The sequence below is a fragment of the Alligator sinensis genome, unplaced genomic scaffold (genome assembly GCF_000455745.1).
Source record: "Alligator sinensis unplaced genomic scaffold, ASM45574v1 scaffold1425_1, whole genome shotgun sequence".
Classification (NCBI taxonomy): Eukaryota; Metazoa; Chordata; order Crocodylia; family Alligatoridae; genus Alligator; species Alligator sinensis.
In genome coordinates, this window is record NW_005843492.1 from 1 (window position 1) to 116,960 (window position 116,960).

At 39.7% G+C, this 116,960-nt stretch overlaps 1 protein-coding gene across 1 annotated transcript; it reads left to right on the forward strand.

The window, feature by feature from the left end:
* Nucleotides 1-8,058: 8,058 nt before the first annotated feature.
* LOC102368100 (type I inositol 1,4,5-trisphosphate 5-phosphatase-like) lies at nt 8,059-103,393 on the forward strand. The gene is made up of 5 exons (XM_006038830.2): nt 8,059-8,144; nt 21,307-21,426; nt 49,101-49,185; nt 102,298-102,393; nt 103,307-103,393. The coding sequence occupies exons 1-5, from the start codon at nt 8,059-8,061 to the stop codon at nt 103,391-103,393; spliced, it is 474 nt and encodes a 157-aa protein (XP_006038892.2).
* The last annotated feature ends 13,567 nt before the right edge of the window (nt 103,394-116,960 follow it).

A 116,960-nucleotide genomic window follows, 5' to 3' on the forward strand; every position in this document is an offset into this window, starting at 1 on the left:
CTCACCAGTGCTGAGCAGAGGGGAATAATCATTTTCCTCAGTCTGATGGCAACACTCCTACCAATGCATCCCAGTGTGGTGTTAGCCTTCTTTGCAACAAGGGTACACGGTTGGCTCATATTGAGCTTATTGTCCACAGTAGCCCCCAGGTCCTTTTCTGCTGCTTAGCCAGTCATTGCCCAGTCTGTACAGATGCATGGGATTGCTTCATCCTCAGTGCAGGACTTTGCGCTTGTCCTTATTGAACCTCATGAGATTTATTTTGGTCCACTCCTCTAATCTATCAATGTCCCTCTGAATCCTAGCCCTACCCTGTAGCATATCTACTGCTTCACCCTGCTTGATGTCATCTGTAAACTTGCTGAGGGTGCACTCCATCCTCTCTCTCAGGTCATTGATGAAGATATTGAACAAAATCAGCCCCAGAACCGACTCCTGGGACACTTCACTTGATACCAGCTGCCAATTAGACATCAAGCCATTGAACCCAAGCTCACATTTGAGCCCAACAATCCTGCCAATTTTTCTATCCATTCATCCAACCCATACTTCCTTAGCTTGTTTGTGAGAACATTGTATCTCATCCTCTGCTTTCCCCACATCCACAAAACCAATTGTTTCATCACAGAAGGTAATCAGGTTGGTCGGGCATGACTTGATCTTGGTGACTGACTGTTCCTAATAACCTTCTTTTCCAAGTGATTAGAAATGCACTTGGACCTGCTCCATGTGAGAAGGACTTATTCCATGATTTTTCCAGGGACTGAAGTGAGGCTGACTGGGCTGTAGTTCCCCAGATGCTCCTCCTTCCCATTTTTAATGATGGGAACTGTATTTGCCCTATTCCAGTCATCTGGGACCTCTCCCTAACACACAAAGTTTTCAAATATAATGGCCAGTGGCTCAGCAATCACATCAGCCAACACCTTCAGCACGCTTGGGTTCATTGCATCCCATGGGTTTATACACATTCAACATTTCTAAAAAGTCCCTAACCTGTTCTTTCACCACTATCAGCTGCTCACCTCCTCCCCAAATTGTTCTGCCAGATGCAGTAGTCTAGTAGCTGACCTTGTCTGTGAAAACAGATGTAAAAAAAAGTATTGAGTACTTCAGCCTTTTCCACATCATCTGTCACTAGGTTGCCTCCCCTAGTCAGTAAGGGACCCACACTTTCCCCAATCTTCTTCTTGTTTTTGACATACTTGTAGAAACCTTTCTTGTTACCCTTCATGTTCCTTGGTAGCTGGAACTCCAGTTGCACTGTGACCTTCCCAATTTCATCCCCACACACCCGAGCAATACTCTTACGCACTTCCCTAGTTGTTTGTCCAAATTTCCACTTCTTGTAAGCTTCCTTCTTGTGTTTTAGCTCATTGAAGTGTTCCTGGCTAAGCCAAGCTGGTCTTCTGCCATACTTGCTAATCTTCTGTGCATCAGGATAGTTCATTCCTGCGCCCTTAGTAAGGTTTCTTTAAAATACAACCAGCGATCCTGGACTCCTTTCTCCATCAGACTGGTCTCCCCAGGAGATCCTGCCCATGAATTCCCTGAGTGAGTCAGACTTGGATGGATCTTTGAAGCTGGTAACAAACAGTATAGCTCTCAAATTGGGATTGGCAGCCACATACAGATTCGTTGGGCATCTGACTAGACCTGTTACTACACGTACACCATGATCCAGAGGATTGACAGTTGCCTGCCAACCTACCTTTAAAGCTCCAATAATACCAAATTCAGCCTACTTTGCATTCTATGTCAATGCAATTTGTGTAGATTTAAACTTCATACAAAAGTAAAAAAGCAATTGCTGTCCTTGTTGACTCAATAAATGCCTTGAAAGAAAAGTCTCCTTAATGACCTTAACATGAGGCCTTGAACATATTAATTATTATCATCATCTTCCTTGCAGTAACATTTTAAAAATTAGATTCTTTATTGGTATCATTTCAGTATTACATTTCATCATGCAGAATATCTAAAGATGAAATCCAGGTCCTAAAATTCCCTATATTTGCCATATTAAATTTCTTTATCTGCCATAGCCACCAGGTACTACTATTATCCTTCAGGATATTCAGCCATGCTCGACTGGAAACCTTGTTCAGTGCCTTGCCCCCAACAACAGTGTTCCATAATTACCTATATGATGAATGGAATGTGTCATCTCTCTGTTTTAAAGACAGTTGGACAGTCTCAATCATTCATTTAAAAGTATTAATACTACAGCTGATACTACAGCCTCTACCACTGCCAGCTCATTCTCTGCTTGCACCTGTGAGGTGTCTGGCCAGGCAGGACCACTCACCATCAAGGTTTCCACCAGGTCCTGGTTGGAAGTTGTGGGGACTTGCGACTTGCACACTCCTTTGAGTGACAGCTGGGTGTGGAGTGCCTGCAATGTGAGCAGTGTCTCCTGGTGTTGAACCTCAGGGAGCAGGTCTGAGAGCTAAGAAAGGAGGTAGTGAGGCTCCAAAGCATCCTCAGCCATGAGTTCATTGATTCGATATTGGATATGACCTCTAGGACAGCCAAGGAAGGACTGCCAGAGGCGGCACTGGAAAAAGAATAGAACATGGACTCCCAAGAAGGTGGAAGCTGGAACCTTCTGACCTCCAGCAGCAAACAGAAGTCTTTATCCACACCTGCATAAGTTTGCCTGGAGAAGAGATGTTGGGCCCTGACAACAGAGGAGAAGGAGTACATTCCACCAAATATTGCTATCCTTGAATGCATGAAGAAGCAGAAATGAAAAGTAGATGTTAAAAAACACAGGGGCTAAGACATTGGTGTAAAGAATATTTACCAAATTATCCATAATACTCTTGGACCTTTTAAGTATATTAACCTATATACTGAGGCTTGAATCATCTTGTAAAAACAATTCTTACAAATTCCAACTCAGCAAAATAATGTATATGACATGGATATTTCATTTAGTAATATTTCCCACTTAAACTTGGCTTCATGGCTTCATACTAGAATATCAACAACATGCAACTATTTGAGATGCTCCTTCAACATAATTCAGGCTACAAATATTGGGATAATGAGAAAATCATTATATACTGACACGGAACAGTGACACAAACATAATGCAATTTTACAGAATGGGATTTTTTTTCACTTTGTAGCTGTTCTGATCAGAACTAATGTATATATATCCAAATAATTAAATCTGGAGGAATAAAGTAAGGGTATAATTTATCATCAGTCTTATTTGCAATAGACTCCCTAGCCATTCTTCTTTAAAAAGAAAATCAAAGATGATCACAAGCATAAAATACGCTACCAAATCTTGTTGTAGGCTAATGGTCTGGTGAATCATCTTAGTCTCAAAAGAGAGATTTTATAAATACAACAAATGTTTGATCATTTCAGAATTCCATCAGGTTTGTATAGTATTATATTATATAGGCAGCTACCATTAAATAGAATTTCTTTTCTATATTTCTATCATAAACATTCTCTTAATAATTCCCATATAAAATAAGGTATCTTGAATTCAGAACCTTGTCTGCTAGCTTTATTAACTGCTTACAGAGGCTAACAAAAGACTAGAAAAATAGGCTGAATTACCACTATAGTCTCATTAAGTGGATTACTAGTATTAAAATTATGTCTCCCAAAAGTCAAGTGCATCTCTTCAGATCTGCTTTTTGGATTCCCTGAACTCTTCTTTAAACAGAATGATACTAGTCTTTCTCTAGCCGGGATAAAATCACAGATTGTAAAACTTTCTATTGAAAAGGCCTCATAATTGCCAATTCACAATTCCATGTACAGTCAACACTCATTTGAAGCACCATCAAGTATGAGTAGCAATCTCTTACCAGCAACATTTACCCTGAGAATACTTTCCATACCATGTATTCAGATGATACTCCCTATATCTGCAACAGACACCTAGAAACGATATAGCAGCCACTGTAGCAATCCCTTAATTTGAGGATGATCTCTCCCATGGTTTGTTGATCTGAGGTGCCAGAAGAATCCAATCTTTCAGTCACAGACCCATCTACAGAAGTTGCAGGTCTTTCTGCAAGGAAGAGGAGGCCATAGGCCAGGATTTCTCTCCTTTTCCTTCCTCCGCTCTCTCTTCTCTGCTTCAAGAGCAAGACGCTTTACCTCAAAATGGTTTGCCACTTAGTTGAGGTTGTGGTGCTGTGGGTTAACAGCCAGCTCCTCCTAGCTCTTGATGTCAGCATTTGTTGTCTTGAGGTATGGTTTCAGCATGTCCTTGTAGCATTTCCTCTGGCCACTATAGGTTTCAGGCCACTACTAACATAGCAACATAGAACAAGACACTAACATTGCTACTAACAGCCATTTACTTTACCCCATAAAGCCCTGGTGCCAGAAGGGCACAGAGCCTTATCAAGTAAAATGAAACTCAGAAAGTCCCCTCCTGAAAATACCTGATGCATGTGTAGCAGTCAGATGTAAATTACAGAGGCATTGTTCAAATCACAAATAGAAAATGAAAGAAATAATTCAGTGTGCAATTACTTGCAGTATTAAATGTATATTTTGATAAAGTGGATGAGTACTCTTGAAATTTTTACTATTCTGAGTGGAATACTTCCTTGTTTTTCCAGTTGCTGAAATGATGCAGAGCAGTAAAACTATAAGGAAGTGTATGAGAGTGCACTTTTTATTAGTATGCTTTTGCCAAAACTGTACTTCAGTTAAGTTGGTTATATGAGAGATACTTCGCAGAGCTGCTGATAAAATTCATATTCTATGTACGTATAGAATTGAGATTGTAGAGGTATTTAAAGGCATTTCAATCTATAGATGAGGAAGTGGACACATTTTTATTTTCTCTTCAGTTTGTAAACACTAAGTAATTTTATATAGTAGTCATTTCTCTTAACTTGAAAATAGATCAATGGAAGTAACTCAGTTTATGAATTCTGTTTATGGATTTGAATAGGGAAAAAAATCTATGTAAAGAAGCAGCTTTTATTTTTAAGCTTCTAAGTTCAAGTTGTTCAGTTCAGTGTGATAAATATTTTTAAATCGTTCTAAACTTATTTTTGAGTGTAGAAAGAACAGTTAGGCAATGGGGGCCCACAGTAAAGAGTCCATATTAGGTTTGGTTGCTATTGATTTGTAGCTGTAAGAACAAGGGGAGGTTGCTTTCTGTCTTCCTAAATGATCCGGCTGCAATGAAACTAGACATATCCTATAAAAAAAGAAGTAAAAAATAGGACAATAGTAATCTGAAGGATAAAAACAGTTTGCTTGGGCTTGATTAGGTACTCATTTACTTATGAAGGGCTCTGGGGTGTGGCTAGAGAATTTCATCTACAGCGTTGTATTTTTAGTAAGGAGGATAGACTGCACCTTGGAGGGGGACATCTTTCTAAAGCTGTATTCATCGCCTCATGAGAGGCCAGAAGAATGATGACTTCAATTCTGAAGGATGTTGTGTAATGGCTAATAGCTATTTGTTATAAATAGTTGCAGTATTTTGCCATAAAATCATTGGCTTCATCATTTAAGCTTGTCTGGGGCAATATTCACGATCAGGAAACAGTAGCCAGCATCACAGTTGCTGTAGCAGTGAATAAATGGGATTCAAAATCATGACTTTTGGGAGGAGGTAGTAATTTATGACAACAACGTTTTAGGAGCAAAGCTGATAGAATCTTTTTGCTGTGCTGGAAGTCCCATACTTTGGCAGTAGATTTTGTAGCTTATGAGGGACATTGTGGTTATGACACTTGTAACATTTCAGCATTATTTAAATTTTCTTTAACTTTCATAGAAATATTAGGTAGGTGGCTTTTACAGACAAAAAATAGTTTTCCAGGCCATCTCATTCATTGTAACTCTGTATAGATGTTGATGGCACTTCACAATTTTAGATAAATTTACAAACATTCCACCATACTTATTCATGATATTTAAGTTTTTTTCTTTTACTTTGAGGACAAGCTATTGCCAGTTTAATTTTCTTTTAAATACAAATTAACTTATTATTAACTGTTCGTGCTCATGGAAAAAATTACATTTTTTTTCAAGTAGCATTTATTTTAAAATATGGTACTGGAGGGGATAAAAATAGCTCAGTTTCAATCTGGATACTGAGCAACACTGGGCACACCTACAGGAAACGTTTACTGCATAGTTGACTAATTAACTGTGGAGTAAACATCTCAACGTCTACACATGCACCCCTATTAGGGTACACAAAACTAATAAACTTTACAAGTACAACCCAGCTACAGAGTTTTTCGTGCAAATAGTGCATGTATAAACAATGAAGCATCCTTGTTCCCCAGCCAACCAGTCAGTGTGGGGGCTGCCTGCTGCCTATCCCCACACTGAAGTACCCTTGTGCCACAGCCAGCCCAGTTCTGCAGCACATTGAGCCCAGTTCAAGCAGCCCCAGGCTTTCAAGCTGACCCCCTGGTGCAACCTGGATCAATGTGGTGTGGTCCAGACACACATGCAGATGCGCACCTGGAGTAATAAACTGCAGAGCCCCCTAATGCCCAGTGTTTTCTTTCAGACCTGTTTGTATAGTTCATAGTAGTTACTGTATTTACTTGAATAGAAGAGGACCCTGATTATAAGATGACCTCCCCCCCAATAATTAGATTTTATATTTGGAAAAGTTATTATAATTTTCCAGGTGTAACATTGTAATTATTGAAAGTTGCCTTGAATTTGCTCACTTCCCACTACTACAGCAGGGAAAATAAATCTGGTGGACCAGGTAGCCCCTTTGCTCTCTGCTTCCCCCCAACTTTTTCCCCTGGCAGTCCCTTTCCCTTTTCCTTACTGTCAGATCCTGTTCTCTCTCAGCACATGGAAGTGAGGAGCAGATTTGGAAGAAATAACCTTAAAATTAAACTTAGCTATAGTGATTTGCCTATAGCAGTTATGTACTTAGTTCCTTCAGAATTGATGCATGCTACCTGTTTTTGAAACTGCTGCAAGTTTTAGCAGAGGTACTCCATAACCACACTTTTGAGCAGCACTTACATCTTTTTATATACATATGTAATATAATTTTTTGTTTAAACTATGCATGATATTAATCCAAAGCCAAAGGCTCATAAATTATTACAAAGTTCATTGGGCTGAGTGCCACCATAGGCAATAGCATTTAATGTCATGGTGACCCCACATCTCAGCACTGCTCAGTATTTGTGTGTACTCCAGATAGCCCCCACAAAAGAAGCATGTGCTAATTAGCCCATGCTCATGACTGAAACCAGGTGTTCTTGTCACAAAACCTGAAATGCTCCAAAAATTTATATGCAGATGAGGCACAGGGCAACGTATGTGCCAGGCTGAGAAAGGGAACAACAGAGGGATTCTGGGTGAACTGTTTTGGACTGCATTTCATAATGTTTGCCAGGCATTTAATACTGGTGAAGAAACAGCAATCATTGGAAATGAGAAAGAAAGGCACAGCTCAGCTATGGGAGTAAAAAAGGAGCTCAAAATGTGTTTAGGTGTGACTCACCATGACTTGAAAAAAAGTTGGCAGTGAAAGAGACTGCATTTAATGAACACTACTATATGGCTTATTCAGCTGGGCTGCAATAACCTATCTTTGCGGGTAGGTTCTCAGCATATCAAATGTAGCAATTTTGACACCACAGGGAGGGTGTCAGGGCTGGCTCTGATCTGCCTGGTGCTAGTGCCACTTTCCTGCAGAGGGAACACCCACCCATTTTTTTAAGAGCCACATACAAAAAAGTGTTCTCAATATGTTTTCCCAATGTGGGCCACTTGTTTTATAGTCATGCTCAGCATTGGCTGCATTTAATCAGCTTCATAGTCGGTCTCCATTGCTGAGCATGTGTTGTTTTGGCAACAGTTTAATGATAGATAATGTATTTAGTGAGATTTCCTTGTATACAATTATAAGATGAGGGGCTTTTTCCCTATGCCAGTTGGGGGTAGACCTTGTCTTGTATTTGAATAAATATAGTATGTTGGTATAAAGCTTGCTTTACTTTCTTAATACAGTAATTTAAATACGCTTTTTGTATAAGTTGGTTTGATTGTACAAAGTAGTTAAATGCTTTTCTTAAGATGAGTGATTTAAATTGCTTATTTATTTTTCAGTGTAAGTGGTCCAGAAAAGGCTTCATTCGAACAAGATGGTGCATTACTGATTGGTATGTTGTATCTTACTATTTTGTTTGTTATGTTATGTACATGTGCTGTTAGAAAATTTGTAGCAAATCAATTAGTTCACTCCCAATAAAGAATAGAATGTTTATAAAACAGGTCATGCTTAGTTTTATTATGTGCACATAATGCTCAGTAAGTTGTAAATAACAAGTAGTAAAGCTCATTTTAATAAAACCTATTTAATAAATGTGATTTTAATATTTTCATATGTCTGCCGTTAGAGTGATCAAGAAAATTAGATCTGTGAAACACAAGCATCCAAACAGTTGTATATTTATGAAAAATATACCATTCTTCACATGCTCATTTAAATAGCCATTATGAGTTTGATTAAATGTCCACTGAAATCAGTGGAGAGATTTTTAGTGGACAGATTTTCACTGAGTATCAAGCCCAGACAGATTTCTATCAGTTTCTATTACATATTCATACAGATAAGTGTGCATATGCGTTTCCACAGGGACAAATAGCAGCAACACATAGTTGTGCCACTGCTGCTTGTCCCCAAGGAACACCCATACATGCGTGCTCTGGCACCTGGCAAGTTGCCCCAGATAGGGTAAAGGAGGCTGGGGCCAACACCTTGCCTGGGGTCCTGTGGGCCTCCTGGGGCTCCAGTTGCAGCAATCCAGTGTACAGAACCTGGCCAGCAGCTTCGGCCATCAAGGCTTTGGTTTCAGGCAGCATGCGCTGCCACCAGGTGCACCACCCTCCTTTTTTCTACCATTGTTTTTTTTGACACTGGGATCTCCCGGTGTCATAAACCCCACTGTAATGCAAATTAGCAGCACAGTGAATCCCTGCATGTGCATCACATGTGGTTTGCAGTGCCTCAGGTGGGTCCGCAGTACTGCATGTGTATGCTTGTATGGATGTGCCCTGCGATACTTACATTAAACTGAGCCAGTCACCTTTGTATGTAGTATTTAGATTTATTTCCCTACTTTGGGCCCATATCATTGCCTATCCAGTGCTGATAAAATATTTAAAAGCATAGATTCAAAGCTGTGCAGTTTGCTGTTATCTGTAGAATTAATTATCATTTATATACATGTTAGAAAAGATTATTTCCGCTTAAAAAAATTAAAAAGAATGGAGAGGTTTAGCCTTCAGAGATGTCTCTCGTTTTAAATAAATTAATATTAGTGCTAGAAATATAAATGCATTCAATTAGAATGGTGAATATTTAAAATGTTTTGTGATGTTTCCTTTTCAGACTGTTTAGGAAAGAGTCAAAGGGCTCATCCACAAAGAGAGAGGCCTGTGAAATAAGATAGGGTGTGAATTTACAGTGGATTAGCTTTTCTGCAGTTATCTCTGATTTAGGCATCCTTAACCCACAGTAAATGTGATGTAGTTTACTCAGCTGTCAAAGTGAAAATATGCATTCCACTCAAGGGTTTCCTCCAGAGTACTTTAAATTCACACCCCAGTTTAATTTGCAGTAACTTCCCCACATAGATAAACCCAAAGAGAGTTTATGGCTGTATAATCCCAATAGGAATTAGTAACTTATTCTAGAGTATTGCTGTTTAGAAAATAATGCAAACAATTAGAAACTTGTCAATATCTGTCTTTATGATAGTTCAAAATGGGCAAATGAAGTTAATCTAGTGTCAATTATGTGATCTGCTTGAAAAGTTTTAGGAAGCTGCCTCTGTTTGGCAATCAATAATATTAATTAAATACATCACAGCAGTAGTATGATATCATGTGATAGGTGTTATATAACAGGCCTGTGATAGATAAAGTGACATGGATAAAATATTTTTCCATTATAATTGCTAATAGTTTTAAAAGCCCAAAATTAGTGCCTAGGTTAGCCATTTGTTGCAAAAGGGTCACACATCTAAAACAAACTTCAGGGCAGGTTGAGTTTGACTCATCAAAAAGTCAATTTTAACATTTTTTTTCACCATTTTCTCGGGTTTTTTGGTGTCTTAGCTTGCTTGTCTCTAATACAGGGATTAAATAAAGAGCAAATAATCATATTTCTATATCAACAGCTTTTTATCTATAATCACCAAAGCTTTTATCTATAATCGCTTTTTATTATGTACATTTAGAAATTATTATTAGTATGAGAATTAATAATATTACATTGCATTTTTGTTTATAATGCTTATGATGTTTGAGTATTATCGACCACATGCTGTCTTTTCTACATCTGTGCAGTGCCCTACACTCAGACTATAATCCTTATAGTGATGAAGGTAATGATGAATATGTATTGGGATTTGAATCGGCTTGTGCAGGATACTGTGCAATCACAGAAAAGTAGACCATGTCCAGGAAGCTTCAGTATTAGTTTTGTCCTATGACAGACAAAGATTTGATAAGTAAAAAGAAAACCTTAGTATTTTTCCATATTTCTTTCATGGATCCTCAGTCTAGAGTCAGCAGCACTGCTTTGTATACTCAGAACTGTGTAAAGCAATCATCTCAAAAAAGAGCAGCAGCATGCTATGATGTATGCAAGAAAATATGGTATATATAACACATCCCCAAATATTGTATGCACCTTATTTTTGAATGGCAGAATGAAGAAAAAAGATTTCTCCTTAGTTGTAGTTTCATGAAGCAAGGACAGAGCCTAATCTTCAATTGATTTGCCCTCCCTTTCCTGTATAACTAAACCTGAATCCCTAGCTGCTGCTAACCTTTGGTTTCTATGGGTGGATATACGATTTTCAAAAGAGCTAGAGTCTGAGCTAAAGAGGCTGTGAAATAGGGAAACCAGGAGTAGCAAGCAGATGACAACATTCCCTAAGGAAAGGTAGCTTGAATAGTGGAACATCAAGACCATTAACACTGTACAGTGAAGAACAATAAGCCATTAAGTCAATTGATTCCTTCAGCTGACCTAGAAATACCATAGCTGCTGCACTGTAGAGAAGGAATCATAGGCAGAAAATCAGCTTCCCTGCTTAATAAATGCACCTCAATTTTGGGGGTCTGATATTTGGGAGACAGTCATTTTGTATGTGAGAAAAATGCATTGTATACCAAATTCATATGTGCAAAAGAGAAACCTTGGTTTTTGCCAACAAATTTAATCTCTCCCACTTGCCACTGACTTAGAAGTCCTGGAATCTTATCATGTTATACTGTATATGCTATGTGACCGAATAACTCTTCAAGTTAACGTTACAGTTATAAAAGTAGAAAACAAATTATTTTTTCTATTCTATGGAGCTCTAGAATCTAATAATTTCAGATTCTAAAACAAGGAGAGTTTGATTTTAAATTGTGTGACAACATTTAAGTTAGTGTCTATCTACCCTACCTTTAAACCTTCATAGGATGTGATCTTTAAGTGATGAATATCATTCTTGCTTTTTCTGTTCAGCCAAATTAAAATGTTTAACATAAACACTTCCTGAAAAATGGAGAAGATAACTTTTCTCTTTACATAAACACTGGCCTGGCAAAAGTAAAGCAGGCAACTGTTAAATAAGTCTGTTGCTTTTCAGTCTTTTAACTATACCTGACATAACATGTGATGTAGAGATCATCCAGATGTAAGGATATATGGCAGAAAATATTTAGCACCAGTTGTTGATAACTAATGCAGTATTACTTTAAAGGCCTTTCTCTGAGTATTTTGGAGTCATGCTCAGAATAAGCATCATCCAAGGATGGATTTGAATTCAAAGACAGGCACTGAAAATAAATAATCATGGGAGAGAATAGACTATGTTGCTGATTTTGATTTGATTAGATATACAATGTGTTAAATTTTGTAATGTTATATTTTACTTGCCTTTATGGCCACTTCCAGAGGAACAAGAACAAATTTGTGCTGCTACTTTGTGCTGCTGCAGCACACGCCCCTGCACATGCCCCTTGTTGCAGGCAGTGCCCAGCTATTCCTGGTTCCTGGCCAGGCTCCATGTGCTGCAGGAGAGGGCTGGCAGGGGCACAGGATGCCTCAGCATGGGGACAGCTGATGGGCAGCTCCTGTGCTGAGACACCCTGCACCCCAGGCAGCCGGGGAGCGGCATGCAGAAACGCAGTCTCCCCCATCTCCATTCACTTCAGAGCCCCCGCACTGAGGCACGTTTTGCCTCAAGACAGTCAAACAGGCAGCCCTAGGCTGGTGCTCCTGTTTCCATATGCCTCAGCTGCGGCACATGGAGATTGGGGAGGTCCTGCACCGAGGTACTCTGTGCCCACACTGAGCTGAGGCACATGGAGAAGGGGGAGACTCCAAGCTGAGGTACACTGCACCACAGCCAGCTGGGAAATCCCCCACGCTGCAAGTTAGCAGCACCATGCACAGTTTAACATGCAATGTGTGCAGCATGGGTGACTGGTGCCTCCTGAGTCATGGGGGCCACATGACCATCCCAGCCAGTCAGCACCCCGGGGGGGGGGGTCCCCCACAGCCGATCTTGCTGACCCCAGGGGTGGCGGGGCATGTTCCCTGCTGCCAATCACGCCGACCAGGAAGCACAAGCAGCCCTCCCAGAAGGGCCAGCAGTGCTTCTCCTGGCGCCCCACCCCCTGCCCGTCACCTACGTGGGGACCTCTGGCTGTCATGGGATGAACCAGCGCTCTCAGGGGGTGCACATGCAGCTCCATGCACCCCTTACGCGTCACCACTGATGTGCGGTTTGTGGCAGCACAAACAATACACACCTGCACAACTGGACGCACTCTGTATGGCTGTTCAGTAATGGGGATGAGAGTGAGGAGGTCCCACTGCCCTTTGCATATTCTGCGTAAGGACAAAACAGAATTGCAATTACTAAGCTCAGACTAGTACCTGGCTATTCTTGAGATGCTTTAGCAAGGTTTCTAAAAGAGGCAGGGTGTAGGGGAAAAATGCCTGTAATTAAATAGTTCTGAAGTCACAGTTATCTATTTAAAAATCTGCTCATTGTTTGCTAGGTTCTTAAATCTAGGGAATGTGATTTACTTAAAACTGTCTAATTTAGTGATGGTTTCTACAGTTCATTTTATCCAAGAGCATTTACAAGCTTTTTCCATTGTACATTCTGAAAAAAAAATTCTAGCTTTTTACACACAAAAACTCTGTGCTGGAGACTGACAGGTACTATACATACAAATATAGTTGTATATGCATGCAGTTGGTCTAGTAAGAGATCACTGGCAAGAATCCTTGCCTCTAGCATTTTTTCTAGACCATCACAGCAACAATATCACTTCAACAGTAGGTTTGTCAGTTAGCCAAAGCTCATCTGGTTTCCAGTTCATGGGAACTAAAAACTTACTGAGGCCCAGCAGCATCCACAAGGGTTTTAGTCAGAATGTGTTGTTTTGCCACAATCGCATTAAGGCAAGTAATCACTAGCAGAATTTGAAAGGGGAATTAAGGGACCGGCTGAGAACTATATAGATCACAATGTGTCTTTTCTGAACTAACCTATTTTCTCATCCTCTGGTGTGCCTCCAATGAATCAAACCAAGTTTGGCTTCCTTGCCTGCAAAAAGAAAAGAAAATATCCACTCTGCTTCAGGTATTAGGGAAAGATACCCTGGAGAATACAAACTGTCTCACTCAATTTGTTTGAGCATCAAATGTACTTTGCTTTCCTCTCTTCAGCAGATTAGGTAGGAAGAACAGGGTCAGGATACTTCTGATAAGGCTCCTCTACACATGCAGGTAAAGGCGTGATGGGATCTAATGCGCAATCCACACAATTGCGCTTCCTGCCATGCCATACATGCAAGCTCCTTTAGTTGGGAGCCCCCCCTCACCTGAAAGGGCTCCCAGCTGCAGGGGACACCCTGCAACACATGCGAATTAAAGCTGGATAGCAACCAGCTATAAAGTTAGTACACATTTTTTATGTTTAACTTTATAGCTAGTTGGACTTTTTAACGTTGTAACGTATGCATATATAGCTGGTCTCAGTTAACTGCACAATACGTGTAATGTGTAGAGGGAGCCATAAGGAGCTGATAGTCTCCTCTGCTAGATATATTTCTCAACTGTCTGAAGGATAAGTTTATAGAAGGCCTTATAATCTAGCAAAGTAACCACATTGAAATTAAAACTGAAAAATTTGAGCTTAAAAGGAGAAACCTCCAGCTGTTTGCTTAATCAGGTAAACCATGTCCAAAGTCTGTTATCATATCTGGGAAATGTTGGGGAATTCAATACAAATTAAACTTTAAAATCAGTCCTTTCCAAAGGTTGTCTCAGATTTTTGTTTGGTTTAATTGAGTGTCTTGGATTCCACATCATACAAATCCAAACCTCAGCAGCTCAAAGCTATCTTTTGATAAAAATAGTTTAGCATCTCTTCCACACATCTCTAGATTTTTGAAGGCTGTGACTAATCAATGTGCTGTTTAAAGCAGATTTTTGCCAGCTGGGGTCTGCTGATCCAGCATATAATAAGCAGCCTTTTTTTTTAATTGATGTCTACCTCATCTCTGTTTCCTTTCAGTTTAGGCCATTTATTTTTTTATTTACAATCACTTTCACTGGAAGGGTCAGTAAGTTAAATATATTTGTTTTTAAAAGCCTTTCCTTCAACTTTTTCCAGACAAAATTGTATTCAGAACAGCTGCTGATCTCTATTATTTCAACCCAGGTGTCAGTCTTATAAACTAACTCATTTTCAAGACCCCTGAAGGCTTGACCTGGATAGTTACTGGATGCAGTTACAGAGTGCTTGTCCATATGCTCATCCTCACTGTTGGTGCTCATGTGCCCTAGCATTCAAGCTTTTTTTTGCCTTAGCAGTACCTGCAAAGTACTTGCAATACCTGCAGACCCTGTCAGGTCTGAGAAAGAAAGGAGCTTGAGACTCCGCTGAGCAACTCTTTATCTTCAGAGCAAGTCCATGGGGGATCATGATACAGTTTGATGTCATACATCCTCTGGCACCAGATCTGTCAGGAAAACCATTCCTGGTGTGTGCTCAACTAGTTCCTTTGACAAGCCACAGTTTTTAAGTAGTTCTTACAAGAGATCTCTATTCTGGGTCTCCAGATGATTGCTGGTCACCATGCAACAGAGAATTCTAGTACCAAAAGTTTTATTAATGGCAGTGAAGGTTCCCAGAACTCTGCATCTAGTCCCAAACCATGTCAACCAGGATGGAGGGAAAATATACCCCCTTGTTTCACAGCTTCAATCTTGGATGGCTCCTAGGAATAGAGGATGACCTGCCTCCATTAGAGACATCCTAATTCACAGACAAAAGGACTAAACTAAATGTGTTCATCTGACTCTGCTATGCCCATTCTTAAGATGGTGCATGCCACTCTGCTGGTGATTCATGTAGTCCCACTCTTGAAATATTTGATTGATCTTAAATATGCAGGTTTCTCATCAGCTGCTATCACAGCCCACTATCATCTAATTACAGGTAAATATAATTTTTCAAATAGCAGCCCTGAAATTCCTCTACGACTTTCCAAAGTCTATCTTCCAGTAAAGGAGGCTGTCCCACAGTGGGACCTCAGTGTGTTTCTCATGCCTTTAAATCCATGGCAGTGTGCTCCTTCTTTGCCTTTCCATGAAAATGTCTTTTCTGAGCCTATTACTTCAGTGTGGATGGGAGGTAAAATCCAGGCCCTTTTGTCAAATCATCTGTATCCTTCTGATCAGGTAAATTTGTCCTTTAAGACCACCCCAAGTTTCTACCCAGAGTGGTCATAGATTTCCACCTCAGTCAGCTTGTCAGTCTTCTTTCTTAACCCTCATACCTCTGGATGTGAAGAAGTATTGCAAGTGTTCTGTATAAAAGGAGTTTTGTGATTCTCCCTTCACAGACAAAGCCTTTCAAAAGTTTCCACAGCTCTTTAGCCAAGAAATCCAAGTTGTAGTGATATCGGCATAAACAGGTGAATATCACATTGTGTCAAGTTGTGTTACATGACTGCCAAAACAAAACTGCCTTCTGTAGTCAGAGCTCATTCCACTAGAATCCATTTGCAGCCTACCTACACAGTTTATAAGCAGCTAGAGAGTAAGGTGATAACAAATGCTACAGATTTGTCAAGACTGGATCATGTCAAACCAATCTAATTTTCTACGCTGTCAGGATAACTGGCCCACTGTACTTTCAGGAGTCAGTAGATAAGATGTATTTTGACTTTAGAAAGCCTTTTGACATGGCCCCATATATGACATTCTCAGAAGCAAACTATGGAAAGCAGTCAATGGAATCACTATCAAGTGGGTACATGACTAGTTAAAAATACATCCAAAGAGTAGCCCTTTCTGATTTACCACAGGAGTCTGTCCTGTTCAATATTTTCATTAATGACTTGGATGATGGAACAGAGAATACACTTACAAAATTGTGGGTGACACCCTTCCCATCAAGTTGCAAGCGCACCAGATGACGGGATCAGAGTTCAAAATAGTCTTGATAAATCAGAGAAATGGCCTGAAATCAGATGAAATTCAGGTAAAAACAAATACAAAGCATTATACTGAGGAAGGAGAAGTCAAATGCAGATACAAAATGAGGAAAACTGACTACAGAAAGGGTTCTGGGAGGTTAACCAGTTTTCAGAATATCTGTGAGACACCACCACAGTGCTATTTCATGACAGACAAATTTCATCCTGGGACACACTAACAGAAATGTCATATGTAAGATATATTAGCTGATAATTTCACTCATCTCTACGCTGGTGAGAGTTTAGTTGGAGTACTGAGGCAATAAAGTTTACTTAATGTAGAAAAGAAAAAAAAACCTGAAGGATGCAATCATGAAAACCAGTATTCCAACATGTGGAAAGAAAAAAAAAGTATAAAAAAGAAAATGGTGTTCAGTATGTTCACTGGTAGAAAAATAAAAAAGAAGATAACTCATTTTGATTTGCAGTAGTCAGTTAAATATTATGAAAGAGCTTCCTAACTCTTTGTGCAGTTAAGCATTGGAACAGGCTGTCTAAGGAAGTTGTGAAGGCTTTTACAAACATGGTAGGCAGACATCCATTAGAGTATAATTGACCTGTGTGAGAGCAGGAGAGTGGGTTACATGATTTCTTGAAGTCCCTACCAGCCCTATATTTTTATGATTTTAGGATAAATCCTTCAGGAAGTCAATTTGTTCATTTCCTTTGTTGGCATGATTAAAGGCAGTTATCTTCAGATGGATTATATCTCCCAATCATTTAGAAGTTTATGTAAAAAATAATGAAAAAAATACCACTTTCAATTCTTAGATCACATTCAGCAAAATATACCTCTTTCTGAACAGAGAAAAATAAAGTGCCTTTTGACAAGGTCTGTAGGGTGGCCTCTCGGTAGCCTGTATATTTTTGTCTCTATGTACAGTTTATGAATTCTGTTGGATGTTGAGGACAGCACTGCACATCTGTGTCAGACTGGAAACTCCATTTTGAATGTATAGCTTGCTTGCCTGCTCTGCTGTCTTTTGTTTCCATATTAAGCTAAAACTCACAGAAGCAGCATACAGAAGTACATGGCAAAGGAATTACAGTAGGGAGTCATTAAACTTTGATGCTAGTCCATTCAAATGGAATGTACTTTGGCAAAGAGATAGCTGCCATCCAGAGCAAACCAATTTTCATGTCGGAACTCCATGGGATTAGTTAGTGAGTAATGCATTATCTGGTGGGGGACTTAAATCGTCTGGTGGGGCTGATCTGATGTTCACTTGACAAATGGGACTGCAGGTTATTACAGGGTCTCTTACCAACCATAAAAGGGGAGAAAGAAAAGAAATCCGAGACATGCTGTGGTTAGAAGAGAAGAGAGAGCTAGTTAGTTCTGTTAGTCTGAAAACAGGCAGAAGGCAGGGTAGACTTGTACCTCTTAAATCAACTAAATCAGGTAAGTACAGCATAAGCTTTCATAAGCAGTGGGCTCACTTCATCTGAAGCCATGTGCAAGAGTGGGGGATCCTAAAATCCTTAGAAGACTCTGATATAATCCCAAAGAGTATTCAGGAATGATGATGAAGCAGAAAAATGAGAGTAGGCCTTTTATTGCTTTGTCTAGATCTTTATATCAAGTGCTAGCTAAATTAAAGAGCGGGTGGCCTTGCATCCCTTTGCAAAGCATGTGCCTTGGTCTGCTTCTGCTGTCACAGATCCCTGAAAGCATAATACTCACAAAGTGGATCTCCTGGAAAGGTGTGCTTAATCAGCTGGAATCTCTGTAGAGTCAGCACTTATCCCAGAGATCTAGGGCAATTAGGCTAAAGGATCCCTTCTCTCTGAAGATCTGGCAGGGTATTAGAAAAGTGCTAGAGAGCCCAAGGAAAGGGTCAGTGCTGCAGCCTGTTCAGAATCAAGGATTTTAAACCATGTGAATAGACCATAGCCTGGTGATACCCAGCAATTTTTCAGTGCTGTTACAGTTTCATTCTCTTACTCTTCATCACACGTTCCTTTCTTTGAGTGACAACCTACTTTTTTGGTCACTCTTTAAATGAGGCTTTCTTCTGGATGTGAAAACAGACCATTTGAACTTACCTCACATATACTTTCCCATAACAAAGGAATCCTCTAATCTAGTAATTTATCTTCTCTATTACATAGTTTGCACTGGTTATGGTGTTCCAGATTTTAAAGCTGTGAAAGTACCTTCACTGGGAAATAAGATGCTGTTACTTGGCTCCTGCATATGGACGAGTTTGCACACCAAATGAGTTTTGGCTACTTCCCTTTCTGAACATAGCTAGTCAGAAATTTGCCTGTTGATTACAGGATTCTTCCATTTCATCAGGATATTTAAATTGTCAGTTAATTACACCCATGTAATTCTTTGGCATCAGCAAGACTGCATACTTATGTTCATTAATATTACCAGTAATAAGAATATTTGTTTTGATAGCTACTAAGACTTAACAAAGAATGGGGATCACTGTGCTGCACACTACGAATGGAGTAGATAGTCACTGGTCCCAGCAGTATACAATCTAAGTAGGTCAGAGACAGCTTCGAGGAAAGTACATAATAAACAAGAAGAGTGAATGGTATGATGGCAGCAAATGACACCTCTTTCAGGGGAGGGTGCAAAGAGGGGAAGGGAAGGGAAGGGAAGGGATGCAGGGAGGTTGCAGATATGGAATGAAACTGAGTTAGGTTTGATTAAAACAGCCATGGCAGAGAAAGTGCAATCAAGACCATGGAAATCTCTCTGAATATCCAGAGCTCCTAGTTTGAGCTTCTTTTGCAGCTGGAATCTCTGGCTTGCTCCTTTATGTAGATGGTCCCCAAGGACACAGAGCAGGTAAGAGAAAGCGAGTCATGTAGACTAAACAGGTTGGTCTCCTTCAGGTACAAGGAGGCACTGAGACTAAGGTTCTGCCCACAAAGGCAAATGCACATGCAAATGCACATAGTAACAGAGCAAGTGAAAAACTGAATATGTGGTACAGTTGAAATTACAAGGAAAGTCATGTAGGCAAAATGTACTAGCACAAGAGAAATATTGTCAGAATATCTTTGCTACTATTTATGCTACCGTGTTCTTCAAAGTACTGAAGGTCCTGTACAGGCATGTAGCCAAATGCAGTTAAAACTTCCAGCAGCTTAAGGGTAGATTGGACTTAATTTATAACGGTAACAATCCATAAGGGTGGATGGGCAGGGAGGGGTTAACAAAAGCAAGATTATTCAGTCACTGTTTAGAGAGCTAGGCAGAAAAAGATCATTCTATTTCACAGTATTTCAGTGCTTTGAAGTTTGACTTTGTTCGAATTTGGAACAAAATCTAAACATTCTGAAATTCTCAGTGAAAGAGAATGGACCCCTGGTTGTTGCATGGTAGCCTGCCTGAAAACCTGCCCTGAGCTGCATGCTCTGCCAACCTTGGGGCCCCAGCCCACTGAGGAGACTTCCAGCATTCTGGGCAGGCAGGGTGGCAGGAAGCAGCTTGGGCTCCCACATAACTTCTGTGAAATTTGACCACTTTCTGTGTTACCTTCTGATTTTACCAAATCAGCTAATTCTGATGAAACAGTGTTTCACTGGAATTTTTCTGACCAGTTCTGTACACTTGCTGTGTTACAAAACTCTTCCACTCCTTCACCCTTCTCCCACAAACCTTTCACACCAAACACAACTCAAAATTTCTTTTCAGGATCATGTTCCCCTTTCCAACATCCTCCCCCAAACATCAGATGGTGATGGTGGTTACTATCTAAACATCATCACCATCTGACCTTCTTCACCCGCCCTTCTTAGCAATCTAACCACATCTCGTCCTGTATGGCAATGCCACAAGCAAGCTGGGCTGTAGACATTTCATACCTGCCCTGAACAATCACCTAGATCCCTGAGCACAAGTCCTAATTTCCCCTATGTTACCTCCTAATAATATTAGTCTTCCAAGGCAGCAGAGATTGCTGCTTTTCCATGCCTTTTTCTTCCACAACCTTTTATTAAAGCAATCTGTATAAACAGGTGATATATCATTCATATCTACAGCTAGTTTAAAGTTTCCTATCTCATGCACTGTTGGGAATTCTTCTGTCTGACTGATCCTTAGAGTAAGTTGTTAAAGCTTGAAGGTATCCAGGACCAAAACAGCAAAAGATGCTAATACCCCAGTTGGTGGGGGGGGGGGGAATACCCTCATATTGTAATGACTGCAAGCAGCATGGATTTGTTTATCTAAGTTTTCAATCCATGACCATAATCAAGAGTAAATGGTTCTCGTCTGTGAGATACAGAGGTTGGAGAATCCTATCCCCTGCCAAGCTTGAAAGAAGGACGTGGGTTAGCAGCCATAGTTTTATATATCCTTCATGCAAGGACTGATGGAAAGTCACTGTGGTTTGGTTTCAATATTTTAGTCTTCGGGTCTGTAAAATTCTGCTTTACTTGTTGGTTATTTACTTTTTAACTGTAAGGTGAATTATTTGCTATATATTACTACTGCTTGTAAAATTATTATTGTTTATCTACATGTGCAAGTGTCCACTTAATGTATTTGTTTGCTAGAGGGTAATGTTTTTATTTCTGTGAGCTATAATTGACCAAAATTGTTTCATTTTTGTATAATATAGAAGCCTACCTGCAATGCAAGGATACTTTGCACAGCTATCTGAGTAAACGTAAAATGACACACTAGAGAATATATTAAATGTTGTGCTAGAATGTTGAATGTTCCACTGCTTGCTACTAATGTTTTTTTCTTTTATCCTGAGTCATTTTATTTTTTTTCCTTTTTTGTCATAGTGCCTTTGACTTGGTAAACATTCATCTTTTCCATGATGCTTCCAATTTAATTGCTTGGGAAACAAGCCCATCGGTTTACTCAGGAATACGACATAAGGCTCTTGGTTATGTACTTGATAGGTATGTATTAGATTCTACTAGCCTCTCTCATTCTCCTCTTCTCCTTAGTAATTTATAAAAGCTATCCCAAAGCTATTCCTCTGGGAATACTGAGATTTTGGTTCCATTGTTAGATACCATTCATGTATAGCATACTGATTATAGAGTTTTCTTCCACTTCATATACAGCAGTAATACAAATTAAAATAATATACTTTGCAAAAAAGTCTAAAAAATGTTTGTGGTTCACATTAAAGATCAGTTTGTGATACATATTCTTTAAAAAATATAAAGGACTGGGGAATGTTTTTGGAATCACTGAAGACTTGTAAAGAGTAGGAAAAAAGTGGATTTTTAAGATAGCCACTCCATTTTAAAAGTAATCCTTTTTGTTGGTCTAAACAAACTTAAATAAAAGTAATAGTGCTGACCTTCAGATGTATTTTTACCCCTGATGTTTGAATCTCAAAATAGGCACGCCATACTGAACTACTAAGAGATAATACAGTATTTATGCAACAGTTGCCATAACTATCGGTAATGCTACGGTCTGTAACAGATTAACAATGTAGACTCATTTTGATGATCAATTCATTTTTCAGCATATACTCAACAATGTTAAAATATTTACAAGCAACTTACTTAGCAGTTATAAATCTGTAGCAGAGGCAGCTATTTTCAATCCCAAGAAAAGACAATTTATGCATACATATTTTGTCAAATATATACACAAAAGGGAAGCACTGGAATACAGTAGCAGTTTGAACTCTCAATATAATGATTCTTCTTCCAAGACAAATAGAGCCTAGAAGTTTCTCTTTTTAAATAACACTTTTTTATGATGTTATCTTTGAAATAAAGGTTGTACTGCAAATAGCTTTTTAGGAATCTCTCTGGCATCCTTTCATCTGCAAGAGATGGTGGATATTGCAGCCTATGGTATAGATGGCTTGCAGTGTCTCATGTGACTGAATAGTCTAATCCAAGATTTACATGATCTGTGGCAGTAGTTGCAAGTGTATGTGTCATGATTCGGTGGTTCGGAAGTTCCTTGCTTCCTGCAGACTCTTTTCTCTTCAAGCTGTTGGAGCCAGTTCCTGTCATGGACCATAATACTGTTGTGCAGACGGTGATGCCACTGGTTCTAATCTCTTGCCAAGGTTTCCTGTTGGTCAGGATCAATTCCAAATGCATTCATATCTCATTTGCATGCGTCTTTGTAGCGAAGTTTGAGATGTCCTGTTGTTCTTATTCGCTCCGATAGTTCCCCATATAACGTGTCCTTGGGTATATGTCCATCTTCCAATCTGCTCAGATGGCTTAGCCAGTGCAGTCATCTCTGTTTGAGTAGGGCTGTCACACTTGGTAAATTTGCCCTTTGAAGAACCTCTCCGTTGGCAACTTTATCTTGCTATTTGTTATTGAGTATGTGGCATAAACAGCACAGGTGGAAGCTCTTTAATCTTCTCTTGATGCGCATAAGTTGTCCATGTTTCCCCACCATACATGAATGCTGAGTATGCAAGCTTTTTGATCTTGATGGTAAGCTATGAGCTGTTCCATCCATGCTCTTTTAGTTAGTCTGCTGAAGGTAGTGGCAGCCTTTCTGATGTGAACATTAAGTTCTTCATCCAGTGAGAGGTTGGTGATCACTGTGGAGCCTAGGTAGCTGAACTTCTGGACTACTTTTAGCTGGTTCTCATCAAGAGTAATTGATGGATCTTGTGGAACTCCTTGTCCTAGCACAAGAGTTTTCTTTATGCTCATGGTGAGAGTAAATGCATGGCAAGCTCTTGAAAAGCAATCCATGAGTTCTTGTAGGAAGTGTTGGTCATGAGCTATAAGGGCAGCAGCATCAGTGAATAGAAGCTCCCTGATAAGCACCTTTCTAACTTTAGTCTTTGCCTTAAGTTGTGACAGGTTGAAGAGTTTCCCATCTGATCTTGTGTGCAGGTACACTCCACCTTCCATTGCCTTAAACACACAGTTCAGGAGTACTGAGAAGAAGATTCTAAAAAGTGTAGGGGTAAGAACACATCCTTGCTTCACTCCACTTTTTGTCTCAAAGCTGTCTGAAGTAGACCCATCGAACTGGACAGTTGGTTTTATGTTGTGGAAGGAACATATAAGATTTAACAGGATTGGTGGGCATCCTGTCTTTTCTAGGACTGCAAATAGACATGTTTTGTTGATGGTGTCAGATGCTTTAGTTAGATCTATGAAAGCAATGTACAGTGGTTGGTTTTGCTCTCTGCACTTTTCTTGAAGTTGCCATAGGGAAAATATTGTGTCTATGGTTGATCTTCTAGCCTTGAATCTGCACTGAAATTCAAGGTAAACATGACTCGCCCACTGTTGTAGGCACACCATGATGACCCTTGTGAAAGCTTTTCCTGCTGTACTTAGTAGCGAGATACCTCTATAGTTGTTGCAGTCGCCCGTATCTCCTTTATTTTTATACAGAGTGATGATGTTTGCATCACACATGTCTTGTGGTATCTCACCCTCTTTCCAGCATTTGAGTAGCAGGTGATGAAGATGTGGTAATAGGCTTTCTTTCCTGCACTTTGGAATTTCTGCTGGGATGCCATCTTTTCCAGGAGCCTTGCCACTTGATTATGAAGCAGTAGCCTTGCTTCACTCTTGTACAGTGTGCTCCACGTCTAACTCTGGCATGACCTGTAGAGTTGATATTTGGTCCAGTGATTCATTGGTGACGTTTCTTTCTTGTGAGTATAGCTCTGGGTATCTGCTTGCTTCTATCTGTAATGGCTTCACCACTGCATGACTTGAGAGGGGCAACCTTGTTGACAGTAGGGCCTAGAGTGTTCTTAAGACCATCATACATAACTTTAAGGTTTCCTGTGTCTGAGACTGTCTATATCTTGTCACAGAGCGCAATCCAATACTGATATGCACAGCATCTGGTTGCTCTCTGTACCTCATTTTTTTTGCCTGTCAGTCTTGCTTTGGTGCTCTCAGTTGGTTTCTTGTTGTGTTCCAGATAGGCTGTGTTCTTGATGTTAATGAGAGGTGATAGTTCTTCTGCATTCTACTCAGACCGTCCAATAGGGACTGGTTTCTTTTCCCCAAATGTAGCTTTAGCTGTTTCATGGGTTGCAGTTCTTAAACCTTCCAAAATTTCCTCTGCCTTCTTTGATAGTGATTTCCCAAACATGCTGAGTTCGAAAGCCTTCACAAACTTTTGGCACTTCCTTTGGTTCTTGGTGTTAGTGGTGTTGATTTTGGACTTGCTCCTAGGTTTTGCTCTATGTAGTCTCTTTGCTTTAATTTTCCCTTTGTTAATGATCAGGGGATGGCTAGTGTCACAATCAGCACCATGGAACATGAGGGTCGTCTTCACTGAAACTAGCTCTTTCCTCCTAACAATAACAAGGTCTAGTTGGTGCTAGTGGCCTTGATCGTGGATGTTGCCATGACACCTTGTGGTGATCATTTCCAGCAAAATATGAATTGGTAATGCACAGTTGATTTTGGGTGCAAAAGTCAAGAATTTGTTGACAATTTTCATTCATGTTGCCAATGCCAGAATGTCTTAAGCAATCTGGCCATGAATCATTGTCTGCTCCGACTCTTGCATTGAAGTCTCCAAGGAGAAATAGTCACTCAGTTGATGGTATTTCTTTGACAACTTGGTGCAGAGTGTCATAACATTTATCCTTCTCCTCAGGGCTGGAGTTAAGTGTTGGTGCATATGCACTGATCATGTTTGCAAAGCTGATGGTCATCTAAATCCTAACTGAGATGATGTGCTGTGACTTCCCAGTGGGTGTTTCTATAAGCATTACTATTTTATTGTTCAAACTGATGCCATGCAGACAATTTTCTTCAGCAGTTTTACCTTGACAAAAGAAGGCATAATTGGCCTCGTGGATAGAACCAGCATCTTCAAGTCTTGGTTCCTGGAGTGCTGCAATGTCAACGCTGATTTTGTACAACTTGCGGTCAGTCAAGACTGACTTCCATATGCTGTTCACATACTGTAGGTCACCATAGTCTGTCAGGCCAGGACTCATGGTCCTGACATTCTAGCTTCCAAACTGGAAAGTTCCTGGTTTCTCGTTTTCACTAAGGGTGAGGTTTCCATCTGCTTTTTGGCTCTTGGATTAGCCCCATGCACTCAGTTAGGCAGACAAACTATGGCAGGTCAGCACCTAACTGTCCAGGGGCTTCCCTGCATTATGGCAAGTAGTAGCTGACCAGTGGAATGCTATGATTCCTCCTGCTGTCAAAGGTGACCCATGGCACCCTCCTCTATGCCAGTCAAGTGAGAGCTCATAACCCATAACTACCACCTTCTGTGTTGTGTCCATGCTACCACCAAGGATGAGGTGTCCTCTCCATGTGGTGGGACTGCAACAGCCTGGGCAGTTGATATTGTGATGTTGCTTTGCTCATGTATCGGCATACCCCTCTTGGCTACACTGGTTTGGCCCAAAGAAAGGGAGGGAGTCAATATGTTTGAAACCAGCTACACTGCAGGAGTTGCCAGTGCAGAGAAGGTCTTCCATCTGTCTGCCTTTCAGGGCTCCACTCCTAGATTGGTTGCCAACCATGGCTGAAGAGTCCAGTCTGCCCTGCGTGGATGCCATTGGCAAAATCACTGACCAATTATGCTCGTACACCTTTTGAGGGCATTTCCTCCATTAAGGGTTCCACTGGTCTCCTCAGGCGCTCAGCTGCCTGAAGCCGTTGGTGCTTCCTGAGGTTGCCAGGTTAATTAACCACCACCCAGCACTCGGCATTGTCCAGTACAGGTTGTACTGCTTATGGTCATAGCAGTAGCAGGTTAGAGAGATCCTGACCATGGAGCTCTCTAAACAGTGATTAAGTCAAGAATAATTTGATGTTTTGAGTGATTAGTTTCATGAATAACTTGGTACTTCTCCCCATTATCTAATTTTTTTTCTTTATTTTTTAAAAACGTATACATACTGTGTGATACCCCTAATAGTTATGTCTTCCTTCTTCTTATGAGAAGAAAGTTTGTTTGATAATATCTTTTATTAGAGCAACTATGTATCCCCAAGACCATCACCACTACAAGACAAAGTGCCGGCTTCAGAGTGCCATCACCTGACATCCATTCTTTTCTTACTCCGCAACAGAACCCCCTCCACCCTCTTAGATTTTCTCTCTCTCACTCAGATGTCTCCTGGTACCATAAATCCATCTTTTCCCTGTCTGCACTAGAAAAACAGGTGCATTGAAACACAGATTAACTAACGTGTTAAAAGCCCAATATAGATAAGGGAAGTTTGTATTTTTAACATGTACTAGTCAAATGGAAGTAAATTATGGATTTCACAAACAATGGGCAAATAAAATTACAATTTGTCTTCTACACTAGAAGCTAGATTTTATTTTACTTTTTGGGCTCATAAGTAGACTTAAGATGCATAAATATGTTCAAATGATCTACAATAATTCTCCCAGGCTTATTCTCAAAGACAGATGAACAGACATTTGAATGCTGAGCCCCTAAAGAGCAGAGAGTTTGCAGTGCAGACACTGTGCAGCCGGGGGGGACCTATTCACACATATTGTCATGCTCTGCAGGCTCCCTCAGTCTATCTGGATACAGAATGGCAGCAATGCATAGGGCCCTCAAGAGCTGACCCAGACTACTAAGAAATAGATTCTGTCTCCCAGAAGCATAATGTGCGACTATGAAGGGGATGTGTTTTGCTCCTTGCTCAGCTGGAGCAGTAGAGTCCAGCAACATGCTGTCTCTGTGTGTAAGGGATGATGGAGGGAGAAAAGCAAAGCACTCTGGGATGCTGAAGGACTGTGATGTTGCTTCTCTAAGAAAAGAATGTGTCAGGCATTTGATCTCCCAGAAGAAACTCTCCCATGAATGATTTAACCCTTGTTCTTCCTGAGTTATTTTCTGTTGGAGCATCCATTTTTCCTGTGGGAGAAAAATTCTAAACATCTTGTGGTTTCTCCTGGGAGAGCAGTAGTGACTCTCCCAGGAGAAACTGAATGTCTGTGTGTAGCCTTAATGTGCCTATGTGTATTCCTATTCCACCCTGATTGAGCTCCTGAAAAACTGCTAATACAAAAAATGTGTGGGCCTCTGTCTTCTCATGGCTTCTTTGTGACTCAGTCTTAAGGACCAGATGATGGCATATTAGAAATATAGATACATTAATGAACTTTCAGGGACTTTTACATGAGTTAGCGAACATGTAAAAAAAAACCCAAAAAACTTGTTTTCCTGTGAAAACAAGTCCTCTGTGAACATTTTAAGTTCATAGGTTCCCCAGCTTTCTTTGCAGATATCAGGATCTCACATCCTCTGTCAGCTTCCTCCCCTAGAGCCTCTAGCAGATTTGTCTCTGGAAAGTCTTCTGCCGTATTTGATATTCTGGTAGACCTAGTAGACATGAATCCCTCTTTCAGGAGTACTGAGTATGCAGTGTATGTCAGAAAGAATGATTCAACAACAGGAGAGAAACTACTGCAGCTTCAGATTTTTAAGAAAAGTTAAGTGAGAGTCACTTTGCTTATCTCTCCATTGGAAAGCAACCTAATAGTGATCACATATGGAGATTCCAAGTATAGGCTGGCAGCTACTGAAGAATGCATCACGTGTACCAACCACAGGCCATTACTTAGAACAGTATTGCTAGACACTGTAAAACTTCTTAGTCTTGTGAATGGCAGGTTTGGTGAGGAAAGAAAAGGGGGTAAGTAGGTAAGAATATGCAGAGTCTTAAAGGATCTTCATTCTTCTACCTGAACAAAAATTAGGTTGTGTTCAGGAATTGGGCCAATATTAAGTATATTTTCAGTGTATGTTCCTCTATTGCTGACAGTTCTCCCCTCTATTGAGAATGCTTTGAATTGGTAAGTGCAATATCATTTTCCATAAAGAATTTCCAATAGAAAAGTAATAGTTTACTTTAAGGATTGCCACTTATCCTGAAGGTTAATATAACTCTGGAACCAAATATAGATATGGAGTATTAAAATATCCATGTTTGTACATAGACAATGTTGTCCTTTTCCCTCTTCTTAGGTTGTCAATGAAAGACTTTTAGGGTGTATCTGCACGTTGTCCTACGGCAATGTAACTGTATGGCATGCTATGGCAAAGTAGTAATCACATGGGTCTGCATGTGACCACAAGCTACATCGCCGTAGCAATGCAGTTTCCCAGTATAGCACACTGCTATGGTGATGTAGCGGCAAAATCTAAATGTGCGCCGTGCACATGGTGCATTAACCACCTGTACTATGCCGTGCTTTAGCACTTCCAAAAGGAAGCATGGCACTGTAGCAGTGTCACCATATGGCGGTGTATAGACATGCCTTTAGTGTAGAATGGGGTATAACTATTTTGTCATTCAAATCTGTAGCATCCAAAGTTTGACTTCTCTACATATAACTCCAGAAAAGTTTTTGTTTAGCTTAGACCTAGCGTGTATTTTTTACTTAAATGTATAGCTTTTTCAACCATACATGCACAATGGATTAATTTTAAAGAAAGGTGTTCTAAGCAAAGCCCATTTGAGCATCCTTCACTGTGGCTATGTACTAGCAAAGGAGTAGGAACTACTTTAACTTTTAATATTTCACTTGCACTTTGGGTGGGGCTTTTTTCTCTTACAACACTTCTAATAGAAGCATTTAAAACATCAAAAAATCATGAACTCTCTTGATGTAATGTAGAAAGTGTGGATATGTTGGCACAAGCGATACTTTGAATTGATGAATTGAGAGGCAGTGAGATCTGGGGGGTGGGGCTCAATAAAATATTATGTATGTTACAGTATATCAATGGGGGAAGGTTTATTTGACCTTTGCTTTCCCTCCTCCTCCTTCCTTCCCCCCCATCCCATTTTTTTTTTTTTTTGTTCTGCATTAAGCAACCTATGTAGACCTACATAATTTTTTATATTATTTATTGCTTGCTTGCTTTCAGCATGTTTTGTGCTTTATTTAGCTAATTTTAGCTTTGGACCTCCCACAATGCCCCAGCAAGGGTAAGGAAACCAGACTGTAATATTAGTGTTAGCTGTGGGTCAAAGATGTCATGATGATATATCATTAAAATGTGGCATTGCCAAAAATTGCCCCAACTCCCCTGTTCTTAGCAAATAAAACCTTCAATTTTAGGTTGCACTACTACTGCATTTTGCATTCACATGAATTGGTCATTTTGAGAGAGCAGCCAGCCGCAGATCCGGACCTCCATAGTGAAATGATGGGCTGACTAGCACAAAAGGGGAGTTCTGTAAGAGCAGTGAATAATGGGAAACCCCTTTCATCAGCATTGCTAACCTTTTGGCAGCCACCAGCAAACTCTATTCTGATCTACTGATTGGGGAGGACAATACACTGAAACTCACTTTGAATGAATGCTACCACCAACAGTGTCCCCATTCAGAGGGTTTTGGGAACCATCTTTGACCATTGTCTGCCATCACTCCCTCAGACAGTAGGAAAAGGGAAAGTGAGAACATCTATAGGGGAAAAAGTACTTCTTTTCTTGGCTTTAATCTCTCTTTAAAGCTTCATAGATCTACATTTCCAGCTGAGCTACAGGAGCTATGCAGTGTCAGATAAACACAGAAGAGAGAGGCTTCAAGCCAGGCATTTAAATCCCCTTATCTGCATGAACTAATAATGCAGATTTAGTGCTCTTAAAAACAGAGACTGATAAGTCTTTTCCTCTAAAGCCTTTAAACTGCTAAAGACCATTTAACAGCAATGCAGTTCAAACCCAATGAACAATGCTGAGAAGGAAAACAGTTTAATGAGCTAAACCTTCACTGAATGAAACAGAAACACCTTCTCACAGTTGATTTAAATCACTCTGGGAGTAAGTGAAACCACAATTCTGTCTTATGTATGTATCTGTATTTCTGTAACTACCTGCATAAACATTAATTATAACCTTTTTAATGTCAGGTTCAAATGAATCCAAGATTCTTTAATGCAAGCATAAAACAGTTGTTAAAAAGTAACAAGTAACAGATAGCCAAATTAATTTAACAGTATTACAGAAGTTCTTGTTTACCAACATTATTATTTCATGTAAAGTTGTAATACATAGGCAGGAAGCTTCTGAAATACCTGTAAATTAAAAACTTTTAAAAAAACAAGTGAAATTTTATTCTAAAAGTATCTAGGAAGGTTTTGGAGTGAATTATAAAATATTTTTAATAAGCTTTCTAGAGTGCAGGTTTTTAATCTTCTAATGGTTTTAGTGAATTAGATGGCTCAGTCTATATGGTGAACAATGGGCCAATAAAAGCTGGTATGTGTATAATATCAGATTATTATTTTTTTACATTTGTTGTTTAGTGACTGCATGGGTAACAATATTTTATTACAGGCTCTTTGCTGTGGAACCGTAATAATTGCTACGGGGATAAATCTTTTCTCAACACCAGTGCGTAGATCCAGACTAACGTATTGTAGGCCAGTAGTGTTAGTCTAGATTTATGCTGATATATGAGTGTAAATTTATTTCATAAACTCCAAATAAACATCTGGCTGCACAGTTTCATACTTCTGTACAACCTAAAAATGCTTGCAGTCCCATATAGGATCATTTGCTTGCCTGATTTGCCCTTACCTACATAGCAGTGTTATCTTTGTGCCTTTTAAACTTTAAGTATTAAGCTCATATATGAAATATGGAGAAGACCCATGCAGTTTCTTTTAGTTAAAGATTTTTGTGCATATTCTGTAATTAATACCAACATAAGTATTTTATTTACTAGGCTTTATGTCTGTATAGTGTTAGGTTACATTGCGCTAAATCCTACAGGTCTTGTTTGGGCAAAATTCCTCTTGACTTCAATAGAATTGCTGCTGAGTAAGGACTCAGTAAGAACTGCAAGATGGAGTCTTTTATATGCATTATATGAGAGCTTAATAAGAATAAGGATGTGAGATATTAGCTTGATACTGTCGTTGCTTATGTGCCAGCCATTGAAACTTCCTGAAATTATCCAGAGCATTCAGGTCCGTGAAATGAGATTTTTTTTTAGAAAGTGACAGTGCTCTTCTGTTTTCCTTTTGAAATGTTGCCTGGCCTAGTTCAACAGAAACATTTTTACATTACAACTGTGAAATCTTGGCATAAAGCACCCCTTTGTGCCCTTCATTATTTTCTCACAAATATAGTCCATTGTCACATCGCTGAAGTTAATTTGATCAACATTGGGACATTTAACTTTTATGTCTGGTCAAAGGAGCTGTTTCATGCTCATTTTGGGTATTCAAAAGAAATGATTGCCAGAAAAATAATGTTACTATTAACAATTCAGAGCAATTAGTTTCCCAGGGAGAGGCGATGTGATGCACAGGCTCCACACAGCTATTCTTTGTCATTTTATGGATGCTCATCAGTCAACTGTCACATCTTCTCAAAGACCCCTCCAATCTAAATGTTTCTCTTTGGGCTTTTCCCAGAACTAGCAGCTGAATGAGCAAAAGAAAAGCCACTTAGTTTCTAGGCAAAGGAAAACTTCATTCTAAAGATCTGGGTCATTTGAGAACATTCTACGAGTAGCCTACATATTTTCTTTTCTATTTTATTCCTTCCATCTCATTTTTTGTGATAATTTAACTCCAAGTGCATTCTCTGACAGAAACCATAGTTTTTTCAACTTTGTAATGAAATATATTATGTTAAAGAGAACGAAATACCAGGCCAAATGAGCCCTTCCACCCAAGCATCTTCTAACCAGGATTTAAAATCCTGTATCACTTCAGAAAAGATAACTTTTTATGTTAGGCTGATCTCATAAATACTGTGTTTTGTCCCCTCCCCCTCTTCAAACTAGGGTTAAGGGCTCTCAAAATTATCATGTTTGCATAATATGTTCTTCAAAGCATAAAATGAGTAAAATTATCTTGTTACTCTCAACCTGTCAGATAGTAACAGATCTTTTTTTTCCCTCCTTGTTTTCCCACTGGCTCAGTCTTTTACATGTCTGACACCAGTGGTCAAAAAATTAAGGAGTATTCCATATGCACAAAAACACATTTGGGTTTTGGAATATAAAATAGACTGTATTTTTAACCTCAGAGCAAGTTTTAAAATATATATTTTTAATAAAAAATACATGTTTATATTTCTACAGATCAGTAGAATGGGTTTATTTTAAATGAAGAACAAGATTTTAGAACTGCAGGAGGCATCCTTTTATTCCTAGATTACACAGCTTCACTTCTTTTTATTTTTAATTATCAATGTTTTCTAGCTCTTTTATCTCCAACAGCTGCAGAACAATGTTTCCAGGTTCAAGTCATTAAAAAGGCTATAGAGTTAAACTTCTGTCGCTACTCTGGATTTATATATGAAAAGACTTTTCAATATTTCCATTTCTGCTCTAATTTAATAGTGTTATTGTTATAGTTATTACGCACATTTCAAAAAGAAACAGAATTTCTCAGGTAATATGGGATCTTATTGCAGAATTGTCGGTAAATAATCAGAAGTTTTAACAGCTTTCAGTTCTTTTGAAAGGAGAATGTCTCTTTAAAATATAATCCTGAAGATACTGAGTTTGCTTTTGGTAGATATAAATAGGTGTCAGAATAGCATTCCTGTATTCTTGGTGCTTTTAAAGGTTAAATTTATGGAACTGGGTTCCATCCTTCAACAAATAACTGGAAGAGGAAGGCTATGGATTAAAAAAAAAAAAAAAAAAAAAAGGAAAAAGAAAAAACGATCTGGGAGATTCCTTGGTGGTGTTGAATTGCTTTCATATGGAATTGGATCTTTGAGATCATCCAGAAGTTTGGGGCAAGTCTGTGTGCTGTAGCACTAGCTGTATGTTCTGACTCACCTGGAAAACGTACTCTTTTGAAACTAGATTGCCAGAGCTTCGTCCAAGGCAGCTGCTCCTAGAACACACAGAATTGACTACAACAGGGGTCAGCAACCCATGGCCAACAGAGCCTTTTGATTCAGCCTGCAGAGGCATGGTTTTGGTGTTGAGGCTCTACCTGCTGTGCACCACAAGCAGACACCAGGAGCTCTGGTGGAGTGGAACACTCCCTACATTGTGCTTCCTGGGGCCCCACCTCCCCTACATTGCTTCCATGTACCAACCAGCGGTGATTGGCCAGGTAGTAATCGGCCTGGGTACTTCAATCACCAGGCCTATTGGCGTGGTCCCAACCTGTGCTTCTAATATTATAGACTGAACTTAGCACAGCTCTTTTGGTGCAAGGGTCATGTGCTTCGACCCCTTCCAAGGTGGGCCTGGGACGAGTCCAATCGGCCCATCACAGTCTAGGGGCTGGTTATCTATGGACCACCATATGGCTTGTTTGGCTTCCTTAAGTCTGGTCCAGGAGTCTCTGAGGGCCCCTCTCTCCTCAGTCCCAGGGATAACCCAGGTGTTCGCCTTCCACCCTAGGGACAACTTAAAGTATAAGAAAGAAGAAACAAAATAAAGGTTGGGGAGGTACAATAGCCTCCCCATTCATGTATTCTGCATGTGCTGAGGAGACCTGTCCCTCAGCATCCTTCATTGGTCCAGGCTTGGGCCGCCATCCAAGTCTTGGGGCAAACCCCTCTTCAGGACCCTGTCCTGGGTCCCAACGTTGGAACGCACTGGGGGAAGCAGCCAGCAGCCATTCAGCTGTGCGTCCCCCAACATTCTCCCTGCCGCCGGTTTTTATCGGAGACAGCCAGCATCTTTCTGTGACATCATCCCTATGTGCCAGTCCCAGCCATATAGAAAAGTGGCTGATGAACTGCACGGGCAGTTTGCTCAGCTGCGGAGTGTTCCCATCTGCTGCACCTGCTAAAGGAAAGTTTTTTGTCCCGTTACAGGACTGTTTCTCTGGTGCCATGGCAGGATTTCCCCGCCACAATCCCAGCCATGGGGAGAGGGGTTCCACTCCTTTCATCTGGTCCCACTGGGACATGCTTCCCCTCCTCCCCTCCCCCCGCAGTCAGTGGCACTGCTGCAGGCAGTGGCAAAGGCCAGTGAGCAAAGTTCTGGGTACAGTCTGGTGGGGAGGTGGAGCTGCCTGGTGCACCATACTGTTCCACCTCCCTCCCAGACTGCCATGTGCCCCTGCAATTCCAGGACATTCGTTTTAATTTTCACCAACCAGCTGGGACCAGCCTTAGAAATCTGGACCGTCCCAGGCAAACCAGGATGCGTAGTCACCCTAATTATGAATATAAATTATGTAGGTTTTCTTTTTTTCATTTTAATTTGTTCCTTAGAAGGATTTTTTTTTCTCGTTCAGATGAAGAATGTTCTATGCATGTCAGGCTAACAGTGACACTAACTTGCATCAGCATTTATTGTGGTTTGTGTCCTTTGATATGTTTTACTGCATGGCAGTACTATTTTCCAGGACAGCTATGATTGGATTAAAAGTAATCTATATGGGCTGCTGTGCCAATCTTTATTCATTTATACAGAAATGGAAATAAATTGCTGTTGTGATTCTATTTACAATCCACTAAATGCATCTCTGTTAAAATGATAAAATGAGCTGGAAGTTATAAAATGGGAAGATGGCTGTAAGAGCTCAATTCTGCTTCCATTTAAGTCCGTGGCTGCAGAATTGAACCTTTAAGTGAATGACTATCTTTCAACATTTTCAGCATTACAGAAAGATCAGTATTGCCATCTGAGTAAGGACATGATCTGTTAGTCTCATATTCCATGTCTAACAGTATCCAATTATAGCTGCTTCAAAGGAAGATACAGATCCCACCTAATGGGTAATTATGCATGGCATTGGTGTGAGAGAAATATTCTTCTAATTCTAAGCAGTGATCTCACTCATATGTCCTGAAGAATAAAAGTTTTGATATACACTATTAATTATTGTACTTGCCGGCATTATCATTTTCAGGTACTTATTTGATTGATACATTTGTGTGTAAACCACTAATTCTCTGGAATGAACATCTATTAACCTTAGTAGATCTTTGAATCGGGCCAAATTTTTAGCCATTGTAGGGCTAGAGCAGTGTAAAGTAACTTTAAATCTGCCCAAATTAAACATTTTAGGATTCCTCATGATTACAAAGACCCTGGCCTCCTGGAAAAAATGGCTGAAGTGTGTGTTCTAACTGGCAGTCAGCAAAGTGATCCTGAGGGGCCCTTTTAGTCCAAGTAAGTTAGAGTTGTTCAATATGTTCATTTCCTTAGGTCCTTACATAGCCCTAATGATATCTGAGTGCCTTTTGGAAGTTCTTTAAACACATAATTAACATCTGTAGCTTAAACTGTTCCAACTTCTTTTGAGGGCTCATTTTGGATCTCTTACAGATACAGGAACCTGGCAGATATACATGTCTTACAGCCTGCTTCATCTCCCATCTATGCTTACATATTTTTCTTTTTCCCTAGTCCGGCAAAGTTTTTGCCACTGTGTTTTCTTCTGGCAGTCAATTCCAGTATTTACTTATGTGGAGAGCAAAACCTGGTTTTGCTCCTGCAATTTGAAATTTGGTATGTTTCATTTTTCATAAGCAGTTCCTTCTGGGAGAGTAAATAGGGTTATAATAGCACTTTTTATCCTTTTATTTTATCCACTTTATTTGTATCCTCTCTTAATTAAGTAATCCAGTATGACCTGGCTTTCAAAGAAAATGAGTGCACAAACTGCTGATGAAGCATGAACAAATTGTTGATTGTTGTAATATCAGACCCTGAATCATCTTTAGCTCTCCTCAGAGAGAGGTCTTTTCAAGCCTCTGATTATTATATTTTATTTATTTTAAGTTTGCTATGACTTGTTTTAATTTTCAGAATTATAACTAATAAGTAGGATGTTGTCATTTTAATTAATGTTTTTTGATCAAGTGGAAAATGAAAAATGTGTTCATAGTTCAGTCATTTTTAAGACACTTTTGTAAATTATATATATTTTATTCTAAAATGGTCTCTCTCCTGAAATTTTGCATAGAAAGGACCAGTGGTGATGCTAGGGGGTGCACATGCACTCCCTGAGAGCGCTGGTGCCCCCCTTGAGAGCGAGTGCTCTGCATTTAGGCAATGGGCAGGGGGAGCAGGTGGAGCACTGGTGCCCCCCCCACCACGAGAGTGCTGGCTCAGAAGTGGGGGTGCTGAGGGAAGTGCCTTTGGCACTTCCAGGTATGCCACCCTGGCATTTCTGGGCTCGATGATTGGCTGGGGGGGGGGGCCCCCCCCCCCCGTTGGCAATTGGCCAGTCGCCACTGGTGCCTCCCCCCCCACCCAGACCTAGGAGGCACCAATCACCCATGGAAAGGACTATGGTATAACCTCATGAATCTGGCATGCTTGGGATTGAGCGCCTACTGGAAATGTGAAAACTCTGAATTTTTTAAACTGGAGTGGCAGGGGGGGCCAGAGGGGGGGGGGGGGGGGGGGGGGGGGGGGGGGGGCTGGTGCAGCAGCTGCACGTGGAGCAGTGGTGCAGGTTGGTAGATGGCGGCGGCAGCCGCCGTGTGCAAGCTTCCCCCTCCACTGTTCTGGGACTGGCCACCGCTACTTTTTGATGGAGTATAGTTTTAAAAAGGTGCCAGATTGTTGATAATTCTGGATTTTTTATATCCAGAAATATGAGGTTATACTGTATTTTAAAATGTGTGTGGTACATTGATATTGGAGGGTTTTCAGATATAGTAGTGGTGATGCTATTTAATCTTTTTATAGTGTTTGATATACTGATACATATCAATATACCCTGTGATATATTGTCTACTACCTAGACATTTTCTGCATATTAAGACACACCAAGAATCTACTGTCTGTTGATGAATAAGCATACATATCATTAAAGCTAAATGTTACACATGTTTATTTGACAGGCAAGAATTTTTGTGGGTGATATGCTTTACTGGGCGAATTGCATAGTTGCAATATACTCAGACAAGATTTTGAGTATCACAATACCCTCCCTCGGGTCTCTGGGAGAGAAGCACTCACTACACAGCTAAGTAGTAGGTGGAACAAAAACCTGTTTAAAATCCATATGTAAGTAAAAACAAGGTATGACATAGTAGGCAGTTATCAAGTAGTCAACTAATCGCATATTAGTTAGAAGTTATCAGGTAGCTAACGGACCAGAGAAATGCAGTAAAAATCTGATGGTGGAAGAACAAGATCATTCAGGAAGGTCATTATTACCTGCAAAGTGCAGAACTCAGTGAGTATCAGGTAGATTATAATGGGCCAAGAAGTTATTGTCTGTATCAGTGGTCCTTAACATTTTTAGCCTCAAGGCACCCCTCCTTTGAGTCGAGGAATCCCTCCACATCTTTTGTAAATTGAGCAGTACCCCATTTCAAAAACTAATGTATTTATTCCATTGCTTGCCTCCTTTCAGAGGGGCCAGGTGCTTGTTGGGGAGGGGAGGGTGCAATGGCCAGGCATCCAGGAGCCTGAGCTTGCACTTATCTCCTTATACCTGCTTATCTCCTAACACCTTGTGGCTCTCTTCAAAAGATCATGTGGTACCACAAGTGCTCCAGGCCCTGGCTGAGAAGCATTGATCTATGTTAGGTCTCTGATTCTTAGGGTGCCTACAGACATTTAGGGCCTGTGCTGTAACTCATGGTGCTTTACACAAAGCACCTTGAGTTAGAGCCCGCCCCCCCAATCCCACAGATGTTTACCTGTTGGGTCAGGGGGGCTCAAGCCTGCCTGTACCAGCCCTGGCCAGCAGGGGGGTGGGGTGGTCCAGCTGCCTCCAAGGAGGTTGCTGAATGCCCCCGCCCTCCACAACCCTGCCTCCCTGCCACCCCAGCAGGTATTACCAGCTGGGCTTTGCCTGGTCAGAACTGGGAGGGGTGGGAGTGGAACGGAGCCCCCTCGTCTTGCAGGCCTGGCCTGGCTCTCCCAAATACCACAGCCAGAGTAACTAGAGGAGACCACAAGGCAAGGGAGCTCTGTTCCACTCCCCTCTTCTTGCCTTCTCCCAGCTCTGGCCAGGCAAATCCCAGCCAGCAGCTGCCTGCTGCTCCTTCTCCCTCCCTCTCCCCCTCCTTCCCCTGCTGACAGCCCTGTGAAGCACAAAAAATTAACCCTGGAGGGAATAAAAGTTCCCTAAGGCACTCTGCTTTAGAGCATCTTCATCTAATACCTCATTTGACCAGGATTAATTTTTGGTGCAATTGGCCATTTTAAAAGCACCCTGCAGCTGTGCACATGTGTTACATCATGGCTGTAGAGCACTTCCAAAGGCTTGATCGTGCAATAAAATGTTACTTGTGTAAGTGCCCATAGTGTTGAACAGGCTAATGACTTCTTGTTCCCAGGCTCGTTTCTTGACTATCTTTCAACATTTTGTAAATTTCCTTTGAGTACAAGAACTGTGAGGTCAGACTGGGAGTGATTTTCTATGAAAAATGTTCTACCTGTGTTCTAGTGTCTCTGCCCTTTATCTTTTTTGGGCTAATCATTCATTCTTGTGCATAGTTCTTTTCTGTTTTCACTTGCATAGTTTCCATGAGGGCAGTTGGTGCACTAGATGAGGTCGTCTACATTCTGGGATAGACATGTGTATGGTGTGGGGATTCTGATGATTTTCTTGTTGAGAGTGTTAATTATTGTGGCAGTAGACATGAGTTGACAGGTCTTGCATTTATTGTTAAGGAGTTCTGGGTCCCATTAGGTACCTGTTGATCAGTAGAGAATTTACTTCTGATGATGAGTTCGGCAAGGTTAGGAGGCTGTTTAAAGGCCAGGAGCAGGGATGCTGGGAATATTTCTCTTTGATCTGGTCCTTTTTAAGGGTAGGATATATACATGTTTATTTGAAAGCTTTAGTCAAAATAAACTGAAGAAAGACGCACAATTTTCCCAGTTTCTTAAATTCATAAATGTTTTATATCTCATGAAGAGCAAGAGAATTTCCTAACCTCGCTGTAACAGAATTTTGTTCTTCTGTAGTAAAATTGACAAGTACTTACATCATTATACATGGCTGCTATTACATTAGGCGAATGTCAGTGTCAGGTAAGATCATGGTTTTGTCAATATAATGAAAATACCAGGCAAACTAGAAAAAGTCACAATTTTCCAGCTCTAAAATTGATTTTTATTGCTCTTCTTGTAATCCTTTCTTTGGATTAAGTATTTATTATTGATGTGGTCTTTCTTTTAATCTTAATAGCTACTGACATGGTAATTAATTAAAAAATACAGCTTTTTTGCCCAAATGGCACTATATTGAAATTAAAAGTGAACATCACATATTAGTTAAACCATCCTGGCAAATGCCTTGAGTACTAAGATGATTGCCTAAGCTCCTTGACAACTCCTTTCATCTTGCTGTTTCCTGCTTGACCTTTTGAGATGTTTTGATATTATTAATAGGTTTAGCTATTATATCAAAAAGAACAAGCATAGAGATATGATAAAGTTTAGCCTTTTAATGACAGTGTTACAACATTTGGGACATGCCAGTGAAAGCACTTACATTCCAGGTCTTTTTAGGTACACTTAGACTGTCACCAGTTAACTTTTCTTAAAAATTAATCATTATTTCTGGATTCTGTCTCTAATGTATTCTATAGAGAATATGAGATGCATACATAAAGATCCAGGCAGCTGTGAGCATCAAAGAAACTACACAGGAAGGAAGTAGAGATCCCTGTTTTACAAAGATTTTTAAAACGTTTCTTAAGCATTGAAAATCTTTGTAGTCAAAGTGAGATCAATGAAAACCTTGAAGTCACACAGGACTCCTGTCTTTGGTGATGTGTAAGCTGAACCTTAACTCTCCCTCTGATGCTGTGACCTTTAGGCTAAATACAGACAGTCGAAAAGCCCAAGGCTGAATCAATTCAGTATTTGCAGGTTAGTCTAAGATGCAGAGATTAAACTGAGTAACAACTGAACACACGTTTACTTTTGATTCAGGAAATTCAGCCACATGCCTGCAGTGCCTCAGGCCAGACGCCAGGGGGTTCTAGAGCATGGCTCTCTGGTTCACAGCCAGCATAGGCTGTGTGTTCGCTTCCTGCTGCCCCGAAGGTGTCTGGAATTTGCACTCCAGAGTCACAGCAGCAGGACTCTTCTTGCTTCCAGGCACAGGCAGGGGCTGCTTCCAAGTGCCTCTGGGAGTCGCAGTCCATAGACACAGCCAGTAGTAAGTTTGAGTAGGGGAAGTGGAGTTTGTCTGGGGGGGAGGTGGGGCAGTCCCTGCCTCCCCTCTCTCTCCCCTCCCCCAACCCTTCTCTGCTGGAGCAGACAGCCCAGCCCAGAGCTGGAAAGCATGCTGGGATGCTGGAGGACTGTGATGTAACTTGAACCAGGAAGGGGTCTGGGACAGAAATTTCATAAACTGGTTTGACCCAAATCAGTTAAGTCTGATACTACATTCAACCAGGTTTATTTTAAACCAGTTTCAGGCATTTTGAAACTGGTTTGTGTGCACTGAGCTTCTGTTCTGTTACAGGTTTAAACCAGTTTCTGATTATTTAAACCATTTTATGTGAAACTTCTGCCCCTAGCCTCAGTGCCTTGATGTGGCTATGGTTGTATAAGAGAGATTTCACTGTAGTTGTTCCTTTGCTTTCCATCAGAAGTCACTGCAGGAATTGTTATTAACGCTTTTTGGCTTTTAAGGATGCATTCAATTATAAAAATATAACCTTAGTGCTCCGTACATAGTTCATTTGCAAATTTAATTGCATTACCTCTTGTAGCAGTCAACAGTATAGTCAAGTTAATTTTTTTCCCATATTTAGTGTTTTGTTAGCTTTCTATTTCAAGAATGATGTCTTCTCTTGGCAGTAAAACAATCTCAAACACAGAATTATAATGTAAAACATTTTTTAGTTAGTCTGTATCTGATTGTTAAATACCTATTAGTTTTGTCTTCTGTCCAGTAACCTTTCTGTGACCTTCACTCTAAATACTACTGTGTGACTCCCTAGTTTTTGTGAACAGTGGGGCTTCAGTGTCTTGCATTACACATAACAAGTAAGCAAATTTCCCTATTGTTTCAGCCTCTCCAGTGTTTTGTGAACACTTCATTGATCAGATGAAATGTGAAAAGATTTTGCCCAGGCATACAGAAACAGGTTTCAGTTTTATTTTTACCAGATTCCAATCAAAATTGGAAAATATTCAATTCAGAGCTCTGCTTAAATTAACAGTGAAGAAGACAAATGGTTTAACTTCAGAAATGAATACTGCCTTTAGTTAGGTTGTGCTGCTATTTGTCTCTCTCATGCTACTTATTTCTGGTTTGGTGAAGCCTTCCATTTAAGAAAGGATGCTATATAGATATATGGTACGTATCTCTGAACAGGCACGTTAATTTATAGATGCTGAGCTGTGTTTTTGTATCGGATATCTTTTCCTATAATTTAATATGCAAGATAAACTTTTCAAAGCAGTAAAGTAACTATTTCTCCTGTACCACATAGGAATCCAAGTTATTTTTGTAATTTTCTTAATTTTGTGTTTGTCACTGCCACTGACCTATTAGCAGGTCTGTATATGCAGACTAAATGCACTTTATTGCCACAAGTGCTATTCTATGATTATTTTAGAAATATTAATACTTTTTAAAATGTTGCTGCATTCCTTTTTGTGAATATTATAAAAGATATAACAGTTATGGTGGGAGAGATCTCTGCCCCCCAAAGATATGTAGAAGTGTAGATCTCACATAATATTTAACCTATCAACTTTTTATGATAAAAAAATATCACTGTATAAAATATTTGACCTTTGTTTCTTCCCAAGAACCATGACAATGCCCATCCTTCCCCACTGCATCCCCCATTCAGTGCATTTGGCAGAGCTGAGGAGTTTTTTTGTTTTGTTTTGTTATTGCTATTTTTTTTTAAAACAACCCCTCTTTTCAGTAGTGTCAAACTAGGATGAATTGGCCAGGGGAAGCATGTTTATAGACTGTGTAAAGAACTTTGTCTTTGTGTGGGAATGTTGGTGACACTGTTATGGTTTGCCTGAATGAACTGCGATGACGCGGCTAATAAGGTATCCTGCTGAGTGCCACAGCGGGCCTTTCTCAGACCTCCCACTTAATTCCATTCAGCTCCAGCTCAGTGTAGCTAATTTTTCCCATTCCTTCAATTCTTTAGGGCCCCTGACAAACAGAAAAGTCAACTTTCACACCGAAGGCAAGATAAGTGCTTTAGGAAATAATCATGTAAACAGAATGTTACCTTCTGACCTGCTGCTGATACCTTGACTTGGGACAAAACCCACCAGGCTATTGCATTAGACATGGCTATTAAAGGAATAATGCAGCTGATCCTCCTTACAGAGTGTCCCAAGAAATGGTTTAGCCAAATCACTGTGCCTCTTGTCACATTGAATCATGTTCAACTGCTTCCCTCCATCACCAAATTGCTGATATTAAGCTGCTTTTTGTATTCTCCTTTCAGTGACTGTATATGAGGGATAAGTGTAAAAGCAAGTGAAAGTCAATAATGCGTCTGCTTATCCTGTTATTTTCTGAACTAACAAAAATAAATTAATACCATATATATATGGCCTTATGCCTCAGAATGAATTAATACCATATATATATGGCCTTATGCCTTTACAAAGGAAAATGTATGTTAAATAAGTATAGTATATGTTGATTTTTATATTCAGTGGCAAAAATAAATTACTGAACAATTTTAACAACTTTTAATAATTACTGATATAAAAATTATTAACAGAGTGTTCCACTTGACACTCCATATTGTCTCTGATCTATATGTAATTGACACTTTGCCTAAGATTTTTAAAGATATTTGGGTTTTGATTGTCCTATTTGCATTCATTTGAATCTTTTTTATTCTTGATGGGAATAGGTTCTTAAATCTTGTAGATGATTTTAAAATGTAAACCTTCATCGTCCTACTCGTTGATAACACTAGCCCAACATTGGTACTTGATTCTACAAATATGTCTACATTTCAGTATATTTACCTGGGCAAGGACTTACCAACTTGACTTGTGAGGGTTCATCTTTACTGTTAATTTGGGCTTGTGTTTAGATTCTTCCCTTATCTCGCTTCTGTCTTCACAAAAAGCCTAAGTTTTGCCATGCTTTCAGGTGAGATTAATTGGACTCGTTGGCGCCTAAAGGCAGAACCTGAGTGCTTTGTTCATTCACAAGACTTTGCACTGTGCAATAAGTGTGCTGGCTAAATCACTTTGCTGCTGATAGTGCTTCCCCTAGTTCCCCGTCTAATGTCAGAAATCTGTGGAACCTTGTGATGTCATAAAATTACAGCATTTTAAAGAGGTCTCAGGTGAAGGTTTCATGTTGTTTCAGTAAGTCAGTGCTGAGTATGAATGTGCCCCCAGAATTCCTACCTATACACACATGTAGGTTTTGCCCGAATGCTAGACACTAATGTGAGTTTAACTTTGCAGTGTGGTAAGGTAAGCCATCCACTCAGACTCAGGGATCAACCAACTTCAGTTTGCAGTGAACATATGCCCTTTGTATTGTAACGAGCAGTGGGTGACCGAGGTATGAACCCCAGGATCTGAGTTAAAGGGGGCGGTACTCAGAGAGGGGGCAGAGCTCCCAGCCAGGTGGAGGGTTTTGCTATGGGGGAAGTGCCACTGAATTCAGTATTGTGACATTCCCATGGCAACAGGACTCAGTAGCACTGGTTGACAGCAGTGGTGGTAGGGGGACATAAAGGTTCTTGCATTAACCCTCTGCTGGCTGCATCAACACATCACTTCTGCCACGCCAATCCTTCCCTGTTCTCCATTCCCTCCACAGAAACAGCATCTCCCAGAGGAGGGAAAAGGAGATGGGGCACAAGGCCGATGAGAGGACTGGGACTGCTGGGGTTTGCACCCAGGGTGCCAATCTGACCATTTACTTCTCTGCTTAGTAGTTTAACCTTAATTTAAATACTTGCGAATGAGACTGTTTCTAATGCTGTAGCCATGGGTGCAGTTCAGCAAAACACTCAAGCACATTGTGAACTTTTAAGCATGTAAATTAACTGAGCAAACATTTGAGCATATTTTTTAACTTGAATAATGCTTAAAACCCACTGACGACAATGGGACTGAACTACATGCTTAAATGCCTTGTTCAGTTGGCACCCATATTGTGCCATATTTTGCTTAAGAAAAAAATAAAATAAAAATGCCTACTGAGAGAAATACGGTAATCTTATACTAAGATACTGGCCTGTAAAATTAAAGCTTCATCATATGATGCTAAGCCAAGCACTTACCTGTCCCTATCTGAATTTCAGTTTCCCATTTTGATTTATTTTTCTCCAAATGTGACAATGATTGCAAAGAACCAGAGAAGAACAGCATAGGTGGTTTGACATATGATTAACTTTCAATATAACCAGAGATGGGTAGGAAAAAAAGAATAATTTAGTCCAGAAGGAGAGTGAAAATAAAGTATTTAAACTCTGAAAAACTAGTATAAACTCATCGGTCCTTTATTTTACACTACCATTAATATCAGAACCAAGGACTGCTTATAAAATTGATAATTAAATAACATTAGTAACTCATGGACTTCACTTCCTCATATGGTCAATGCTGTGAATGGATTCAGCAGAAGAGTAAATAATTTTATTCCCACTAAAACATTTACAGGTATGAAGAAGTAAAGAACATCAGGATAACCAAACGTCAAGCATAAACCAATTGTCTATCTAATCCAGGAATTAATATTACATCCAACCTTATAGTTGTGTTCACCTTGAGTTTGTATTTATAGCGTTTCCTCTTTAAAATTTTAAATAAGCTTTTACAACTGTTATCCTAGTATCCATGAATGTAGACATGTTTTGCAAATAAGAATTGCCTTCTGGAAATACTTTGTAATTATGGTAGTGAAAGTGTTATTCCCACCTACTTGGTAATCTTTTTGGAGATATTTACATTCAAGTACTGTTTCTTTTTCAACAGTTTATGTTCTAATCCAGTCATTGCCGTCTCTGTATCACAACAGACATACAACTTAAAACTTAATGGATTTTAGTTTGAACTTTTATGTAAAACTGTAAGGAAAAAATAGTTATGTAGCTTTAATTTTTATTCACTTATCTGCTAGTCATACTTACCACAAGCTGTCCAAAAAACCTTTTACAGGAAAGATTAAAACCTGAATATATGTTGTGGCCTTTTTCATAATCTGATACCAACAGCAAATAAAAGCTGCATGAAATAGCACTGGACCCTCCCACTAAGAAACATTAAATTAATGCTGGTGACATGGGTCGGTTGCTTTCTTTTTATATGATTCAGATTTATCACTCCATTGGGTGATTCACTGCAGCCTTTTAAAGGATTATTTGATTCATGGCATGTTCAAAAGGAAATTGTGATAACAGTAAATACTCAAGTAAAATAAAGTAACTTTCAAAGCCCTCCTATCTTGCTTGAAAACAAACTTTTTTACTTTTGCTGAGGAAGTAGAGATATCTTGTAATTTCTTTATTGACATTTGATGAGATATGGAGATTGATGGTTTAAATGACAAGGGCAAGAGAAGTAGAACACTTTTTCAGAGATCTCTCGTTCCAGCTGTAACTCTGTTTCAATCTATGACCTCCCTCAAAACATCATTATATAATGACTTATCATGGACCCTATTTCATACTGGTGCCTGGAATGCAAGTGTTATTTCTTCCACTGACTGGTAGAAGAAGAACTATTTATATATTTTACTTTACTATCTCCTTGTCTGCCAACTTGGGAATGGATTCTGCAACCTTAATCAAGATCTGCTAAAACTAGTCTGATTGTTTTCACTGGGACAAGAGGCAGTTGTAAGGATTCCAGAATTGGGTCATTGAGTCACCAAATTGTTGAAATTGCCCTAAGATTTAGGTATCCCTTGAATAAGAAACAGTTCTAGAAACCAGGGAACCAGATCACCTATATTGTTGACTGATTTAATTTTTGAAAGTAAGTATTCTATTATTAAGCATTATAGGAATTTTTAACAATCACAAGTGAATATATTCTGTTGTCTGGGGAATTTGTAAAAATGTTTAGTTGCATGGAAATCTTATAAAAACCTGGCACACATCTATGTCTTGTGGAGTGACCACAAAATTCAGAGTCATGACTCTCAATTCCTTGTTTCACCTCTCAACTGCTATGTCATTTGGGGGATTAGAAAAGAGTTTACTTCTGTGCCTTTGTCTTCCCATCTGTGAAATAGGATTCTGCCTCTTGCACAACTAACCATGACATTGTGAAAATAAATGTCTCCATAATGCTTCAAATATGGAAGATAAAACTGTTTGTTGTCAGACAGAAATTTGTTGAAATATCAGACTGAGAATGAAAATTAAGAAAAATATCTTTGTAAGGTAGACCTTCAATGCTGATGTCATTTGAGTAACTTGAGGACCTCAATTAAGCTTAATTTAGCCTTTAAAACTGCACAGTAACAAAAAGTATGTGGACATCAAGAAGTTTTTAAAATTAACCATTTTCCAGCTTTAAGATTATTTTGATTTATATTCAAAACGATTCCCAATTAAATCAGGTAACGTGCAAGTGTATGGAACAACTGGATTTTAATTAATTGATTAGAAGCACAACTAATCTGCTGATTTGTTCATCATAACTGATTGATTTTTTTCAAGTTAATCTATATAAGAGGCAGTCTAAATGGCTACTTATGGCACACTGTTTGTTTGAAAAATTTATCTTTGCATAGTAAATCCAAGATATCATCTTCATAATACCAATTTATTTTAAGATGTCTTCTTTAAACCTTGATGTAATTCTAGTGATATCTTTCAGCTTTTGTCAGCAGTAAATGGCACTGAACAAAGTCAGAGCTGTGATATGAATTGGGGAAGTTGGCAATGCAAACAAATCTTTTCTTGTGTACAGATTGTATATCGGATTTTGCAATGGTAGCGTTAGCAAATTGTGGTAATGTAAATGGTTTAACTTTTAAGCTCTCATTTTCCTTGAAGTGCCATGAGGGGACTAATCAAACTAATGTTACAAACAGGTCAGTACTGACAGGCTTTTCTTGATGTTTGGTTGCAGTTGACAGTATATAGAATTTATTAATAGTAAGTACAATACTGTCAGCTGAATGGAGAATTTGGAGGGTTTATTACCAGGAAAGGATAGTTCTTTGCAGGAGACTGTTTCAAATAGCCACTGCCTTAGGTTCAGTGTACATGATTTTTTCATTGGAATAATATTGTTTATGTAATAGATTGCCATTAACTAAAAATGTAGTGGATTTTTTTAAGAGCAACATAGTATCTCACTGTAAACTTTGAGATGTGTTCTTATTTTATAGCTTTGAAATGTCCAGATAGGTGTAATATATTTGAACTTTTACAGCCATTTAAAACAAACGTCTTCTAGCTGGATATTATTGTTCCAGAGGCTACTTAGTATGGATTTCTATATAATTCTTTAACTATCCATGTGGGTCTTTAGCTTCAACTAAACTGTGATATTTGGCATCATGCTGCTCATATATGTATTTACTGTCAGAATATGTCTAATTTATCGTCTCAGACTTGTTATTTCTTTTTGTGTACTGTACACCTAATACGCTAGGCCTCCCCCCCTTAAATTGTAGCTGTAACATTTTGGTTTGTTACTTTATGGTCTCGTTGGTTAATAATAGGAAATTAATTAGTTGGTTCCTGTCTCAAGGTAATGAAGTGTTGATTCAGTGATTCTCATTTAATTATTTTATGTTGTTAATGTTGAAGGATTTGCCCAATACCAAGATCTCTAGAAGCATGTACAGTTGTTTAATAGCAGCACATAATTAATATTTGACCTAAGATTTTTTTTAAAAATGAAACTCTTTGAAAAAATAAACATCGCTCCTTCCCACCTAAACAAAGGCCAGAAAAGAGAGTTTGGTTTTATGTCACACCCTGAAAGTTAATGGAATTGGTGGGAGTAGATACCAGAGTAAAAGATCTTTCTACTTATAGGCATACAAACATTTTTAACATCTATTCCTCAACTGTTATGTCAGTACACAAGGAAAGAGATGATTTTTCAGGAAGCCGTAATCTAGCCATGGGGGACATTATAGATCAATATTATCACTGATAGTAATAAACAGCGTATAGTACTTCTAAACTAGTTTTTCATCCCTGAATCTCAGAGTGCTGAATAAATACAGGTAAACATTGCAATCCCTATGTTACAGAGAGTACACTTACAACAGAAACTTTAAGGCAGACATTCTAATATAGAAGTATCCACTAATTCTGTATGATTCAGTTTTTAGGTCCCAAACTTGAAACACCAAGATCTGATTTTCAGAGGTGCAGAATAGGCAGGTACCGTCATCTCAGAATGTGCTCCTTGTCCTTTGATCATCATTTTCCTCTTTTTCTGGACTGAACTGCAGTTTGCCCTTATCCAACTCCCCCATTTTAACTGGGCATTGAGAAACAAATATACCATAACATCTGGGTTTGTGTAAACAGAGACAGACCTACAAGTCATCTTAAGTACATAAACCAGCACATCCAATTCAGTTGTTCATATATAGTGAAGCTTTAATCCAGTAAAAATAACTGCTTCTTATATTACAAGAATAATATTGTTTGTGTTCAAATTCAAAACATAATTGTGAATACATGACTTGCATTAAAGTACTTTAACATTTTGCAGTTGCAGTCCCTGGAGAATTTTTTGTATAGTACAATAGGTGCTGTCTTATATAAATTTAAAGCTCAGTGACAGCAGTTAATGTGTTTTTGTATGCCTTTTCAGAATAATAGATCAGCGGTTTGAGAAAGTTTCGTATTTTGTCTTTGGAGATTTCAACTTTCGACTGGATTCCAAAGCTGTAGTAGAGGTAGGATTTTCTGTGTTCTTCAGTGCTGGGCACTTTTTAATGTCTTCACTTCTTGCATTGTTTCCTTTGGAGAGAAAATCATAAAGTGACTTAAAGCAAAGCATTTACTATTGATGTCAAACTTGCCAAGGAACATTTTTATCATGAACGCTTAACAGGTAACTGAAAATGACTAAGGAATTAGTCTGATTCAATAAAAAGTAGCCAGGCATACTAATAGTTTTCAGTTTATTTACCAAGAATGTAATTGTGTACCATGCTAACCAAATGCTTTAGAATGAATAGACTGGTTATGTATTCCTTGATTCTGAGAGAACCAGGTATTCTCTGTTCAGAAAGGCAGCAACAGTTCAGAAAACTGTTGTGCGGGCTTAGCATTTCTGTGGATTAAGAGAACTCAATTTCTCCCTCATTTGCCCGCCAGTCATTCATTCAGTTTAAGAAGTTCTAATATTCTAGATCTCAAATATGGTGTATTTATTATAATCCCTGTGGGCTAAGCCTTAACAGTTCCATCTTGCTCTTCTCCCCAGGGGCAAAATCCAAAATGTAGCTAAAATACTGGATCTCTGTAGGGCAGGGGTGGGGGAAACATGCTGTGAAGAGCACATACAGAGGGAGTTGCAGATTCCTGTCTGCTCCACAACATTGCTGTCTTATTGCTCTCTTCACTGGACAGCAGGGATTGCGGGTGGACGTGAAGGGGGGTCTCAGGTGTTTTTAAGAAAAGCCAGGGATTGCAAGAGTGAAAGGGAAGAGTCTGTCCCTTCAACTACTGTAGGATTCTTTGTACAAAGTACTTAACACTTGTAGTTCTTGCATGACTCCAGAATTTCATTTTAAGCTTTTGCCTGTTGTCACTTGCTATATCTCACAATGCTTTTTGTTTTATTAGAGATAAATGCATGTTTACGCATATAACAAGTGAGGAAATTTACATAGAACTAGAGATGTTTCCTAAACTTCTAAGACAGAACGCCCTAAAAATCACATGTGCTATAAATACATTCATGACTGGAATATATGCAAATATTTGTGGGGCTGGCATTTTAGTATGGGGAGATGAACAGAGGATCTGTATAAAAGCCAAACAGAATACGGTAAACCATTTTCATCATGAGTTGAGATTACCTTGAGTTTATTGCTAAAGCTCAGCTCCAAGTAACACAGGGTCAGAAATAATATCCAGGGTTGACAACCACTTTAATCTCATGGTTTTTCCTTTTTAATTCCCAGAGATATCATAGTGTCTTTTTGCTGTCCTTGAGGGCAAGCATGTGTCTTCTTTTAAACCAAAAGCTAATGCTGCTTTGTGGTTTACACAGCAAGAAATGTGTGCGTCCAAAGATGGGGTTCCCCTCTTTTAGCAGTGTGATGCATCCCTCATTCTACCTGGGATGTTCAGTCTCTGGTCTGCTGAAAAGTAATAGTGCTTCATGTGGCAACTGGTGTATATAGCTGATAACCCTCCATATGGAAGCATTTATGTGATGCAATCCTTTTTCTAATGGACAAAACTGAGGGATAATTTAAATGAAATGCAAAGCACTGATTTAGAATATTCAACTTTTTATTATGGTACAAGCCAAAGAAAACTCTATTAACCATTTACTACCCCCAAAACGTCAATGTTTAGATAATAATGAAGAAGTCAGTTACATAATCATCTTTCTTGGAATGTCGGTGTTTTGGTTTTTTTACTTCATTCAGATTGCAGGGATGTAGGTGAGAGTATGAGAACATCAGTCATTCATGCTTCAGCAGAAATATTTCCTTTCTCCTGAGAGATTCTGAGCACCCTAAGCTACCAGTGCCTTAAGTACTCTTCAGGATTGAACCAGTAGAAAATGGTTTCCCATTTTGCTAATTTTCATTAAGATGTTAGTTGAGGCTTCTATTACATTAGAAATCTTGTCAACAACTTTAAAATATTCCATAAGCGTACATGTATTATATATGCTCATACTGTATTGTATGGTACACAGTAGGTGCAAGTTATGATAACTTATCCAAATGTAAAAGCTACATGAATGCTAAGTAAGCAATATATGAAGGGTAATGGTCAAAGAACTAAAAATGAGTCTGTAAATTTAGTCAGGCCTCTGATAACATCATAAACCCTAACACTGAAGCGGTAGCCAAAATGATGGTTTTAGCTCTCATTTTGGGTCACTTTAGTAATTAAATCATATTCATGTTTGGTTATTCCATTAATTATTGTTGACAAGTAAAGCATATTTTTTCAGTTCAAAATATTTCTTGGTTTTAAAGTGATTCTCTCCTAACAAAACAAATGATATTACCCATAAAGGACATGAATCACACAGCAGATTCAGTAATAGGAAATGCTAATAAAAAACATACTTAGTACTTGTGTAGCACGTCTCATCTTCAAAGTGCTTTTGACATTAATTAACATTTGTTACCTATCCAAACCTAAGGGTATAGAGAAGATTCAGTTCAACCATGAATCAAACTTATTTGCACATCTTTTCCTAGAATAGCTAATATAGAAAAATTGCAATTCTCTTCTCTTCCATTCTTTATTTGACAATAAGCATATGACATTACTCTAAGCTTTGTTATTATGTAATAAAAGGCCCTATTGCAATAACACATGCATACAGTTCAAGTTGCAAGTGTAACCATACATTTGTAGCAGTCTTTTGCATTTAGTACAAGTATTGCTATATCTGTGGCATCCTGAACATGTAAAACATGGCTGTGGCATGCATGCGCAATTTACTTCATAGATAGGATAGTACTGGGAAGATTCCGCCGACTTCCAAGATTCCATAGTAGTAGCGTGTGGATTATGAATTAAACATGGCAAGTGCATAACACTCTCTTTTGGTACAGGTGTGGTGATAGGTGTAGATTCTTAGGGGACTGAGCAGAATCTGAAGCCTAATTTTAAATGATTCAGTTGCAAATAATTTCTAATAAAATGAAATAGCACCTTAATTATTTGAGTTTATGTAGCACTTTTCATCCAGAAGAACCCTAAAACACTTTACAAACTGATTTATACTTGTTGCAGCTCAAGCCCTCGCTATCATAGCAATCACTGTAGTCAGTGGAAAGTGAAATGATTTGGCCAAGGTCATACACCAAGTCAGTGACACAATGGGGAACAGAACTGATTAAGCTTGAGTGGCCATCCACCACTTTTTGTAAAACCAGTCGAGGGTAGTGCCAGATTTAACAGAATGCAGTGCATTTTATGGGACAGTTTAAATTTGCAAATGTAAAGTGAGTAGGATATATGTTTGAATTTGAGCCTTCCAAAAGATCATCTGGTGCCCTTTTTGCATATGCACATGCAAATCTCTAATATTAGGTATTCATTTCACTGTTTGGTTGTCTATTAAATGCCAGTATTCAAAGGGTCAGTCCTCCAAACTATTATATTTGTATCTGTTACTAAATTTCTCTCTCCTTTTCCTACATACCTTTTCCCCTCTGTCATAAAAGCGCAGATTGCCAAGTATTTAATTACTGTAAAACGCTATAAGCAACAGGTAACCATTCACAGAATTATAGGATAAGCATATCTTATAGCAGCATAATGTAATATATTTCTAAAGACTTAGTCAATATATCTATTGAAAGAGGAAATAAGAAAGCTGTTTCCATACACCCAAGTGCAGTGTGCTACATAACATGCCAAAATGTTTTCCTTATTAATTTATAATTAATAGGCAATAAATCATTAGTGTATAATTTATTAAAGATGTTATAGGAACCTAAATCTAAAGTAGTATTGATTTCTTTGCTAGGAAATTCTGCTTTACTGTTGTTGGAGCAATCCAGGGAGGATCAATAAAACAGGCATAGGCTTCTAGTGATTCCAAGATCCATATGTGCATGAACAAGTATGTTGTCCAGAGGGATAAACTGGCAGACAAGAAATAGGATGTCAGCAGCATACCAAGCATAGCAAATATTGAAGAAATAGAATTGTTCTACAATGGACTTGAATTATAGTTTGAGTCTAATCTATAGCTTGGCACAACGGTGTACAGTAAAGTTTAGAAAAATAGCTACTGCTCAGACATATTAGCCTCTTCTAAGCATTTTAAAATCTCTTTTGAAAATGGCTAATTGCAGGTTTCCATATTGTATTAAATCCAATTTTCTTTGGCCTAAGTATGACCGAAAAGAAAATGAATCTTTTCTCTAAAGAGTCTTCCTGATGGTTCTGCTTGTGCCAACTCTCAAAATGTAGCATAGCTACTCACAGGCACAAGGAATTATAAGATGTAAGGTACCCGTTCCTGTATACTAAGTACCCATCAGCACTGGCACAGAAAGCGAGAAAGCAGTCTCCATGGGAATGGTCTCATCTTGGGACATGCACGGTGCCAGTTCTAAGTAACAGTCCTATGCTTAGGGCTCATAGCAAAGAGAAAATGCCATGGGGACCATTACTTTAATAAAAATTATGTTAATCTTATAAACAGACGTATGAGGTAAGTTATTTACATCAATACAAGAGAGAAGGTAACCAGTTTGTAGGCCCAAGCAGAATAAGTAAAAAAATATAAGGCCTCCTTGGAAATGAGGCAAATTTACTTTGTACAGCTTTTATACTTTGGATTATGCTGGAGCTTGAGTTACAGATCTCCTTAACTAGAATTTGATATGTATATGCTACCAGATGTTAGTTATTGTGGCGCTGTGTTGCTGTTTAATAAGCCACCAAGTTTGTCATGTAGCTAAAACACTGGTATGTCACCAGTCTTCCTTACTATATTAATGTATTAAAGAATAAACATCACCTTATTGCTTTGTTACCCTGCACACCGAAACAATTGCTGGAGCCACAAGACTACTGTTAATTGGTATCTACTTTGTCACAGTTTAGATAGTGTAGATGTAGGTTTTAGCTCATTCTTTTAATCATAGCTCTTCCAGCTATGTTTACTTTAGAGGGGCATAGTGACTTTCCTTGTTTATGTCAGTTTGGGGCTTAAATTACTATTGTGGTTTTAAAAATCCCTGTAAAGCTTAGAGTGAAAGGTATGACATAAATGTCATGAGAGAAGGACAAAGAGAACATCCTAGTATCCTAATATATTTGAAATTTCTGGCTTACAAACATCTATTTTTGTTTTGTTTTTCATCCTTTGACCTATAGACAATATCTTGTTATTCATAATGATATATTACCATATTTATTTGAATATAAGATGATCCCTCTCCCCAGTAATTAGAATCTATATATGGAAAATGTATAGATGTGTTATAATTTTCCAGCTATAGAAGCTAATTATTGAAAGTTTGCCTTGAATTTGTCCCCCTCCCACTGCTACATCAGGAAAAATAAATCTGGGGGAGGCTGAGATTGCCCATTTGCCTTCTGCCCCCCAACTTCTTCCTCCTGCAGCCCCATCTTCTTCTCCCCTAGTGGCAGACCCTGCTCTCCCTAAGCACATGGAAGCGAGGGGCAAATTTGAGAACAATGACTTTGAAATAAACATCCTTGTAGTAATATGCACATAAGCAAATTATTATAGGTACCTATACACTTAGTTCATCCAGAATTGATACAATTTACCTGTTTTGAAACTGCTACAAGTTTTAGCACAGGTACTCCATAACCACAGTGTTAAGCAGCACTTTTATACATACTCGTGTATAGTATAAACCAGGGACGGGCAATTATTTTGGGTGAAGGGCTGCTTACTGAGTTTTCGCAAGCCATTGAGGACCACATGACAGGCAGCCAGGGGCAGATAAATATTAATTTTCTAAATTTTTTTAGGGGCCCTGCGGGCTGGATACAATGACCTGGCGGGCCACGTCTGGCCCACGGGCCACATTTTGCCCACCTCTGGTATAAACTGTGTGTGATATTAATCCAAAGCCAAAAGGTTTGTGATTTACCATATAGTTCATTCAGCTAGGCCTCAGCAGAGATGACAGTGTTTCAAGCCATAGAGACCCCAAAAGTCAGCACTGACTGCCCAGTGTGTGTGTGTACTCCAGATACCCTAAACAAAGGATCCATGTATTAATTTGACCCCTACTCATGACAGGAACCATTTACCCATATGGGCCATGGGTTTTATAGTTATGTTCAGTATTGGCTATGTTTAATCACCTACATAGATGGTTTCCATTACTGAGCACATGCTGCTTTTGGCAGCAGTTTAATGATAGTGCAGTTAATGAGGTTTGCTTGTATGCAAATGTAAGATGAGGGGCTTTTTTTTTCCATTCTGATTGACCGGAAAAAACCTCCTCATCTATTAGAGTAAATATAGTATATACTATACCGTCTTATTCATGTTTGAATTTGTAGTGGATAGATTGATAATACTAACATAATAAAAGCTTCCACTCATGTCTAAGCTAGTGTACCATAACCCTTACTTGTACCCCTCTGTCTAATGGGGCTTTCAGGAATCACTAGTGAAGACAGTTGCAGGCCACCAATTTCAGTTTATTTGTACAATACAGCAAATGCGGATCACCTTTATAACAGCATGCATCTTACAACCAGTATTTTGAAATAATTATTTTTATTCAAATACTTCACTGTGAAAGGTTCATTGGCACAATGGTCTCATTTACTGTGGCCTCTGATTCATCTTCCTTTTTTCTTCTAAAAGTTCCCAACAAAGTTAAAAAGTCAGAAACTTAAAATGTGTATTGATCATTATAACTGATAACTATAATAGATGTAAGATCAACTCATTTCTATTAACAAATATTTAAATTTAATTAATATTTAATTTAAATTTATTTAAGTTTTCTTCACCTGTAAAATGTAATGATTTTTTCTTACATTCAATTCTACTTTGCTTTACATTTGTTGTATTTTAAAGCTACTTTTTAACGCTTTTTGTTGGTTCTGCTTTGTTGTGCTTGCAGTATTTCCTTCAATTACTTTACCTTTTCATACCCCGACTACCAAATGTGTTTTGGCACTTTTATCACCAACATGTAATCATATAACTCTATTTATTGTATAGTGTCAGCACTAGCTTCCAAGTTCATTTTAATATCTATCTGCCTAAGTTATTTACATCTAATGTCATTATGCAATTTTTTATGCTGGTTTTATGCAGACGGTGTTCTTTTCCTAATTTTTTCTGATGTTTTCTGTTACTGTACTAAAGAAAGGTGACAATACCTGTAGACATATAATCTCTATACTTACCAAAAATAGCATTATGCTTTTATTGTAGTGTGTTATTACAAATGAAATAGGAATTCTTTCTCTTTCACTGCAAGAATATGGAAAATTGTCTAGTAGAAATTAACTGATACCAGTTGTAACACTGAAAAATCTGCTGCAAAGGTGGGGATCCTGTACCCTGAAGTTGGAGAATGCTAAAAAGTTAGAAACAATTAGCAAGGTCCATACCAAAGTCCCATTCTTTCAAAAATTTACAAGTCTCTTGAACATTTTTTGGAACATATCTTGTACTTAAACTCAAGTGTGTGTATTTGCAGGAATTAAAGGGGAACTGGGTGACCACTGAGTCAGTAATAAATTAAAAGGAGTGTAGTAAAATCTTTAAAACATGACATTTTGGGGCTAAGCAATGAACAAAAGTTTGCTTGGGAAGCGAATGAGGAATTGGATCACAAAGGGTAAAGAAGTCTAAGCTCTTTAATTTCTCATATGAAACAAAAAGTTAGGATGAGTGAATGGAATGGAACCTGTCATTAGAGGCATAAAGTGAATTTTCTGTCAGTCATTGAGAGCAAGCAGCTTATCACTTCCTCCTTTCTGCCTGTTGTAGACCACACAGAGTTTGACTTTGTGATGGATCAAATGTCTTTTAATCTCAGAATTTAGCATTCTTCTGTACATATTTTATTAATCAAAACATCTAACCGGTGTCTGATGTTTTCCTTCAATTTTAAAAGTACATCTCTACAGTAAATGTGGGAGTAGAATTGGTCCCATAAATCTTTTCTTGCCCCCTAATTCACATGGATATATGGCAGTGTTAGTAGAAGGGTCATGACCCCTGTCTGTAAATTTGTAAGGCTGCCTACACATTGGTGTCCAGTCCTAGCTGTCATTTTGTGCTTTTAACATGCAGAGATGGCCTTTCCCCTTCGTTTGTTAGAGCAGATGTTCTTGATTGATTTGCCTGGCATGAGGGAGAGTTTTGGCCTCCAGGGGGTTAGCTTTTTATCCTATAGTTCTTCAAGCATTGAAGCAGGAAACAAGACGCTTTCCGTAAAGTGGGTACTGGGCAGTGCTTTTCTCTAAGGAATTGCTAATCGGACTTTTTGCATGATCCTCCACCATAGTATCTCTCCTCAGGTTAACTCCAGTCCTGCAGATGGAGACAGTGCATTCCTTTGGGATAGCATCAAATTGATAGGTTATTTTGCTTCCAGAACAGCCTTACCGTGGTCCCCTTTCTTAAAATGCCCCATAAATTACTCAGGCCATGAGACTGGACCACTTTTGTTGTACCTACCAATGGCTGTAACATATCCAGCCAGGAGGTGCATCACCTCGTTCTTTCTGGCAAACAGCCAGTAAACTCAGTATCCAATTGCATTGTTTCCCTTGGTCCTGTTTCCCCTACTTCACCTGATTTTGACGGTATATAGAAGACCCTTTTTATCTATTTAGCTTGTAGTGCACTGTTAATGCTATAAATACAGGATATTTTTAATAGATAATACAATCTGGGTACAATGTGGTTTTCCCATTTTGAATTAAGAAATTGATTGTTTCAGATAATAATATTTAATCACCTTAAAGGGTCTACTAATGATATAGTAAATTTAGAAGATGAAGCAGTATAGACAGCTGATTTACTGCTAATACTCGAAATGTTCTAAAACTACACAAACTTATTTTTCATACCATAAAATCATAGAAATAGAGTTGGAAGGGACTTCACTTCGTCCAACCCCATGCTGAAGGCAGGGTTATTTCTGACAAAACCATCCCAGGGAAGTGTCTATCTAACATGCTCTTGAAAACTTTCAAGGATGCTGATTTTACAGGTTAAGCTTGCTCCACCCTTATTGTGAGAAAGTTCTTTCTAATATCCAACCTGAATTTCCCTTGCTGCTAAAAGCGTTTTTCTTTGTCATGTCTCCTGCATCCCTGAAATAGTCTGTCTCTGTCTTCCATTCTTCCAGGCTAGGGACAGACATTACACATAAACCGATTTAAGTGATCAAAAACTGGTTTAAAGCTGTAACAGAACACATGTTCAGTGCATATAAATCAGTTTGAAAATGGCTGAAACTGGTTTGATATAAACCCAGTTGAATGTAGTATCAGACTTAACTGATTTAGGTCAAACCGTTTTATGCAATATCTGTCCTGATCCCTTATTAGTTTAAGACTAACTGGACACCCCCAGCAAGCCAGCATGCTCTCTGGCTGGGTGGGGCTCTCTGCTGCACAGCAGAGTTGGCCCCTCTCCTCTGCTCCCTGGCTGCAGCTCTGGCACAGACTGCAGGCTGCTTCCCTCCTCCCCCTCAGCACTCCCTGTTAATCAGGAATTTGGTGTCTGCGTATTAGCTTGCAGACCACGTGCTGGCTACAGTCCTGCTGAGTCAACAGGTAGCTGGCAATGTCCCTCTGTTGTTTTCTTAATGGGGTGATAAACACTGAGTTAGGGGTAATAAACACTGTGTTATCAATTCCCTGCTGGGCTAATCAGAGCATCCTGCTAGGGTCTGGCCATGCCCCACCCGCTGCTCAGTGCTGTGGAAAGGACAGGAGGGCTGCTCTAGTACCCCCCATCTTCTAGCCTGAGCACATGCCTGCATTTCTGGGATGTTTGTGCGGTTACTATCTGGTTCAACCTAGCCAGGTTAGACTAACCTGCAAAGATTGAATTAATTCAGGCTCAGGCTTTTTGATGTCTGTCCCTAGTGCTGGTGTTTGAAAGCTATTATCAAATCCACAGTAGGTCTCTCCTCTCCTCTCCTCTCCAGAGTAAATAATCCTAGTTCTTTCAGCCTTTTCTTATATGTCACATTCCCCAAATGTGTGGTTATTTTGTCAGTCTCTGCTGGATTCTTTAATTTTGCCACATCTTTCTTGAAGTGTGGGGCCCAAAACTGGACACAGTATTCCAGGTGCAACCTCACCGGTGCCAAATAGAGCAGAAGAATCACTACCATTGATTTGCAAGGAACACTCTTATTAATACCACCCAGTATGCTGTTGGCCTTTTTTGCAACAAGCTCATATTTAGCATATGATCCAGTGTAACCTCCCAAGTCATTATCTGCAGTACTGCAGTCTTTCTCCAGTCTGTATTTGTGCATTCAATTATTCCATCACAAGTGCAGGATTTTATATTGTTGTTATTAAATGGCAATCAATTGATTTTTGAACCATTTCTCCAGGTTTATCAAGGTCATTGTAAATCCTTATCCTAGCCTCCCAAGTATCTGGAACTGTCCCCAACTTGGTGTCATCTGCAAATTTGTAAGCATGCACTTAGTCCCACACTCTAAATCCTTAATGAAGGTATTAAACAAAATCAGACCTGGGTCAGACCCCAGAGATTTCCACTGGATATTTCCTCCCACCTAGACATTGAACCATTAATGATTAATCATTGAGCACAATGATCCAATTAGTTAGGTATACACCTTACAGTACTTTCATCTTGTCTGTATTTCCTTAACTTATTAATGAGAATTTCATGGGAAATAGTGTCAAAAGTCTTGATAAAGTCAAGGTATATCACATCCACTTCTCTCCCCCACTTCAAAAAGTCTGTCACCTTGTCATAGGAGGAAATCTAGTCAGTCAGGCATAACCTACTCTTGATACATCCACACTAGCTTTTCCTAGTCAACATAATATTTCAGGATTCTATATCATTTAGAAGAGAGAGAACCTTTCTCAGATTCTATTTTATATGCAGTTAGAAAATGGATGAGTTTGCTGCCTCTTCAGCTTCGCAGGAGCAGGGATATTAGGCCTCCAGTAGAACTCATAACTGTCATTCTTTCATAGCCCCAAAATGAAAAAGAGAAAATTCAGGTCCCAGTAGAACCACACTTCAGATGTGGGGTCACTGTTCACAGCTGGGTTTAGGGGTCTTTATTTAATCAGGTTGCTGACCAAATATGTTGGCAAAATCGGCAAGATCTGGTATTGTGTGGTCTCACTAGTTTCAAGACCCCTAGATTGTCTGAAAAAGGTTTATTGAATTGCTCAGAGGTTTCTTTCCTTCTACACCTACCCAAGGACAGTCTTGTTTTTTGGCCTTTAGTGGGCCTTTCTACATTTAGACCAGCTTAAATGTACTGCACAGTAAGTGGGAATAGGCTGGCATCTACATGTGCAGACATTAAAGTGCATTAACGCAGTGTGTGGAGTGATTTGGGACTAAAGTTAGTCCCAAGTCAGTCCACACACAGTGTTATTGCACAGTAAGGCATCTGCATATAATTTGGCACCTCAACGGTGCCAAATTGGGTGACCTGCATAATTCAGGTATCACTTTTACACTCAAGTTGGCATAAGTCGCCACATTTACTGCGCTGTACAGACGTGCACGTGTATACATACACCCATATGTGGTGTAAAGATGTGCCCACTGTGCCAAAAGATGTGCCAAAAGATGTGCCCACTGTGTGGTCGATTCACCTTCTCTCCTTAAAGCAGATTTCTATTGCCTACTCGCTCATGATGCTCTATTTGTGGTTCAAAATTTGTGCTCTATAAACTTGTGTACAACCTTCACTGCAAAGGCTGTTTCTTATTCCGTATTGTGCACACCTTGAAGACACACTGAAAATAGATCTGACTGCAAGGAAAGAAAAGAGAAATCAACCTAGTTTAGCCCTTTTCAGGCACACTTCCTCTTACCTACCCCATTTCTCAAGTGAGCTTTATGAATGTCTTTGGAGTTAATAAATAAATTACGTTGGATACATGAATCATCTGTTTTTAGCCTGAGATGTGTATGTCCATTGTCCTCAGATAAATCCTAAAAAGATTCATGGGATAAGAAGTACTAACAGTTTATCTCAGCACATGGCAAAGTACATCTGAACAGTTATCCCAGTTTTGCATCCTTGAATCAATAGCAGAAAAGCAGCAGTGCTTTCAGCTGCTTACTAAACCCGGACTGGAAGGGTGATGTGTGTACAGGATAAACACAGGCACAGCTTGTCCAGGGAGAAATGCAATGTCTTTCCTAATCTGAGTTCCTTATTTCTTTTTCTGCATGTCCTTCTGGTACCCTGTCTGCACCCATCTTCCAGCTCTCTCATTGGAACATAAAGGAAGAAATAGGCTACCCTAGTGATTCCATCCCCTTCCTCTTTCCTCCGTTTTGAGAATAGTGGAATTTGGAGCCTGAAACAACTTGACCATGACATTTTAAAGCTCTTTAAGGAAAGAATGTACATTAATTATTATTTTCTCCAAATGATTAGGAGGGATGAGTAGGAACAGGGCCAAAAACTGCTGGGGCAAAATTATTTATAGCTCAGATTATGACATATTGTATAGTAGTGTGTGCTCTTCCATCCAGGAAGAGCACACACCAACTGCTGAAACTTCCTTAGCCTGACGAAGGGTTTTTGAACCTGAAAGCTTGCTTAATAAATATTCTCCAACTATTTGGGTTGGTCTAATAAAAGATATCAAATTCACCCAAGGAACCTTGTCTGTATAGTAGCTATACACTGGACTTTGGTATTCGTGTTTTTCATGGGGTTTTTTCTGTATTTTGGTGATGCCATGACTTCTTATGTCTTGCTACTCTGCTGTGACAAATTATACATCCCTCTAGAAGGGGAAGCTGATGTGGAAATTAGCAGCTGCTAAAAAACGACATTTCTAAAATTCTTTTTTCCTCCTCAAACCAATACTTGACAGTTTGTGGAGGGACAGGTTAACAGTATAAATTCACACTGAGAGCTTTATTTGTGCACCTTTGAAGAGATCAGTGCAGATGCTATATAGCAAATAAAATGCTACAGTCTTGTCTCTAAATTGTTTGAGGCCCAGTACAGGTGCTACAAAAGCCACTGTATTTTTCTAGATTGAAACTGATGTCTGGTAGTGGAAACTACCTTACAGGTTGGCATAGTATTTAATTGTGGTAAATGGAAAAATTGGGTTTCATTCATGTAAAGAAAAAAATCCACAGCTTCATGGATATTTAATAGTATCATTGAACTCTGGAAAACAGCAAATTAATGAAAGCTTATTTAGGTCTTGTGATCAACTAGACCAGAATTACTCATGTCTTATTATCTACCCTTAACCTAGAATGAGTGCCTCTATTTTAAGTGCTTCAAGCTGTAGAAAAATACTCTTATCACTCTCTGCCTCAGTAGCATCAGGGGTGCCACGGGACTTTCTGAAGAGTACTGCAAAGTGCGAGAAAATAAGCAGGTGTGAAGAGATGTGTTTTTTTTTTTACCCCAGCAGTCTTTCCTGCCCAGAGCAGGGGGGCTGGACCCGATGCTCTGACGAGGTCTCATCTAGCCCTAAACTTCTGTGAATCTTTGTGTGTAGGCTCAGGCTCATCCATGCCTGGCTGTTGCCCCACCCCTACTACTAGCCCCTCTGCAAGATGGTAAGCACTGTAATAAATAAATTATTTTTTGAAAATGGGGTACTGTTCAGTTAACAAAAGCTATGGAGGTGCCTTGAATCCTAAAAGGTTGAGAACCACTGCACTGCTTCATAAGCCTTGTCATTTACTTTCATTTTCACTTTCTTATAATCTTTTCACAAGTAATGGATGTGGTGTTCCCTCTTTCATTTGTTCTCTCTTTGGTGTGCTATGTGCACTGGAATTGTTGGCAGGTTCAAACTGTACCAGAAGTATAACAAGAACTTTCTTCTCCCTTCAGCTAAGAGCAATGAAGCCAAAAAAGAAATGACATTGTTTTCATTAAGATAAAAATGCATTTCATGTGGAACATTGTTAATCACTCATATGGCTTTAATAATCATTTTACTATACTTCAGAACATGCTTTGGGTGCTGGACTGTGTTTATATTGTGAAATAGGTCATTGTAAATTATTTTGCCTCAAAAAGATTTTAACTTCTTGTTACGAACTAAACTAACTTGAGGATTCATTGTTGAAAATGATTCTGTGTAAAATGAAAATGTAATAAAGGTTTATTAAAATGCATAAAACTTAAGGTCTAATAAAGACAGTTTTATTAATGAAGGCAAATTACGGGAGGCCATCTGAGGCACCTGCTAAATGTTCATTATAAATTACTATCATAAACATTCTGATGAGTTTCATATTGTAGCCAGACTTATAAAGGCATGCAGATTGCTTCCCTAAGGGACTGTGTATTTACTTAACTGTGTGGTTTTTGTAGTTATTTATTTTCTAGTAGTAGCAAAAAGCTTTTCCATTAAATAAATATGTAGATATTAGGAATTACTAAATTTCAGCTTTTTGCTAGCAATCTAAGTCAAATTTAATACCGGATCCCTAGGGATGGAGAAGTGTATTAACCCACTACACCCATTAGCTCCCTATTGGGGCCAAGAATTTTAATCACAAGTCCCCTCATTAGAGCTGGGTTCAGAAGCACTGATTACCCTTCTCGTCGGCTGATTTTTTGACAACTCCAATTCCATACTGATGCTGACATGCTTACTGGCAAGATTCATTGGGGGTTAATTAAATCCATCTTCAAAACAACGAGGGGCCAATGAGCCATATCCTCGTTGCGATAGTAAATTAAATGATGCAATTGTTTCTATCTCCATCATGGATGGGGGAGGGCTGAGCAAATGAATTGTTCTTGGACTGTATGCTTCAGGGCCCTAGAGGGGCTAGTAGCATGTGGTCATAAACCTGCTTTTAATTTGTGGCTACAGAAAAAGATTACACAGTTATCAGCAGGCGGAGGTCTCGCATCATGATGTGAACGATGACACTGTTTAAAAAATAAAAAGAAGGCTATTCCCAGCAGGAATTAGCAGCTCCTCCTATTTCAGATGCAAATTAATACAAACATGGTTACAGAGCAGAACAGAGAAGATGATACCTTGATCAAATTTGGCATTGCTTGAGCCATAATTAAAACGTACACAAATTAAATACAATTATCTTGTGCTTTCTAATAGGGCTGAGCGTCATTAAACTAATTAATAATGCAGTCTATAAGCTCAGCACTGCTGCTGTGATTGTTCAAAGTGTATGTTTTATGCCTTGCATGGTAGCAACTGGCAGCTGGAGGACTCAGCTGGCAGTGGATGACAAAGAGTGACAGCAGTACCAGTAGCGCTTGTCTCCATACAGTCCGGGATAGAGCTGGCTGCTGCCACACCTGCCATTCATCACCTAGCTGACAGTGATTGTGATAGATGGCTTTTTGGATGCTTGAAGCCCTTTCCTTTCCTTTTTTTTTTTTTTTTCCCTTTATTGGTTGCCAGTTACTGTCAGAGATATACTTATCTGGACCCATCTGGGCCCATTTTGAGGGAGTAAGGGCTTATAAAGACAAATTTAGTTTCTAAGAAGCTCCAACTTAATAGATTTATCGTATTTCCTAAATTACCAGGGCAATCAGGGTGGGGGAAAACATTTTCATTGGCTAATGTTCATTTTCCAGCAATGGAAATACAAATTATGTACATTACAAATTGCCAACTTTTACAAAGGAATAATGCTCCATAGTAATGACACCCTAAATTAAGATTCATCTAAAAAGAATCATTCAGTTAGTTTAACTTCAAGTCAGCCAGGAGTTGAGAATTTACATTCTACTTTATTCAAAATACAATAGAACTGACTGAAAGCCGCTTCAGGGTAATAACACATATATGGAGGGAAGATCAGTCTCTGTTCTCTGTTGCACTCAGGCAATTTACCTAAATACAGCAGTGCTTGTATGTTCCTTAAAGGCTTCATGATAGTTCTTTGCGAAATTAGTAAAGGTCAATTAAGGAATCAATCTTGAGAAGTGATGGGATTGAGTTGTAGGGGCTTGATCCAGCAAAGTACTTATGCGTAACTTTAAGCACGTGAGCATTCCCATTGACTGCAATATCACTCATTCAAAACTAGTCACATGTTGAAGTGTTTTGCTTGATCAGAGTGAGACAGCTCATCACATTGCTGGTTCAAACTCTGAAAAAGATTGTGAAAAATCTCTTAAATGTGTGGACTGTTAATATAATAGTAATGTAGCCTGGCCAATGTCATATAGCAAATTTTCAAATAAGTAATTTTGCAAAAATACAGGGTTTAATAACACATTTACTAGATTTATTAAAATTATAATTGATATTATATCTTTAATCAAGAAAAAGAAATATGTACTCAGTAATTATAAAGGAGCGCCCCACCTTCAATCATTTTGAAAGAATTTTAACCTTTCTACCTGCAAATATGAGGATAATCATTTTTAAGACTATCTTATAAAATGAATATAATGAAGGTTAAAATATATTTGTGGTGCACTGTAACAAATATTACACTAAATTCCTCAGATAAAATTTTGACCTTGAAGCCAGTGATAAAATTTCTGTTTACTTTATGGATGAAGATATCACCCCAGATAAATATCATTATTGTGTCATCTCCATCCACCGGTCTTGTAATTTTATGAGATTATGTGTATCTGGAAAATTTGTTGCTTAAGAATTTAAGAAGTTTAATACATTGGTTGAAGAGATGCAGATTTTAATGCTTGTTCAGTCTGGCACCAAAAGTGTTTAGAGGCAACGCATATAAATAAGTATGTTTTAATACTGGGGTTTTAAATTGCACAGCAAAGATTCGTGTGTGTGTGCACATGTGCGCGCACGCACGCACACACCCATTTACAGAGGAGAATGTGGAAGTAGTCTTGCAAAAATGTATACTATAGTATGGAGAACTGAAGTTATCCTTGTTGTTTATTAAACAATATACTGTAGTGGAAGAGGAGTTAGGTTTCTGACTGAAGAGTAAGGACTGGGATCATCTTTCACTAGGTACCACCCATAATAACTATTGTAGTGTTGGCAACATTTTTTCTTTGTCTGGGAACCAAAACTGAATTACATTAATTAACTAAAGACTCAAAATCTTTGATCATGTAAAACTTAAAATTAAATGAACCCATAAAAACGAATGTAACCCTAGTCTTTCACACTATCAAAACTTTTGGGAAAAAGTGAATTTTTAGAATGAAAATATACGTGTTCCTGAAAAAAGACTGTGAACTTCGCAAAGTTATAGTCAGGGGGAAGTGTACTGGGTGTAGAGAACACAGTACTGTATAATTAGCAGAAGTCGAGTAATAAAGTATTACAATCAGATCTCTCTACCGTGTGACACACTGAATGTGGACTGATTTAACACATGGGGAGGACAGCTAGATGGGGGTATTTTGAATAAATTTTAAAATGTATGCATGGAGGGTTTCCCTGAATACAAGTACTAACTGTCAAGTATATCCTTGGAATGAAATTCTAGTCTTGATCGTCTGAGTTTCCTTTACAGTATGGCCAATCATCTAAGCTGTCTAGTTAGCTATGGACATAATTATTTTAACATTTTGTGTAGCTGATATTTTTGACACCGGTGCTAGAAAGAATTTCTGAATTAAGGACACTGTGCTTTGCCTCCTTTCATACAGGTGTCCAGTTAATGTTGCCATGTTCCCATAATGCAAACAGGTTGTGTCATGGTATATCATCACTCATGATTCAACTTCAAGGTGTTTCTCTTGCTTGAAATAATTTAGAAGGCAGGCCTAGGAAATAATTTGTCTAGGTCAACTGGAGATTAGGTTATTTTTCCTTACGACTTTTCTGACGTTTACTGACTCAACAGACTTAACTGAATATAATCAGACACACTATTATCATTTGTGCTGGAGCAGTGCCTACCAGTCTCAACCATGAATCAGGAGCCATGTATAGCCATGCTATGTAGCATGTGAACGCACAATCAAAAGATGGGGACTGTTCCTATGTGTTTACGGTGTTCTGCTGTCCATGTACCCAGTCCCTTGCCAGGCCTTCTGTAGTATTATTTCATGATAGAGATTGCAACTCCTTTCAGTTTGGAACTGGTACGCAGATGATTACTTGGCTTTCTTGAGTCAGTTTTTCTCCTCTAGGGGTCACATAAGGTACTTTGCTCGCTATCACTATTCAAGATCCAGGGGCAGAGATTGTACTGATCAAGTCTGAAAATTATACAAAGCTGGAAGATGTTGCAGAAACTTTCAGGGATAGGATTAGAACTTAGAAGATCCATGATGTATTTAGAAACTGGACTGACAACATAAAATTCATCAAAGACAATTGTATGATGCTACTCCAAAGAAAAAATAAACAAATGCACAAATTGAGAATAGTGGATAGCTGGAACTGCCTAGGGGGATGTGAGGGTTCTGGTGAATCACAAATTTAACATGATTCAGCCCACCAACTCAAGCCAAATCTCAACCAAATAGAATCAGCAACCAAAGCTTCACACAGCCCTAATGCATATGCTTTTACATGTAGTGCAATGAACAGCCTTTGTATTTGGCTACTCAGGAAATTATAGAAGGTGCAGTTGATAAGTTTTCCATGCCAATACTTGTATGTAGCTCTTTTTTGGGCTCAGTGACCTGCATATTCTTATGTTGGGATACATAAAACATTATTATTAGTCCATAACTGCATGACCTCGCACTTTGTGCTATTTCTACTATACATCTTCCAATTTTCTATTATTCTCTTTCTGATTTTATGCTGGAATAATTTCTCCTAATGCAATTCTTGAAAACTGCGTATTTATTGGTCAGGAAAAAATTGGAAATCTTCGTCAAACAAACAGGCAAATAATTCTAAAGAGTTCTTTCTGCCAAATGTGCCTTCATCTCAGGCTAGTTTTCCACACATCTCATTCAACTGTATTGCAAGCATGGGAATTTAATGAATAAAGCATAAGTTTGAAGAACATATCACTGGAACAAAATGTGTTCGTGTTTGTTCTGTGGCACCAAATTCTATTTGGGTTTAATGTTAGCCTATAGACCGTCATTGTTTTGTAGTCCGAGTAATTTCTCTCCTTCCAAGACATAGAGGATTCATTATATGTGACGTAAATTCACTCTTATGCAATCGGTGTGGTGGAAGCTTGCAGTCAGCTGCTTTGTGCAGTGCATTATGGGAGTGATGTGTACCAAAATATAGTCTGTATGGATTTGGACTCCTTGCTTGTTGTCTGTGACACGTGTTTCTGTAGTTGCCATCCCCATTATGATAGTGCCCTGTGCTTGTGTGTACTGTCTGCTGTTGGTGAGTACCAAAATTGTCTTGTAAAAGTGGTAGAAATGTGTCTGGGGGTCAGTACAGGCAAAGTCTTGGAACCTGTCCCTGTGGGTTCCCTTTATGCGAATTCGAGTTCTGCGCTTGTTTCCAGGAACATGTGTACAGCATAAAATGAAGGAAACCTGGAGTCATATCTGTGTGGAACTTCAAATTAGCTCTGAGAAATAGTTCATACTAACCTGGGCATAGTGCCATGCTAATATGGTTGTACTGCTTCCAGCTTTAGAGCTAGTGCATGCAGAGCTAACTCAAGCATCCTTTCACAGCATTGCCTTGTACCATGAAGAATCCAAAACATGAGCTAGTGTGTTCACATCTAGCTTACAATAGCTCTGCAGTAGCGTAACTGGGAGGAAGTGAGTTGGGGCACCAGCTCCAGGCACTGACTTAGAAGAAGTGCTGTTCTGGTGCCCTCTCCCTGGCAGTCTTTGCCATGACAGGCATAGCACTATACGGTTCAGCCATGGGAGCCGGACAGGCACAGCCTCTCACCCCATAGTGTGTCTGGGGGGGCAGGCAGAATGGCATTCCCTCCCGGGAGTCTTTTCCACAGCAGGTGTCACAGTAGGTACAGCCCTGCCCCCACTAGGCTGCATCAACACAACACACTGACTGCATGGTAACCTGAATTACTGTGCAGTAGCACCAACTAATGCCTTTTTTGTGATGCTGCTGTGCAGTTGCTTAATACTACCACATGGTTTTTACCACAAAATGCTACTGTGCAGTAGTATCCCAGGCTGCTGCCCAGTGTAGACGTGGCCATAATGTATTTGGGGAGGGGGTGAACACGGATCCTGTGCTGCAGGACTACTGCAGCCAGTGTGCAATGAGCCTGTTCCCCAGAGGCAGCTCCCCAAGCCCATGCTGCTACAGTAACAATCACAGCATCAGTAGCTACCACCAGAATGTGAAGATCTGGGACAGGTAAGACTACTCTCCCTCCCTCCCACTCTCCAGTGGTCTGCATAATCCCCTCCACCTTCCTTTCCTCCCTGTCCCAGGTACTGAAGGAGCTTACTATACCTCTGTATCTCTGTATCGCACTTTATTGTGTCCTATTCACTGTATAAGGAGCTAGGACATCTCACTGGTTTATGAATACTCCTATTCTGCACCCAGATCCAGGTGCTTAAATCTTTCTGTGGGAACTTGGCATTAGTCTCTCTCTCCCTTAATTCTTCACCTGTAAAATGAGGATAACAGTTCTCTGTCTTGCATGTTAGAATTTTATATAAGGTGCTCAGATATTGTGGTGATGGAGCATGTAAATACATTAAATAGGTAACTGTAGGGTTGTTTTTTTATTATTATTATTTAAATGATGGTGTTCTTGTAAACTTGACAGGTGATGTTTTAGGACTTTTCCAAGCTTTCCAGTGCCACAATTGTGTATACTTCTTTGGTTATAATACAGTTATGCATATGCCTTCAATTTTACTCAAATAGCTGCTAAAAGAATTTGATTTCACACAAGTAACATTGCTCCCCAAAATATGGTTTTAGTCCATAATGAAACCTAGCGTGCGATACAAGATGAACTGTTTGGTAAATTCCTTTTCTTGAAGCTTCACGCCTGCTAGAATTTTAGTGAAAGAGATAAATTGAGATGTTCATTGTTGTGGTTGGTCCTGTGTACAAAGCATAGGAGAAGACATGAGCTTTCTCCCTAGATGCCCCCTCCCTCCCAGCGAGGAGCCAGCTGTAATTGAATCTTTGACCTATCTTTATCACAAAGTCCGCTCCAGGCCAGTAGACTTAGTTGCTGAAGGGGATTAGAAAGATGGAGTAAATGGGGGGCATCCCCGTGCCCCCTCTCTTCCTTCCTCCTGTCAGATGAACTACACTAGTGCAGTGAGAGAGGGCATGCTGCCATTCTCACAGTATGTCACACTTGCTTCTGCATCATGCTGTCTCCTGCAACCCCAAGGGTTCTCAGTGCAGGAGATTGTTCTGCATTCCCCACTTTTGTAGGCTCTCTCTCAAAGCAATCTGAAATTAGCTACTTGGTATACAAAGTCCAGGAAAGAGGTTTTCTCCATAAAATTCAATGGAGGCAGAGAAATGGAGTTCCCAGTGGTGTCTAATACACTATTTCTTTTGGAAAATATACTACTTCATCTAAATAGTATTAAAAATCTAATTGTGATACTATTTGATTTAGTATGTACACATGAGCTATGTTCAGGTTTGATGTACAATGTTTATAGACATTTATCAGGGCTCAGTAATAAAAAATAGCATAATTATTCAGCACTTAAAGCTATTCCTGAGTTAAAAATGAATCTTATGAAAGGAGATTCTAGGATCTTTATCACATGTTGTTTATCTGATCAACGGTTAACAATTTAGGACAGTATTATTCAGGGAAAAAGAAGATTTGTTTCAGATACTGACATAAACATCTCCTCATAATAGTGGCTTTTCATTTACTGCATTGCAATGTACCATAAGCTTAAAGGCACAACAGATTCTTTGTGTGTCTCAATAATGCTTGTCCAGAGTGATGTCAGTCAATTTTTGACCTATACAGTCTGGTGTTATTCTCAACAATTAGTAATAGATTGTTTTTCCCCCTAGCAGTTCAGGAGTGTGCCAATGAAACCCTTGGGAATCATCATGTTATTTTATAGTGTCTTTCTCTAGGAAGCCCAAGGTAAATTACCATAGTAGAAATTTCTGTAGGGCCCATTAGGATCCTTCAGCTCAGTGATGCTCAACCTTTTTCCTTGGCAGGCTGAATGAGCAGTGCCTGGTCCATCCATGGGCTGGATGTGGTCAGTAGCCCTGGGACAGGCGTGGCAGGGTCTCAACCAGCCATGCATCCTCGCCTGATCCATCTCCATGGGGAGAAGGGGCATGGCCCAGCACTGATTCAGGCCCCTGGGGAATAGGGGCATGGCTGGCTCCAATTCAGCCCTATGGGGAGAGAGGATTGTGGCCTGGCTCCAACCCAGCCAAGAGGAGAAAAGGGAGCAGAGCCCAGCCCTGATTAAGTTGGGGAGCATGGTCTGGCCCCAAACCTGTGACCCAGAAAGAAGGGGACATGGCCTGACCTGGATCTGGCTGTGCTGGTAGAGGGGGCATGGGCATTTAGCAGTGGGGGAGGGTGGTCACTGTGTCACAGGGTATCCAAAAATTTTTTAATTACTCTAAGGGCAGTTTGTTTTTCAGGCAGTCTGCCCCGCTCTCTCCTGCCATGCCTGATGTTAATAGATACATATCTATTGCAGGAGGCTGCCCTGATCTTACTATAATGACCGCCTGACTTGTGGTTGTGGTCTTATGGGCCAGTCACAGCTCTGTACCTACTCTATACCAAGTCCCATGCCTCGCAGATGGCATTCTTACCTGATGTTCTACCTATTGCTGATATAGCCCCTCCATGAGCCATCCAACCCCTCGGCCTCCCCCAGCCCCACACTGGGCCTTCAGACCCCTAGTTCTCTCTCTTGGCCCTACTCAGGTTGCCAGACCCCTCAGTCTCTCCTCTGGCCCCTCAGACCCCTCAGTCTCACAGAATCCCTCCCTGCATTGGCGACGCATAAGGGGTGCACAAAGGCGCCCTGAGCATGGTGGTGCACCCCCTACGACATTGTTGTTGATGCCTGCACATGGTCACCATTCATTACCCCCTCCACCCAGCTGCCAGCACCGCTGGCAGCACCTGTGGGCAGTCAGTGGTCACTGCTGGATGCTACTGCCGCTGCCAGTGGTGTCTGTGGCTGGTCGCCAACATCCGGTCGGAGCTCACCACTGACGGCACTGGTGACGTCTGTGGGAGCTCCCTGTTTACCGCCGCCATGCTCCTACCGCCACCAGCACCGCCGTGCACCCCCTAGCCACCAGGAGCACACGTTGTTCATGCCTCCCTGGGCTACCAGACCCCTTAGTCTTTCTCCCGGCCCCTCACTGGGTCTCACTGTGTAGGCCCTTGGACCCATCTGGTCCTGCACACCATTCCCAGCCCCTCACTGGTCCACTGGACCTCTCTGGTCCCACTGTACTTGCTGGGCCTCACTATGACCCACAGACCCCTCAGACCCATCTAGTATGCTGTCCCTTTCATGCCACAATACTCTCTGGGCTTCACTTCATGGCTCAGGCTCCTCTTGCTGCACTTCTGGACCCATACAGTCCTGGCCCTTCCTGGCCTCTCTCTGGGCCTCTGGATCCCTGATGATCCAGATGGTCTTCCTTGCAGTGCTTTTCTGTCGGGGTGTGTTTCCCCAGCCTTCTCCCTCCATGGGGTAACCCACAAGGCAATGGGAGTTAATACTTTCTGGCACCCCCATCCTCGTCTTTCCCTGGAGTGGCCCATGTGTGACATCTCGTGGAAACTGCCCCACCACGCTAAACAGCTCTAGGAGGGGGCAATGTCAGGTCTTACACAGGGCCAGTCTTCAGGCCTACCTCATCTTATTTGTCCCTCTCTAGGCTTCCCCTAGATGTTCTATGCCCCTCCTGGGCTGCTGGCACTGGGCACCTGGACCTGGCTCCATCTCTCACCTGAGTCCTCCATTTCTGACCACAGCTTACTCTTGGACCCTATCCTTGACCCCTCCCTCTCGGCTGTGCCCCGTCCCCGGGACCTTTGGCCTCCCCTGGGCCTTGGCCCCGCCTCCAGGCTCCTGGTTCTGGCAGTTTCTCACAGTGGTCTATTTCACCCTTCGGCCTTTCCTGGGCCCTGGCCCCAGCTTGGACCAGTCAAGGTTCCCTGAGTCAGTCCCCAAGCAGCTAGCCCTCTCCTCTCTGTGGGTCTACCCTCTCGGGCCCCTCCATCGATCATTCCCCCTCTCTCTGGGCTCACCCAGAGCTCCCAATACATCTTTCTTACCACAGCCCCCTTTTCTTCTCTGAGCTCATCCAAGCCCCACAGTAGGCCCCCATGCTCTGCCATATTCACTGGGTTCCCGCAGGCCCTTCCCTAGGTCTCTCACCCATCCAATCCTTCTCTCAGGGCTTGCCTAGTTCCTCAACAGGCCCACTAATTCTCACCCCTCTTCTAGGGCTTGCCTGGCTTCTCACTAGGCCCCTGTGCACTCAACCCCTTGCTCTGGGCTCCTCTTGCCTCTCACTAGGCCCCAGGCACTAAGCCCCCTTCCCAGGGCTCTGGTCCCCACACTGGGTCCCCAGGAACCTCCTCCATCTCCTTGCTTCCTACCCAAGCCTCCAGATGTTTCAGATGTTATTTTCCTTGCTGGCATTCAGGAGCTGCAGCCTTCCTGCTGGGTGATGTTCCTATCCTAGCTCCCAAGATGTTACTGCCAGCCCTGCTCTCAGGCTTTGGGCTTTATACCCCATCTAAACCCAGCCTTCCTCCAATCAGGTGTCTCCCTTGCAATCAGGCCACTTCCTTGTTCAGACCTAACCTTCTGCCAGCTGACACTCCAGTTAGCCCTGACCCCTCCTGCTAGTGTCTCAGCAGGATGCCTGACCTCTTAAAGTGGCAGGAGGAGGAGCAGGCACCTGTGAGGAGCCCTATGGGCCAGATGCAGTGGCTCCGTGGGCCTTATTTGACCCATGGGTCAGAGGTTGAGCACCCTTGCTTCAGCTGGTTTGTACTTGCTTATACTTTTAGCTTGGGTTCTGCAGACCAGTGTTTGTTTTAGTTAGAGGACCGGTAAGCTAACAGATCTTTTTCTGTCTAAACCTAATTGGCCAATTGCTAGCTTTATCCAGTTCAGTTTCCAATAGGATATGTGGTAGTGTGGAGGTGATGTTATTGCTGTGATGATCCAGGAGATGCATGAAAGGCAAGAATTTCTGTGGGCAATATCTTTTATCAGACCAATTGTATGGTTGGTAGAGAGTATAGACATAGGCAAACTTTTCAGTATTGCAGTACCCTTCCTCAGACCTCAACAGAGGCTTGTGGTACCCGAAAGCCTGCCTATGTCTGTACCAACCATAGAATTAGTCCAATAAAAGATATCACCTACAAAAATTCCTGCCTCTCTCAATAGGATACGTGTATGTTAACATCTGCCTAGTGATTCTTAATACAAATTGAAAAACACTACCCAAGTTGTTTTTTCTTACTAAGTAATGGCATGTTCTATTTCATCTTCTACCCTCTGGGTTCCAAAGAGCCAGTGAGTATCTGAACTGAAGCAGTGCTATTGGTTGGGATCAGGGAGAGGATACAGAGAAGCCCTACAAAAGATCAGCACCCCTATGCTACAATGCCCCAGCATAGAGGGAGAAGATTTCGGCATAGGTCAGGTCTTGTACAAAGTAATAGCCAAATTATACCTTTTGGTGCAGAAGGAGCTTCCACTCATGCCTTTATAGAGCAGAGGGACACATTCTCAGTCCCTTTGCTTGACAGAACACAAGGGATGCTCTTTTCATGAGGTGAGTGAAAGAGGTGGGTGTACAACAAGTCTTTTTGTATAGCAGGGGCTCACCATTATCCCACCATTGCAATAGGGAACAACTGTGGGCCTGGCTTCTTTTCTTGCTTTCCAGGAACTAAGATGCACAGTTGACAGCCCAGATGTCGCAAGTTCAAGGCCATAGCAGAAATGCTTCCAACGAATCTGTGATTTCTGCTAAGTACCTTGTCACAAGGACACAGGAAGGGAAGGAGGGAGGGAGGAAGGGTCAGCTTTCTTTGGATGAAACCTTTTCTTGAGCTCCCCTGCCTGTCCCACTTTCTTCTCCTGTAGAGCACTCCTCTGGTTCTGCCATACCTGCCACTCAGACATAAACCTTGAATGCAAAAATAGTGCCCATGGTACTTAAAAGCAATTATAAAAATCCTCTGGATCTTCTGCCTGAATCTTTCATATAGGATCAGCTTACATTAATCCTGGTGCTGTGCTTCTGATACTGCTCTCCAGGTAAAAGAAGAATTGTTTTCTCCTCTGCTACAGAGCCCTCTGTGGTACCCAACACATTTGTGTTGGACTTGCCCAGGGGCAAAGGTGGAGCCTTAAATAGTATATAAAAAAAATCTTAGACTATACTCGAACCTCATTAAAAGGTTTTCTGTTAAATATTTCTACTAAAAGATTACAGTATCATTTGAAACCTGTACCATTGTTGTTGGATACAGTCCTCTTATGTAGCACCCAGATAACCTTGCTCCCATAATGATGGTCAAGAAATGCATATAAAGGATTAGCTTCCTATGGAAGATATGTTTTTGTTTCCAAAATGCCATTTCTAGATTAATCCTATAGCTATAAATATTTTTTTCTGAAAATGAAAGCATTTTTATAGTTTTACAGGTATATAGCTGGATTTTCAGCTGAATATAATGCTGTCATACACTCATGCAGGCACAGTTACTTACATACAACTGGGCTTTCACATGATTCTCTTTCTTCTCCTCACTGTAATTTCTCTTCTTCGTTCACAAGTTTACTGTGACACTGTTGCAAAATTGTCCCAGAAGGATTCTTTTCAGAGCACCTTAGCAGTACTGCTCTTTGGCCTTTTTCTCCCACAATGATTGCTGGTGGTTGTGTAAAGTTCATCATTCCTATCCCTGCTAACCCAAAGAATAAGGTCTCCTATGAAGGAGCACACAGCATGAGAATTAGGTCACCAGCAAAGCAGGCCATCCAGCAGACTTTTTAAGAACTTTTAGTTTTAGTTGTTGTTGTTATTGTTTAAATTTTTTAAACCAACATCATGGGAGATGAGCATTACGATTTATTTAGATTCCCCCCTGTAAGTATATCTTTACATTGCACAAATGTTTTAAATGTACAGCAGAACCTTACTTAAATTTACAGGCATCTTGCAATTGTTCTAATACTTTAGATACAAATTTCATCACGTAGATTTTTCATGAATTGTTATAAGGCGCAGTCATTTGAGTATTAAGTATTCTAAATTTACTATTGCAGTTGGATTCTTGTTTCTCATGGTGTTGTTTGACATTCTGATCACATGCCCTAAGATATAAAAACTGAATAAGACAAAATTTAAGTTTACTCACAGAAGAGACAATATTTTGGATTTAACCTATTCTTGGCCACTGGGCTAAAATTCATTTTCTGGAAATAGCTGTGCACAAATCTTCATAGAGTCTGTTTATAACATCTGATACAGTAGGTTTCGAGTCAGGAGCCTACGAAAGTGCATGGCTCTCGGAACCAATTGGTCCCGCCTTATGCTCTACAATTTTTCTCTCTAAGTGAAGAGAAAACGTTGCTGTATCAAAATGGTTCAGAAAAGAAAAAAATTGGTGAATAATTTACTCCTTTTTTTTTTTTTTTTTTTTTGGTCCGGATCGAAACATACACATCCATATGCAACAAAATTATGGTTTGTAGGTTTATATATAACACTTCCTTAACATTTTCCTTTGACGTCCTTCATAAATATTAAATAATAAGAGTAAATAAATAAAAAATGGATTCATTATAAAACAGATTTAAATTTAAAAAAGGTTTGTTCCATTTTAAACAAAATTCAAAACCAAATGGAGACTTTATTTTAACATGTAAATTAAAAGTGCAAAGACCAGTCATTTTGATTCATATTAACATTTAGATGCTGCCAGCCTACGGCATGAGGGAGCAAATGTTTATATACTAATGGTGTCAAGAGTCCGACCTTTAAAAATTATTAAAAGCAGGTATTAATTTGAAATTAATTTCAGTATTCCTTTTCCTTCATTATCCAAGACAATACACCTGACTTGAATTTTGCAGCAAATGTTAACTTTACCTTATCTCCTTACAATGGAAAAATACACAGATCTTGGCTAACTAGCTTTACACAATACCTATGCTGCAGTAGGTCTTACAATATTTTGTAGACATTCAGATGTACAGTAAATATATCTAACATGTGATCTATGTAGCTTTGTGTACACTACAGAGGTATTCAGCATGTGTTCCAGGAAGCCTTGCACGATCCACTTGTCTTTAATGCAAAAGTTAGCTACTGACTCTGTTAGCACAGAATCACTTTCTAGTACCTCATATAGGCAGTGCAAGTATTTGAGAAGATACTTCATTGCAAGCTTTTATTAGCTTTACAGTGAAGTCAACTTACATAGTAAATATTTACAAGACTGACAACAACTGAACTTGCCCAAGCCATAGGTTCAAAGCATACCAGTCATCTGAATAACAACCTGCCATAGCAGGATGGAAATTTGCATTTAGTCTCTGTTGGATAGCTAATTTACATTTGTTTAAAATGAATTCCAGATGATGTTTGTCAGTCTGGTGTCCAGTATTGATTAAATTCAGTAATCAGGCCTACCTCCACCTTTTGCATGAACTAAGCTTAAAAAATATACATTATGAAGACAGTAACTTTAAAGTCTTTAGGAAATCAATATTGAGAAAAGACTTTATTCTTAAGATTATTGACAGCGAAGTTTACTATGTTTAAGGAACAAACAGCAAGCTGTAAAAGCAGAGCTATTCAAACCTAAGCCTGCAACTTCACTATGCTTAGACATTGCAGAAGCCAATCAAAACTCTCAGATCAACAACTGGTATGTGTTTTGAAAATAGCTTGGCGCAAAGGAATAAGCTGCCCCTTGCTTATCAGAATCTAGGGGACAATATCTTATCCTTATTCAAATGAATGGAAGTTCAATCATTCATTCACCTCTGAACAGCTTGAATTTCACCTAAGATTTCTACTTACTAATGCAAGAAGTGGGATCTTGGAACTCGTGAGTAAGGACCAAGAAGAGCTAGAGGGCCTGGATGGAGTTCCAATATTAAATTCAAATGTTTGTGCCTTTGCTAGTTCCCCCATCAACCAAATAAAAAGTTACCCTGAACCTAATAATGTTACAGTACTTAAACTGAGCAGCTCTGCACTAATTTAATGTGTGTTTTGTAATGGTAATTTTAAAATCCTTTAATGCTGGAAGGTGGATTTTCTGAGCAGTGGGTGTAGTTTCCAGAAGTCAAAGGATTTCTTTCACAGAATAAAATGTGTTATAGTTTATGCAGGTCATAGTGGCTTCTTCAAGTTGATTTGGCTTTGAAAATGAATTATTGTAGCCGCTGAATACTAGTACAACTAGCAGCACAGTAACATTCAGCATGGTCATGATGGTTGTTTTCACACCAGAACAGATTTGTCTTTTCCATTTAAGGCAGCATTCAGTTTCCTTTTTGAATCTGCAGTATTTTCATACAGTTTTGCTAGATAATGAAGAGTAAGCATTCTTAATATAAATATCAGTTTTTTCTTTAGGTTCTGCATAGTGTTCAAGACATTTCGCACATGAAAATACCAGCCATCTCTACTAGATCCTACTGGGTTAAAAAACCAGGACTGAATAAATTAGATGGATTTATTTTTTACAAGAAAGGGTTTGTACATAGCATGTAGATTTGTAAATGTTAGATCCAATGTAATGATAGAGAGCTTTGTTGCTTTTTATAGCGCAGTGTTCAGACTAAGTTCATAAAATCATGTATCTCTTCTTTTTATTTCTGTGTATTACCATGCATATTATTGTTACTTGTATTTCCATATTGCATAGGAAGCCTAATAATGAACCACAACTCCATAATGCTAGGTGCTGTACAAACAAAAAGAACAGAGCATGCATACAGTCTATATTATACTTAAAAATTTTCATATTTTTTTCCATAAAGGAATTTTCAGTATATTAATTGGTAGCATTTAGATGTGAGTTAGTTACAATAGTAATAAAAGCACAGAAGATTATCATTTTTTCCAAGTACAACTGTTTATATTCTTATTCTCATTTAAATTCAATTTTAAAACCACTTGCACTAAGAGATCTTCCCAGCACATCATCTGTTACCAGTGAGGGGCTTGCCAAATTAGTTTGTTCTTTTTGACCATTTCTTATTGATTACATCAGAAAATAAGAAATCAGGCTTGGATTGAGGCCCGTTTGCTGTGATATCACCTTATTTTTGTACTTCTAAAGTGCCTCTCAACATAGTACCCTGGTACTTGAAGTGAATGAATAGGTCTGAATGTGAAACTGCCATAGTACACTCTTGTGCAAAGATCCTGCATATAAAGCCTTTGATACCACATAACACCATATCTGCTTTCCCTGGGGATTGAGCTGCAGATAGATTGGTAATACACGCTGCTTTGCATGTGTTCCAGCCCCCTCTCCCCACTCCCCTAAGGAGCAATTGATTTGTTATTCTAGTCCCTTCCTATGGATTAGAAACTGATTATTTGACTGACTAAAATAGTTATTAATGGAGAATCATCAGGATGTTTGTAGTAGGGTTCTACAAGGTTTAGAAGTAGATTTAACATTTTCTTCAAACATCTGCTAGTAAATATAAAATCAGTGTTGATAAATTTGGAGGTGAGGCAAAAATAAGCAGAGTGGTACCTAATGGTGAGGACAGAGCAATCATGTAGAGTGCTCTGGGACCATAAAAAAATTGTTACAATCCAGCCACATGCAGAGTTAACCTCTTTAGGAACAAGCAATACAGGCATTGTCTACAGAATGGATGACTGTGTCCTGGAAAACAATGACTTTGGAAAAGATTTTAGGACATAGTGGACAACCAGTTCAACATGAAATCCTGCTGTGATACTATGACAAAAATGACTAATGGATCCTTGAATATATAAATGTGGACTTGTGAATAGGAGTAAGAAGATGATTCTTTCTGTGTGCAACATTGATATGCCAGAACACTGCATATAGATCTTATACGTGCTTTCTAAAAAACATGTCTTGGCATGGTGAAGGAAGGTGACTGTCTTGTACTGTTTGGGCCTCTCATCTGCAGCGTGAGTGAAGGGAACAATTGAAACTCTGACTTCTGGCCAGGGTTCTTTGGGCTGATGTGGGATATAGAGGCACTGGCTTCATGCCAGTGTTGAGATGAATAGAACATGGCACTGTTGTTAATGCTTAGTTGAATTATGCCCTGAAATGCCTGTCCCAAGGTTGGGGGGTGGGGGGGATACTGCATTGCTTCATAGTTTGATAAAGTTGCAGCCTCCACATTAAACTGCATTGGCAAGTGTGTCTCATTGCTTCTGTAAAATTCAAAGGCCAGAAGCTGAAGACAGACACATTCAGGGTACATACAGATATTTGTTAGTGGAAGCAGTTAGGAGAAAGTGTAATCGAGTTAAAAATGGCCACCCAATCTAAGGTAAGTTGGGATGCAGGAGGGGCTGGGAGGAGTTTGGGGGAGGCAGGCAAGGTCATGCGGGGGCGGGGTTGGAGGGCTGGTGGAGTCCACAAAAGGGCATGGATGTGCAGGTGACATCTGCAGGGGGATCAGAGAATTGGGTGTGGGGGTGGCAAGCAATATCCTCAGTACAGTTGCAGGGGGAAGGAGGGGCCATGGGAGAGACTGGGGAAATCACGGGGCTCATGCATGGGGTCCAGGGGGGGAATGGGGGGAATTCTTCCCTACCCTCTGGGACCAGGGTCTACTTTTAGTCCCCCAACACAACACCCCATCCCCAGACGAACATCTCGCCATGCCACTCACCCCTTCCCCCATCCCAAATGAGTTCCTCAGCTCCTGGCACTGATGAATACCAGTAAAACCAGCAGCAAGAGTGGCTTCTGGGATGGGACCCTGGGGGGTGGGGGGGAGGCAGCGTTCTGGCTGGTCCAACGGAGGGGGAGGGCATTGTCCATCGGGGTGTGAGGGAAAGGACCTGGGGCGCTAAAAATAACGTAGTGCCAGGAAGGGAGTAGGAAAGGCACAGTTCTAGGGCTGGGGCCAGCAGCTGGGTTTTCCCAGCCATGGGACTGCACTGGGAGCTGTACAAAAGTTCAGGACAGTTAGATCAATGTAAAAATGGCCAACCTGATCCAAGTTAGGTGTATGTCAGAGGTAGGGCAAACTTAGATTAGGTCAGCCATTTTTAGACTTATCTAACGGTCCTGAGCTTCTGTATGGTTTGCACTTAAATCCACCTAACTAGTGTAAGGTCTGCACCTGAGCAAAACTGAGATCAGATGGTCATTTTTAACACAATCTAACTTCCCCCCTGACTTCCCAGAATGTCTGTACCTAGCCTCAAATTAGAAATTAGGTACTTAATTTTAACAAGAAGGTGTTTAACTATGAAAGGAAGTGGTAGATTATGTGCGTCTACATGTCTTAAAATAAAAAAATGTATATTTTTCTGGAAAATGCACTTTAGCCAAATACTTGTTACTGGGCAGAGGTCTGGGGTGCAATCTCTTGTACCAAAAAATCAGATTATAAAAAATGACAGGTCCCTTCTGGCCTTAAAACACCATGACTATAAATTTGTTTAAATTTGATAAGCAGAAGATAGTGTCTTCTGTATGGCATGTATCTTTATTTTCCCAACAAGTCCTCACACTGGTGAGCATATTGCTGGGTTCAAGAAGTAAAGTGCTGATAAATAACAGTTAAACAATATAGGTCTATGCTCTACAGCAAATAATTAATGGCACTTTTAGTTTAGTTAGTCACCATATTTTCTAATGGAAATGATCAGTAGGTAAAATCAATGCAAATGTGCAGAGTTCATGTGAGGGCTACCATGAGCAGGCCTTAAGTTATGCACCCTCCTTTGTGCCAAATTTTTCAGGTTTTTTTCTGTAATGAATACATGTATTTTGTGCATTGGAGCATAGCATAGGCCCCTTTTGGATGGCAGACTTTTCAAGAGAGGAAGAGAGTTTTAATCACAAAAGCAGAAACTTCACTCAGAAAAGTGATTCTACACTTTGTTCCATTTGTAAATGGTGCATATCGCCTTTTGTGAAACAGAACCCAGGGTTTGATTCATGATAGCGCTTCATGGATTCTTTACTGCGGTCTTTTTCAGTTTGAAATAATGCAAGTGAAAAGGGAAGGAGATTTGAACATAATTTGTCCCAACAGCTAGTATAAGATCTTTCCCAAACAAGGCTCTCTAAGTACATTCTTCTTTGTTGAGATGTAAGCAGCTTTTAAAATAAGCGTTAGCTCCCATTTCAGAACTGCAGCAAGAGTTTCAATAAGTGAAGGTGCATCAGAAATAAGTGGTGGCTAGTTACCAAGAAACTAACAATGATTTTAATTTTTTCATGGGGACATCAGACCTGTAAACTAAACAGTGGATGGAAGAACTTTCTCCTCTTTCTGAAATGAACTTTTGAGTTCATTGAAAAAAAGAGAAATGCATCATTGAAATTCATGATGCCAGTTTGGTTTTCTTTGCTGAGATTTATCATTGAAAGCCATATTGCTTTCCCTAATCTTTTTTTTAAACTCTTCAATACATTGTTTTTAAGGTCCATTTCTTTTACAAGCCTCTCCTTTCAGCTTGCTCAGGAATCAGATCTTAGAAACATCTGTTTGTGGCTAAAATCAGGCTGGACCCGGCCTGTATCCTGCCTCGCTACTCCCTTTTTTGTTTCCACAGGCTATTGTTTCCGATTTCATGCTATCAGAGGGGCTGCATGTTTTCCTGCGTGAAGTTGTCAGAGAGATAAAAGCTCAGGAGCAGGGTCACATTTAGAGGGATGGGCATGAAAAATTGGTAAAATGTATCTCAAAGCCCACCCACAAGACTGTTAGCAGTTCAGAAATAGGGAACAGAATTTGTATTTTAAGTCTGTGCAAATTCCAAAGTGAAAAAAATAGTGTTAAAATATTATTTTACCTGGCAGAAATCTCTAAGGCAAGCTTCTGTTCAGTTTCCTTTTTTCCTATTTAAATCCAAAGCAGCCAGCTTGGAGTGTATTAGAAAGAAGATAATGTCATCTTTATTATGGTACTTATCAGTATCTTTTCAATGCAATAATGAAACAGCAAAAAAGTTTCAAGAAAGTGGAAGACCTCTCTCATTACTTTTTTTTGAAGATGGTAGAAAAGTTAGCACACAACATTAGTGCTAATAAGTGTGTTTATCCAGCACTGGTAAATTTGTATTAGGCCAGGTTCTCAAGATTACAATAAGAATGATGAGAATGGTAAAGGGCCAAATAGGAACAGTGCAGCTTAATTAACTTAATGGAATACATTTTCAGAGAAGGGAGCATGGTGCTATGCTTGTAACTCTGGTTACGGTTAACAATGCTGATGATATAGTTAACAAAAACATGAGCTGGGCACCAGTCCCCCTGTGCACCAATTTGAATGTTTATCCTTTTGTCTCTTTTGAATTCTATATATGGTACCTTAGTTTCAAAGGATTTTAAATTAATGCAGTTGAAAAAAACCCAACTAGCTGCAGCTGCAAAATGTGGCTCTCTTGGATAGATTTTAATAGGCTGTTCTTTTGCAACAACATCTTTAACAGAATGCTAGGAGGGTACCTTTATTTGTAAGAGGGTACCAGGCATGCCATTAGAAGTTCCCACTGTCCACTGATTAAATTTTAGCATAACTGAAACACCAGGAATGTTGCTTCACACTTCAGAGTAACTGTCTTTATTTAGGCAATGACTAGATGAAAAACAAGAAAATCCTTTCAAGTGGTAGCATATTCAGCATGTGATTAAATGAGACAGGAAGTGCTGCTTGAGGATCTAGTTATAAGTTTTATATGCGAGCTCAGGACAACCAAACAAATATGATATGGAACTCACATTTGTTTTTCATAGGAAACTGATGGGTTAGGAATACAGAGGAAGGCTTTATCTCCCTATCAGAATGCTTTGAAGCTAGCAGGATCATATAGATTGTATTGAGTAATCTAGCTTTGAGACTTTAAGAGGGTAAGGTTTTTTCATTTGCTTCTTTTCAAACAGTAAATCTTCACATTTTTGTTAGATGCAAAAAGGCTAAGATTGGCATTTAGTCTAATAAGCATGCTATTTAATTTGTTATAAAGCTGTTTTAGTTATAAAAATGCAAAATAATTTAAAAGAACAGAAAATCAGTATATAGACACTGTGTACTACTTTAACTAAGAAAAATAAATCTGTAAGCTGTCCTTAATGTAAAATTTGCTGAACTGAAAACCTATGTGCAAATTTTTCAGAGCTGAATATATTTGTGAATAGAAAGAAAAAAACCTGGCATATAATAAAACCTTGCAAAGCATTTAGCATTTGCAGTGGCAGTACTCTAGATGACACCCAATATGAGGCAATTAAGTAAATATCTTAATAATTATTATAAATATAGATATTGTTATGTCAAGAGGTCTCAAATAGTGTCCTGGGCTCCCTTGCAGAAGGCAACACACACTTACAGATGGCTGATATACCATGCTTTATACCAAAGCACATACGCCCTGTAGTACTGGGGCTTTTGCCTAAAGTCTTAAGCTAAGTACAGACATTGAAAAAGCCCAAGGCAGAATCAATCTAAATTATGCAGTTTTCTATAAGTGGCATAGTTTAAATCAGTAGCAAACAGAACACACACTCGCTCTTTATTGTGGGGAAGGGAGGGCAAAAATCTTAGATTGGGTTCTGCCATTTTTAAACCAGTCTGTATGCGCCAAACTTCTGTACTGTTATAAGAATAAACAGGTTTTGTGTGCTGAACTTCTGTTCTGTCACAGGTATAGACTGGTTTCTGATTACGTATACTAGTAAAAAATGAATGTCTCTACCTGGCCCTAGACTGTGTTACATTTTCATTGTCAGTTAGTAAAAACTACATATAGTTATATAGCAAAAGGTTGTCAATATGATGTTGATAACTACTTATGTGTCTTGTTTTTGGCCCCAAATTTGATAGGTACACAGTTTTACACATCGTGTGGAAACAGCAAAACATATGTGCCCTCATGCTGGGGGATGCCCTGGTGTAAGCAGTTGTCTTGCTGTATGTGTGCGCAAAATAGGCATGCAGTGTCACTACCAGTCTCAGGCCTTATGTGTTTGTTTAGTCATTTGTCCACCAGTAAACATAAATTAATTTCTCTCATGAAAACGAGAGGCACTTTAACTTCTGTTGTAAATATTCATTTATTTGGTGATGATTTTTTTCAGTTAATAACTTGCCTGCCTTGTCTGAGTGTGAATTCTTTGGGAAGCTGTAAAATTTCTATGCCAACAGGGGTGTTTTCTGGCATACCTGCCCATTTTTTCTGCAGGGAGGGTAGGGCAGCATTTGCTTTGGTTTGTTTTGTCTTAAAGGAAGAGAGTTAAAGGCTAGAGTAAAAATTAATGGCACATCTTAAAATCTTGTACAATATCTTCCTTTCTTCCCTGCTAAAAATGAGTGAAAAAGGCCTCTCTTGAGGAAATAAAGAAGAAGTTATTACAGCTTTCACTTCTTGTAGAGTATGAAAAAGCTTTCTGTATGTTAAACAGTCTTGTGGACATCTGGCATGATTGGTTTTAATCTGCTGACTAAAAAGTCCGGATTAAATCTTGCTTTACACCTCTTTGTGTTGCAGTCAGTAAAGTGACAGAGCTGCTCTGAAACAATGACACTACTTATTCCACCCAATATGCCATGTGGTAGATCGCCCCCTTTTTCAGCACCACTTCTCTGCAAAGACAATGAAGCATCTGGTGGGGTTTTCCTGTGTCCAAGATATTTTTGTCAGTAATTTCACTCAGCCGGTCTGCTGAGTTCTCCCTCGGTGCTACTTTTTGAGACAGGGTGTGCCAAACCCAGTGGCAAGAGGTCAAGAGGCCAAAGTGATGAATTTTTATGTGCCTGTTCCTTGTGTTTCTGCTCAGTCATGATTCTTTGCGCGCTGTGCTCCTTCTGAAAGGGAGCCACAGTGGGCAATTTGTCCTCCTGGTCTGGAGAGAATGGGGAGGCAGATGAGTTAAAATAGCATGTATGACTTCGAACAGAGAAGCACACAAATGTTTTCTTATGGTGAAACAGAATACTCCTGTCACTATTCAATACAAGAGGTACTTAGAGATTTGTAGCCTGTTGGCTTTCGATCAAGTGACAAATGAATCTAACAGCACTTAAAGATATAGAGTTTAGAGTAGCACTTCCCCAGCCAGTCCTCAGCTGTTAGCTTTAAAATTATGTTGCATTAACACATTTCAGGTTAGGTTATTTCCTTTATATATAAATGTGGTGTTTTTTCCCAGTTCTCTGTATATCCCCAATATGATCTGTTTGAGTCCTGTTTTGCATTTATATTTTCTAAGTTACAAAAATATGCTGTTTGGTTTCTTGTCCCATTTGGGCCCTGTGCCCTTTTCCTAAAAAGAACAGCATGGGAGGGAATGTTAATCCAGAAAGATTCATAGCAGTATTTGCACTGCATTTCTGATGCAACATTAAACTTCTGTCAGCAGTGATATGCAATACTCAGTATCACTGTATAAAAGGGATCTGCATTAACTGTTGGGCAAACCCCATGGGATCTCTGACCAGTGGTAGGAAGATAGCCTATCTCTGATAAGGTGTGGCTGGTTCAATGGCTGCCTTGCGATAGGCTCCCAGCCAATGACTGAGCCTTTTGACCTGTTTGTTGGAGGCCAGAGATCATGGAAGGATACCTAAGCACCATTAACAAATCCTTTATTCTCCTGTGGATTAAAGTCCTTTTAGACAGGGACTACAGCTATTTAAAGGAGGTGTGGATGAGGCAGTAGGAAAAGCATCCCATTTAATCTTTTCTTCTTTGTTCTCCTCCTTATCCCACAACTGCTTTTTTTCATGTTTTTGCTTCTCTCTGCTCCATGTAGTATTTTTTGTAAGCGTCTTCCATTAAGGTGGTGACAAAAAATCCATGTATTTATCTGTGAGGAGCAGTATAATGAAATCTACTGAACTCTGGGTTCCTGCCCTGTAGTGTAGCCCTAGGTGCTGTTCCAAATGTGTGAGTAACCGTAGTGCTTGGAAAAGAGGAACTCAACACTTTCTTGAATCTGATTTACCTTGCATAGCCAGCACCTACACAGACTACTCTAGCACCTTGTCTCAGTGCTGACCTTCAAACAGTTGTAGATCTATGGTTCTCAGCCACTCATACCAAGTTTTTTAGAGGCTTTATAGTGGTAACAGCTAGAATGATTGGCTGCATCCGGTTATTATGGAAGAGCAAGCTCATACTGTCTTTCTAAACTACTCAGACATCATTGGTAAGTTTTACTTGAATTAATAGGATGTTGGGTTCATAGTCTGTATTCTGCTTCAAAAACTGAATGAAAAATCAGATTTGGGGAAAGAGAGAGCAAGAGAAAGTCTAGTGCGAAATGATGAGGAGCTTGTGTAGCATGAAAAATAAATTCAGGGAGACTGAGTGAGGACAAGCAGAGAGAGTGAGAAAAAATATTAATGAAAAAGGGAAGGTCATGCATATAGCTTGTAAATTAGGGCACTCGTTATACCAGGCTCACTTTTGGGGAGAAGTTTTGCTTCCCTTAGATAGAAAAGCTTTCTTTGTTTTATTATGTATGTCTCTTGGAAAAAAATAGGTTTAAAGTAGATGGAAAATCTTAGTTTGCAAACAAAAATATTTCTTTGCACAACCACATATGTGAATAGTGCTTCTAAACTCCTAAATTGTACAAGTTCTCCAATTAGTTTTTCTGACTTGGACATCATTTCAAGCCAGGTACAAAAGCAGAAGGCTGTGTTCACTAATTGCTGGTACTCCATCTAGTCCTCCAAAGTCCACATATTTGTAACAGGCTCTTGGAAGAAAATTTTATCTTTTACCCATACTTTGTAAATAAATAAATACTTCAGCTGCAAGCGTGATAAATATGCATCTTTCACTGATAAAAATAAACGCTTATCTCTCTACCATGCAGAGAGAAAATATTGCTTTGGAATATGTAGAATATCCAAGCTAGAACCTGCATGAACATAGCAAACACTATCAATGGACATGAGTTATGAAGCTTGTTTAAGGGACAGAAAGTAAAACAGTTTGTTCTGATCTTGCCACGTGTCCAGAGTTGTTCACAAGACATTTCTTTTCAGTTTGTAGTGGTTGATCATTTAGCTTGGTGAAGCATTCCTGCTGATACTAATGGATTGGAAAATGTCATATCCTGCTGTTCATATGTCACTGGGATTAGCCTCACCCTTGAGGTGTTACTTGACATCTGAAGATGATGTAAATTTGTAATAAGATTAAAGTACTTAGGGCTGTACATGTAGAGATCTATGGCCAGGTAAGAGCTGTTTTTTAGTAGCACCATTAAATATATAGATGGATATTTAGCTTTCTTTTAATTCTCTTATATTAAGAGTAAAGATGAGCCCAAATAGCTCAAAAAGGTAGATGTGCCACATAATATAAAATAAGAGATTTATCTGGGATGGGATTCCATTGCAGGTAAAGGTTTTATTGGGAATAAATTGATCTCAAAACAGGGTTTTTTAATAGGTAAATTAATTACGTTTCTGCTAAATTATATTCTTCAGGGCACATTCTAGATTTGAAGAGAGACAGCATCTTGGCTGCCATGCTAAATATTAAAAAAATTGTCCTAGTTATTTATATATTTAATGAAAAACAAATTTTACTAATAAGAAGTAAAGTTTGCCACCTGTTGTGCTACTTCCTAGCTTCTCCTTAATTTTTTGCATTTTAAGTACAAATGCTGTGCTTTACAGTTTCTAAAGTTAGTTGGTAATATATTCCTCAGACTAATTGTCATCCCACAGCAGGAAAGTATTTCAACACAAACATATCGATTGCAACTGGAATGCTGTTCACTGTTCATATGGACTGCTAAAACCTTCTGTGAGGAGGGTTGGATTAGTAAATGTGGGAAGTTTATTTGGACCAGCTAACCCACAGGAACACAACTTCATTTTGGAGCTTTAGATATAAGAGCATCTTAATGTTGACTATATACATCATACTTTCCCTTTTCCAAGAATTTTGGAAACATTAACTAGTTAATTCTTTCACTGCCTTTTTGAGTGGCTGATGAAAGGGGTGGGAAAAGAGATGCAGTTATATATAATGTTCTCAAAGGAAAGAAGATGTGAGTTCTCAGGAAGAATTTATCAAGTTCTAGTTCCCTGTGCCATGCTGTAGACTGAAAGTTCATATTTTTATTGCATGATCCCCAAAATAATTGCAAAAACAGTACCTGTCTATTATATGGGATGGTGAAGTATACATTGTAGCATTCACTTAAGTGTCCTTAAAGCCAAATCCACTTATGTTGTAAGAAAACTTGATGACCCTGTTCTTCAAACTGTTACACATTTGAGACGTTCTCACTCACAGAATTGACCTCCTAAATGACCTCCTAAACAGCTACTAGATGCAAGGTAATCAGTATAATAGTTCATAGTTTCTTACATGAGAAAGGAAGGTGCAATTACATTAATGTTTTGGGGATAAGTACGGTCTCATGGAGCATTTATACGCATATCTTTTTGTCCCGCAATGTGCCGGAGATCTGCTGCTCTGCATGTGAGCTGACGCAAACTGCACTGCGCTGCGTGCAGTTGTATAAGTGGTGAAATGTGTGTCAGCACACAGAAAACGGTGGCGGTGCACTTTTGAACTAAAACACATAAAAGGTGTTTTAGTTCAAAAGCATGCTGCCACCATTGTCTCAGCACTGATGCGCATTCCAAAGCACCTGGCACTGTGGTGCTTGCATGTGTAAAAATGCCTTTGTTGATTCTACAAACTAACAAGGTAAAATAATTTGCTTAGAATTTTTAGAGAATAAACACGCTTTCAAATAGAAAGTATCCAGGTTGTAGCTATATTGGTTTAGAGGAAAAAGCAATTGAGACTCGTGGTAAAGGTGACATCTTTTATTAAAGCAGCTAGAATTTTGCAAAAAAAATTTTTTGCAAAAATCTATTTGGTCTAATAAAAGATATCACCTCTACCATGAGTCCTGATTCCTTTCAAATGGAAGACATTTTCCCAAGGACTTAAAGTCAAGGTTTTATAGCACATTATAATCTACCTGACTCCTCCATTCTTTCTGCACATGAAAAGTGAGACTGACCTTCCCTTTTGAGAGGCCTTGGTCTCCCAGTAATCAGCTTCTTTTTTTTCTTCTGCTAATTGTGTGTCTGCTACCCCTAGCAATTTCTCTCACCCCCTCTGGCAACTGTTTTTTTACTATGCTGTGCTTGGCTTATTCTTCTTCAGGTCTGACCAGAACATCTTGTACTCAAACGCTTGTCTAACTCTATCTCAACTATATATTTGGTCTAATAAAAGATTACCGCCCTAAGAAATCTTTCTCTTGCATATTTGAATGTTTCTAATTCCTGCACTCTGTTCCGTTGTTCAGTTATCAAGGAAAGCCACTCGTGGACATTTCTGAAGAAGGACTTTGTTTTCTTAATGAGTCCAGCCTTGATATTCAAAAGACCTAAAATAAAGTATTAAATGGGCAGCTGCAACTCTATCTGCAGTCCCATAAGCAGTGAGGTAGTAGAAGCAGAAGAATCATTATTCCAAAATTGAATGTTGTTGACATTTCAGAAAAGAAGAGTAATAGTTGTTATGGTTTGTATCTTGAAAATACAGCAGCTAATGTTCAATCTATAAGAATGGCAGTTTTCTTCTCCAAAATTGAAGAAGTCCATTGAAAATTTGGCCATGCTAAGTCTTAACAGTGAATGTTGTTTAGTGTGTTTCCCATTCAGCAAACTTAATATAGACAGAAAACAAATATGGCATGACAATGCTCACTTCAGTTTTTTTTATGTATTAACATTAATTAACTTAAGAGAAAGTGGTGGTGTCCGGTAGAGAACACACCCTCACTGTGACTATGTAGACATAGGGTGCTATACCTGACATTGCCCCGGATTCACTCCAGCAGCTTGTGCAAGACAGTCTGGTTTTCTGCGTCTCACTTTCTCTACTTGTTAAGTAGGCTAATGATATTCACCCTCATTTGTGAAGCACTTTCCAAGTATTGCATGTAAGGTGACATATTGAAGTGTTAAGGGACCAGCTAAAATAAAAACTGTTTTACATTCCTCTCACCTTGAGGTTCAAAGTAGCTAGTGTAATACTGACAGCACCCATATGAATTTTGTGGTCTGATTTCAAAACCATGCAAAACTAAAATTGATGTTTGAAAATTCAGAGCATATCTTGAGTTGGAGTGGAGTGAAGCGAGCATACTTACAAAGGGATTGAAAAAGGACAGAAAATTCAATTTATGCATCTTAGCTATGGTGCAATTACTGCATTAATTGCATCATAACTATAGCATGTGACGGGGCCTTGATCTGTAATATATGCACAGGGCTGTCCGGGGGGGGGGGGGGGGGTGGAGGCCCCACAGAGCCGGGCAGAGCGGCTGCGGCGACTCCATGCTACCGCCAGCTTTACATTGAGCTGCTCAGCACCCTCCCATCCTCCACCACCAAATCCACCACCTCCGGCAGCTCAGGACCCCCACTCCCCACCACCAAATCTGCCGCTGGCTTCCTCGCATCTGGGGGGGGGCCCCACACAGACTGATTTGCCCAGATCTCCACACCCTGCTTGGGTCACCTCTGTATATGCAGCACCTGTTTGAACCAGCCCAGCTATTGGAAGTTTAATATACTACAAGCTTGGCATTAGCTTTAAATTTGAAACATTTCAGAAAAATCAAAGACAGTAGCAGGTGGAAATGGAATCTTTGGTTCGGCAGCAGCAGCCACAGAGTATCCAAACTTACTGGAAAGTCCAAGTGCAGACTGGCAAAATGAATCAGAGGGGCAGCAACCTAATTGCTATGACCAAAAGTTTTTCCCCAGAATGGGGACACGGAGCATTTCAGCCAGTTTGAAACGTACTAACAAAGAAGACCTGCAGCAAGGACTTATGGGTCCAAGAGAAGGAAAACAAAGTGGAAATCAGCTACCTGGATGTGGAGTTGGGCCAGTCAGGGGACTTGAGTTAGAGCAACAGTTTAAGAATTTTCAATCTCATTTATGGCTCAGGAAGGCCCAGAATACAGACATCGCATTATCACATCCCCAGTAATTCAAAAATCCACATCTCTAGTGGGAAAACTTTGTGAAAGTCCTCACAGCCCAAATGAGAGGCTAGGAAGATAGGAGTTTCTAACAGACGACTCTGTTGCAGCTGGAAAAAAAAAAAAGACTGAATTATCTAGATCTGTTCATAGTCCTTTTTATACTATTTGGAGGCAGCCAGCCATCTGAGCTAGCCAGGGCATGCTGAGATAAAAAAGAGAAGGAAAGAAGAAACTCTACCTAAATTGGTAGAGGATGTGTGGAATTGTGTGTTCCAAACATATTGAGATGCCAATGAGACCTCCTAGGATTCACTGGGGATGTACCACGTTACACTTGCTCAGTTGGGCTTGGACTTGCAAATCAAGATGAATGAAATAAGGCTGAAAGATCCTTCATGGAATTTACAATAAAATGTTAATCTTCCCTGGCACTGGTGGACCAGCAAAGGAAGCAGGCAGTACAAAGGAAGATGAGACTGATCACCATGAGCTCTGTTTGATATGACAGAACATGCATGATGGAAAAAGGGATTCTACTCTGATTTGTGACATTTTTTAATAGTTAGGAAAAAATAATATATTTGGATGGTGAAACAAGGGAAACTGAAAATAATTCAAAAATTGAGAAGTAATTCAGTTTCAGGCTAGTACTGAAAAAAATGGCCACGTGGAAAAAGATTGCTACAGCTACAAGGTTGGCAGAATAGTGTTAAACAGTCTAGTGAAAAATCCCCAGTTTGGGAAAGAGGGATGGGGAGGGACATCCGGATGAAGGGACAAGCCTTTACAAGGAGCAGTTTTTCATGATGTTTTTGTGGATCTGTGAGTTTGGCTATTGAACATATAATATGATCTGCCTAGTAGAAACAGTCCAAAGAATCAGTTAGACCTCACATGCAAAAATGGTTAAAAGAAAGGATTAGAATTGGGATCCAAAACTAAATCACCCAACTGGTCTCATATGGTGACAGTGGGTGCATCTACATGAGACACTCTGCATTAGCCTCATAATGCTGCACAGTAGTGTGTCATGGGAAGAACCATGTTAATAGTCTACTGCACAGTGTTATTAAGCTAATGTGCAATAAGCATCACTAAAACATGTGTGCCAGCGCTACTGTGCAGTAAATCTAGGTGCTGCACATTTAGTTGGTACTTATTAATAAAGTACTAAATTAAATGCACAGTATTTAAGGCGCATTAATGAATGTGTAGACATGCCCACTGAGTGAGATATGTATACAGATTGAAAGATTGGAGAAGTTCAGGTTGAGAACTAAAGTTGAGGAATTTGAGCATGAAGTCTTGATAGCTAAGATTGTGGATGCTGCATAGGTAATAATCCATTTGGATGTCAGTATAGCTTGGAGCTATATAATAAATGCCAGGAAAAGCAACTCTTAGGCTATTGAAAGATGTGGCTCAGGTGGAAATAAAATATTTATGGACACTGGTTAGCAGTAAACAAGTGGTCCTGTGAACAGGGGCAGAAACCATAATAGAAGTCTGCATTTTGTATGAGCTTTCCACCACAGATGGGATGGGTTTGAAACCTGTTTTGAGAGGCAGGACCTCAGAAGAACCTGAACTGCAAAGCTCCTGAGGATCTGAAGTAAAAGTATATCTCTACTAGATTCCTCACTATATCTGATAAGCAGCAAATAAAAAAAAGAACCACCACTATGAAACTTAAGCCTGTGGACCTGGTAATGCGAGTGCAGAAGAAAGTTACAAAGGAGGAAGAGTTTATAGTGGGTCATTCCAATATGATGCTGTACCTTTCAGCAAATAACTACAAAACAGTCTAAGAGACTTTTCAGTGAACAATGAGTTGTTTTCCTGATCCAACAAAGATACAAATTATATTTGTATATCAAGATTTAAACCAGTCTTTGAGCTTCCTTCACAGTATTAGTTAAGAAAAATGATGATAGCCCCAAGTTCTGTCCAGATTGTAGAATACTAAATATAGTTCACTTTAATAGATGCTCCTGATTTGTCCACTTCAAATCCAAAATGTTTCAGAGTGCTTGTGAGATTTCATTTTCTTTGTCTGAGGTTTGAATTCATATGTGCCCAGACATATGCATTTTTTGCAGAATATTTTTTAATTGAAGTATGTATAGGCTTGTCCAGGGTAACAGTGTTTGGATTTCAAGATGATCGTGGAAAAAACTAAGAGTTGGAGGATATATGAACTGGACTGAAACTGGAGAGCATAACCGCTGTCCTTTGTTTAACATAGTAGCAAAGAGCCACTAAGCTTTTTTAATGAATCTGATAGGAGAAATAGATTGCTGCCTCTACCAAAATATAAAACCATGTGCAAGGCACATGTAGGTGGATGGGCTTTGCTGGCTGCTATTTTGTAGTGATTTGTCAAGCTGAGAGAGAAATAGCAAAAAAGCCAGAAAAGATGAGAGAGCATGGCAGCCAGACACTACTTGAACACACAGTGGACAGGGCTGGACACAGGCATGGGCAAACTGGGTGGCTGCTAGGGCCTGGACAGAAAGGAGGCCCCAAAATAGTAATTTTTAAATTTTTATTATTGTTATCTCTGGCAAAGCGGGGCCTGATACTAGAAGTTTGCCCAGGGCCTCCAGGAGTCTAGGTATGCTGCTGATAGTGGATTATTGAAAAGCCAAAAGAGAGAAAATCTCAAGCTGAGCTTTGACTGAAAGGGTTTTAGGACTATTGGTAAAGAAAGTGTCTCCTGTTTGATGCTTCCATGTTCAGGGAAACAGGAGTTTGTAGATTTCTTTTTAAATAAATAGCATTGAAGAAACACTAGACTCTCTCACCAAAATCTCCTAACAGAAAAAACCTGCAGCAGTTCAACCTGGCTAACTAAGCAAAAAGAGTAACCGTATCTTACTATGCTGCTGCAAAGGTGTGCTGAGAGAGAAGAGTCTCGAAGGAAAAAAGCTACACACAGAATATGATATCTACCACCCTTCCGCCCATCTATGTTGCTTTTGAGTATGGCTTATAAAGCATGTAGTGTTTTCAGCCTCATTGAAGAGGGTGATAATTTTATTGAATTGTCCTGTATTCAGTTATAGTCAGGGGTTTTCTTCTAAATCCTCATTTCAACTGCATTAGTAAGATTAGTTTAGTTACCTCTTTTTTTTTTTTTCAACTGGAGTTCATACATCAGAGCTGTCTTTAATGCCACAAATAGTTACTATGACCGTATGAAGTGTTTTCCATTAATAACTCTCCACCCTTGCCCTCACACCAATCTCCTTACCATGTTGCTTGGCTCATATCACAATGCACACTTGAAATTTAATTAACAAAACAAATCCTTGGAAAGAAGAAGACAGGTGCCAGTCACTTTGTTGCTATGTCCTTTCTTACGCTCCCTTTTGTCTGTACTGTGCTTTATTCATTGTTAGTTCATTGGTAGCAAGACCTTGTCTTCTTATTTGTCTGGGAAGAATCAAGCACTTTAATGTTGTGTGAATAGTAATATTAAATCGTTCTTATGAAAAACAAGTTTGAAGACATTTATTTGAGTATGGAGGAAAAAAGATGTTCTTGTAGATGCACAGCCCAGAAGCAGCCATGTCATCTCACTTGAAGGAATGGGGAGCTCCATACAAGGAAATAGAGAGTAGGACTGTAGAGCCATGCTTCAGGAACAAGCAAGTCCTTTCAGCAGACCAGTTACATTTCTGCAACTTAAACTTGAAAGAGTATTTTTAATATCAGAGCTATTGCCGCAGACATATACTGCTCAGATAAGTGTTTTAAATCTAAATTAAACCTTTGCAAACTAAAGAACTCCAAATGGAGACCAAGGTACTGTGGTAGAGCCTGTGAGGCCCTACAACCCTTCTCAGGAAGTCTTTAGGTTGGAATGGTGCAGGTTTGAATTAAAACACTGAGATACATTTCATACAATGGTAGAAGCAGTAACATAGTGTAGCATGCACTTATTGTCAGAAGATGTACAGAAGGAGTATAAATGATATAAGAAGAGAACAGAAAATGATGGAACAGACCAGGCAGTCAACAGGGTGATGTAAAATACATCAAACTGTTACTTTAGCTTATGGTAGTGAACAATTCTGGGTCCAGACACATCAGTGGGTGTTGCACCTGCTAATAGTTATCTGAATTTGATCCCTACAGTCTATTAGCATAACAGTGTTTTTTAACATTGACTAAAATCCAAATCTCTGCAAGTTCAACTATTTTGGCGCTTACACCCATGTGTATTAGTTTTCTGTTGAGCCATCATTTATGTCAGTGCTAAATTTTGGCCCCTACTAGAAAATTGATTTCACTTCCCTTGACTATTGAGAACCAAGTCACTTCTCTAAGTTGCTCTAACTATTTCTGTTCCTTCTTTTCCACTGAGGTTTAGCCTGAATGAATTTTTCCCCCTCCCCTCTGGCAAAAAAAACTGGTGTTTGCATATGATTTCATTGCCTGGTATTGGGGATTTTAGCTCTTCAGCCATCTGACCGAATAGCCCTGCACTAAAACAGAAATATCTATGTACAAAAGTACATGTACAAAAATATTAAACACAGAAACACTAATTAACATTGGCTAGAATGTGTCCTATTCATTGGTGTTACAACAAAAAGGCTGACGTTCTCAAGCTCTCAGGATCTGAACATGATTACTCTCACAACTGAGTGCAGTTAAGTTACTCTTGATTTACGCCAATTTAAATGAAAAAGAGAATAGGCCCCTTCAAGATCAAGAACAGCCTGAACAAGACAGATGTTTCTGTTACTTCCAAAGTAGCAAATCTAAGTCTTAGATTGTTTCAAATGCAGTTTGCCTCCTAACGATAATAAAAAAGCATTTGGTTTTTCTGATTCAATAAGTGTCAGGCAAATTTTTTTCAAGGACTGTTTCAGGACAAGTGGCTAAAAGTATTTGCTTTTCATAATTGAGATGAGCTATGTATTTCTCTTATAGCCTGTCAAAATGCACAAAAGATTAATCTATTATCCTAAATGATGTTTTGGTTAGTGCTGTGTTCAAGATAGTGCATGATTTCAGTTGATTGGGAATCTCAGCCCTTTTTACTGTCTGTCCTTCTGCATCTGGCTTGCTATAAAAGGAAGCAGCTTTGATAAACCCATGAAAGTTTCTGAAAAAATCACTTTTCCTCATGCACTAGGAATCTGGGGCTAAGTACAGGCATTACCTTAATGTGCTTTAAAGGCTAGGTACAGACATTACCTTAATGTGCTTTAAAGCCATAACAGAACAGATGTTCACAGCACTTAAAGTGCTTTAGAAATAGTGGATCCTGCTCTAAGTTAACCCTCGATGTGGTATTAGACTAAAGCGTTTTAGGTTAGAGTGCTTTTTTGAATGTCTGTACCATCGTGCTTCAATGTAGATTGCATTCAGCTACCATCCCAGGGGCCCATCGCTGGGTAGTTTGCTAGCCTCAGCTGGTGCTCATCTTCTCTGGGCGAGCAACTGGGCCCAGCCCTTCCCCTGGGTTGTCACAGAGAAGAGAGAAAAGGCTCTGTCTCCTCTCCACACAGCTGGGTTGGGGAGGTAGGGCGGGAACAGAGCCTCTCTGCCATGCAGATCCGCCCTCCCAAGCTTGCAGGCTTGGGTCTTGGTGGGGGCTGGGCCAGGTCCACATGGCAGAGAGGTTTTGTTTCCTCTTCCCCAGCCCTAGTTCCCAACACAGTGAAAAGCCAGGCTGGGCTGGGCAGCCCTGTGCTGCAGCTTCTGGCTGCAGCTGTCAAGAGGCTGGGGTGGGAAGGGGACACCCCCCGCCCCCCATACCCACTGCTGTGCAGACCTTGCCTAGGCCCCCTGAGAACCCAGTCAACAAGCTGTGGGGGTGACCCTCATGGTGGAGGTGCTCCATTCACCCACTTTCCTCCCCCTAGCTGCTGCTGACAGCTGGTGGGGGGAGAGGGGCCCCTCCTGCTGGCCTTGGCCACTATAGGCAGGTACTGACCCCCTCCCACCGAATGGCGAATGTCTGTTTGATTCATTCGCACTCTAACTCATAGCATTCTAAGTAAAGTGTGATAGACTTCTTCTGTCGGGGGCTTTTTGAACATCTATACCTGAGTTACAAGTATTGCTGGAACTTTTTCATTATAAAGAGGCACTTATGTGTTCCAACTATTTATTTTGCATAGAATTAAAAAGCTATAACAGTTTCCTAAGATTAGTTAGTTCACCTGGGCAAAACAATACACATTTTAGACTATATAGTCAGAAACAATAGGAAAGTTTGAATTCGTATGTGCCCAGATATATATGCATTTTTTGCAGAATCTTTTTAATTGAAGTATGTATAAGCATGCAGTAAAATACATCAGATATCAGGATTTGATACAAAACTCTGGAAGGTCTCTAGCAAGTAGTTATGAAAAAGAAAACTCATTTTTCAGCAGAGATGTACTAATGAAAAAGAAAAAAAAAATTACTGGTTTAAGGTATTTTCTTTACATGTAATGAATGGCTGCCATGTTTCAGTATACCTAAATGTCTTTTTTTTTGATAGTTAAAAGTGGAGTAGTATTCAGTATTGCAGAATACTGTAAAATATTTTAGTACCTTACATACAAAGCAAAACAGAAGAATTTCAAAGGTTGCATTTGCCCTGGAAATCAAAGTAGATTTGTCTCTCAGGGGCAGAAGAGCAGTGAATATAGAGGCAAGTAACTCTTACAAAAATTTTAATTTATCATTACCAAAACTTGCATTCATAACTTTTTACAGTAATACAATTTAGTAAGCTCTGAGTAAATGGACTTATATCGGAAAAGTGATGACTTTGTTTACAACTCACCATAAAGGGTTTTCATGTGTATTTTTAAATTAAATTACTGTGACATTCTTAGAAGTTTACTTATGTGGATAATCCAAGTAAAAATTAGAGTAATAGATAGCTGAAGAGTGAAAATTGAGCAGCAGCTCTTACTGCAAATATTGTAGCAATATTTTATTTGCAAAAACAATCCCTCGATGCCTTAGTTAAAAAGAAAACTTGGTAGAAGTTTCTGATATTTGGTTTACCATCATCTAGCTTCATAAAAAAAGATGCATTTGAAGGAACCTTAAATATTGAAAAGAGCAGCATGTTTTCCTAGCATTTTGGGTTTTTTTTCTTTCTAACAACAAAATCCCTTCATCAGTAGACTAGCCTAAAAAGCACATGTTCCCGAAAGTTTTCTGCTTGGGTGACTACGACTTTGTAGAAATTGAAAGGAGGGAGAAAAAAGGAATGCTTCAGCTTGTATAAGAAATGAACCTTTGCCCAATCACTTTTTGTTTGTGAATAAGGTAACATTTTTGTGTGTGTGAAATTTGAAAGCAATAAGGTATGTGGGTCCTTTCTCTTTATTGGTTCTCAAGAGTCGATCAGATTTTTTTTCTTTTAGAGCAGGCCTGAAGTTGTGAGATAAAGCAGCTCAGAAAAAAAAATGTTCTCAAGCAGATGCCTTTAAGAGACAGAAATCATGAATTTCTTGAATTGTGACCACTCTGGGGGTAGCTACAATGACTTTTTGACAGTGACAGTAACTCTGCCTTGTTTTTTCGAGCCCTTCTTTGGCCCATTCACTCCGGAAAGCTGCTTAAGCGCACTTAAGCGCATTAGCATTTGGATGCTAGGGGACCATATTGACCCTCATTTGGAAAGTTTAAATGAGTGAAAGATGGAGCGATTTGTTAGGGCTTTAGAAACCAGCTTTAGAGAGCGGCGGGTTTTCCGCTTCGGTTTGTTCGGGTGCTTGTTCTAATCTGGTGCGCTGTTTAAAGGCGACCAGACTGATTTGTGACACATGAGTCCAAAGGGCTATTTTTTTGGGCTTGACCCGATTAGCTAATCTGTGCTTTGAATTTCAATAGCTGGTATCAGAGGGAGTGCACTTTGGGAATGGCTCGCTGGTGGATTACCTCATTGGTAACTGCATACAGACACAGATGGCAAAATGTTAATTACTTGTCAAAAGAGACAAAATGGGATCCAAGGTAAATTGTGGTGGTGTGTGGAAAAAGTGATTAGGTCTATGTTAAAAAATAAAACAAAATCAAAACTGCAGCTCCCCCAAGGGCTTGGCGTGCCACTCCTTCTCCCTCCTCCTAACATGACCTTTACTAGTTTATTTTAACATCTTCCCTATGTTCTCCCAGAGCTTGATCTCTTGAACAAAATTGTCCTGGAATATTTGAAAATACAAGCGCCATTTTCCAAGGGTGCCCTGTGTTCATGCAAGTTTTCTCCCCTTGTAAGAAATATGTATTCAAATATTCCAATAACAATACTTGCACCATTGTAAATGGTAGTGGTGCCAGATTTTGCATTATGTTGCTGTTGTCAGGCATTTATAATTTAGGTGTGGCATTAGGTTCAGGGTAGAAAATCTAGCATCCAGAGGAAGAAGACCAAGAGGAAAAAATCAGTTAGCCCTTTTTTAATTCATAGAATTGAAGGAAAAAAACCCTGAGCAGGTGCATTTTATAAAGTGAATCCTTCTCTGGACTGCTCATAATCTAGCATTGCTAGTTTCAGCTGAGAACTAGAATCCTTGGGTATGAAAATGATTTTTTTCCATTGGCAAGTCTATTTGTTTAGATGCTCAGCAATATAATAACTGCATATAAATAAAATAAAATAAGCAAACAAACTGAGCCCTATTTTCCTCTCTGCCACTGACTTTCCAGGTGCCAGTAGATAAAATGAAAAAAGCTAAATTCTGTTCTGGTACTGAAGAAATCCAATTTACTTCAAATTCCAATGTAGCTTACGCAAATGTTATGTCTACGTGATGTTTTCCCTTCAGTTTTCCCATCTGTAAGTAGGGATAATGATACATTCATAACTTATAACTCTGTAACAATACAGATCAGTTCTCTAAGGTTCATAAAATGCTTTGGGATTCTCAACTATCATAGAAACATTAAATGTATATTTTATAATGAAACATTATGCAAAACCAAAATATATTTTCTACCCAATATGAAAAAGTATACACAGATACAAATAAATAACCACTTCCCTTATTCATAATTTAATGTTGGTCTTTACCACTGTTCAGTTGGGAGACACTAGTAAAATAAACCTCTATTCAGGAAAAAAATCCCTACTAACTCTCCTAATTTTCTCCTGCACCTTGGCCCTGATTCAGCAATATATTCCCACTTATCAGATCACCTAAGCATGCATTTAACTCTAATATGACTTAAGCATATGCTTAAGTGCTTCAGGAAAACCTCAAGTCCATCTCTAGTGGTATGCAACAGATTCTAAAGTTAATTCTTCCAAATGTAGCTATAGTCTTAAAATTGGACCTCCATACGGATAAAAGATAAATCAGGGGCAAGACTCACACTCCACCTGGCTTACCTGTGAGCCTAGATCAGATGCAGTACCTTTTAGCCAGAAGAGATGTCCCTCCCCAAAAAACAAGAGGTACAGTGCTATTAAGAAGGGTGGTCACACAGACCTTTGCTGCTCAGATAACCTGAACTTCCACTGGCAAGTATAATGTTATAAAAGGATTGTGTTTGTTTTGTAAATTGAATTAATGTTTGGATAGGAAACTCAGATGAATTTGCAAACAAGAGCTAAGCCTTTACAGTTGGCTGGCAGAGCTTCCTTCCATTGTCCATGTCATGTTCTGTCAGGGTGGGGTGGTACCTTAGAGACTCACTGGTTCACAGAGGCAAAAGCTTTTGTAGCTCACAGTGTACTGCATCAGAGCTATGAATGGAATTGAAGAAAGCAGTGGTTCTAAATAGAAGGAGATTTAAATACAAAGGATAAGAGGAGGGGCAAAGAAGGGTAATGTGAACCAGTAAGGTCTGGAAGCCAGTAGCTCCAGGGAGTGGCCGTACGGTCATGCATAATGCAAACGGATGCTATGCTATCATGCTTTTAAATTCAGTATCTACTATAATGAGTTAAGGAGTGCTTGGTTTACTATGAAATTTCTGCAGCAAAAACACTATCAAATTGGCACTGGATTATACACTTGATGTGCAATGACTGAGAAAGTTGCATGAAAAGGGAACTTACCTTCCATTTAAACAGTCTTTCCTGTTTGTGTGTCTCTTTTTTTTTAATTAGACACTTTGTGCAAAAGCTACAATGCAGACTATCCGAGCAGCTGACACAAATGAAGTAGTCAAGCTAATATTTCGTGAATCTGATAATGACCGAAAGGTATGTAACCTAATACAGTTCGTGTCATAGAAGTGAATGCAGACATTGTTGGATATCCACTATTTAGACTAACAAACGCCAAAGACAAAATTTGACTCTGGCTGCAATTCCTGAAAGTCACTAGAATAACATCAAAGATGAATTTTTGACCCCAGATATAGAGTTGACCATATGTCCCATTTTCACTGTAAAAGTCCTGTTTTAAATGCCTGTCTCAAGCATCAGAAGAGGTTTCTGAAAATGTGACCAAAGCATTCATTTGAAGACACTGACAAGATGCCTTAGGTGTGCATGTCCCCTGACCAGCAGCACACTCCCCACACACCCCTGCTCAGCCAGCATGCTCCGCTGGAACTGGAGTCAGAAACATCTAAGCATGTGGAGGTGGAGGTGTGGAGGTGGAGGGAGAGGTCCTGTTTTGAGATACTGTCAAAACAGGCATAAAAAAACAGGTATCAAAAAATATATCACATACATATCAAAAGAACAGATATCAGGAAATATATGGTCACCATATACAAAGGTTTAATCATAAAATGTGAGGAGTTAAGTTATCATCTGACCCTGTATGAAAGAAGAACCCCTTTGAGGAATGAAGTAGTATTTAATGAAACTCAGGATTTGGTTGGATATAGTCTTGTCTGATGTGCACAGAAAGCTTTCCAAGTGAAAACTAGGCATCATTTAGAGGTAAATATAGACTTCTACTCTGTGTAACATTACTATTTCAGTCTTGTTAAGTGATTGCCAGTTAACCAAATGAACTTTTTTGATGGAGTTCTTAGAGACCTAGGAATTGTACTGTAGATTTAAAAGGTTGAAGTTATATAGCTAAGGAAGACTGTCACCAGCTGAAATGTATGGACCACTTGGGGCAGAAATTCTCTACCTTTTTTCTGCTTTATTTTCTCAGGTTATGCTACAATTAGAAAAGAAGCTTTTTGACTACTTTAATCAAGATGTTTTTAGGGATAACAATGGCACTGCGGTAAGTTTATGATTCTACAGTAATTAAAAATAAATTAGATTAAATGTAAAGATATACAGTGCACCTCTATCCATCCTTTTGTCCTTCTGAATGCTTCTGTGCACAAAATGGGAGACAAAATGTATCTAGAATTTAAGAATAATATAATAACCCTTTGGTTTTGTTCCTCTTTTGGAAGAAAAAATCTCTTTTGTATGATGATTTCTAAATTGAGTGACCTCTAACTGTGGCATCTGCTCTATGTTGTGTTCAGTTTTGCATGGAAAGAATTTTAAATTTGTATTTAAAACATGTTTAACAAAGTTTGTGTTTCTTTCTCTATCATCTTTGCTCTCTTTCTTCATGTAGCCTCTTTATTTATTTTTTACCCTTCATTGTGCAACATTAAAAGACATAAATTTAAAGAAAAGGTGAACTATTATCAAAATTCCTATCCCTTTGTATTGCACAAAGAATACTGAAGAAGAGTCAGAAATAGAAATGGAGAGATTCTAACTAGTGTGATTATCTGTCTTTGGCTGCTGACAGATGTTAAATTATAGGCATAATGGGGTCTGATGCAGAATCCCAATGTTCTTACTTCCTGCCATGCCACATGTACCTGGCAGGAGGCATGATTATGAAATTGAGCATGAGATCTCATCGCACCATATTGCCAGTACAAGGGGAACTTAGGATCATGATCCTGGGTTGTCCGCACATTAGCAAATACGAAGTTTGGCTTCCTACACTCCCCTGGCTAGGTGCCTGGATCAGCTGACCAGCTTCTGGAGCTCGGTGGAGTCTTGAAGTTCTCTGGAGGCTAGGATGACTGGGCACGTGTTCAATTAAAGACACGATAGGAACCAGCTACAAAGTTATTATGCTTATACTGCGGTAATAACTTTGTGGCTTATTCCTCTTTTTATCATGCCATTAATTGAATGAATATGTGGCCAGTGTAATGTCTGTCAGGGCCCCTTGAGACAGACTTAACAGGGATACATGAGAGAGGAAAGCAGATATAGAAAGACTACTGTTTTGATTGACAAGCTATAGAGTCATATGCAAATACAATTTTTGCATAGAAAATACTTAACAGAATGTTTTGTATTTATAGCATAAAAAATACTAAACAGATGTTTTGTATTCGTTTTATTCCATAAGTCAGCCTCTAATACTGGCCAAACTGTTCACACGTTGTCCACAATTAGCCAAATTTCATTTATGTTTCTAAGAGATGTGTAACTGAGGGGAAAATGTTAATCTTCCAAAATAACAGAGCAAAAATGAAGTATTGGAAGAGTTTAGGATGTATGTTATGCTTGTAGGGACCTTTCGGTACAAATCATTTCAGCTGTAGAAATCATTTCAAAGTAACTCCACTGACTCTAGTCTAGCCATGCTGGTGTACACCTGTGTAAGATGTTGGTGTTCACCTGCATACAGGTGCTAAATCACATATTCTATTTTTTATGTTATGACTGGTTAAAACACAAAGATTTGTAGCTGGGCAACATTAAGGAGAGTAAAGCCTCTGAAAATTAGATATGGAGAAACCAAATTGGGAAGAAATTAATTTCCGTTTTACATATATATAAGGACAAGGAAACATAAAGAAATTAACCCTTTTCTGTGCATATATATTTTCCATGTTCTGGAAAATGATACGGGAAATAGCTTTACTAATCAGTCCTGAAAGACAATCTGGCATCTTAGGAGGACTCTGACACCTTAGAAGTTGTCCATAAGATCCAAATGCCAGAATAGCTGTGACCCGTTTGTGCATGAGAAGATCCATTACTATCAGGTTCCTTCCATATGTGGTTGTGAGGAGCTTGGTCTCAGCCTTTCCCATTTCTTGAAAGTCATAGGAGTTTTAACTTATGCCTGGAATCATGAAGAATCTGAAAATCTATTTATTTCTCTTTCAAATATTTGTCCATGTGGATCCCACTTGGGTACATGTTCACACAAGAGATCTTATGTGCATAGTGTGTATGCATAGAAGTGGAACCCATGTGGACAAAACCTCTTGAAGAACTATAGTTACTTTGAGGTAATCATTCTTTTTGTTTCTCCTTTTGTCTGAATATATTACCGACTGAAAAAAATCTTCGGAAAATGCATACAGACCAACTTCCTGTGAAGATGCTTTCTTTTGAGGACATTTGGTCCTAGAAATTCCAGGGCCTTTTATCACTTCCACCTGACACATGAGAGAATGTCTCTCTACATGAAGCACGTAATATTTTATATAAAGCATTTGACAGAAACCTGACAAAAATAAAATGGCAAGGAATAGGACTAATAGTAACAAAATCTTGAACAGTGAGGATTTCATTATACTCAATAAAGTTACAGATTCAGAACCTGACCAACCAAAACAACTTAATCCTCTATTTTTATTTATCTTAGCTCTATTAGAGACAGAAATAAAAGACTAAATGAGCAAAATATTTTATTACTCATTTTTGTATGGTTTTTAACTTAATTTTTATAATGACTTGAGGCATTTAATTTTATCCTTATTCCACTACTGTTTTATACAACATTTTTATATGCTGAGCAAAATCACTCTTGTTCATTGCAATTCGCAATACACCAGTGGAATTCCAGGTGCATACTTGGTTGACTTTACATATATGTACGCTTTTGGTAAACACATACACGCTCACGTGTTTACATGCAAAGACATATGCAGACATTGCATTCTAGCACACTACATATCAAAATCAGCTGCCATTTCATTCATGCACTGAGAAGCAGAAAATCTTCCAGTTCAAACGTGGAAGAAAAAGATAAACGATATAATGAGCCATTGGAGATAATCTAATCTTCATGGTCTAGTTAAACACGCAGCACCATGATCACTAAAAACAAACTACCTATCTAAAAGGATAAATGTCCCTGTGCCAAATTCATCCCAAAAAATCCATCGCATCCTTCATCAACCGCCGGTCTTGTACCAGCCTGACAGAAATTTAATTCAAGCTGGCTCCTGAAAATAATTATTGTATTTTAAGAGTAGTAATCATTGGTCGGGACATGATTGAATGTGTCCATGCCTATTGACTTTTTCTATGATTTATAGCTTTGTTTAGTCGATATTCCCATCGAAATTGTATAATTAATTATAAGTGGGGCTGTCAGGTCTGCAGGATGGAGTGCCCTGATGAGTATTTGGGAAGATTAAATTTTCCTTAGCTGTACCGATGCAAGGCTTGGGAATTTTCACAGCACTATGGCTGTTGGATAAAGATGTTTTCTGTGTGTTTAGCAACTGCTTTAGCTCAAGATCCATTGATTTTCTGAGCTCTTTTTTATCACTGTGGTGTCTCTTCAGTAACAGTGGAATTTGTGCAGATGTGACAAGACCTGACAAATATTTATTATCAGCAGGCTACTTTATCATTGTCCATACACAGTTATTCCTTCTTTTTTACATTGTAATCAAGAAAAAGAATTCTTAAGGTACATGTAGAAATGGATATCATATTTATGAATAATCTAAAGTGGATACAGATTATCAGTTCAGCAGAAGTACTATATAGTTTTCAAACTGAAAATTTTTAAGCTTAATATTTTCCTAACTTCAGCAGTTCTCTTTGTTTTTCCCCACCAACCAGCATGTACAATGACTGTTCTATAAAACTTTATTTCAAATGAGCATCAGTGAAAAGAGAAATTCTGTTTTAGATCTCTAGTGCCTAATGCAAAGTTATAACACTATGAGAAAATATCTATCTTAGATTCAATGTAATGTGGTCTATATGGTAGGTGTTAAGGCCATGTTGAACAAGTGGGTAATCCCATTAACAATTTAGGAGTTTGTGATGAGATAGTGCCAGTGGCTAGTATCACAGGGGGAAAAAAATGAGAACAGTGGAAAAAGGGACATTATTTCAGGCTGAATGTGGCCTTGATAAATATATTCATTTAAAAATGTAGAGCATTTAAATTGTTATCTGAAAATAGTACCTTTGAGATGGAAAATGCTTAGAAACACTGGGTGTTAAGGTCTAGCCAAGCCTTGCTGTAAAACATTTCTATGTCATCCTCATCCAGAGGCTAGCTGGGAACCAAGTCAGTTCCCAGTCACATTACAGAAGCTTCAGGGTTACTCATAAGTAGGAACAACCCCCAATTGTGTCTTCTACAGTGGTGCGTTGCTGATACCCCTTTTTTGCTCATGTTCCTGATGCACCTAAATAGCACTGAGTTCACACAAGGGAATCCTCAGCTGGCCTGTTAAGCCATTTCTATGGTTTCGCTGCATCAGTGGAGCAGACTATCCCATCTCATCCTATATTCCTGGGTTTATACATTTTTATATAGAGATAAGTCACCTAGAACTTGATTGTATTTTGAGATTTGCCAGTCTTAAAAGAGATTTAATAGTCTGACAATGATAATAATCACAGACAATAGAAACCTAGTATCATAGTTCACAGTTTCTAAAATTAAGCCACATCCTTATATTTTATCATATGCTTTCCAATTACTTAAAATAGTGATTCAAGATATAACTGCTTATTTGCTGCAAAATATCTCAAATTAAGGAATTTCCTGTTAATTGCAAGAGCTTTAGAAAGAAAAGCAATTAATGGGCAATTATTTAACGAGAAAAAAATCATAGTCATGTTATTGATTTGTGCAAATGGATCATTAGTTACATGCTGCCTGCGCAGGAGCCAGTTAAATAAATATATAGCAGGAATATAAAAACTATTAATGACTACTGGAGAATGATTAAAGGTTTTTAAATATTTTACAATCTTTAACCATCATCAGAAATGAAAAAATCACTCATACTTTCATATATTTCATATAAACTATATTCATGAACTATTTCAGATGAAAAATCATACTTTGTCCCTATAATTTTGATCATTATTGTCAGAGTATTCAATTAATTTGTAATTCTAACAGTTTGACCCTATCTTACTTCCACTAGTTTCACTATCGACTTCAGTGGAAATAGAATCAGATTTTTGGTGATGTTGCTGAGCTATATTTGCTACTACTTGTATAATCTGACTGTGTAGGTATAACCAGGCTTGCCTTGCTCCCTTCCTCCCTTTTGTGGTTCCTCTGTTGCACCGGTCGGTACAAGCTGGGGACCGACTGGCTAAACAGCAACTTTGCAGAAAGGGACCTGGGGGTTACAGCAGATAACAAGCTGAATATGAGCCAGTGGTGTGCCCTTGGTGCCAAGAAGGCTAACAGCATACTGGGCTGCATTGGTAGGTGTGTTGCTAGCCAATTGAGGGAAGTAATTATTCTCTTCTATCCAGCACTGGTGAGGCCACATCTGGAGTACTGTGTTCAGTTTTGGGCCCCCCACTACAGAAAGAATGTGAACAAATTGGAGAAAGGAGAGGATGACAAAAATGGTTAGGGGGAACTGTGCTTATTTAGCCTGCAGAAGAGATGACTGAGGGGGGATTTAATAGCAGCCTTCAACTACCTGAAGGGTGGTTTCAAAGAGGATGAAGCTAGACTGTTCTCAGTGGTGGCAGATAACAGAACAAGGAACAATGGTCTCAAGTTGCAACAAGGGAAGTTTAGGTTAGACGTTAGGAAGAACTTTCTCACAAGGAGGGCAGTAAAGCACTGGAACAGGTTACCCAGAAAGGTAGTGGAATCTCCATCCTTGGAGACTTATAAGACCTTGGGTGGGTTGATATATATGGGGACAGTCCTGTTTTGAGCAGGGGGTTGGACTCAATGACCTCCTGAGATCCCTTCCAACCCTAATTTTCTATTATTCTATTCTTTTGGGACCTGTGTGCAACTTCCAAAGCATAAAGGAAATATGAGGCTACCTAAAACAAGCAGTCAAGGATCCAGACATCTGCAAGGAATCCTTGGCTTTCCTTATATAACCTACTCTCTGCTCCTCAGGTGCCTCAGAGGCATGCCAAGACATAGAGGAGATAGGTCCCCTGTGCAATACATGCTGTTGATACCAGGCTAGTTAAACGATTCATAAGAAGTTGTTCTTCATAATTTTCACTCACAAAATGGACCCCAATGAATTCTCAGATTACGGAGGAAAGGAGCAAAGTAAAAAAAAAAAAAAAAAAAAAAGTGTGGCATAACATTCTATCTGCCACCTCTCAAGTGCTCTGTATATTTAATGTAGAAATGTGTGAAGGCAGCTCTGACGGCACAGCAAAGGTCACCAACCTTTGGCATATAGAAACCATACAGGGGAAATATACACGCATGCCTCCTTTTAATGGGAGATGGTAAAATAGGCTGCTTGCAGACATTTAAAAAAAAGTCACTTTGAACTCCATGTGCTTCTGCACTGAGCCCAATGTGTGCCCAGAGGAGGCAATGCATTAATAGGACCCAGCTCATCCAACTTCTGTATAAACCGGGCGCTTTAGTGGGACTTTTTTGGTGCTTTTATCCAATTCAATCATCTATTAGATAAAAGCACCAAAAGCCCCATTGAAGTGCCCTAGCTACACAGACACTGTGAAGACAGATTGAAATAATGCATTGCTTCTTCTGGTAAAGTGTGGGGGAGTTTGGGTTTGTTTGGTTTTTTTAACAACTGCAACCAGCCATAAAGGCAGTGTGGTTTTGTTCATATCTATTGTCAAATGTCCACATCCTCTGGCAGATCCCAGATGGCATTTTGCAAAAACAGTAAACTTGTACAGCAAGTACATTTCTAATCTGATTTCTGTCTTTATCCAACAAAGGAAATTTTCATAAGATCTAATTCCCTTCCATCAAGGAGTCAAATTTTCCATTTGTTAAGCAAGGATTTTAAGTAATCACCTATTCTGCTAATTAAACTAGAGATGTTCTTAGTCACAAAACAGGTGTGAATCTTTACAAAATGAATAGTTATTTAGTTCTGTTTTCTAAAGGATTCCCAGGAAAATCTAAAAGAATGGGGGAAGGGAAAATAAGACTTTAAACCATGAGGGACCTTTATTAAGCTTTTTTGTGTGAATATGTATGCTCAGAAAGGTTAAGGAACTGGCATCACTGAAAATGTATTAATCAACAGACAAGATATAGCACAATGCACTCTTCCAGATGGCCTCAGCTTTGACCCTTTTAAAGATAATGGGAATACTGTCCACTAAGAACTAGATTAGGACGATCAAACGCATTTCATCAGGGTTTGACTTGAACCATGATCCCAGAGGTGAAAAGGCAGAGGTTTATCCACTGTGCCACCCAGCCCCTGTCCAGATAAAATCTTGAATATGATATATAAGAGCAAATTAAGATAGAGAAAGGAAATTGATTGCTTAGGACCATTGTTACCTAGGTCTAGGAGAGAGGGAATCCTGTACACCTTGAAACTGCCTCTTTTATTTAAGGTGGAGTTCTGAGGTGATAGTTTGTCATATAGAACAAATGATACAGTGCAGCTCTTGAAAACAGCATTCATGTGGCTGGATTTGTGTGTTCAGTTCAGTACATGGCTTGTGTGCAGTGAGGGGTTTCATAAAAATCCAAACCAGGGAATAACACAAAAAGGAAGTTCCCTAAATTACATTGTCCAAAAAAGGGGGGCCAAATATTCCTTTGTAGTATATCAGTTTGTAAATTTGGTACAAGAGTTCCAAATATGTTCATTATTCACTTGCAGAGTTAACCTCCAGTCTCTATGGTCAAGCAACTACAGATAATTTATAATGACCTTTTATCTCCCTTTGTACTCTTCTACCCACCAAATGTGCGACTCAGAACCACTTCTAGGCTCAGAATACATTTGTCCATAAAGCCATGCTGAATATGTTTTATTGCATTCTACCTGGCATTAGTTTAGTATAGTCTAAGGAGGAAAATTGTATCTGTATTAATAGTGTGCATTCCGGCTCGTAGTTAAGTTATTTTTAGTAACATACTTTGATGTGTGATCAAACAGAATAGGTTGCTTTTTAAACTTATTTTTCTTAATAATCTAAAAATCCATTTTGCAGGATTGCAGGAAGCATGATTACCCCAGAAGCTCAGTATTGTGTCATTTACTCTTATAACATTTCCATTAAAGACAAGGGGACCTTAAAATATCTGGGGCAGAATTTGTTCAATTAATGTCTATTCTTACATCACTCTGTGTAACAATAAAACTGCATTCTGCCTGTTTTTATGCTTACAAATTGAACTAACAAAATTCACATTAATAGTACAGTACACTACACACTGCTAATTTCCTAGTAGTAAAAAGTTGTGTTATATTTCAAGACGAGATATTTAAAAATTAATGGAAATATACATTAAATCTGTCAAACCTTAATTAGGAATATCTTACATATAAATCTTTTGTTTAAATAGGTCTGCATTAAGATTATTTTTCATTTTTTGCACATGCATCACTGTGCATATGTGTGTGTAATATATATATATATATATATATATATATGATATATAGAATACATAGAGATTATAAAGTGTGTATGATAGTTTACACACACACATGCTCACCCCAATATATAAAAATAGATAATGTATTCATATGTACATTCCTTCATGTGGGTTGCGGTATAAATAATGCAAAAGCGTCTGCTCCTAGGAATTCCTGAAAGGGTTATTGTATACATAAGTAAAGATATGTGTGAGATTAGATACTAGGAAACAATGGGACTCCATGCAGACAGAGAGGTTTGCCAACATAGGCTCAAATTAAGCAAAGAAATACTTATTTTGACTCTGGTCTTCCTTTGGCAAGATTGCAATATTGCTGCAAGGCAATTCTGTTTAACACCAGCTACCCTGAGGGAAGCATGAACTTCTGAGCAGACTTCTTTAAAAACTTGGATAAAGGAATTCAAACTTTGCCTAACTTAAGCAGTCTTTGGGAGCAAGAAAAAATCTTGAAATCACACCTAGTTGGCATACAACATGGGAGGTAATACTGAGGGCAAAGTTCCATGTTGCATCAAGACCATATTGAGGGCATTTAAGATTCAAGTGTCCGCGTGTTAAAACTTGTTAACTTGTGCTACGCGCCCTCTGAGCATCTCAAAGTTACACCACTTCAGCCAAAGGTTAACTCTGGGCTGTGCTACCTATCTCATGTTATGGAAACTTCAGTCTGCTCCATGGAGATCAAGTGAACAATTTTCATTCCTCCAGCATCCCAGGATGCACCATTCCCAAACCCCACCCTTTAGCCCTGAGCTAGGAGAAATGGGAAGGAAAAATTTTAAGTGACTCTATTCTGCAAACCACTTTCCATGTGAGCAGTTCTTATCGATATGATTGGTTCCATTGAAGTCAATAGGGTACTCTGTGAATAAGAGCTGCTTACATGAATAGGAGTACATCCTATAATTTGATTTATAAGTGATATAAAGAATAAATTATTTTTTAAGGACATTTTATTTTATTAAATAGAGTTATTTTTTAGTTCCTCATTGAGAACAAATTATATAAATGGTGTGCCAAAATTCTGAAATTAGCAACCCTCCATTAATATGTATCATGTTAAGTATGGATCTGCACAATAACTAAACTGGGGTGGGTGAAATATGGCCTATGGGCCGGGTGACCAGGCAATTTCATCCAGCCCCTGGGCAGGTGCCTACCAATTGACTGTATCCGGCCTGCCCTGGGCTGCCCCTGCTGTACTTGCATGGGGCTGAGACCTCACTCCCACCGGGGCAGCGCATGCTACGTTCCCATCATCACCTGCAGGATGGCCCCAACTCCAGCCCCATAAGTAAGGAAGCAGCAGCAGGTGGGGGAAGTGGCCTCACGCCCTCCCCCACACCCTCCCCCACATCCGCACATGCCCACACCCACTTTCCCCCACAAACCCTGTACACATGCGCGCAGACTCCCGTACCCCACATACACACACACCTACATGAATACACCCAGAGACCCCCCACAAAGCCCATACCCATTCCCTCCAACACCCCTGCACACCCCCACCCCCCACAATATACAAAAGTAAAACTTCATTTTGAGCTATTATGCAATCACTTCTATATACACAATGCAAACACACACGTATCAGGACGAAAATATTTTCCAAATTAAAATACATTATTGTAGATGTTTGATTTTTAGTATATAATTTGTATTTTCTTTTCTGGTTCCAAGATGGCAAACCCCCTTCCCAAAAGAAGTCCTTTTAGGGGCAAGGGGAGGGACTTCTGTTGGCAAAGGCCAGGGGTTAAGGGTGGAACTTCTGGTCTCAAGATATGGCAACCAGGGGGCGGGGCCCCTGTCAAGAGGTGGTGCTACCCTTGTGGCCCTCAACAGCTCACCAAAACTCGTTGTGGCCCTCCAGCCAAAATAATTGCCCACCCCTGGACTAGACAGTGGTGAGCAGCAGGTTACTCAACATGTGTCTTGTCATATACAGTGCAGTAGAGTTAGGGTTGGAGGGCACATACACACATGCAAACCATGTGGAGAACCATACCAGGAGGCCCTGATTGGCTGTCAGTGAGGGTTAATGTATCATGTGAACATTTCAGAAATATTTCTGCCACTTGTTGATCCTCATATCATCCCCGTCTCTATTTCTTTAAGTGTATTGAAGCTTTTAAGTACACTTGAACAACCCACTACACATGACTGGCATTGGGAGTAACTGAAAGTCCCACTACAAATCTGATATGCATTCATTCAACTGGCCTTAGGTATTTATACAGTGGCCATGCCCTGACTCTGCCCACTTATCCTGCTTACTTCACCCAAATGTGCTCACTTCCTAGCAAACAAAATATTTCTCATGTACCATTATTCAGGACAGTGCTTAAGCAGGTGCTTAAAATGAAGTAATTGCAGTTTTGCAAAGGTGCTTGTTCAATCAGAACTGGGTTGCTGAGCACTAAGCACATTCCTCTGCCCTATGCACAACATAGTGCGATGTTGCAACCTCTAAACAGTTGCTTGAATGCCTTATAACCAGGGATCCTGGTTTTCCATGATAAAAAATCACAAATTCTCTGCTAAAAAACCATAAGTTCTCTGCTAAAAAATGCAAAATCCATTATTCAAATTAAGGGCCCTCCCACAGCCCCCCAACCCCCCGGCCCTGCTGGTGCCCCTCACTCCCCACCCACAGCCCCCACAGCCTTGCTGGTGCCCCTCGCCCCCCATCCACAGCCCCTGCTTTCCCAGCCCTGCCAGAGGGGGGCCCCAGTTGCCAGGGCTATGGACCCAGGTCCGCAGCCCCCTGCCCTGCTCCCCCACTATTGCAGGCTTGAGTGGGCTGGGTCCCTGCTGCTGTGCACATTCCCAGGGGGCAGGAGGGGACCCACACCCCCCACATCTGTACCTGGGGCAGGCGCAAGCTGCAGCTGCTGCCCAGCTAGGTGGGGCCCGGGGCCCAGGGCCACAATGTATGGCTGCAGGGTCCCACCTTGGAGCAGGACGGGGCCATGGGTGGCTTGTCCAGGAGAGGGGGGGGGGCTGGCTCCCTGCTGCCAGGCACACTCCCAGGGGGCAATGGGGACCCACGCCCCCCAGATCTGTACCAGGGCAGGCACAGGCTACAGGCTTGAGCTCCTGTCTTGCTTCACTCCCTTGGGGCCTCTGGAGTTCAGTGGGCACAACCCGGTGCAGGAGGGAAGAGTTAAGCCACCAGGGATCTCCATGCCTTTGCTGGGGGTGAGCTGTGGTGCGGGGATCCCCGGCAGTTCCCCTCTTCCCTCCTATGCCAGGTCACACCCGCCAAGCTCCAGAGGCCCTGGGGGAGTGAAGCAGGGTGGGAGCTTGAGCCCACAGCTTGTGCCTGCCCTGGTATGGATCTGGGGAGCGTGGGTCCCCCCTGCTCCCCAGGAATGTGCCTGGCAGCGGGGAGACAGCCCTCCCCCGAACAAGCCCATCCTGCTTCTAGCTGGGGCCCTGCAGCCACACATTGTGCCCCAGGCCCCAAGCCCCACTCAGGTGGGCACTAGCACCAGCTCTGTCCTCTCCATTTCCACCCCCACCCTTACCTCCTGGAACTGCTGTGTGGGCTGTCTGGGGCCGCATGTATGTCTATGCACATGGTGTCCCCTGTCTTCCCGCCCTCCTCCCTCTCCGTCCTAGTTTCCTGCAGGCTGGAACTCTGCCACTCTGCGGGCAGCTTATTGCAAAACAGCAAAAACTGCAGGTTTCTCTGGTAAAATGAGAAATCCATGTTTGCCTCTGGTAAAAGGCAAAATCCACAGTTTACTCCGTATTTCCGTGGGAAACAGAAAACCCAGATCCCTGCTTATAACTGAGTTGTGCTTTTAAGCAGTATTCATCCGCCTATAAGATTAAGTTCTGCGGACCTAAACATCAGTTTAGGTATGAAAAATATACTGTCTGTGTTTATTTAGACAGTAAATTCTGCTTGGATTTATTTTTTCAAATTCTCCACAATAATTAATCACTTCAGCACAAATGTTTGTTTTCTGAGAAGATTAGTCTGAAAGCCTAAAGGATGAAGTCAGACCTTCTTTAGCCAGATAGGCTATCACTGAGCTTGGTGCAGTTATACAACTTGAATCATGGGCCAAATTGTTCCTCCAGAGATAACAAGAGGAGAACTATCAATCTCACAGGTAGAGTTATCCATTTCATTCCAATCCCAGCTTGGGCCTTGCAAAACAAGAGATTCAGGGAAGCACATCAGTGACAAGATCCTTAGGGAAAAGTCCTATAGGACTTAAAAGCTAGGAACAGACATTACATATAAACCAGTTTGAGTGATCAGAAATTGGTTTAAACCTGTAACAGAACAGAGGCTCAATGCACATAAACCAGTTTAAAAATGGCTGAAACCGGTTTGAGATAAACCTGGTTGAATGTAGTATCAGACTTAACTGATTTGGGTCAAACCAGTTTATGTAGTGTTTGTCCCAGACCCCTTCCAGGTTTTAGTTAAATCAAAGTACCCCAGCATCCCAGCATGTTCTCTGGGCTGGGAGGGACTCTGTTCCAGAGAGCTGGGCTGGCCCCTTCTCTCTGCTCCCTGGCTGAAGCTCTGGCAGAGACTGGCTTACTCCTGCTCTCCTCCCTCTCCCTCACCTCTCTTCTCAAGCAGGGATCCTGCCCCACCCCCCGCCTTACACAGACACCTCTCAGCATTACCTAGCATACCACATGCTGGTTACAGTCCATGCTGCAGACAAAGGCAGACAGTGCAGTGTTTCCTGCTTAGGGCTTTTTGGAGCTAATTAACAGGTAGCTGATAATGTCCCTCTGTTCCTTCCCTGGAAAAGCTGTTTAAGAAGAGCTTGAACAAATGGAGAGAGGCTGTTGTTTTCTTAATCAGCTGATAAACACTGAGTTAGGGGTGATAAACACTGTGTTATCAACTCCCTGCTCAGCTGCTCAGGAAGGAGGGAATCCCTCCCTAATCGGAGCATCCTTCCAGGGCCTGCCTATGCCCCCACCTCCTCAGCTCAGCACTACAGAAGGAAAGGGAGGGCGGCATTTCTTCAGTCCAGCCCAGAGGCGATGTCTGTATTGTTACAAACCAGTTCAGCCAGGTTAAACTAACTGGCAAAGATTGAATCAATTCAGGCTCAGGTTTTTGAATGTCTGTCCCTAACCTAAAAGGATGCAACCAATAAGGACTACTAAAAAGTACTATAAACATCTAGAGACAAGGATTTTTGTGGGTGATATCTTT

Excerpts from the sequence above, each read along its gene's own strand:
- LOC102368100 (XM_006038830.2), top strand. The coding sequence starts at position 8,059 with ATGAGTGATTTAAATTGCTTATTTATTTTTCAGTGTAAGTGGTCCAGA. Across the intron at positions 8,145-21,306 it reads AGATGGTGCATTACTGATTG|TGCCTTTGACTTGGTAAACA; the intron begins GTATGTTGTATC and ends TTTTTGTCATAG. Across the intron at positions 21,427-49,100 it reads CTTGGTTATGTACTTGATAG|AATAATAGATCAGCGGTTTG; the intron begins GTATGTATTAGA and ends ATGCCTTTTCAG.